This window comes from Dermacentor andersoni, chromosome 1 (assembly GCF_023375885.2).
Source record: "Dermacentor andersoni chromosome 1, qqDerAnde1_hic_scaffold, whole genome shotgun sequence".
Taxonomy (NCBI): domain Eukaryota; kingdom Metazoa; phylum Arthropoda; class Arachnida; order Ixodida; family Ixodidae; genus Dermacentor; species Dermacentor andersoni.
The window spans coordinates 50,324,002-50,468,180 of record NC_092814.1 but is presented as its reverse complement, the minus strand read 5'-3'; the positions used below and the strand labels follow the sequence as shown (position 1 = coordinate 50,468,180).

The window sequence follows — 144,179 nt, the reverse complement described above, 5'->3', positions numbered from 1 at the left end:
GAGGACTGCTCGTCTAGTCCTTGCTCGAGTGCGCTGTAAAAATGTGCTGCTTAGAGGGGGCTTTTTTTTTTTTATGAGAAGTGCAGACCTGTCCGAGTGTACCTGTCTCGTGTGCCAAGCAACTTGGGGGACATTTGGAGTGCTTTACAAGTGAACACTGGGGGTTGGCTGAATGCCATGCAGAGTTTTGTACATACTCATATTTTTGGGTGCCCTATTTACACCTTGCCTAGATATTTAGTAAAGCTTAGTGAGTTAGGTTCTTCGTGTACATTGCAAATGTTGTGCACTGGTTGGCACTTCAGAGGCGTGGCTGCATTCCTAGTGCGGGCCACACGATGCTCAGGGCTATTTAAGCCATGATATAAGCAAACGTTGCTTGAGGCAATCCACTGTGAGCAGTGTCTTAAATTCCTTGTGTAGTGTATAGGGTGCCTGTATGCGTGATTAGGGTAGATGTGTGTCTCAGGACAATTTGTTCTGTCTTTCAGAAGTTGTTGCCAGCCTTTTTCTTTGTACATACGAACTTTGTTGGTTTTTCCTGCTCTCTGATAACCCGTGCCATGGTATTTTACTCCAGGACATTTTTAGCACAATCGCAACGAATTGTTGAACAATAAAAAACTTGCTTTTGGTGGCGATCGCATCACGTAGTGACTGTGTTCCTGAGTCGCGTTCACGAATCGTTGGAGACACCGAGTGTCGCGGCATACGTGGATTTCGGAGCGAGTTGTAGTCTTATTGTGTCTCATGTAAGCCGGTATTTCAGGCCAAACGTATCAGAGGAAGGCTGCTATCCGGTGTGCTAAGGTTTTTCTGTTGCACTGTATCATGGCGGTAGCGCCTGTATCCGGAACATAAGATTAACCGATATGTCACCCAGCTTGGTAGGGCTACTTTCTGTTTCCCCACCTCGCCGGGAGACCAATTTGCCTTGCTCGCTCCGTATCTGTCACGTATGCCAGCGTCTGGTTCGATGTCCCGGGTGTTCGTTCAACCGCGGGAGCGTCAAAGGGCGGAATTAAGTTATGATGGGTCCCGGAGCCGATATCGATGTTTACCTCAGTATTATCCAGGCGTTGTTGAAACTGGGGCGAATGTAGCCCTGATATATTCTTCAGGTCGGTGCTTGCCGGTCAATATTGGCAGTCAACGCCCACGCCCGTGCCGCTTATGCTACGGCGGCACGCAGGCAACGCTGTAATAGTTGCCACTGCACACCGCATTTTCCGGACGAATTTTTCGAGCCATAGCGGTCACACCTGTACATGCGTCGTACTACACTCGCGGTCAACTTTCTGTGGCAATGAAGGGAAAGCTACGGAGGCAAAGCGCGCACAAGTGAGAGCGCTTCTGAAAAAAGTCCCGTGTTTTCATCCACGTTAGTTTAAGCTGGGGAAGAGAAAACATAAGCACCTTATTAGCAACAGTTGAATAAGATAAAACCGACCACTGAATGTAAACGTTTACTTATTTTGCGGCTTTTCCCTTCCGCGCATGGGCAAGCGCGAAACAGTCGCACATGAAGCTGCGTCGATTCAGCGTCTGTTCCGAGCAGCCAAAAGCACTGTCAAACGCTGGCGGACTACTTGGCGCGGTAACACGTGTGCAGCAGCCACGCGCCCGTAGCTTTCCCTTCATTGCCACGCAACATTGTCCGCGAGTATTTGTGCTACGCTTAGTGGAGTGAGATGGTGACCGTTATATAGGCCGCTACCATTACATCATTGTTTGGATTTTACGTCCCAGAGTTGCGTACTGGCCCCAAGAGGGGCGTTATAGTAGAGGGTTCGGGAATAATTTCGAGCACCCGAGTGTCTTCATAGCGTTCACCTAAATCGAAGGACACGGTCGTATTCCGCCCCCGTCGGAATGCAGCTGAGAAGCGAGCCCCCGACCTCGCGCCGTACAGCAGAGCATCACATGTTTAGCCACCACGGCGGGTTAGCAGCTAATTAATACATATTTCCCAATTGACGTTGTGAAAGATCTGGCTACTTGCGTTCATTCAAGTTCCTGTTGTGGAATAAGTTTCCTGATCTCAACCTTTGATTCGCCTTTGTTTGTTTCCTCTCGCGCCCAGCCGTTTGTCGCAACTTTATACGTGGCCAACTGTAACACCAAACGTTGTGAGAACGGCTACTAGGAGCGACGAAACTTTGAAAATTCGTCACGTGCCACTCAAGCTTTCCGAAAGTCTTGTGCTGCAAGTAGCATGTTTTCGAAATGGCAGTGTGCTTGCATGACTTTGCCCGTGCACTCGTGAGACGCGTTTCTGTACAAGAACGCTGGCGGCTTTTCGGAGCCTCTCTCGCTGTACTGTGACGCTGCACGCGATCGAGTGCTTATCTGCTGGCTGTCGTACGCTGCGCTGTATTCCAGCGCAGATCGCGCCGTGCTCCCGACCCGGTGCGACTAGACACACGCATTAGCATACAGTAATTATAATTTATTATTTGCCTGTATTGTATATACATATATGCGCAATGCATCGCAAAGATATTAATACAAGAGCGGCGTAAGGCCGATGTCTATAATTCCGCAGCTACGTTTGCGGAGTACACAACGGCATATTTTTGCGCGTGAAAGATTAGGGTACGGTTGGCGGTCTCGACAAACTGCCGTCGACGGTTGTTATCTCGCCGTCTCGCCTATGTATGCTAGCCTCTGATGGGAAGGAATTAGGAAGATGAAAACTGCTTGAAGGCCACGGAAACGAGATGGAGACGTAGATTTGCTCTAGATTCTCACGCGGGGAAGTGTGACGATGTTGCTTTTGACGTGGGTCTGTTGCGCCGGGTGCCGAGCTTTGTCATCACATCAGACGGCGCAGCAGGCGAATCTAATGCGGCGCTTCGACTGCGGGTGGTCACAGCATGCGCGCAGCATGATTGTCACCAAGAGAAAAACGGCAATCTGATGGGGAAATATTTACGAACTCATTCGGGCGAGGCGGCCCGGCTGTGAGTTGAGCGCGCTTGTAATCCCAGCCGCAATGTGCCCTGTGTGGTTATTACCTAACAGGGATAATCCGCTGTACGCATTCCGGGTTTTTACAACTTCGTAGTTGTCGTGTGCGTCGCGACCCTGATGTGACAAAAAAAAGAAAGGCCTGTGCAGAAGCCATCGAATGTTCTTTTGAAAGTATAGGCCAAGCTTGTATACTGTATTGTACCATGCTGTGGTCTCGTATAATTGAAGTGTTGTCGCTTTGCAAAGAAAGGCAATTAAAAGTTCGTTAAAATGCGTCGGGGAAAAAAAAAAATCGAACTCATCTACGATGACCATCCGTGTATGCGGGTAGCCCAAGCGCGTCGCGTGTGAGGCAGCCAGCCGGGCCCCTCTCTCGCGCTTCCCTGTGAACGCGCGCAGCGCAGCCCGCGCATTCCCAGTGGCACACACGCAGCTTCCCAAGTTGGCGTCAAAGAGGTTCACTGAAGAGCGGCACACCCCCGCGGGAACGGCACACATTTTTCTAAAGATTTCACTACCTTCGGGATCGGCCCGCATTGTTAGAATGCATTATTTTCGGAATCAGCTCCATATTTCTTGGTGGTTATATAATCGACTATGTAGTAGTCGGAAAGAAAACTGCTCTGGCAATGCCAAGAATGCTGTTCGCATTAATACTTTGCATGCTATCGGTGTGGCTCATCTCGGGAGAGGCGAGCGCCGTCGGGTCTTTCTAGTGTTTTCCAGAAGCGTCTCGACGAGAGGCGCGTGACGCGGGCTATCGAGAGGCGCACGCTGTAACCTTACGCGCTAACAGAAACGATAACATCCCGTTGGTCGCGTGGAACTGTGGCAACTGCGCGTCGTTCGGAAATTGTTTCCGTCCAAACTTAGGCTAACGGTGAGGCATAACTGAATAGCGTCGCAGCGCGTGGCACCAGGTATTGTAGCTGCGGCTGTTTCATCACTGGCAGGGGGAAAAAAAAAAGAAACGCGTATATAGCTAGCGTTGCTCCATCGCACCCTCGTCTTTTCCTGATCAGAAAAACGGGAAAGAAAGGTTACCCGGTATTATAACTTACGTTCGTAGTGATCGCGATTATGTGATGCGTCACGTGCGTCGTGCTTGCTCTCTATTGCGGTGTCACGCAGCGACGTTTAATAGCTCTGTTTACTCCAAAGAAGCAGCCACGAAAAATAATTATTGCGAGTGCGTGACAGCACCACGGTGTATAATTTTCCACCCACCTAATTAAGTAAATAAATAAATATTCTGCTTCGCTGGCCAAAGGAATATTGCAACAAAAGAAAAGGTACCAGGCTGGTATACGCAATCTTCACCGCCATCATGAGAGACGTACCACTCTGTTCTAATTATCTTACTTTTCGCGCTTCGTTCGTGGTGCTAGCACCGCTCAGCCTGCGTTATCGCCATGATTAGCCGGTTTGGGGTGGGTGGGTGGGGCGGATGATCTTGGGAACAATACAATCGAGCGAAAAAAAAAATTGGTCGCGTTATACAAGCCCAGGTTCTATTAGGGGCTGGTTCACGCGACGGAGCGATTCCCCGATTCATTCCGCGGACCGAGCGTGACGTGGCTCATTCCGCGAAGCGCGCTGCCAGCAGCTCCGTGTAGTCTGCAGCGCCCGTGATCCAACTCCGCGATTTGGTGCCGCTGCGTCATGGTCGGTCCGCGAAATGAGCCGGCGATGCAGACCGTATGTCGTTGAGTGTCCAGGGGATGTGTTCTCGGACGATCGCTTTCGGCGATATCACTTTCAGTGCGCGCTGATTGGCTGGTTGAGCAAAACCGGATCAGCCCTTTGGCTGGTTACGCGATCACTGCGTCGCGCGAAGGCGATAGTATCGCCGAAAGTGATGGTCCGAGAATACGTCACCAGATTCACCTTGTAAAAGGCCATCGTCTGGGAAGCCATGGGCCTCGCGCTTCCGAGTCGCCATTCGCCACATTGGGTGCCGGGACATTTGAAAAAGGAAAGTAAAAATCTGAGGAGAGGCGAAGAAAGGGGGGGAGGGGGGGCGAGGAATTGTTGATTCTCAAAAGAACGAGGCCAGTCTATTTAGCTTCAACGCGCATTGTTTCGATTTTGCTATTTCTTTCCGAGTTTTTCTAAATCTATCTCGGCTCGCAGGCTGGTTTGGCGTGTGTAGGTCGGGCGAGCCGACCAGCGGGAACCAAGCCAAGCCTTTAATTCTCGCAAGGCGGATACGGGGCCCGAGACGCGTGTCTGGATATACACATACTTGCGTATTGATCGCGCGTGGTCAGACGGACTCGGACCCTTTCCCGCACCCGGCGAGGGAGGCAGGGACGCCGCGGCGCCGCTCGCGCGCAGCCTTGAGACGTCTTCGTCCCCGGCGGTCGCCGCCGCGACAAGTGGGCGCACGCGCGAGCTCGTGATGTGTCGCCGCGGCGCTGTCCTGACGTAAGCAGCGAGGGGGGAGTCGCCTGCTGGCGCCGCGTGCGTCCCGTCCCGTATGCAAATTGTCCGCGCGGCGTAACTCAAATAGTGTACGCGGCTACCATGTGTCCGTGGCTCGAGCTAGCTCGTGACTGGGATAACTCTTTCTTTTTTTTTTTTTTAGTGCCGTTTTTTTTTTTCCTTTCCCAGATTCGGTGTAATACTGTACGATTTGGGGACCAGAGCTACGGCGCTGACGCCGGCAGGAACATCGCGCGTACATGTGCGAGACTCGATGCGTACGGCTTAGATAGTGAGAAATTAAATGATAAATACATTTAAAAAAGGAAAATACAAAGCAAAAAAGGACGACAGACGCAACGTTTAGAATCTTCCTTTATTGTTTCATTCATATCGATGCTCTAAGGAGCGTGAACCGATTTAGTACGGTCAAACGGACTTGCATGTATGTATACTAATGATGCACGAAATTATCTTTGATATATCCATCATTATATTGACACATTCGAAAACACACCTAAGGCATTTTCGTTTTTTTCCAGAACTCACTGCGCGAAAGCTCTTGTAAAACGAAAGCAAGGGAAGAATGTCTGGGGGCTGTTGAAAACAAGCGCCATATTTACTGCAGCAATACGCAACTGATATAGTCTGACTAGATTGGCGTGGCTGCTATAATAATGGCCTGACTCCCGTCTCCTTAATGCAAAGACAGATGTGACACAAACTCCGAATTTAATTAAACATATTTGGTTAAATATTCTAGACATTCGCGCAAATGTAATGAACGCAAAGTGCTTTCGCAAATAGACCCTGTGAATGCAGTTTCATAAACTGTGAACGGCATTCTTTTATTAACGGGCAGCGGTGAAAGCCTGTTTGTTACATGGCGCCTGCATATATACACGCGATGCAATAGTGGCGTCAACTGCGCTTTATCAATCGAGATCAACAATTATCTTCTGTTCAAACTTCCGCACGCTGTTCCAATGCTGCCGGGAGGAACGAGAGCATGTACCATAATTTTAGTTTCGTTCAAGTAACAGTTTATTCTTCCTTTGTACGTAGAGAAAATAAATGATTGATTGGTTAGTTGATTGACTGATTGATTGGTGTGCTTCAAAATAGAAGTCAGAATTACGAAGAAAGTTAGTTGGAGAAAACGCCTCTCTCTCAAACGTATTGCTGGCGGCGGTTGACATCAGTAAATGTGTAATAATCGCTGATTAAGTAATTCGCTCGCTACGTTTTGCTAATTGGTCACTTCATGGCAAATATTGCAATTGCAGAAGTGAACCCGGTCAGTGCTCTCTATACTGGAGGCATGTACACTTAGCAGAAATTCTGAGACTTTATTTGCACTGTAAGATAAGTTACACCCTTGAATTGAATTTTGGGATTTTACGCGCCAAAACCACGATTTGATTGCGAGGCACGCCGTAGTAGGGGACTCAGGATTAATTTTGACCACCAGGGGATCTTTAACGCGCCCACAATGCACGGGACACGGGCGTTCTTGCATTTGGCCCCCGTCGAAATGTGGCCGCTGCGGCCGGGATTTGAACCCGCGGCCTCGTGCTTCGCAGTGCAACACTGTAGCCGCTAAGTCACCGCGGCGGGTAATCTACGCCCTTAAAAGTGAATAAGGGTGTAAATTATTTTTCAGTCTAGAACCAGTTTCTAAATATCGTTTGTTAAACTTTCCGAGTAGCGCATTGGCGTTCCAGTTAATATCCCCCCCCCCCCCCACCAAAAAAAAAAAAAAAAAAAAAACATGCTCGCGCAAGGTGGGACGAAGCTAAGTGGAACAGCAATTGATTTTGTGACAGCGTTTCAGGACGAAAATCTCGAAACTGATGTTGTATGCTGCATAGCCTAGTAGTAGTAGTAGTAGTAGTAGTAGAAAACTTTATTTGTTATTTTGTAATGAAGTCCCAGAGGGTGGAGCCCTCAATCTAGGGCCCCATTTGCTGCTGCTATCCGGCTGGCCCGGTCAATCAGGTATCGCTGGTCGTCCAAGGCTGTGCTGTGCTGGAAAGAGCGACTTCCCACTGGGATGGGGAGGCGTTGGGTAGTCTAGGACGGCAGGGTGGTTTGTAGCATCCCCACGTAGAATGGTAGAGGTTAGGGTGTCCTCCACAAAAAGGACATTTGTCGGCATATTGGGTAGGGTAAAAAGTGTGGCGGAGAGCAAGGCTGGGGAACGTATATTAGTTTGGAGCTCGCTCCAAGCGGCTGCGTCTGCACGGTTTAGTTTCACGTGTGGTGGAGGGAACGTTCTACGGGATATTCTGTAGTGTTGTAGTATATACGTGTATGTAAATGGTAACTTTTCCACCTTGTCTGGGTTGGACTGACCTTCCGCCGGAGCCCGGAGGGCGAGGCCTCGGACTGTCGCATGAACGCGCTCATTGCCAGGGAGAGACCCATGCCTGCAGGTACACAAACTAGGTGAACTAGTGGGATATTTTGGTTCTTGTGTAGCAATTTATGAGCCATAGGGGGAATCCGGCATTGTGCGTAGTTTGGACATGCTTGCTGCGAGTCTGTAAGAACATATATAATCCGGGGGTTGAGCGCTGATGGCGAGAGCTATGGCACATTCTTCCGCTTCCGTGCAGTTGTCGGTCCGTATTGTGGCTGATAATACCGTTTTGCCCCTCCAGTCGGCCACCGCTACCACTTTAGCTGCAATGTTGGGGTAGGACGCGGCGTCTGTGTAGAAGGGGTCGCGGTCGTTGCCGTATGCTCGGTGCAGTGCCATTGCACGTGCAGCGCGCCTGCCGTTATGGTGTTCGGGCTTCATATTCCGAGGTATGGGGGCCACTGTAATGTTTTCTATGATGTTTGGTGCGATTGACAGGGGCTCGCGTGGGACAAACTTTGACGTTGGGTATTGTAATTGTCTTAGTACGTGTCTTCCGGTCGATGCACGTTTCAGTCGTTCGATCTGATTGGCGTTCTGAGATTCGATTAATTCGGCCGTGATGTTGTGCAAATCAAGCTGTAATAGTCTGACTGTTGAGGTCAGACTATTACAGCTTTTGTAGGAAGGCCTGTCGCCGTTTTCATCTCTGTGCGTATGAGGATGTCTAGCTGGTTTGTTTGTTTTTGGGTAAGTCGGTGATAAGGTACGTGATAGGTAATGCGGCTTACGATTAAGGCATGTATGATGCACATGACGTCGGATTCCTTTAGGCCGTGGCGGCGGTTGGTGACCCTACGGATCATGTGGACTACCTGATTAATTTGTTTCTTCAGCAGCGTCACGGCATATATCGCCTTCGCGTTGGCTTGGACCTGCAGTCCTAGTAACCGTAATTTGTGCACCTTATTTACAGGTTCAACGTGAGTCACTATGTATGAGCCTATTCTTGGCCTATCCCCCAGAATGGATGTACCACTGTGACCCCTTAAATGTGTATAGATATGTGCCGTACTTCTCTGTGCACACACATCTCACCAGCATTCATCACTCGAAACCTTCGTCCTTGTGGCGCAGACAGCGAACACTTACGTACAGGCGAAGAGGACGTGCGCGTGTCATCCGTTATATAATGTTGCTATCTCGCTAACTCAAACAAGCATCACGCTATTTAGATTTCAGCATTGCGTTAGATCTGCGTTTTTTTCCCTTCCTTTCTTTCTTTCCTTAAGTATCTTTTTTTTTTTTAAATTTAGTCAGACCTATTGCATCTTTGTCTTTTTTTCCGGTCAGCCTAATAAGACGGTCGCGACGCGTAGACGTATCGTCATTATCATTGTCTTTGCTGTCTCTTCACTGCTGCCTCGCTGCTAACAATACAAAAGCCTACAGCCTACGCATGAAGCATTTAATTGCATCGTTCCTCAGCTCTCCCTACGACATTGTCATCGACGCTTCCTAATTAACTCAATGGTCAAAAATTTCGAGTTAGGTTTGGTTGATTGGTTAAGGACAGTTTGAGGTAACGACTGTACACATAAACTGCCAGCAAGTTTCCCCCCCTCCCCTTTTTTCTTTCTTTTTTTTTTTCGCTCGCAAAAGGCCGTCCACATTTTCCTCTATTCTCTTTATTGGTCACGTTTGGTACCGACGGGCAGCCCGATGCGCGAAAAGCACGCGTAGATCGGTGCAGTGCGTGCGTACTTAAGATCGCGTGCTCAAGCGCGTTCACACAAACGAGCCCTTTGCGTGCACTGGTTCGCTGCAAAGTCGACATCGCGAGTGGCAGGACTCCGGCGGCAGTCAGTTTCGGAGCTACGCTCGATGTCTTCATCAATATACGTATACTGCCGCTGCTCTACAGAACATTTTCGCCGTGGTGTGGCTGCAGTGTGTTTGTGACCCCAGAAAACTTCCGATCGCGCGTTATTGGAGGCAAAGTTCTAGGTACTACATGGCACACAAACAAAATGTTATCCGTCTCTGTCCCTTTGGCTGCGCCGCCGAGATCAATAAGACTTTGTTTCTTGGCGGTGCCATAAAGTTCCGCTTTCCACTTTGTTCATTTCATGGTGCTGCACTGCTGCCGCTTTCGGAGTTTGCGCGCGATTGGATGCCGTGTGTTTGTATGCGTGTGTTTGTGTGTGTTTTCTTTTATCTCGTCCTTTGGCCTCTTGGTATACCTGGTGTTTCAGCGGAGTCGTTCAACATTTTTTAAAGGTTGCGTGTAGCAGATAGCACAATTCTAGTTCACGAGGTGGTCTACTCGAAACGGCGGACAATCCTTAGAATACGTGCATTCTTCGAATATGCAAATTACGTGTACGATGGGTAGGCCTATGCATGCGGTATGAATAAAGCAAGGTGGCAATGCATGTTCTAGAGACTGCTGCCCTATGGCGTTCTGGCATAAGACAGGACCAACACACTAAGCAGATTATAGCTCATAGGACCCAAATGCCAAATATCATATATCTTTTTGTTCACTACTGCATGTACGTAATTATTACAAAACGCTTTCTGTTTGTCACCTGCTAAATTTAGCGGAATTTTCCAGGGAACGAAACCGGAACCTTTTTGGGATCTGTATGTGTAATGTTGCGGCTATGGTGGCGTTCAGGGCATGGAATCCACCAAACCCATCGACTGCTACGTCAGGTTGTAGAAAATGAAGGAAAATGGTTTATTGGCTTAGTTACACGGCTCCAGTACGGAAGCCCACTCCATGCAGGAGCATGTTAAACGTCCGAGTTCACATCAAGACCCTCTGTCCTCACTCTCGAAGTATCCGATTTTAATCCCGTCGTCTTCTCTAGGCGAGTCGACTAGGGAATCTGAAGACTGTCCTGCAGCAATTCACCATCGTCGACTCCGTTGCGATACCACGCAATAACCCGCAGTAACTCCACCCCCGAAGAGGCTGGTTTGGAATACGTGGCAAGAAAGCAACCCGCGCCTCTCAGGTCGTCGACGTTGTTCCCCACCTTTTCATCCTTCGCTCAGGCTGCCAGGTAAAGGGCGGGGTGAGAGCCTTTTGTGGGACCCGTTAAGAATCGTTGTCCACGCTGCGTTGACCTCTGGATAGGCACTGATGGATGGGTGGTGGTTTGATTCGTGTTAAACGTCTAATTAATTAACTGTGACTCTCATATTGTCCTCGTTGTTCCCCACCTTTTCATCCTTCACTCAGGCTGCCAGGTAAAGGGCGGGGTGAGGGCCTTTTGTGGGTCCCGTTAATAATCGTTGTCCACGCTGCGTAAGAAGGAGACAGGCGCTTCAGTTAATGAGCACTTCAGCAGAAGACTAAATAGACATGTCCACTACGTGGACACTCGCAAAATACCCCCCTCCACCCAGTATACTTCTATACTCGTACTGTATAGATCGCGTAAGCATTTTTATCTTTCAGTCGTGTAATTGCTGCCAATCGCATCTCGTTACCATCGAGCTACATACCTGTAGTAAGACCATCCGCACCTTTATGGTGGCATACATGGCATGTATGGCAATGTTCAAGCGGATGAAGCTGGCCGAGCTGCCCATTACGGCGTCAACTGCGTTGGCATTTCATCTTACGTGAGCCGACGCATCGAAATAACTATGCACGCTTGCGTGTAACCTACCATTTCTTCAGTGGAATTCATACGACCTAACAAATGCACGCCTTCATATCCTGGACCTTAACTTACGGCTCCGTATAACGTCCGACCTTCCACGAAGTCACCCTTCTAGTCAGCCTATGGCTTGGACTAACATACTCAAAGGTGTACTGCTTTCGGATCGGAATGGCCAATAGCCCACTTTGTGACTTCTGAGGGTGCAGCGAAACGATCGTGCGCCTTCTTTGCGATCGCCCTCGTTTCAACCCTCAAAGAGCAGCCCTCTCAGCCACGCTAGACCAACTGGACAAGAGCCCACTCACGGAAAACAACGTTCTTGGAAACTGGCCTACACGAACATCAGCGCGGGCTGCTGTCGAGGCACTGCTGCGTTTTTTATAAGCCACCAGACTGTGTGACAAGTTGTGACGGCACATTGTGTGACGTAGAATGTATTAGTGGGACTATGACACTATGTAACGCCTTGGCAGACTGTGTGACAGCGCCCACAGGAACATTCCTGTATTGTGTGTGTGTATGTTTTTTTTTTCTTTTCGTATGTTTTTTCTCTGATTTATCGCATCCCTTTCCCCGGTACAGGGTAGGTTAACCTCCCTGTCTTTCCTTTGTCGTTCTCTCTCTTATCCCCCCACATTTGCTATTCTACTCTTCTTCTTTTTTTCTTTTTCTTTTTTTTCTTGATGCCGTAAGTAGTTTGTGATGCGCCGTCGTCCTAAAATGTTATGAAGCTCCTGGATATTGATATGGATGCTACTCATTCGCAGCCATACGTGTGGGTCGCGTTTGGTTGATCGTTAAAAAAAAGAACAGAAAAAAAAAGAAATACAAATCTGGCGAATGGTGTTACATTCTTATTCTTGAAAAGTGATGATGCTGGTTAGTGGGGTTTATTGGCGCAAGGGCAAGATGTGGCCAAAGAGCGCCAAGGTTTGTCAATGGTACATGAACTGTGAATTACGAGGGGCGGATGAAACACGGCTGTATAGAGGCCTATAAACATTCGCTGAAGAGTGCGCCCATAATACAGCGTAGGCCTCTGCTGAGAAGATATTTGTTTGCGGGTGCAGGACGTCGGCTACCGAATAAGATGGTCCGACTGCTGCATAAGAAACACTGGCGTGATACTTTGATGCATCTGTAGAATTCAGGACATGAGTACTTGGACTGAAGCTCTAAAAAGTGCATTCGGACGTGTGCTCCTGGTGCGTGCTTTGTCACTTCAACAAACGACATGTCACACCCGACAAGCTGCCGCCTTCACAGCACTAACAGCTTCGCTGGAACCATTAGAGGATTTTCGAAAAGTGAAACACCCTTTTCTTTTCTAAGTTCCTTCAAACGCACTGAGAAGGGTTCAGTCACATGCAGGTTAGTTTTGGAAAAGTGTGGCACATGTCAGTTCATTCACAGTTCGATAACAAGGATATTCTGGATTGGCATGCACTTTTATAAAATATATGAGACTGACATAATACGTTTGCAGATAAAGTTCGTTTGTAGATTCGATTCTACATAATGACTTTGTACAGGACTTTGAGCAAAACGACAACAAGATACGTTGTTCTCGTTTTGCTCATCGTCTTCAACTTCCATCTCCCGCCTTCCCCGTGCTTTCCTTGGATTTGTACAGGACTTGTTTCCTGAGAAGTGGGAAACAAACAGCAACTACGACGACGACGACAACAAGCATTCACAGAGTGTCGTTGAGCCGTCAAAGCCACAAATGTCACAAATGTGTGTTAAGTGTCAAACGAAAACACATGTATTAGGGAACGCCAATTCTATTAAAGAAATAAGAAGTAAACGTATGCAGGTGTTCCTGCGAGCTGGAAGTGCGAGTGGGTTGCTCCGGACAGGCGGCTCTAACATTGTACTACAGCAGCTGGCATTTATTTGCTCCATAGAAATGGCGCCGTGGTATGGCGAGTCTTGGAGTGCGCGCCTGGTTGCGTCTCTCTCTCTCTCACGCACAATGTACACCCCTGCGCCCGCCATTCGTTCCGGCCAATTCGTGCAGCTTGGCACTGCAGCATGCTTGTCCCAAGTCTTCCATACGACGGGTTCGTCAAACTGCCCTGACCCTCCGCATGCAATTAATTAATTTCAAACATAACGGGAAGTCGACTGCGGTTGACTATAGAGGGTGTTCCTACGAAGACTTGAAGTAATATTTAAAAATAGCCTTTGTGAAATAAAACAACGGTTCCTTTGCAGACTTGCAGCGAGCTCAAAGCCGCGTTCCTCGAGGTGACGTTCCGCCAAGGGACATATTTTGCGACGACCACTTTCGGCCGACACTGTCGCCTCGGAGATAGTCTTACCGTCAGGCGCGCGCTGATTGCCTGGGTGAGCAAAATCGGATGACGTAGTGCTCAACCAGCCAGTCAGCGCCCTCCTAATGGCCAAGGCGATAGTATCGCCCTAGTGGATCGTCGCAGGATGCGTCCCAGGCTGCTTATGCCAGCCAGCAGCGGGCAGCCAGCGCGCTGTGGCTCCGTGCTCCTCCATGTAGGTGTTCTGTGACTCCTCGCTGTCGCAGCGCGCTGGCTGCCCGCCGCTGGGAGACGTAAAGAGAACGTAGCTTCGAGGGGCGTGGCTTTGCGTTCGCTGCATGTCTCCCAGTTTCGTTTTCGCGCGCTCTCACAGCCGAAATTCGTCGTGCCACAGTTCCGATAACATAGTTCATCGATAACAGCTCGGTCAGATGGGAGGCCGTTCTCCGCAGCCCTCTTCTGGCTGACCAACTCTGGGCTGTCCAGCAGGCCCACGATGCGGCCGAGGGGCTCGACCTTCCGGTTCCCACGTGGGAGTGGCCCGCTTCGTGAAGACTCACGATCTGCAGGACTTCAATAATGTTTTACCATACCATACCATAGTTCCGCGGTTACTCGATTTTTTTTAGTCCAAAAGTTGATATGTCTTGTACGGAGAGTTCGCTTCAATTTCCCCATTACGATATAAGCCTGGTGAAATTAAAGCTTTAAATTTTAATTAATACATTTTTGTGAATTAGTGACTAATTATCAGGTATCATCCGTCAGTGGCGGCGATTTATTGCCGTCAGTGGTGGCGTTTTATTTCAAGACAGCTATTCTTAAATATTACGTAAAGTCTTCGTTGGAACACCCGGTATATATAGCGACAAGGAGAACTTAAGCCGCGGCCTTCGAGGAGGTGGCACGAGCGTACTGAGGGAGATTTTCACACTGAGATGTTGCGTGATTGATAAGGCGAAGAAGTCGAAGGAATTCTCTAAAAATGGCGACTCTATAAAAGTGGGACAGAGTTCGATCGACGAAAAATAAGAATCTCATAGTTCGAGTATCGCGACCCGGAAGGAGACGTAAATAAATATTTTTGTTCTCTGTCATCTGCACGGGGGGGGGGGGGGGTCAATTTGCTAGAGAGCGCTGTATTTCATTAGCGCGCATGACACTGCGTCGCTACCTGCTCGCACAGATTATGCATGTAGTTGTTGATTTCGCTACGCAATTTAAGCTGCGGAATTAACGGCTTCTCCGCGAAAACAAATGGAAAAGATAAAAAAGAAAGTACGCTAGAGCACATATGCGAGAAATGATGGTGCTTGATGTTTTGCTCTCGTATGTCTTGATTCTATATTCGGGGCAGCCAGCTCGGAGGCACGTGAGTAGTGAACGGCGTGTTGCATCCGAGCATTTTTCTTCTGGACTGTCATAGACGGTAAAGTCGCTCCTAGTATTCAGTGGTGCTTCTGGTTCCATTCAGCCAATTTGGCCGTGCATCTGTATGCACCATGTGCCGGCTTTGTGGGGCCCCAGCAGATTCAGAAGTTGGCTAATTTCTCTGAGTTACTGATGACTACATTCCCGGCGTCTGTAGATGCGCGCGGCCCGGTGGCGTAGCCAGAAATACACCCAGTGGAGGGAGCTCATGCCCCTAGGACAATGAGCTTTGCGGGAAAGGTTAGAGGCCGGGCTGAGAGTGCGAGGTTCAGCAGACGAAAAAAACGTTGCTTCGTTCCTGCCAACGGACATGACTCGCAGCATCGGCCGTGATGGACTGGCTGCGTCATTGCGGTGCAGAACACACGGCAAAGTGGGGAATCTTCGTACAAGGCAGGTCGTGTGCGACACAGTGCTGGCGCGTGGAGGTCGCATAGCTCGGGGTGAACGCACTTTCTCGCTCCAAGGCCGACACCTGAACCGACACCGTGGCAGCAGAGCCGTCCGCACAGCTCGGCAGGCTTGTGCGCCTCTGCTGGCCAACGATTTCCAGGTGCTCGCCTTGTGCTGGACAGTTGCGCCGAGTTACGCGGCGCGGACTTGGCGCCGCGCCGAGGTTATCGCCGGGATCGGTCGGCAGCTCAGTACGATGGACGATGAGAACGGAAAACTAAATGGAACGTTACAGAACACTCCATGTTCTTCTTCCCTTTTGTACATTGATAACCACGAAAAAGGTACTGAGGTCCCGGGTAGTCTTTCTGAAACCAGGTACACGGAAGCAATCGCAATGCGTACGACAACGCGCTGGTTCGCGCACAAGGGCGAGTACGTATTTCGAACAGCTGGAGGAGGATTCAGCACTAGAGACGTCGTGGTTAATTTGCTTTTCTCTAACTAGATGTTCGAAATTGTGCGCGAACGCGCGATAAGTCGCTTCACGAGACGTGATGACGCGGAGCATTTGATGGCGGCCAATCGTCTGGCGCCACGTCAAAGGCTTGACGGTTATATCTCCTACAATATAATATGAAGCTAGTATTGGATATTAGGCTACTGCGTTTGATTCAAATTGAAAACTGAGAAGTGTTGTACAATTTCGGCAATTAGTGTGTCACACACGTGTAGCCAATAGAGGCATAATGTATGGAGCTTCTGTCGGCTTTTCTGTTTTCTTTCTTTTTTCTTTCTCTATTTTGTTTCGTGCACTAGCGAAGTAAAGAAAAAAAAAAGATAATACTGTGAGAACTGTAACGAGAGATACAGCTTCTTGGTAAGAACAACAGCGGGTCAGTTGCGATACATATATTTATGCACGACCACACACACAAGGGACTGTTGCGACGTGAGTTAGGCAAGTTCTCTCAAAGTTTCACCTGGCCAAAGGAGGAGCATGCGTCATTTCTGAAAGGGATACACAATCGCGCCGATTTTAAACCGCAATATGGGAATGCGTGCGCGGTTAAGCGGTGCAGCGCGCTGTAGTCGCCCTTTCACTTCAGGGGCGGCTGCCCCCTGAGCGGAGGAAATATCGCTGCCTGGTCGGCGCGCGTTCTCGAATGCGAGGGGGCGAAAGAAGAAACAATGCGCATACATCGGGGAGGGGGGGGGGGGGCGCGAAGTCGGCGGGCTGTGCCGAGGGTTTACGGCAGACGGGCCATTCATTTCTGGTTTTATAACGCCGCTCGAAACACGACTGCTGCACAGAAGGCACCATTTGTTCGCCGCGCGGCCGGAACGCAGCGTGACCAATTTTTAGCGCTGCCATAAATCAGTTGGGCGCTGCGATTTCGTTTTTTTTTTTCTTTCTCGCTTCATGCAGCCACCGTGTTGTGTTGTTGCCTGCGAGGCAGATTTGATCGAAGAGGAAGAAAAGGGAGCGCGAGCAGCGCCCGCCCCGGCGTAACAACGCGATGATCCAACGGCGGTTAATTCATCATCGGCCTGCCGGGCTTGTGCCAAGCACGCGAGGCGCTGCGATGGCTTTCTGATTGGGATACCGAGGTCGTGGGGTTGATTCCCAACTGCAGGTATTTGAGGAGGCAGCGGATTATTGACGCGGATATATATATATATATATATATATATATATATATATATATATATATATATATATATATATATATATATATATATATATATATATATATATATATATATATATATATATATATATGGCATATTCCGCAGTTGACTGACGGATTGGAATCAGCACGTAGGAGGTGATGCGCGATATAGCTGTGGCAGTCCGCGGCGAGAAGCCGCGCACATACACGTACACACTGTGAAGCACAAACTGACAAATATATGTATTTGTGGAGGGACAATGCAATAGAAGGATACTTGATTGCTTGTGAGCACTGTCGCCTACTCAAGGGTTAGGAAACCCAGCAAGAGGACCCTTCAAAAACCGTTCAAGACTGAAAAAAAAAAAAAAAAAAAACCCTGCTAGGCTCAAGTTACGATAAGAGATATATTCATTACGTAAATTTTATTTTTTCGTCATAGAATGTAATTATCAAATGAAAACAGCAGGAAGATAAACTCAAATCCTCTTTAAACATAATGTAATAAGCGACATGCGTAATGAATGTTAGCAAGCGTTCTTTCTGTACGACCATAAGTTCTGCTTTGCAAAGCAGAAACGCCGCTCGTCGAGCGTCTCTCGGGAAGTGTGAGAAACAAGTCACGAGGCTCGTGGTGCCGTAGCCGTTTTTTCCTCAATTCAGCGCGTGCTTCGGTGGGATCGTTCCACGTGATGAAATGACCGCCTGCGCAAAGATGACGACGAGTGAAGTTGCTCGCAAATCTTGACCTTCCGAGGCTCGAGCTCCAGTTGAAGGACACGAACAGACGTCTGAACCTCGATGTCGTTTAACGATGATGGTGATGTTCTCACTTGTCAATTTCAAGGGAACGTGGATAAATAGTTTTCTTGCGATATCTTTATCGCCAAGTGTGTAAAAAAAAAAAAATGATAGATCGCTTTGTCGCCAGAAAAGAAGCTAACGTGACCTGAAAACTACCGAAAAACCCGCCGCCCCCTCCAGAAGAAAGTCTCCCGTTAAAGGGCCCCTCACCAGGTCTGGCCATTTCGAACCGTCAAGCGCAGTGCATACAATGCGCGCTAACGATCGTGCCTGCAAAGTGTTACACCACTACGCGCCAATTTCAAATCAAACGCCTTGCGACCTTCTCCTCGCGGGCGCCCCACACCCAGCCGGAGAGTCGACATTAAGAGAGAGAGAAATTACGCATAGAGAGGAAGGGACGTACGCTAATCAGAGGTAGTTCCGGTTGGCTACCCTACACGGGAGGAACGGCTAAAGGCCAACTCCGGCGATTTTGTGATGTCCACTGATCTTCATAAAATTTTGAATATACGTTCTTTTTCACTCTGATTATTTGAGCCAAACAATATGGCTGCAAGTCATTTAGTTTTCCTGAAAACGTTAAAGATTGGTTGCGTTCCCGACTCGTTACTTCTTACTGGCCACCCTGTATTTATGACGTCAGAGACTACACCGCCACTGTCGCTGAAATCGTCGCTGAAATCACCGCTGTCTAGTTGGGAAGATCTGCAAAAGCTCCCTGTGTCGTCAGGAGACATCATCAGCTTCGCTTATTTGGCGTTAGCGCCACGTGTACTGCGTGTTTAGCGCGCGTTCTGCTTGTTTACATTATGGTAGCGTAGGAGCTGACGTCATCGACTCATCGTGACGTCATGCGAAGCAGCTACCCGTTGCGGTTTCAGTATCTCGTTTATTGGTTATTTAAAATTATTGATGAATTTCTAAGCAAATTGAACCACCGCACCGCTGACAGGACTATCAATGCCATTTGAAAATGAAACTATCTTAATATGGCTAAAAAAACGCCGGAGTTGCCCTTTAAGGGGGATAAAAAGAGAGTGGAAGGGGGAGATTATCGCGCAAGTGTGCCTACGTAGTTCGGCGCGCTGTGACGTCACTAATATTTGCATTTGACTGCGAATTATTCAAGGCAACAGCAGTTATTTGTCTGATCTGTTGATTCAATAGACGAATATAGAAATAATAAAAACCTACAAACCGAGTGTCTGCGTGTCAAATTGTTTTACTTCGTGACGTAACAAGAAAGATGTACTTCCGTTTCGTCTGATTGTTCCCACGTCGTGCAGTCGCGCGCGCAGAGAGCGAAACTATGTTATTTTTCTACCGTGTGCCAGCGCGCGATCATGCTCTGTGATCTGCTTGCGTCCGCCTCAGTGTTCGCGTAGCACTGGCTTATACCGCTAGTCAGCTTTTCTCGTGCACAGCGCGCAAAATCATGCGCTGCGCGAAACGAGACAAACGCAACAGCTCGCGCGCGAGACCGCCAGTGGAAGTGCGCCGCGCAACGAAAGAAAGCGAGAGGAAAGAAAGGAAGGAAAAAAAAAAAGTGACGTATGTAACGTGAGGTATGCGTCACGCGATCCTCGAGCTCTGGTATGGGAGAACGCAGGGAAGGAATTTCGTTGGCGGAAGTTAGACGGGGGCAAGTGGAGAGAGTGTCTGTTGGCGGTGAGGCTCGCCTCCTGAACTGGTGGGTTCACGGCACTGAAACATTTCTATCTCGGCCATTAAAGAATAAATTTGAAAGGTACACGTACGTTTTTGCATTCTGCCCCCGATAGGAATGCGGCCGCGATCGAACCCACGACTTTTGAGCTCGACAGCGCGACACCATAGCCACTGGACTACTGTGGCGGTTTGCATTAAAAGGTAACGTAAATAGTTAAATAGTTATTTGTTGCGGTCTCTGGTAACTGGGGCTCCATAGAGTAATCTTGGTCGATGTCTCTCCATATATATATATATATATATATATATATATATATTAATTGTAGTGCTATTAAAGTCAGTGCGGCATCGCAGCGTTCAGCGTATACTTGGGCCGTTTTCGCACCAGAAGAAAAAAAAAAAAAACCCCGTAATCTTCGTACGTTGAGTACTCTGTTCACTTCGAAGTTAATGTATCCATACCGCCTCGATAAGCAATTAACTCGAACTGGAGGAGACGTTGTCAGAATCCAGAACGTCACGGGCAGCTGGTATGAGGGCAGTTCAGAGGGGCGTCGCCGGCGGTCTTTCGTGTTTTGCGCGTCTTCTATAGCTTGCCACGCAGGCTTCCGCTCACGGCACTTTTTACGCATTCTAGGAACGCGATTTATCGTTACGCTTTAACTTACTGTTCTTGTTTAGTTCCTGTCGCTGAATTTGCCGCGAGAACCGGGAGGTTTGCATTATGCTGCGCATAAGCAATTGCTTGGTACGCTGGTGAAGTAATTTACACCCTTATTCAGTTTTAAGGGTGTAAATTATTTTACAGCGTATACTAGCTGATTGCCCGTCTTTTGCTTTGTCGTTTCTTTTCCGTTTCTATACTATCACGCGAGCGTGCTTCCTAATTCGTATTCAAGTCCCGACAAAAAAAAAAAAAACAAATAAAGTTGTTTACGTTTCATCGGGTGTGCATATGTCGTATAATCGTATTCCTGTGAAATTTTTTTTTCCATTTTTTTCCTTCAACATTGCACGTTAGGTCAAGAAACGACAAGCCTCTGCATGCATCCTTACACTGCCGTTGTGGCCAGCCACATACTGTACTGAGGAAACGGAATAGTGCTAGCTGAAATGTCAAAGATACACATAGGTGGTATACCGCACTTAAATGTGTGAACATGTTTTGTGAAAAAAAAGGAAAATCGCTCATCAAAATTTTACGCGTTTACCGGGGAGATTATCCGAAGAAGCGGACATTACTCACAACAAAATCGAAATGTCCAGGTAACTAATTAAATAGTCACTAATTACACTGCTAATTATTCACTTTTGGGTACATGTTAGAAGTGCGAAATTGAAACCGAGTAGTACTCAAGTCATGTAAGCTTAGCAGAAATCCGAGGACTATACAGCTACTTTTGAGACATTCCTCCTTAAAATGTGCTACAATATACATTGGCATTCCATGCACTCAACAGTTTTCCAAAGCGTCCCTCTAGCAGTTGCGGGCGATATTAACTGTAACGCAAATGCCAATGCAGAAAGCAAAATTTTCCAGCTTATTTTGAGGCCGCAGATATCTAAAAATGTAGTGCTACTCTTAGGGTTTCCGCTGACTACGCATCATTTAGGAAGTAGGTATAGGTTTAAGTGGGATCCAACTGCAGATGTTGTGAACAGTACGCCTCCGGCTATTCCATAAATGTCACTGAGATGGAAAATATAAATTTACCTAAATATATGTAGAAATTAAACTGAAAAGAACTAATAATAAAAATGACACTTAGACACTTCAATTTCAACGTGTGTCCTAAAGGCGAATAACTATAAACAGTTAATTCGGCAATCATTTTAATTATTTACATTGACAACGCACTTTATCATGCAGATAACTTACGCCTCTCACAGAAATCCACCTGTAATGGCGGAACAGCGTTTCCTGTAGCAGGCGACATAAAAAAAAAAAAGATATATTGCCGGAAAGAAAGAAAATGGTAGAGTGCGACAGCACATGTGGCTACGCGTTAGCGTCGTATGTACGTTGCCGTGCATGTGACCCTGTCTCTTTAGTGCTGCTTAGCCTGCCCTGACAAACGAACTAGTACACAAAATTACGCCCTGCATAAAGGCGTGCCGAAACGTAAAAGATAATGAGATCTTTTTCCGGGCCGCAGGCGCAATAAACTCTGATGATTGTTTTTCGGCCGAGCCCCCTAGTTTTAACGGAGCCCATTGACATCGGAAAAGTAAGCCAACGGTGCTTCTTTTTTTTTCCTTATTTCTTTTTTCGTTAGAAGGGGAGTAACGAAATAAAGGGAGGGATATTGTGAAATTATAAAGGGATAGGCAGGTAAAAACGAGTCGTCGGAGTGCGTGGCACATTCAGAGAAAAAAAAAAAAAAAAAAAAAAAAAAAAAAAACAGGTCGACGCAAAATATGTCGTGATTGCGTACGGGTATGCAGATAGGGGCTTTTGTGCACGCATGGCAAATGTTTATATATAAATGATCGTATACAGAGCCACCTTGTTTTTGTCCTACGGCCGCGGCTGCTATGTCTCCGGGAAAAGTTTGGCGTTTTATGAAAACGCGGGCGAAATGGCGATATCCCGTAACCACCCTGTTCCAAGTTCCTCCGTTCATTTTTGGCAGAGTGGCAGGAAATAAGCGCGCCAGGCTGAATACTCTATTACGGCAAGAACGCGCGCAATAAATATACCAGCGTGTCGTCGGGATACTGGCATAGCGAGTTGACAGGTTCGCGTAGCTATAAGCTTTGCCAGCTTTGTTTGTTTCACTGCGGCCGCGTGGCATTCTTTAACGACTCCAACGTGTACCGCGCAGTCACATGCCGCACACCCGCTCCTGCACCTCGAGCAAGCGTTATCATTCCTCGGTGGAAATCGAACCGGAAACCTCGCGGCGATTGAACGCCCCTGCTTTCACGCGCCGTTCACACGTGTCTCGCTTCCAACCGAACCTTGGATCGCGCGGCAGCGGCTGTGCGGATGGAGCGAAACTGGAGGCGGGTCTGTGCGCGATGAGATGGGCGACGCGAAGACGGGCCGAGTAAGCGGGAAAAATGAGGGAAAGGTGGGGGGATGGCAAGCACCGGAGATGGAGCTCATCGAGTCGTTTTCCTCAGCCTCCTTCTCGCCCGCGCTGTCTCGCTGTTGTCGAGAGAGAGAGAGAGAACTTTCGGGGCAGAGATGACAGTGCCGCTGCTTCGGTGGCCTAAATTAATCCGGCCTGGCGCACCTGTCGTGGCTGCGGCGAATGGTGCAAATGTTCGCATATCCCCTCGATCCTCCCCGCCCCATTTCCCATCCCAATCCAATCCGAGCCGCGTATGCTCTCGCTGTGGTGCGCCCGCCGCCGCCTGCCGCGTTCGGCGGAGGAAGTTGAACGACCGCTCTCCCCGAAGGAGGCGGACGTCTCTTTCTCGGGGCGCGCTGCAGCCGCAGATGTGATTTACGCGCGCCGACTGCGCTGCCATTTTGCCAGGGCCGATTGCCAGCAGCTACCGGGCGTCGCGCGCTCGAAGGGGCCCGAAATCGGCGGGTCGTTAGTGTGGGCGTCGACGCGGGTTCGGCCGGCCCGTCCCGGGGAAGTTGTGGCGGAAGCTTGTTTGTTGGGGGGGTCAGGACCCTTTGCCCAAGTATGCGCTCTTTCCGGAAGCCCCACTTATCAGCGTCAAGGCCGCGGAAACGTGCACGCACGCGCCCCGCCGCTCGTCGGGTCGGCCGACCGGCAGCGCGCGATCGACGTCAAGCTAGACGCCGACGAAAGCGAAAAGAAGTCGTCTGACGGATGATACGCAGGCGCCACCTCATTACGCAGCCATTGCGTGCCTTCAACCTTGAACTTAAGGTGCACGCTCCAGCGCACGGAGTAATCTCAGAACAAATTGAATCGAGTGGGACTCGCACTTTTTCTTTGCCTTTATATACATTTTTAACGTCTCACCAGATAAGTGTTCAGCAACAAGAAAAATAACCCTGTTTGACTTCAGCAACTCGACTGATAGTACACCTTCGTTTTACCATTCACATATGTGTAAGGTGCGTTATTTGCCTCTCAAAGGATTGCTTTCTTCAGTTACGCACTGCTGTAACCGTGATGCTGCATCTCCACTAAATTAAAGCCGACTTTCTCTCGTCCCTGGCATTAAATTTCCTCCGGAGTTATAATTAGCCGCATTCCACTTCATACGAAGCGAGTTTTCACTCATAAACGGGTATGCCGAATCACCGAATTACCGAATTCGTAGGGGCCTCGAAGTTTGCGATCATCCATCGGTTTGGATTTTCATAGGCCGCAATTCGCAACGTGCGCAGGGACACAAATTATCTACAATGCCCGGAGGGCATGTAATGATCGCATTATACCTTACAAGTCACGCAAAATTCAAAACCTAGTGCTCCCCTCGCGAATATTCAACAAATAAAAAGAGGAGGGATTCAGGAGGGAGAAGACATCTTTTTGTTTTATTTCCGAAACGGCAGGATGCTACGCACAACCAGTTTCGTTGCTCTTCTTATTATACTGCATGAAAACAGGCCCTCGGTTGATTTGATTGATGAGCTTATTGCAGCCAGCAGAGTGACCGATTTCACCGCGCTCAAAGCAAAGCCCATGAGTCCAGCGGCTCAGTCGGCACCACGATGACAGTGTAGCCCTCGCCGCTTTCCTTCTGTCCTTGAGTTGAAGGTAACATTGAAGAGAATGCCCAGGAGAAGGCCACTGGGGTATTTTTCCAGAGGCATCGAGTCTGGTATTTCATCCTTAGGTTGTACGTTTTTCACAAATTGGCTTCCACCCTAAGCTATATCAAGGTCCATTACACTTTCTGGCTACTGCGAAATCATTGACTCTTCAACATCCGTCGAACACAGCAGCTGTCATTTATTCCTGCACAGACCACCCTTATCTGGGATTTCTACAACGTGCAGTGACCACAGTAAAGCGTTCATTTATGTCTGCGCGCAGATCGCATATGTTCTTGCCCATGCGGTGCAGTCCCCATGCTAAGAACCAATACCTCAAGCTCAGAAACCGACCTCTACACAGACTTCAGTGGCCAACTGTGGTGTCGATGTGCACCACAGAATGAAACCGCACCTTCAGTGTTCTAGCTCTCCCATTCCTTGCCCACTTTTCATCCCTTAAACCCCTGCCCGCTGTGTAGGGTAGTAAACCGGATGCGAGTCTGGTTGACCTCCATGCCCTTCATTTTTCTCGCCCCCCCCCTCTCTCCTCTTTCCAGATAATATTAAGGGAAAGTTGGAGGTTCGCCTCCTCAACCCCACTGCTATCTTAGGATCTTCTCATTCTCACCCCCTATCTTTTGATATGGAGTGCCACGCGGATTTGTCCTCGTACAACGCAACATGAAAACTACTACCAGCGGCACGTCTAGCGGCATTGGTGGCGTACATAGTGAAACTCATCGTGAAATCGGTCTTCCGATTGCGACTCGAAATATGGCGTCGAAACGCAAGCACCACTTTCAGACTTTTGCACCTTCTGACTATCTGAAGTAGCCAGCAGTTAGGCCCTTTCAAGGAGGCTTGCCGACAGTGCCCTGCCCTGAAGACGCCCATAAAATGTATTTTACTCCCGTTTCTGTTTCCACTCCCTAAATTGTGGAGCGTAACGTCTCGAAAGAAAGCCAAGGAAGGACAGCGAGGTTTGTCACCCTGCACTGGGCGAGCGTATAAAGAGACGAGAAATCGGGAAAGAAAGGCAAAGAGCGAGCACACATTACGGCGTACATCTGTATGTGCGTACCAAATCTATAAACGGTCACCGATACCTGACGACTTGCACTGGGTTGACTCGGTCAAGAATGCTTCGCACGCAAACACATTAACAACTATAAGTAGACGGAGCATGCAGTGAACGTGAAGTGACACATAATTTTAGTTTCACAGTATACGTACGGCGGTGGGCACTTGTATTCATGTTTAAGGAAGTCGCAAAAAGACAGTACCCTTTACAAATTACACAGCTAACGAAGCGGTTTCCAGAAACACAATGCAGTGCCACATTAGGAGGCTTGCAGGAGCGATTTCTATGTAAGTAAACAATATGTCTCCGAGGAGGAGGAGGAGGAGGAGGAGGAGGAGGAGGAAATAGAGGGAGCAGGCAGGGATGTTAACCAGAAATGCGTCTGGTTGGCTACCTATACTCTTGGGGGGCAGGGAAATATTGTGCAGGAACCATCAACGATAATTCTCAAAGCACGAGAATAGCCGAACGCCTCTAAAATCTATTCACTTATTGATATAATGATGCGCTTGAAGGCGTACATTTGTTGCAGTGGAGGATATTTAGTCGGCATTTGTTGTTTCATTGCGGAATTTCGTAGGGAACAGAGCCGTTAATTAGCACATCTGCAGTTCGTGTCAGTGGGTTCACATGCAGGGTGTTTCGCGTAATTCGAGCCAAACATTGCGGGCTACGTGACAGTGCCCACAGAAACAGTTTGTGTGTACGTGCGTGTGTGTGTAGTTTTTTTTTTATCCTTCTCTCTCTCACCTATCGCATCCCCTTGCCCCTCCCCCAGTACAGGGTAGCCAACCGGAGATAATCTCTGGTTAACCTCCCTGTCTTTCCTTTGCCTTTCTCTCTCTCTCTCTCTCTCGAGCCAAACCTTAAAAATTAAATTAAATTATGGGGTTTTACGTGCCAAAACCACTTTCTGATTGTGAGGCACGCCGTAGTGGAGGACTCCGGAAATTTCGACCACCTGGGTTTCTTTAACGTGCACGTAAATCTAAGTACACGGGTGTTTTCGCATTTCGCCCCCATCGAAATGCGGCCGCCGTGGCTGGCATTTGCACTTTAAAAATGTGCAAATGCCACGTAGCAGGGCCGAACCAAGGTACCGTCGTTTGCCTTCGCTTGCAGATACTTGGATGATTATTATTTTTGCATTACCGTCTAATTTCATAATTTCTATTAATTTATTGATCAACTTCTCTATTACTATAATTACATTAAAAGTGTCGATGAGAAAATTGTAAAGCAACATGAAAACACTCCCGATACAGCTTTGTGTTGCTCAGTATACGGGCTAGATAAAGGTTTCTTTTTTTTTTTAAAGTGTAGAAGAAGCCCCCCCCCTCCTAATACACACAAAATTGTCGCGCGACTAGCCGCTCGAGGTTCCCGCTTTTTACCTTGTTCTCGTTTTGCGCATCGTCTTGAATTTCCACCTCGCGTTTTCCCCGTATTTTCCCTGAAGATTTAATGAAATTTGGCGAAATATGTGGTTTACCGTAGCAAATGTCATATCTATAGAGCTCATAATTTTACGGGAACTACATGTTCGCATCGAAGCTTCTTCTTTTATTCTTTTTTTTTAAAATAATAGTATATTTACTGTTGGCGTTTCGGCGACGAAGGCAACTCGCAGATCGGTCGCAGTGCGCGAGAGCGGCTGCCCTTTGTGCCGGCGTCTCGAAAGTTTGAGCACCGCCAAAACTGGCGAAAGGGGCGGACCTTGTTGCTCAACTGCGTTCGCTCGACGACAACGATCGCAGCACAAACACAGCAGCGAAATGAATGAGAGAGAAAATGGCCTGACGTCCTGATATCGGTTTTCGGCTTATCCATACTGAAAATAGAACGAAAGAAAGATACTGAGGCGTCGTTTAGTAAAAAAAAAAAAAGGGGGGGGGGGTTTCAGGGTACTTGAATAGCGTACGCATTGCATCGGGTCCCGCTTTGTGGTGCCAATGGGCTACGAGAATTCTTTCTGTCTCGTGTTTGCGCCTGACCTTATCGATGGCTTGGAATGCGTTGGTTTTTTTCCCCCCGCTATCTATTCAACTGCAATGTGCTCAAGATAAACTCCGACCATTTATGGCACTATATTACTGCGCCTTAAACGACCGCCGCCGTGCCACAATGTAGGTTGCCTAATCTGGATCACAATCTCATGCGCGCGCTCTTTAATCTGCAGACGCTTTGAAATCTAAGTCAGTTGCGTCCAAAAATCTGCATGTTCTTTTCCCAGACCGATCGATACGTTCGAGGCTGTGACCCTGCCACGAGCAGAGTGGACGCTTTTGAAGCGCGGTGGCTAACGGGACGTGGCATTCAAGAGCCAGAAATCTGTGATGCCTCGTCTAATTCGTTTAACACCGTATCTCACGGTCGCCGGGTTCCTTTTTCTTTTTTTTTTCTCTTTTATTAGCAGCGTAGAAGTGAGAAATAGCTCCTGACCCCTCAAGTGGAGTACTACGAATGCCGACAAAGGACACGATTTATATGTAAAAAAGGAAACAAAAATATTTACGTGCCAGAACTGCGATACGATTATGAGGCGCGCCGTAGTGGGGCACTCCGGATTAATTTTGACCGCTTGCGGTTCTTTAACGTGCACCCAATGCGTGGTACGCGGGCGCTCTTCTATTTCGGCGCCATCGAAAAGCGGCATGCCGCGCCATCGGGCTTAGCAGCGCCCAAGCCACCAAGGCGGGCGATTTTACATGCGTGTAAAATGCCTCGCGCACGAGTCAAACCCAAAGAGCGCGACAGCCTGAATGGACACTACTACTACTACTGTAGTAATAAACGAAAAGACGAGCTGACAACTTTCTCGCGTTGCTCATAAGATATGCCCTTTGTCATTACACTCTTTCCTGCAGCTACTCGCGGCAGCTCTTCAATCTTGGATTCTTGGAGAATCGAGCCACTGTCGTCGAAGATGCCGTCGTCTCCAGGCTGCGCGAACGAGCAAGGGCGGCGGCGCTTCCCGACGAGTCGGCGATTGAGGTCGCGCGGCTGTTCATTATTGCTCAATCGTGGACGGCCGAACCAATTTCACGAATGCGCTCTCGTTTCCGGTTTCTTGGGGGCCTTCGCCGATCCCCGGCTGGCTGCAGTGTTGGCGGAGAGCGTGTGGGCGTGCGGCCGCAGTTCACCGAACTCCCAAGTGCGCGAAGGAGAGATAACGGAGTGGTTGGTGGGGGACTCGCGGGGACGCCTCATTTTTTGTTTTTCTCTTTCGGCGCCCCAGTAAAAAAAGACTGTTGTTCTCTGTGTGTCCCCCCAACACACCGCCTCCTATGTATAGCCTTTGTTGCGCATTATCTCCGGGCGGACTAATCTGGACATTGCGCTGCCATGTGCGTCTTTTCGGCCGCGCAGATCAATAGCGTGCGGCGAGTGTGGCTCGTCGTCACTCGCTACGGCGCAGCCGCGGTGGCGACGTCGTCGCTGCAGTGTTTCGGCAACTGGGTCACCGCGATCTCTTCCCGCACGCGTACCGGATAGAGGCGTCCGTCGCTCAGCGGGACGTTCCTCGTTTGTGCCGCTCCGAATGCAAGTGGTGCACATGTTTGCCGACAATGTCTCTACATTAAGGAGACCCGTATACCCCGTAACACAACCATACGCGCGCAGATGGGTTTATACGGAAACATGCGGGTTTTCATACGGGATCTCGTACCACCAGATAGGATTATCGATACAGGGTGTGTCGGGCATACGGGTTTTCTTTAATAGGGCAGGTCCAAAAGCAAACTGTGGTCGATAGAAATTGTAATTTCTAAAGCGCGATGTTTCTGCGCTCGACGCGAAGGATGAATTATACATTGAAGTCGGTGATTACGCTGGAAATGTTTCGCCGACGTCTTTAGTTAAACGATGTTAGTTTCGCTCTTCTGTTACTTGGAATCGGTGGGCCGTTCGCGCACACGTTATGTGACTGCCTCCAACTTAACGCACTATAGTACAGGATACCGAAAGTGTCTTCGTGACTGAAGTGCTCGTTTCACAAATTCGAGCTATGAGCACTGTGCGCTAGCGGCTCCCTCGCGTGACTTCCACGGCAAAATTAAATGGCCTTCAATTTTCATTGAAGCGGTAAGTATGCGAGTGTATCGTCTGGTTCGGCCAGCATAACGTTTCACGGGGACGACAGAAAGGAGTCGACATCGGTTTTTTCTGTCGTCCCTGTGTATAACGTTATGGTGGCCGAACCTATCACCACCAACTAGCCCCGTAAAATACAGTGCAAGCGTATCACGTTTCGTTGAAAGTGTAAGTGCGGGCATAATGCCCTGCAGTGCTTGCGTCATAGACGACGTGGTCGCCAGGTAGACATTATTGCGCCGCGGTTCTCGCGTGTTTCATTTCACCCGCACTGAAGGTTCAGAAGCGTCGTGTCGTCATTGGTAGACGGCAACGGCTCCTAAATGCCGCTGATTGAAGCAACGGAGAAATCTTGAGCTACTATATTGTGCAAGGTGCTCCGAATGCATCACCATTGCTGCTCAAAGGCCTGGTGAAGGTGCAGAAGACGACGCAGTGAATTCACAAGCGCTGATAAGTCACCCTTTGCGGGACGAAAATTTCTGACCCGCAAGCGTTCGCTTAGCTGTGCCACGCATGCAGAGCATCGTAATTGGAAGAAAAAGAACAAAAAATCGACAAAGAAACTGTGCTCGAGGTCTCGCTGAGAATAACAAGGGCCAACTTCTGCCCAGTTTGGATGCTTGACTTGTTTGCCACCGCTATTGCACCGCGGCTGGCCCAATGCCACGCCGCTCGGCAAGCTTGGAAAGATGGCCGTGGAGAAAACTGGCAGAAGGGAAGCGGCGATCGAAGGGGGGGGGGGCGTCGAGGATGGGACTGTGATCAAGGTCGTTTATATTTTGAGTGACCCTCAGATATCACGCCTCGAGTGAGGTCGACACGATGACCGAGGTGGCTACAGGGCCGCTATGAGGCCCCCACTGCGACACACAACACCGCTCGATCGAGCCACTTGCGTAATCTGCGTTTTGAGCCGTGCATCATCTCGGCTTTCCTTTTCGATAACGCTCGCGCGCCGAGTGGCGTCCGTGGCCAGTGTTCTCGCTCGTTTATCGCCCCCCCCCCCCCCCACCCCCCCGGCCGCGCGCTTTCTTGTTTCGCGATAACGTCTATACGCACGCGCGGCTAGCGCGCGTCCTGCGGGAGCCCCATCGTGGCCATAGCTTTCGTCGCGCTTATTTGCGCGCCTTTGCGCCCCTTATCGCCACGCATAGGCACCGGTGATAGCGCTCTATTTATTTGGTGCCCCCGGGGCGTACAAGCATTGCCGTGGAGAGGCCGAATGCTGTAATCAGACGGTGTCCGATGCGCGCTTGCACGCTTGCTTGGAACACGCATCGAGGTGAGGCCACCTGATATCGCCGGCGCCACACTGGTGGACCTCGGCGGCGTCGCATGTACGCTCCGGAGTCGTTTTTTTAGAGTGATAGCTCTACTACTCCAGGTACAAACCCAGAAAACGCCTCGTGCCGTCGGGCTCACCTTCAAGCTCATCCAAGGTCAAACTGGGACTTGGCCTGCCACTACCGCGGCTGCTGCGTACGCCACGTGGGCGCCCATATCTTGTAAGCGTTCTGCGATGTGTACAAAGTGCGTCGAGTGCTGGTAGCTACCATCCTTACTTCGTATAGCCGTGCACTAATTTGCTATCGCAATCGATGCCTCGCCTTTCGGGCGAAACTGCTACCTTTTATAACTCGAGTGCTTGGCGGGCGTGGATTCGGCGGGGAGCGCCGGAAAACACTTCAAGAGCCGAGTCCCATATTTGCATGAGGCCGTTGTTTGGGACGGCGCGCTTTCCTGCCTATATTATCTGTCATTTCTCGGCCTTCGTGAGATAGGGGTGACCAGATGCGCATATTGTGAATGAAGTCGGGCTCTTATCCTCTCGAGCGACATGGAAAATTCTTCAGTCGCTTGGCGCATTCTATCGTTTTTTTCTTTTTTTTGAAGGGGGAGGGGCTTGCTACTGATCAGGGTGTTTCTTTATTCCGAAATATGGCAATTTGAAGCATACGGTCGCCTTCGTCAGTCTTTTGAAACGGTCAAATTTTCGGTTGGCCTCGACTGGTACGTTCACTCTTGTCGGAAACGGGAATATTACCTACTACCAAACCAAGCTTACTGAACAGGCGGACTTTCCAAAATCCTTCTCCTCCTTAATTTAAACTTAGATTCTGAGGTTTCACATGCCAAAACCACGACCTAATTTTGGGGCACGCCGTAGTGGAGGTCTCCAGAATAATTTTGACCACCTGCGGTATGCCGTGACGTGCACCTAGATCAAAGTATACATGAACGTCTTTGCATTTCGCCTTCATCAGTAGAACGCGGCCGGCACCGAGCACGCGACCTCGAGCTCAGCGGCGCAATGCCATAGCGACTGGGCCACCGGGGTGGTTCTTCTTTCAAAGAACACAACAAGCTAAGACGAATTCGCAAAACATACGCGTGCATTACGCAAAAGTTCAGTCTCAGCATGGGCAGACGCTCGACAAGCAGAAAGAACTAAAAAACGAAATATACCGTTGGCGATGCCACCTTGAAGTACCCGCACAAGTTAGGTCGCGGATTTTTACAGCGTGTGCTTAGCGCTAACTTTATTGATAAAGAAGCATTAAACTGTATTTTAAAGGGACAAAGGACTCATTCGAGTAAACTTTAATGACTTTCACTGCCCAGAAACGGGCAATAGAGAGAGCGAGAGATAGAGAGAAAAAAACAAAGAGCGGAAAGCCAGGGAGGTCTACCAGCCGAACGTCCGGTTTGCTACCCTGCACTGCGGCCAAGGAAAATGGGGAATAGAAATAGGGAGAGAAAGAGGAGTGTGCGCGCAACAGCAGGACACACGGCAGTACTACAGTCGGTCGCTCAGGCCGGTGTTCCTCAGAAAACTGCAGTAAACTGCAGAAAACTGCAGAAAACCTGCGGATAAGCGCCAATTTTTTTTTTTTTTCGTTGGCTGACAACTCACACGAGTATACCAAATGCTCCAAGCTTGCTTCAGGCGTTCTCCGGCGGGCGAAACAAAAGCGATTGTTTCACTTTACGTTTTAGGTACAACAGCTAACGCGTGCAGTTGGCGAACGCTCACGCGACGTCTTCGTTGACCCTCTCGCCCACTGCTGTGCCTCGCCTTGATGGCGCGTAGCCGTCTGGCTCGACAGCGCACGTGCATTAAATATACGCGTACAGAGTGATCTCACTGTGCAAAGCAAACCACGCGGGTCAACGACTGCTGTGAGTCCTTTCTTGTGTGGCCGCAAGTGCAGAGGTGCGCTGAGATAGAGGACAGAGAGGAGCCAGCACGACCGCAGTTAGCGCCCGCGCGTTTCTTTTTTTTCTCGACAAATAAAGAAGCGCAGAATGCGGCACCTTGTCCGCGCTGCTCCACAAGCCGGCGTCCAGCTGCCTCCCGCGTCTTTCTCGGGTTTTGATTCGTTTGTGCAATGTGCGAGCATGAGATGCGACGTGTCCGATGGTTAGCCCCGCCCGCGCGGGTTAGCGTGCGGAGACGGGCGTCCAGGCGGCGAAAACGTTCCCACAATGGAACTTAACGTGTGCGCTGTGGAGACAGGGCGCGCTCTTCTTTCGGGCGTCGGTCTTCGTGCGAACAAGCTGGCGCCTTGTTGACACGCGCGGCGGTGAAAAAGTCTCTCTTGCATCGGATGGCTCGCGAAACGCAATGCTACGCAACACTGTTCCAACTCGTGAAGTGCCCTCACACAGAGCTCTGTGCCGGTCGGATACTAGAGAAGTATACGGCGTCGCCAGTAAAAAGGGATGTTATTTAGTGATGACTGGAGAGGTTAACTTATAGCTATATAGGGTTCGTTGGGGGTTACAGATGTGCATGATAAAGAGTTAACACACGCACACACACACACATAAGCACGCACAGACCAACGTACACGCGGACTCAATGTGAGATAGAGGGCCTGCTTGTGGCTTGTGTCCTGCAAACGCATCATCGATCGCCTCTGCAGTGCGCACCGTTGTTCAAGAGCGTCTGGCAGCTGACGGCGCATGTCGGGGTGTAGGAGGAGGAGGAAATAAAGAGAGAAGACAAGGATGTTAACCAGAAGTGCGTCTGGTTGGCTACCCTATTCTGGGGAGGGGAAAGAGGGAATAGAAAGATGAGATAGAGGAAAGGGAGGGGGAGGAAAGCCGCGGTGAGCTCGCGCACGCGCGCGGGGGGCCGGAGCGAGTCAAAGGCGTTCACATAAGTCAGTCGTCCTCAAGAAAGGCAAAAGTGTCTTCACAGCTTTGTGGGCCGACGATGTCGGGGTGTAGGTTTGAATATAGTCCTTGGAGTAGCGAATTCATTGGGCAGCTGGTAGAAAAAAGGGTACACTCCTTGGTACCGTAGCAAGCGTCATTAGGAGTGCATAATTCCTCGCGGTAAACACGGTATCTATCTTATCACTTCTCATCGAACATATGGAGTATATAGGGTACTAGGCCATCTGCAAGGCTAATATCTGCAGCTTCTCGTTAACGTCCGCCCGTTCTCTCACCCGGTTAGGTCATATAGCGCACGTCAGGTTAGGGTGTTAGGCGAACAAATTTATAGCAGCATAGACCGGAATTGGGCATTTCTGGGATAATGTAACAAATATATTCCAATGCTATTATTTTGCTTAGTACAGTCCACCACACCCTGACCTATCCAGGCTCTTATGACTGGCGCCGAATACAGACGCACACATTTCCAAACCTTTATTTGAAAAATGCCATTCACCCAACGCTGTACAGCGTTCGCTGTCCTTGGTGCGGAGGCCGGCCAACTCTCGCCCACATTACGTGGGACTGCCAGAACAGGCCACCCAAAATTAATACACCAAAAATAGCCGGCAAACTTTCCGGAAGGGAGCAGTGGGAGACTTGGCTCGCCAGCGAGGATCGGGAGATGCAACTAGCGCTCCTCGACCAAGCACGGCGGACCGCTCAAGCCAGTGGGGCCCTGGACTAGGGGCTCCACCCACTCGCTTTCTGCATTTTTGTTTTCTTTTAAATAACCGTTTTGATATATATATATATATATATATATATATATATATATATATATTATTTTGCTATCCACAATCATAAGAGAGAAAGAAAGAAAGAGAGATAAATGAGATGCGACAGGCGAGGAGGTTAACCGGAAGACAAATATCCAATTTGCTATCCTGTGCTGGGGAAGGGTGTATGGGGAGAGAGGGAGATAAAGAAGAAAAGCACACAGATAGAAAGAGAGACGTAAGAGATGGTGCGTGAATATGGCCTTGATAAATGGACATCTGAACTCAGCCATGGTTCGAGCGGATGCCTCGTCTCACAAGCAGGTTTATATGCGGCGTACTTTTGCATTAAATTTTTTTTTTTATGTATCACAACAGCAGCAATCTTTTTGGGAACTTGATCGTTTTGAGACTCGCTGCGTGTTCCAAACTGAAGGTTGAGTTTTTAAACAGGATAAAACAAACGCAGTTGGCCCATTAGCAGCAGTTTCTTTCTCATTTTAAATTGTGACAATTTCCATATGATTTGTTGTCTCACAAGTTGGAACAGGTTTCCGACCATAAGAAAGTCCAGCGTGCGTGATGTGTGGCTAAACGTTAGACGAACGCAAGACGAAGGTCCTAATCTCTCTCGAGACGCTTAGGACCTTCTCTGTTCGTCGCCTGTGCAAGTAGTTGCTTGCAATAAATGTCGCTCTTCTATTGAAATCATGCTTGTTCGCAGCTCACTGCCTATGGGTGCGCTAGTATGTTCCGAAATTTGAAACAATAAAGATTTCAAGTGTATTGTTTAATTAATAACATTTCAAGTGTGCCGGGGAGTAACTAATTAAACCTCATGTCTTTCATTTAGAAAATCAATCGCAGACTACTAGCTATATCATTAAGTATACTAGTGCTCTACGAAGTTGTTGACGTTATGTAGATAGCTGCTGTTCAATTATACCGGTACAGTCTCCGAGCACTGAGACAGAAGAATATGAGCACTTAGCCATATATGCCGTGTTTGCTGTTGCAAATGTTGAATACCCACATGCAGAAGGCCACCATGTTTCACAGTGACCACAAAATAGAGAGGAAATAAAGCTGGGAGAGGGCAGGGAGTTTAACCGGACGAGCATCCTGTTTGCTACCCTGCACTGGGGGTAAGATGAAAGGGGGAATAGAAAGAGGGAGAGAGTGAGCACTGCGTGCACGCGGGAGAATGCACTGGAGTACTATACAGGGTGTCTCAGCTAAAAGCCTGTTTTAAAAACGACGGAGCGTGCTAGGGAGCTGAAGCCAACTCAGTGGTGTTGCGGATCGAGCAGCCTAGCCTGCGGTATTGTTTTGGTTTCGCAGAGTCAATTATTTAGTATAAACTAATTGCCTAACTTTTTAAATATTGGCTTCAGCAGGAAGCTGACACTATGAAAGTTGTATTTAAAAATAGCCGACAGAAGTTTTTCAACTAAGTATCGCCACTGATGGAGCTTCTTGTACTTGCCTTTAAAGAAAGGCCGCGAAGTACAATAACGAGCGCGTGATAGCGCACTATTTCAGCGCTCCCAGACGAAAAAAGTGTACGGCAAGAAACGAAGCAAGTTAAACTTGTATTGAATGTGCACGTGTTGCGCCCGGGTAGAAAATGTTTACGTACAGAGTGCCGCGCTCTTCTGTCAATCGCTCCAAAGAAGCCAAGGGACGAATGACCTAAGTTGGGAGGACTGATAAGGAAGCTCTCGAGGCAGTGTCGAGTATGCGATTAATGGCGTGCTCGCGTTCACCTGATAATGAGCGTTACGTATAGGCAATCGATGGAAAACTTGCAGCTTTGACTTTGTTTACGGCCCAAGTAAGAGCCGCGGAAAGGCGAGCGAACGGAGGTAATAAATCCACGCACTGGCTCTTTCTGCCGTCCTGGTTTCCAGGAAGTCGAGTAACTCCGCGTTGCTCTTTTGCGCGAGGAAGACGGGAGCCGCTGAATCGGCCCTTGACACGGCTGCACGTCAAGCGGTCGTTGTTTCTGCGACGCGTAGCTCCGTGCGTAGCGGGGCGAGCGCCTTCCTTTGTCTCGCGCAGCCGCACTCGTCTTGCTGCCGCTGCCGCCAACCATTCTTTTTGGTCGCACGCGTCAGGCGCGTGTCAGCGATAGTGAAGAGAGCAAGGGGGGGGGGGGGGGGGGGCTGTTAGAAAGAATGGCCTGTTGTGCGGGTTTATCCGCGACTATTTCTGCGCATACTTTGTTTCCGAATGTGGTCGGCTGGCATATGTGCAGCAATTAAAGGGGCACTGTAGATATGAATTTCAACTTCAGCTGTAATACGCCTCGCAAGTAGAAGTGAGGTCGCTCTCGCCTCGAGAGGAAGCTTGGTGAAGCCAGCAAGGACGCGAGAAAGGACGGGCAGCGACGCCACCTCGAAGTTGCTGCAAGAAGCTCGCCGTGACGTCACGGATTGTGATTCGGATATTTCTCTTCTGCAACCTAAATATTGTCATTCACAGATACGTGCCGATGGTTTACGAACTATATACGCATGTATGCTTGGCGGTTATTCATCGCGTCCGCTAGCTACGCGTGATGCTGTCCTACCCGATCCAGCGTAGCGTTACTTCAACGTCGTCTATCTGGTTTCCTATTCATTAAACGTTCGCGCAGCTGCTATCATACCGTGCGCACATAAGATGTAGCTCGTCGTATCCCCCAACTTCCCACACCCTGAGGCGAACTAGACCGAAAGTCACACTGACCTACTGGCGCTGGGATTACAGCGCCAAATTAAAGATTGAAGTTTGACCTTTATTTTATCTTCTAATAATCAATCTATTGCAACGAATTAACGAAACTATAGCTTTCGAAAGCTACATTATTAGTATAGGCTGATTTAGCTGTTCTCTTTAGTGTCACTTTAGGACACTCGAAGTAAAGTGGCCAACGTGAAGGGAAGCGCCTGAAATTCTCCGCAGGCCGTATGCGATTTGAAACGCAGTTCTGGGTAACGGCAGGCGTGCAACCGTGTACTTCAGGAGAGGGAGCCGCTCTTTGCGCTGCATGCTCGAGTGAAAGGACGGCGAAGGTTCGCATTGTTTCACAAGTAATTTCCGCGTGTCTGAGCGCGTGAGTGCATGTGTCTGTGCACGAGTTCTGTGCAGTTCGTTGCACTGCGTACAGTTTTCGCCTGCGTTCGTGACGTAGCCACACTAATACGGCTTCTTGTCGGCACATGGGGAGGAAATTTCCGTGAAGCTAGGGGACTTCCGATAACGTAAGACATTGTACACGCGTACAGAAAAAAAAAAAAAAAAGAAAACGAAAAGCTACAACTGGCGGAAGTCGACGTTCATACTCGCAGCCTTGGAATATATTCACGAAGTCTTTCGTTCGGGTCCTTTTTTATACCTGGATGCAACAGCAAGATGACGAGGAGTGAAATTCTTTGCGAGTCTCTTAAAGCGCAAGAGACTAGAACTAAAGCGACAGCCACAAGACGGGGTCTTATTGAAGTCCCTGTCCTGTTAGTATAGGGCCTGTCCTGTTGCTCAAGCGTTCCTTTCTATTGCAGTGCTTTAACGCACGCACGCCAAAGAAAAAAAAATGAAAATAAAACGAAAGTGTGCCGACTTCACGTTGAAGCGTTCGGAAGTGCAGGACGGGTCTCTCAATGGGCAACGCGCTGTGAAAGAGTTCTTTTTCGTGTATTCTCAATGTATATACCCGGCGAAATGTTACACTGTAACTCGGGCGGCAGAAAGCTTTCGCTAAAATGAACCGATAGATTCTCTCTCGTTTCGTCATAAATATCGGGAATTGTGCGTGTCCTGCCATCGGGGGCCTTGTCTCGTCTATTTATAGGGCCGCGTGTTGTGTTTGTTGCCGTTTTGATACTCGAAGCGCGTGGTGTCAGAACCGACCGAAATCACGACATCGCCCGAGCTGCAGTGCGGTCCCTGGATGGCGGGCGAGCGAGACCTCGTCGATAAGGAACAATGGCGCATGTGCTGTCTGGCTTTGTTTCTTTGGTCGAGCTGTTATTGGCGGAGCAGCACAACTTTCGCAACGCCGCTTCTCCGCATATAGAGTCGGATGCCAATCTGAGCAGGTATCAGTAAATTGATGTGCGACCGGTGCTCGCGATCCCAGAACGACGCGACGTGCGCGCGTGTCGGGGTGAGTGCGTTGCTACAGGGTTCAGACCTGTAACGTCCTTTCTGCTCACGCGGCGCGCGCCGACTTGAGAAAATGCTGGATTCCCATCTCGGGAAACAAGTCCTTCGTAAGTTGGCTGGAAAGTCCTTGTACCGACTAAAAGGAATATTGCACGCGTTTCTTTTAACGGGAATACCACCAGAAGCCGACAAACAAAGACACCTAAGCTAGGACGGCATAGGGCAAATTACATGCACTTATGAATTGAAATAAAGAAATTGTGAATTAATGGAAATGAAAGTGGATGAAAAAAAGAACTGGCCGCAGGTGGGGCACGAACCCAAGTCTTCGCATTACGCGTGCGAGGCTGTTACCAAATTAGCTACCGCAGCGCCGTTTTCGTATCCTCTTTCTGGAGTATTTATGTTTATCTACTAGAACTAAGCCTGGGAGCGTTAGCCAGCGCCACACCTCACGGCCTTGACGTTGGATGTGGAACATCCTTTTTTGTCGAAGGCGTCACGCGCACGTGATGTTTTTGGGCGTAGGCAACTGGTTAATAAACCCACACATGCTACCTGAAGACATCATTGCTGCCGCATTCGAGGCCTCTCTAACGAGGAGAAAGGGAACCGAGGGCCTTGGACCATGGGACTTACCTCTTAAAGGTAGTCACGGGAGCCCATTTATCTCAAAGCCTTCTGCACAAATGGGCCGACGAGGCGAACACAGACGTGCGTGTTTACAAGCGTTTAAAACGGGTCTCTGTTGTTGTTGTTAAAAACTTTATTTAAACAGAGGTGTTCGGGCCACGTAGGCCCCTGGGCCCCCGCACGACCGTACTCCACTCAAGTGTTTATGTTCCGTAGGTCCATAACACTGGCAGCCCGGCTGGTCGCGATGGTCTGCGTTGCCGGGTCCTCAGAACGGAGCACGGTCTCCCAGTCCTCCCACGATGTCAGGCGCTCCAGGCCCTCCTAAATCGGACAGCGTGTAAAGGGTTACGAGGGGGGAGAGACCTAGGGGGCGATGAGCCTCGGTTCTGACTCTTCCGATTCTTAAGCCGGCCCTGTCTACGCATGTATCTTAATTATTTTTTTTAAATGTGTTAAGCATGCATATGTGTGCATGGAAGTCGGGAAGAAGCCAGGCTGACGATTATGTGGTGGCGTTATAGTGGGGTGATTCCACGAGAGATCAACACAGGTAAAAAAAAAATTCATTTTTACATTCCATTGAATATTTTATATTTTATGCGCATATCACGCGGTAGCACAAAAATGAACGTGGCTTCTTTGCCAAATGAGTATTTTAGGAGGAAAAATATAGCCAAATTCTTCAGTGTGGAGGCGCCTATTTCATGGACATGGCATTCTCGCAAATTCACAACAATGTGAAATACAATATATTACAGTTACAAAGAATATATTTTTGTCTGCAAACGTAGACGTAGAGAAGGCTCAGCTAGCTCAGCTAGCGCAAAACGGAAGTGTTTTAGAATAACTGCTTAATATGCTTCAATTTTCAAAAGTTGCTATATTTACGATTTTTTATCAACTAAACCAGTTCATGTAGCATTTTGAAATTTGGTGAACTGTGAGATCTCAACCTATTCAACAATTGAGCTGAATATTGTTGCTGTATCACAAATTACCATTTTTACAATTCTCCTGAAATGTGAAGTTTTGACGAAAATGAAGGCCATTTAAAAATCAAGATAAAAAAATAAAACTTAAATTTTTCTCGATATCTCGTAAACAGCTGTTCACAGGCACTTGAAAAGGAATATTAAAAAAAAAAGAACATGTTGCATTATTTTGTTTGTAATGACAATATAGGTGGTAGAAATGAGAGCTTCGTGAGAATGCAGCAAGGTGCTAAGAAAAAGAGACATCGTGGTAAAAAGAACGTGAATGAGGCTCTGACTTGCCTAAACTTGACCATGATTACGACAGAAAGGCAGCTATTTGGCCTTATGGTTAATACTTGTGCGTAAAAGTGCATTTAGTACAATACTCATTCGCTTTAATGGGAATAAAGAAGCATCAACATAACCTTTACATGGCTCATTTTATTGAACATCATGTGTGCGCAGCTTGCAGCGTAGATAATTTGTTCCTTCGGTTAATGAAGGGTTGTATTTCTTTGTGTGCTACAGAATTAACGGTTAACTCTATGTGAGTGCACACAGGTAACAGAATGTACGGCTGGTAAATGCCTCTAAAAATGTCGTGCTGGTCATTATATAAACGTCATTATACGTATAACCTAAGATGCGGTGGTGGGAGCGGCGATGGTGTTGGTTAGGGCAGGGTTAGCTGGCAGATAGTTCCAGGTGGCAGCTGCCTAAAACTACCAAAACTGCCTTTCTGTCGCAATCATGGTCAAGTTTAAGCAAGTCAGAGCCTTACGCACGTTCTTTTTATCCCCGATGTCCCTTTTCCTTAGCATCTGGCTACATTCTCGAGAAGCTCTAATTTCTACCACCTATATTGTCATTACAAACAAAATAATGTAACAGTTTCTTAATATTCATTTTCAAGTGCCTGTGAACAGCTGTTTACGAGATATCGAGAAAAATTTAAGATGTTCTTTCTTTATGTGGATTTTTAAATGGCGTTCATTTTCGTCAAAACTTCACATTTGAGGCGAATTGTAAAAATGGTAATTTGCGATACAGCAACAATATTCAGCCGAATTGTTGAATAGGTTAAGGTCTCACAGTCCACCAAATTTCAGAATGGTACATGAACTGGTTTAGTTGATAAAAAATCGTAAATATAGAAACTTATGAAAATTGTAGCAAATTAAGCAGTTCTTCTATAGCACTTCCGTTATGCGCTGAAGCGTCAAACAGTGCTAGCTGAGCCTTCTCTACGTCTACGTTTTACAGACATAAATATATTATTTGTAGCTGCAATATATTGTATTTCACATTGTTGTGAATTTGCGAGAATGCCCTGTGCATGAAATAGGCGCCTCCACACTGAAGAATTTCGCAGTTTTTTTTCCTCCTAAAATATTAATTTGGCAAAGAAGCCACGTTCATTTTCGTGCTACCGAGGGATATGCGCATAAAATATAAAACATTCAATGGAATCTAAAATATGAATTTTTTGACCCGTGTCGATCTCTCGTGGAATCAACCAGCGGACAAAGCTAAGACGGGGAACGGACGGTGCGATCGTAACGGTTCCAGCTACCGACCGGGACGCCGGCATGACACCGCGGCCAGATCAGTGTGGCAGGCAGCCCGCGTACCCCATCGCACACATACATGCACGTTGTACGGCCATTGCCGCGGTATACATACCGGAAAAGTGCAGTTTTACGGCTCAATACTCGTGTGTACCCGTGCCCGCACTAAGATAAGGTGCGCACACATAACGGAGCGACAGAATGAGCACGCGTGACCACAAGTCGTTGTGACGCCGCTTTCCTGGCGCGTCGAGGGAAACGTTTTACTCGCACGTTATTAGCCGACGGTTTCGCGTGCCCCCGCCGAGTGCTTGGAGCGCAGTCGTCCAGAGCTGGCCTCGGTCAGCTGCCGCGATCCCTGTTGGCGCAACTCCGCTGAGCGGTCCCGACGTGGTACCGACACGTCTCGTGACTCGCACGGCAGCAGCGGTTGCAGAGCGGGCGCGTTATCGGAGAGAGCGGCGGCGCTGTCGTGCGCGTGCGAAGCGGAGGTGCGACGCGCGAAGGCGCGGCAAGCTGTTGCTGCGAGGAGGAGGACAGCGCCGCGTCGAAGATTCCGGGCCGAGCGAACGTCCGAGTGGAATACAAAGAAGCGGCTGCTGACTGTCGCGCAGCGTGCGGTCACTTAACCGTGTGGCAGGGGTTAGAGAACGAGGATGCGAAACGTGTAGGAAGGACGCGACGCCGGTGGGAGGTCGGATGGCCAGGCCAGCCGAGGCTAGCTGGGGGCCCGCGAGGCGGAAAATTGAGATGCGGCCAGACGGAGGCACTCTTCCGTCGCCGGTGCGATTGCCGAGTCACTTTAAGGAAGGCGGGTATCCTACAGAGAGAGAGAGAAAAAAAAAAAAGCGGTCGGGCGAACGCACCTTTAGCGCGCTGTAGAAGCTTCGCCATTCTGAGAGAACGTTTCTTCCTTTTTGTCTTACCGCTACCGCAAGGTGCCAACTACGCACGCGCTATAGCTATACGTGCCACGCAAGCGATGCCTAAATGGGACGCTAAAGACAAATACTAAATCAGCCTGTACTGACAGGCATTCTTTCAAAACTCTATTTTCGTTATTTTCGCGGTAATAGATTGACTAATAGAAGAGAAAATGAAGGCCACAGTTGCATTTCTTGAATTTCGCACGAAAACCTCCGCGCCGGCACGTCAGTGTGACGTGCCGACCATGATGTCCCATCGCGGTGACAGTAACCGAGTGGCTTTTTTTTTCTGTTTGTATTCAAGAAGAGCAGCTTGCTTACTTCATTTCTCCTTGTCTCTCGCGCTGTTCTCATTATAAACATGATCTGCCAACCATGCCCAAATCTCACCCCTTCATTACTAATACGGTTCAACTTATTTTTGTCGTTATAGTGTCCCTTGACAGTCACGTGCTTCCTGCTCTGCGCCATTTCCACTCTTTTGGCAGTATAGGCTGCTCACTATCCCCGATAGGAAAGTAGACGCGAGCGCGCTGTCTTTCTACTACGGGTCCTCAACGCGTGTGACTCCGTTGTAAGCATTGAAATGTAACATGAATGACTCATTCCGGATTCTTGCCGAGAAAGACAGCCATCTACTGAGTGTGATGAACTTACCCGAGTTCGCCTTTGGGAACCCGTCTTGCAGCTGTTTCTTCTATACAGGTAGCGTCGAAAAGAGAAAGTCTGGGCACGGTGGCGACAAGACGGGGAGTAAATATTGCATGGTGCTGTGCACATGGCAATCACGAAGCGAAGCGTACGCTCCAAGCGTTTATTTATTCCAGGCGCCACTCGCCACCGCCGCGGATCGCTCTCTCGACCGAACAAAAGATAACAGCAAAAGAGCCACTTGGGCTCCAGTATCTACGTTACAGAGTAAATAACATGAACTGTTCGCAAAACACGAGGAACCATGTTTTTTGTTCTCCCGTGCTTTTGCTCCTCCGCGAACTGGGGAAAATATAGGTGCGAGGTGGATAAGCAGCGACGGCACGTGCCGACAGCTCATTGAGCTCATCCTTCCCGCAGATGTGGCCGCATGTAGCCTTTATGCTTCTTGCCATCATCCTACCGTCGCGCCGGTATAGTATGAAATGCATGAACCATGCGTGTAAGGGCCGGATGTTCATTCGTTTCTGTGGTCGCTTTTTGTTATTTTTTCTTTGGCGTGAATTGCTCGAGTTTTTTAGGAAAAACAAGGAGCATGGTGTGCAGGCGTCGCACCGCCACCGTATTTTCGCACACAGTACTGTTATATTAGCGAGCTTAAAACCCCAATGCAAATCACGGACTCTGAGAGACGCTCTAATGGAGGGGAGTGGGGGGCGGGGCAGTCGTCAGTCACCGTTGTTGGAATCGCACCGCTGGCACGAGTTGTTGGGGTCTCGGTGCTGACGCCCGTTATTGCCAATGGGTCGCAAGCCCCAAGGGTAGCGTTGGCCTGGCGGCCTGGGGCACTGGAAGCATTCGAAGGTCCCGGCAAAGCATGAGAAGACTTGTAACAGAACAACTTGTTTATTCTAACATAGCAAAAGAGCGGCCGGTCAGGTCGACCGGAGTGGAGAGACGGGAGAGCACGTAACTCAACAGTACAAATCGGAGCCTCTCTCTGGCGTACGGGGGCAGCTGCTCTTATACTCTCGGCGTCGCGGTCCAAAAGGGAAGGTCACGGGATGAAGGTCACGGGATGAAGGTCACGGGACGGCGCAGCAGGAGCCCACGACGGCGCGAGCGGTTGAGCCGAGAGACCTGCTGAACCGAGTGTAGTGACGCATCGCCAACCGCCCACACGACGGCGCGAACGGTTGAGCCGAGAGACCTCCAGGCTCCTCATTCGGGGAACTCCGCTCCCCGGCTGCCGCGCTTTGACAAGCGAGGGCACACACACACACACGCACATACGAAGACACGTGGCACTGAAACACGCCTGGACACGCTTGGCGGGTAGGCGTTGCGGCGGCGTCGAACAGGCCAAAATGTCCGCCGTTTTGAACAAAGCCCCGGCGTCCGTTGCATCCGCGCCGGCATTACCGCGCGTTGTAGGCGAAACGTAACAGACCGCCCCGCCGGGGGAAGGAGATCCCGATGGTCAGGGGACTGCATCCGCTGTCCGGAGGGATGTCGCTCGATGATGCTCATAACCGAAGTTGGGCGTCCTTGGGCGTTTCTTGAGCGCAGCGCACAGAGAAGGCCTCGTTCTCACGTTCAGGTGCACACAGGACACTGCAAAGTGACTTCGGGAGAGTTGACATTTTTGTTCTCGTTTCCGGCAAGCGTTAGAACCACGCCAAAAGTCAACCGCTCAGTCAGCAAGCACGGCACAACCTTCACTAAGCCCTGCCAGGCTCTTTCCCCTTTTATACTGCTGCCTAGTTCCTTACAGTAGTTTAGCAGCACTCAGAACGCGTCCACAAATCGGAAAAATTGCACTAAAAAGCACATCATCACTTTGAAACACTTACACAAAAGCAATAGGTTAAAAATCCTGCCTCAGGAAGAAAAACATCAGTAACAAGCAATTTTGAGGCTGATTCCCACGTTAGGGGCTTCGACTTAAGCCATCGGCGTTACCGTTGAGACTCCCCTTTTTGTAACGCACCTCAAAGGAATATTGTTGCAAAGCGAGGCTCCAGCGCAGGAGGCGGCCATTTTTGGGAGAGATGGTCTGCAGCCATTGGAGAGGGCAGTGATCCGTTTCAATGATAAACCTCGAGCCAGCTAGGTAACATGACAATTTCTGAACGGCCCACACGATACACGCACACTCTTTCTCGGTGGCGCTATACGCCTGCTCACGACTGGTCAGCTTACGACTAGCATACAGGACGGGGTGTTCTACTTCTCCATTTTCCCGTTGGCACAGTACAACGCCCATGCCTCGCTCACTAGCATCACACTGAACAACGAACCCTTTTGTGTAGTCGGGCGATCGTAGCACAGGCTGGCTTGTTAGGGCGCTCTTTAGGGCGCTAAAAGCTCTTTCCTTCGTCTCATCCCAGACGACTGTTTGCGGCTCTGTCTTTCTTAGAGCATCCGTTAGGGGAGACGCGATATCAGAGTACCTGGGGATGTACCTCTGATAGTAGCCGGCGACACCTAAGAACGACCGAATATCGGTCTTCGTGCGCGGTTGCGGGAAGTCTCGCACAGCGGCCACTTTTATTTCAGAGGGGCGGCGACGACCCCGACCAATCACGTGTCCGAGGTAGACAACCTCGGCCTGTGCTAACTGGCACTTGGGAGCCTTGACTGTCAAGCCCGCATCGCGCAGGCGGGTTAGCACTGCCCGCAAGTGCGCCATATGTTCCGGCCAGGATGCGGAGAATATCGCTACGTCGTCTAGATACGGTAAAGCGAATTCTTGCTGTCCCCGCAACACTTTATCCATGAGGCTTGAAAAGCAGTATGGCGCGTTCTTCAAACCAAAACTCAAAACTTTAGGACGGAATGTCCCCATTGGTGAAATGAACGCCGCATACCTACTAGCCTCTTCTGTAAGTGGAACCTGCCAATAACCCCTGACAAGATCTAGGGTGGAAATAAACTGAGCGCTACTCACTCTCTCAAGGCGCTCCTCGATGTTAGGGATCGGATAAATTTGATCCTTAGTGATGGAATTAAGCCTGCGGTAGTCGACGCAAGGACGAGGTTCCTTGCCCGGTACCTCAACTAAAATCAAAGGGGAGGTATAATCACTCTCACCCGCTTCAATAACACCGAGCTGTAGCATTTTCTTTACCTCAGCCTCCATAATATCGCTCTGGCGGGGTGACACCCGGTACGCCTTGGATCGTACTGGCTCTGGGGAGGTAAGTTCTATGTCATGAGTAAGGACAGAAGTCCTACCAGGCCTCTCAGAGAACAGACCTTGAAACTCTTGTAAGAGCTGGTGTAGTTCGGTTTTCTGCTCAGGCGACAGCGATGCTTTACTTATTAAGTCACTAATGACTTGATCGGTGTCTTTCCTGTTCGTCACTGAGCCTAGTCCCGGAAGCTCGACCGGAAGCTCTTCTAACTTTCCCGCATCGGGAATTTCCTCTCCAGTATCTGGTGCCTTTAACGCTACAGGCTCAATTTTATCCCGTTCGGGCGTGCCCTGAATACCAGCTTGCTGCGCCTCTGACCCTTTCTCATCGTTCAACAACGTCGGTCCCGCAACTACCGCCTTTGCAGCGAGCTCCCGAACCTTCGATCTGGTTAAGGCCTGAACGCTAGCCTCACCAAACAAAAGCCCCTTCTCGCGCAGGAGGTGATCGGACCTGTTCGAAAATAGGTACGGGTACTGGGGGGGCAGCATAGATGACACTGCGGCCTCCGTCTCAAGTGCTCCGAAAGGTCCTTCAATAAGCACTTTTGCTACCGGCAGACACACGCTATGAGCTTCCACTGCTTGCTTGATCCATGCGCACTCGCCCGTGAACATAACGGGTTCTACGTAAGAGGGATGAACTACATCCATCGTAGCTGCGGTATCGCGAAGCACTCGGCACTCTTTCCCGTTCACGAGGAGGTCTCGCATGTAAGGCTCGAGAAGCTTGATGTTCTCGTCAGTGCTGCCTAATGAAAAAAACACGACTTTTGGTTTTGTTTCTGGGCACTGCGCCGAAAAGTGACCCGGCTTCTGGCACGTATAACACAGGCGCGCTTGCCTCGCCTCGAACCGCTTTCTGCGTTCGGCTTCGGCTGCCGCCGTCTCCTTACGTTCGGTCGGACACTGCGCCGAAAAGTGACCCGGCTTCTGGCACGTATAACAAACGCGCGCTTGCCTCATCTCGAACCGCTTTCTGCGTTCGGCTTCGGTTGCCGCCGTCTCCGTACGTTCGGTCGGACTGCTTTCACTCGCATCCGAACTACGTGTGTCCCCCTTTGCTCTCATGGGCGTGAACTTTGGCCTCTCAAACTTGGAGCCAAATTCACCCTTTTGACCGTCCTTAGCTCCACGAGCCCGACGCGTCACAAACTCCTCGGCTAACTCAGCGGCTCTAGCCACCGTACTAACGTCTGGCCTATCCAAGACCCAGTACCGCACGTTCTCAGGTAACCGACTATAAAACTGTTCTAGCCCGAAACACTGCAGAACTTTCTCGTGGTCACCAAACGCTTTCTCTTCTTTGAGCCACTCCTGCATGTTTGACATAAGCCTGTACGCAAACTCTGTATATGACTCACTTCTGCCTTTCTCATTTTCCCGAAACTTCCGACGGAACGCCTCCGCTGACAGCCGGTACTTTTTTAGCAGACTCGATTTCACTTTGTCGAAATCCTCTGCCTCCTCTCTCTCCAAGCGAGCGACTACGTCGGCCGCCTCGCCGGGTAGCAAAGTGAGCAAGCGCTGTGGCCACGTTTCCCGAGAGAACCCCTGCTTCTCGCACGTTCGCTCAAAGTTAACCAGGAACAAACCAATGTCCTCTCCAAGCTTAAACGGCCGCATCAGGTCAGTCATTTTGAACAATACTCGTTCTCCTGCACCGTGTGCCTGACTTCCATTACGAGCGCGTTCCATCTCTAACTCGAGACGCTTCATTTCCAAAGCGTGTTGACGGTCGCGCTCTTCTTTTTCTTTCTCTTTTTGTTCTTTAAGTTCGCGCTCATCTTTCTCTTTCTGTTCTTTAAGTTCACGCTCCTGTCTTTTTGCCGTCTCCCTCTCCTCAATGGTCTCAAGGCATTCCGACAGCTCGTCATCCTCAGCTTCTAACTCAAGAATAGCCCTTAGCAGTTCTGGTTTTCTGAGTTTGTCTGAGACATCCAGACCCAACTCTCTCGCAAGCTCCAGCAATTTCGGTTTGCGCAACGACTTCAAATCCATGGCTGCTCTGAATGCTGCTTTCTCTACTGCCTACTATTGTCTTGCCGCAAACTAACCCGGTAGCAACGACAACCACAATTACCAGCTCTGTTTCTAACACTAACAAAAGCCTGGCAAAACTCAGAAGAAGAAAGTCCCGCACTCACCAAACCTCGCAGCCAAGACTTCAGCGCAGTCGTTCCGCTGCAGGCAACCAGTCATCACACAGGGCTCGTTGCACTGCTCCCGGATGGTCGTTGTGCTGCTCAGCATACAGTCAACCGCATCTCTTCGCTGCTGGCCTCCGTTGTCGCGATCTCACCGCTGGCAACCAGATGTTGTAATCGCACCGCTGGCACGAGTTGTTGGGGTCTCGGTGCTGACGCCCGTTATTGCCAATGGGTCGCAAGCCCCAAGGGTAGCGTTGGCCTGGCGGCCTGGGGCACTGGAAGCATTCGAAGGTCCCGGCAAAGCATGAGAAGACTTGTAACAGAACAACTTGTTTATTCTAACATAGCAAAAGAGCGGCCGGTCAGGTCGACCGGAGTGGAGAGACGGGAGAGCACGTAACTCAACAGTACAAATCGGAGCCTCTCTCTGGCGTACGGGGGCAGCTGCTCTTATACTCTCGGCGTCGCGGTCCAAAAGGGAAGGTCACGGGATGAAGGTCACGGGATGAAGGTCACGGGACGGCGCAGCAGGAGCCCACGACGGCGCGAGCGGTTGAGCCGAGAGACCTGCTGAACCGAGTGTAGTGACGCATCGCCAACCGCCCACACGACGGCGCGAACGGTTGAGCCGAGAGACCTCCAGGCTCCTCATTCGGGGAACTCCGCTCCCCGGCTGCCGCGCTTTGACAAGCGAGGGCACACACACACACACGCACATACGAAGACACGTGGCACTGAAACACGCCTGGACACGCTTGGCGGGTAGGCGTTGCGGCGGCGTCGAACAGGCCAAAATGTCCGCCGTTTTGAACAAAGCCCCGGCGTCCGTTGCATCCGCGCCGGCATTACCGCGCGTTGTAGGCGAAACGTAACACCGTTCAGAAGCGCAGCGCGAGCCGGGTGAACAAGACGACGCGTACAGCGAGGCAGAGCAGAACACAAACCCGCAGCTTGTGAGATATATGCCACGCATGGTGCCACGCCGGCCCCGCGACACAGCGCCCTGAAATGGGTCTGCCACAAACATTTGCGCTCAGTAACAAATCCAGTGCACTCAAATAAGTAGAGTCTTACTAGTCGCGCATAACGGCAACGCGGCGAGTCCGATCTTGTACAGCCATGCCGTGTAGTACACGATGACCCCGTGCGGAGGGGATACAGCGGGGAGGCCTCTGGCCTTGCTCAGCCACTTTGTTACGCAGGGCTGATGAGATGGCGACCATAAAGAATGAAAATCACTGGCCACGGCTTGTTTTAGAAGACCTTTAGGGTCTCTAGGATCCTTCTTTGTTGACCTAAATTCTAAGCCATTCCGCACAAGTCTATCAGCCGTCACATTTCCCGCTACGCCCATGTGCGACTGAAGTCATTGAAATTTTATCGTGAATCCGAGTCTTCGCAGTTCTTTGAGACGGTGCAGTGAACTTTGCGTGCACTACTCCGAAACAAGCCCTTGCTCGGCCAGTACTGCAAAGCGGGCTTGAAAGAAAATTAAATAAAAGTGGGGTGACCCGTTCCTACTCATGCGCAATAACGGTTTTATAGCCAGCCAGACAGACTGACAGAGAACTTTATTAAGGTCCTGAGGTACGCTACCGCTCAAGGCGGTAGAGCAGCGGGTCGCTCCCACGTCGGGACGGGTAGGCCGAGCTTCACCGCCGCGTCGTGGTCCCTCTGGGCGGCCCTGAGTTGATGTAGAAGGCCTGAGCTCCTGAGCATGGAGCTCGATTCGTCTTCGGTCGTGCGTTGAAGACCCTGTAATGAGGGGTACTGCCAGAGCATGCGACCTAACGTACAAGCGGCGCCACAATCTAGGCATGTTGATTCAAGGCCTTCGATGAAATGGATGTGGGAATAAAGACTACGGTATGACCTGGTATGAAGCATGCGGAGGGTAGATGCCTGTGCTCTAGCGAGCTTCTCATGAGGAAGGGGGAAGACCCTCCTGCCCAACTAATAATGTTTGATGATCTCATTAAAAGTGAGGAGAACGTCCCTGAAGACCGCCAGATTGGAGTCCGAAGATCCCCCCGGCTGCCCAGCGCGGTGAGTTAGTTCGCGTGCTCGGACGTGGGCGATCTCGTTCAGGTTGGCCATGGAGGCCAGATGTGGTCCGAGGTGAGCCAGAAACCAGGTGATTGTGTGAGGAGAAATATCCCTATGACCTAAAATGCGAGTCACTTCAGCTGATTAAAAACAAATGAAGCCCAGGACACCTTGAGGGTCGGAATCACAAACGCTGCTGCGCTAGCTCCGCGCTCCGTATCAACCAAAACGTCGGTAAACTCTTTCAGATATTGGTCATAAGTTCTTTCCAACTGTTCAAGTGCCAACGAATGTACTTCGGCTACAGGTGTATCGCGTTTGTTGCGTATCCGACGGACTGTCAGCTGGCAGTCCAGGTTTCCGTGTGACCATGGTGGCTCCGGTCGCTGCCTTCACTTGGAAAATTTCAGGCCAAGAGGAGTATTGCGCGCCATGAAAGCAAACCGCTCCGTACGTCGCCGAAGGCGAATGCAGGAGTGCTCGACCCGCGCTCGGAATTCCAATGGCAGAGTCGGAGTGGGCGACCGACTCCGCGAGCGAGCATGCACGTCACTATACGGCGTAGAGCGGCGCCTCCAAATCCGCAACAGGAACGCAACCGCTGCCGCCAGAGCGAGGAGGCGCTCGTGTGCACCAGGCCACCGGATGTACAGCTATAGGCAGCGTCTCTTGCGTGTCGGTAGAAATCCTTTAGAAGTATCGCCTGCCATCCCCTCCTGCCAGCTGCGGCTCCTGCGTGATGCATCGTGTAGCGCGCACGGCACTACAGGGAAGTAGAGACAGGCGACAACGCAAGCGCCGACCAGCAGTGGAAGATTTATTTTCTAAAAGGCAGGGTACACGTAAACTTCGAAGCAAGATGTATTCAGAAAAAAAAAAAGAAGCTTTTACAAATTGGCGACTTCCGCGTGGCGGCTTTGCACATACGGCTGTCGGCGTCTGTGAAGGAACGAACACACTCTCGAAGATAGCATGTCGAGGGACAAGAGAAAATACGGAGTAAGAAAAGCCTAATGAAATATATAAGGGGACGTCGCAAGCGGATATGCCCAGATGTGAACAAGAGACGAAGCTATATGGGACGCATGTGATGACGGCACCGGTGCGCGCAGTGTCGAGTGCCGGGATTCCAGGGAGCTACAGGGAACTGCGGAATTCGAACATCGGTACGAAGCGAAACCGCCCAGCAGACAGCACGTGGTGGACACGGCTTTGCGGTAGAGGTGTGCCGAGAGAGACGGCAGACTCCATAGTCGGAGCTATTCTTGCCGGTCGCTTGTCGCCATGTTTACGCTTCAGTCACTGTAGTTACGCTATGGTTGTAGTAATTTGTAGCCTAGTAGACTGTATCGCAACAACCTTCGTTTCCACGATCTTCCTGGAGATGGATATAACACAACCGACACCAGCAGCTAGCCTTCTGATATCGTCAATGGTGAGCGGGGCCAGTCACGCCAATCGCGGCGACTAATGTTTGGTTCTCAATTAAAGAGAAGAAAAACTCCAACCAAAATTTATTTTAGAAACCCGATGTTTCGGAACCCGACCGTGGCTCCTTCAGGGGTGAGATGGCGTGAGGCGTATCAGCGCTTATATGTGCTTTTTGGCACTTCGACTGGCGCGCACACAAGCGCGCAGACACTTTTCGTACAGCTATTCCTTCGAATATCCCGGTAAAGCTACCAGTAAGCTGCATGGTCTCTTGGCCAAAACCTCGACGCATAGAATCAAAAGTAAGCATTCGGCAGATATCTGCCGAATGTTTACACCTATGTTTGGTTCTCGTATGTAGTATACTGTCCCAACATCACATCGAGTAACTTGTATCATAGCTTCCTAGGATGCTGTGCTGGTATACTTACAGTCGGCTATCCTCAAACCACTATATCCCTACCACACAGCTGCTTAGTGAGTAGCAGCGGACGACGTCTCCGAGGTAGGCGACTACGTTTGGTCTCCTGGCAAGAAGGCAAGTCGTGATTTCGAAGGCCTGCTCTGAAACGGTGGCTTTAGCGTCGCAGTCACATGAATCCCTAAGCTATTCGAACTTGAACTGTCGTATTCAAAGCTGTCGTTCTTAAGCAGCGCGAGCAAACGCGCACGACGCGATATAACGACGTCCATTGCGTGCGTTGATATTGGCGTGCCTAGAGGTATGCCAGGACGAAGCAGGAAATGCATCAGCGGCGAGTTCCGGTCCGCTCCGCAGATTTTGGCAGAGCAACATTTGTGGCTCCGACCGCGGAGTGACCCCACCTCCGCTACCTCCGCTAGTTCTCTCAATCTGCCATTGGAATACTCGTCTGGTACTCCCGATCTGCCATTGGAGCAGTCGTGCTCCAAAAAGAGCAGAAAATATCATTCTGGAAGTGCTCCGAATCTACCATTGGAATTGGACATTAAGTGCGCAAGCAGTCGTTGAAAGGCGAGAAAACGAAGCGGTGGCAGCCGGCACTCATGGAGCACATTGACACGCGCCACCGCTTGTGGCACTCCCGGGGCAACTCTGAGGCTTTGACGATGTGTCCAGCCGATCGTATTGAGACTCCAATGGCGAGATCAGAGAAATCGTTTTTATTGGCAACCACTTCACCGATCTTGATGATGTTTGTTGCATTTTAAAGAGAAAGTTAAAATCTAGTGCCTGTGAGAAGTATATTTTTTTAAATTTAGGCTGTCATTTTATTACAAAAGTTGTTTAAAATTGCGAGATAAAAAAAACCCTCAAGTACCAGGTTTTCAATTATGTAACCCAGTAATAAATAAAGATGGAATTCTTCTGTAAATTGCACCTATTATTAGGACATCTAAAGCGAACAAAATTGATGTGTTATACGCCACACGGAAATTTTGTCTCTAATCTGTGAGCGGAACTTTTGCAAAACCCTCGTAAATATTGTAACGGTTTCACGCAAGCTATAAATTCATTAATGAAATTTGTTCGCTTTATATGCTCTAACAAATGCTGTTTAAAGAACTGCGATGCCTGTTTTCGGTGCAGAGTTACGAGTGTGCACTTTTGGTGCTTCAATTTTTTTAAGCTTATCGATTTTTTTAGAATTATCGTAAAAAAATTATAGGCCCTAAATCAAAAGCTTGCTTCCTGCAGTCACTATAGAATTTATCTTTCTCTCTTTAAACACAACAAACTTCATTCAAGTCAGTCCCGCGGTTGCCTTATAAAAGCACTTCTGCCTTTTACGTATATTTGACTAGAAAAATCGGAGTTGGCCCAGTGCAGTGCTTCCTCTTAACCTCCCTCTTGGACTTTCTAGAGTTGAGAGACTTTATCACCTATTTATGTCTGCAAAGCCATCACCCTACTGCTATTTCTCCTACCTCTTACACCGAGGACTGTAGTGGAACAACAACAACAACAGCAGCAGCAGCAACACTGCGTGCTGGAGATGGAAAAGTCACGTGTTATAGCCGATCACCGGTAATCAAAGAATTAAAAATTCACCGACGATTACGATGCCCCTAATTCGAAATTTGAGCGCAGCTCTATACGTGTTTTCATTTCGCGATATATTCGCTGGTGCGGATAATCTGTCTCGCGCGGCTCGTTGCAAGCGAAGTCAAGCATGGCGCGACTGCCTCGCCAATCGGGAGGTCGCGAGAAGGAGCGCGTGGCTGACACGTGGGCGCAATCCACAGGGGAGACGTTGTTTTCACAACTCGCCCGTCTACGGCGGGGCTTCTGCGCCGCCACCATCAGCGACGTCACACGTTACGTGCGCGCTAGTTTTTTTTTCTTCTCCTCCCCAGTTTGCTTGGCTTGCGACGAGTGTTTTACCCGGGCGCGTCTTCGCGCGAAGGCTCGTTTGCGTTGCTCGATCCACGTGCGATCTGTTTGTTTATTAACTTAGTGCAAATGGCATTGGCGTGTCTACAGCGAGCGATACTGTTTATGTTCAGGCACCCGTTCTTACAAGACACTTGCAGCACTTAAAACAAGACGATGACATTTGGTCTGGCTGCTTAAAATCGGACTACGAGCTGAAACAGCTAGAACGATCACTGGCTGCTGCCAACGTGCAATTCGCGGTTCGTTCGTCACGAAGAAAGTCGGGCCATTGCACTAATTGGTAAAGGTGATTCATACCGCTGTCAAGGGGCCACTTTCGATCGCGGACTCATCATCATCATCAGCCTGGTTACACACACTGCAGGGCAAAGGCCTCTCCCATACTTCTCCAACAACCCCGGTCATGTACTAATTGTGGCCATGTCGTCCCTGCAAACTTCTTAATTTCATCCGCCCACCTAACTTACTGCCGCCCCCTGCTACGCTTCCTTTCCCTCGGAATCCAGTCCGTAACCCTTAATGACCATTGGTGATCTTCCCTCCTCATTACATGTCCTGCCCATGCCCCCATTTCTTTTTCTTGATTTCAACTAAGATGTTATTAACTCGCGTTTGTTCCCTCACCTAATCTTCTCTTTTCTTATCCCTTAACGTTACACCCATCATTCTTCTTTCCATAGATCGTTGCGTCGTCCTCAATTTAAGCAGAACCCTTTTCGTAAGCATCCAGGTTTCTGCCCCGTAGGTGAGTACTGGTAAGACACAGCTATTATACACTTTTCTCTTGAGGGATAATGGCAACCTGCTGTTCATGATCTGAGAATGCCTGCCAAACGCACCCCAGCCCATTCTTATTCTTCTGATTATTTCCGTCTCATGATCCGGATCCGCCGTCACTACCTGCCTAAGTAGATGTATTCCCTTACCACTTCCAGTGCCTCGCTACCTATTGTAAATTGCTGTTCTCTTCCGAGACTGTTAAACATTACTTTACCCACTCTTCTGACCCACTCTTCTGCTTTGCCTCTCCAGGTCAGTGAGCATGCATTGCAATTGGTCGCCTGAGTTACTAAGCAAGGCAATATCATCAGCGAATCGCAAGTAACTAAGGTATTCTCCATTAATTTTGATCCCCAATTCTTCCCAATCCAGGTCTCTGAATACCTCCTGTAAACACGCTGTGAATAGCATTGGAGAGATCGTATCTCCCTGCCTGACGCCTTTCTTTATTGGGATTTTGTTGCTTTCTTTATGGAGGACTACGGTGGCTGTGGAGCCGCTATAGATATCTTTCAGTATATTTACATACGGCTCGTCTACATCGCGATTCCGTAATGCATCCATGACTGCTGAGGTTTCGACAGAATCAAACGCTTTCTCGTAATCAATGAAAGCTATTTATAAGGGTTGGTTATATTCCGCACATTTCTCTATCACCCGATTGATAGTGTGAATATGGTCTATTGTTGAGTAGCCTTTACGGAATCCTGCCTGGTCCTTTGCTTGACAGAAGTCTAAGGGGTTCCTGATTCTATTTGCGATTACCTTAATATATAGTTTGTAGGCAATTGACAGTAAGCTGATCGGTATATAATTTTTCAAGTCTTTGGCGTCCCCTTACTTATGAATTAGGATTATGTTAGCGTTCTTCCAAGATTCCGGTACGCTCGAGGTCATGAGGCATTGCGTATACAGGGTGGCCACTTTCTCTAGAACAATCTGCCCACCACGCTTCAACAAATCTGCTGTTACCTGATCCTCCCTAGCTGCCTTCCCCCTTTGCATAGCTCCCAGGGCTTTATTTACTTCTTCCGGCGTTACCTGTGGGATTTCGAATTCCTCTAGACTATTCTCTCTTCCATTATCGTCGTGGGTGCCACTGGTACTGTATAAATCTCTATAGAACTCCTCAACCACTTGAACTATCTCATCCATATTAGTAATGATATTGCCGGCTTTGTCTCTTAAGACATACATCTGATTCTTGCCAATTCCTATTTTCTTCTTCACTGCTTAGGCTCCCTCCGTTCCTGAGAGCATGTTCAATTCTATCCATATTATACTTCCTTATGTCAGCTGTCTTACGCTTGTTGATTAACTTGGAAAGTTCTGCCAGTTCTATTCTAGCTGTAGCGTTAGAGGCTTTCATACATTGGCGTTTTTTGATCAGATCTTTCGTCTCCTACGATAGCTTACTGGTATCCTGTCTAACGGAGTTACCACCGACTTCTATTGCACACTCCTTAATGATGCCCACAAGATTGTCGTTCATTGCTTCAACACTAAAGTCCTCTTCCTGAGTTAAAGCCGAATACCTGTTCTGTAGCTTGATCTGGAATTCCTCTATTTTCCCTCTTACCGCAAACTCATTGATCGGCTTCTTATGTACCAGTTTCTTCCGTTCCCTCCTCAGGTCTAGGCTAATTCGAGTTCTTACCATCCTATGGTCACTGCAGTGCACCTTGCTGAGCACGTCCACATCTTGTATGATGCCAGGGTTAGCGCAGAGTATGAAGTCTATTTCATTTCTAGTCTCGCCGTTCGGGCTCCTCCATGTCCACTTTCGGCTATCCCGCTTGCGGACTACGCCGATCCAGATTCAACTAAATTCGGACCGAGCGCTGCTACACAGTAATTTTCAATCGCACATTTGACTTTGACCATCCTTATCCGAAATATAATCTAAACGTTTGATTCGGATTGGCCTCAATCGCTAATGAAAGTAGACAAGCCTGAAGGCCGTGAACGTTGGTGTTTTAGAGGTTCAACGTTCGCACTAGTTGCGCGTGACACGCTGTGCCATGCTTGTGCGGACGGCGCGAATAATTTGGTCACAGGTAGTGTTAATGATGCCGTGTAGAGTGGTGTACATTTGTTTGCTTATCGCTTATAATCTTCTTGCTATAGAAACGAAGGAACTTCACATTCTTATTTAAGCGAATGCATGGTTCTGTCTTGACGGGTAAATCGACGACATATGATTGTTTTATCAACTTTTGTTTTTTAGCGCTTTGGCTGGGTTAACTTTCGAAAATCAATTACTGGACCAGAGATCTGCCGAGTCTGGACGGACGATGAACCAATCGATCGTTGCATGGCACATTGAGTACACGTTGCAATGGATAGAATAACTAAATTTGGGCACTACAGAGGATGCACTTAACCATGCCACAACAATATGAATACCGACCGAAGCTGTTTAGCGGCCGCGCACAAGAATAACAATAATAAAATAAAGCAGTGCGATCGTTCTACACCAAATGACTTCATGCAAGTGCCTTCTAGGAATGGGCGCCTGTTTCGGCTATCGTGGCGGGGTAATTAAAAGTTGGTGCCTCGCCTCATCCGAGGGTAAGCACAAAAAGAAAAAAAAAAACGCGCTTGTCTGTTTCCGAAGCGTCTGATCCAGGGACGAAGAGTCGCGTGCATGGCGAGGAAAGTCGAGGGGCTTTCAACAATGTTACCTAGGAAAACTTACACAAACAAACAGCAAAAATAGAACAAAAATTTAAACTGCCGCGCACGTAACATGTGACGTCGCTGAAGGTGGTGGCGCAGAAACCCCGCCCTAGACGGGCGCGCTACTCTGGCGCCATCTCGTCGCCGCAGTGCACATTTTGCACGGTTCTGCGCTTTTCTTATCACGCTTTCGCCATGCCTTCCTCCTCCGCTTTCCACCTCATGCTTTCGCTGCGCCCTCATCCTCCGGTTTCCTCATCGTGTTCTCTTCGCTCTCGCCGCTTTCTTCATCCCGGCTGCGCTCTGCGTTCGCTCTTTCATCCGCTGCGCCCGTTCGCTCGGCTACGCCGATGCCGGCGTTTGCCGCAGGAACGAGCGATGTTGGGAGTAGCGTATCCCACCGCTGTCAGCCAGTTGTTGCGTCTCACTGTCCGAGCGGCCGTTACGGTTTTGTGGCTGATGATGTGCCAGGTGCCCGGCGATCCAGAGGTCCGAGGCGACGTCCAAGAGATGGGAAAATAGGGTTTTATTACACATTTACATTGTGATGGTTTACATGTACGAGCACGAGCACGAGGACGTCGTCACCAACAATAGCAGAACTGGTGGAAATTCTCCAAGCCACTTATTTTATCAAAGCAGATGAGACACCAAAAAAGTGGGCAATTTGTATGCACTCCTTATCGGCTTTAGCATGTCTTGAACGTATTGATGACAATCAACTACAGGCACGAATAACATACGCAATATACTGAATAGTTTAACTCGGGCTACTGAAAGAAAACATGAAGTGATATTACAGTCGGTGCCGGGAAGTGCTAGTATTGTAGGCAAATAATTAGTGCGCTCGCTGGCAAAATCGGCCCATAAAGGCGCAGAAATTCAACTCATCTCTGTATGACCCATGTACACGCAACTCATATTAAAAGTACTAAAGAAGGACTTGTGTATGTCAACATCGTTCAATGAAAATACTAAGGAATCAATTCTTTGCGAAGTGGACCTTCAGCTCAAATACCGGCTGGATGTAGAACTTGCGAAAAGTACCAATTGATCGTCTGCGCCTTGGGACAGCGTACACCAAGCATTTTCCATATCGAATAAAACGGGCTTCTTCCCCGGCTTGCTCCTGCGCAACGACGATGAGGATGTTCGCCATCTGCTCCTCGAATGCCCCAGACAAGCGACGCAAGGACGGCAGCTAGAACAAGCGCTGCACTCCATTGATGCTCATAGACTTTGCTCTCGCGACATTGCTGGGCCCATGACCATCGAAAATAACACAGCCAAAAGCATTGAATGCACTCGAACATTTTGACGAAGATACGGGCATCCATAACAAGTACTACATGTCACGCTGAATGGACACACAATGTAACTACAACTTTCTTTCATTATTTGTAATTGTTAGCACTTGTATGTTACGTGTTATACACTTTTGTATTCTGTGCTGAAACTCACTCTTGAGTGTCATATTATGTGCGCGTATTATTTTAACTCTTGTTAGAAAATGAAGCAGGTCACTTACCAAGGTCAAAATAAAAGTAAAATGACGTTTCGGGATCCGTACGAATCCTTTGTTCACAATGCAATGTCGGCTAAGCACAAGGTTCCGAAGTAACGTTCAGCACATAACGCAAAGTTCGGGAGTACACGTGGTTTGGAGTGCCAGATGATCTATTGATTGTGTTATTTATCGTTTGAATTATTAGCGATTCGAGATTGAGCCTCGTTGTCAAGTTTTTCTCTGTGGCCACGATACGCGCGTTGTCCCAGTTTATCTCGTGACCCGTCTTCCCGGCATGCTCTGCGAGCGCATTTGTCACTGTGTGGCTTTTGCCGACATCATTCTTTGTGCTCTTTGAGACGCGTGCAGAAATTTCCGCTTTCGCCAATATACACCGATTCGCAATCGGCGCATGGAACCTTGTATACCACGCCAGGAAAACGTGCCCGAGCGAGATGATCCTTCACGTTCATCAAGTCACCTTTAAGCTTGCTTGCTGGCACATGCGCGATTCGTGCACCAAGTTTCTTAAAAACTCGAGCTAGGGCTTCGCTAACACCTCGAATATACGGGACAGCAGCGCGCTTATGCCTCGATGCTGAAGCGTCCATGGCTTGTCTGTCAGTCTGCTGATTATTAATCAGGAACTTCGTTGTCCTCCGAATAAAATGCTTGGGGTACCCGTTCTTCGATAGGTCTTCTTCAATGATCCGAAGTTCCTCTTGCGGGCTGCTTGCATCAGAACAAGTGCGGATGGCCCGTTCAACTAACGAACGAACCACTGAGCGTTTGTGGGTTGCCGGATGAACCGAGTCGAAACCAAGGTATCTACCCGAGCGCGTTGGCTTTCGGTACACGCTGAATGCGAGGCCGTTGGGAGCATGCTTGACCAGTGCGTCCAAGAAAGGGAGGCAACCGTCTTTTTCTTCTTCCACAGTAAACTTGACGGAAGGCTCGACGCCATTAAGGCAGTCGAGGGAACGTTGCACGCTCTTCTTGTATATGACACAGATGCAATCGTGCACGTACCTCAAGAAAACCTTGGGTCTAGGCTGAAATGACTCCAAGGCCTCGCCAGGTTTGCAGTCGTGACTGAAACAGATGCTCCCATTGCGGTATCGAAAACGACGCTTTCCGAAAATCCACAAGAGTGGGACGCCTCTCAGGCCCATAGTCGATTTCACAACGTCGCCCCTGTTCCGCCTCTCAAGGTATCTTCACGGCATCTTGGCTCCCCTCGCAGACAAGACGGAAACTCACCTTCGGAACACAAGTGACTTCATCAACAAGGTGAAAGGTATCACTGTGCATGAAGATGAAGTACTCGTGTCATTCGACGTGTGCTCCCTCTTCACCAGCGTTCCGGTTGAACTTGCCGTCGAAACCTCCAGACGCTTGCTTCTCAACGACCCGATACTGCAGGATCGCACGCGGTTGGACATCACTGAGCTGTGCGCCTTGTTACGGTTTTGCTTGACCGACACGTACTTCTCGTACAATGGCGCATTCTACAGGCAAGTACCGCCTGCTGTGACCTCCGAAATCCGTGCACAACCGCCACCGCTCACAGAGTCTGTGTGCGGCACAGCAGCACCTTGCGCATGATCACCGAGCGCGCATGTTGCGCGACAGCACCGCGGAAAGCACGCCCCGCTCCCGGAAGTGCGCATCGCCGTAGAGACGCGAGTTCCAAGCCGAGTGGCTGCGGCGAGCGAAGCTTGGTTTTAAGCGTCAAGTGCTTATTTGTAAACGCACTGCGCGTTTTCCTAACTTTCCGTCTTTAACGCATAATAGGTATAAATAATGAAACCGTCATGCGGTATTCCATATTGATTAAAACGGGTTTTAACACGTGATTAACACGTAACATATGATTAACACGTGTAAGATACCTTGGATTATTTTTTATACCTATATCGGCCATTATATAACGTACAGACATTTTTTTCTTAAATTGATTGCGCAGAACAGATATATGTCATCACTGGCACTGCTTTGTGGCTCAACATGCCGGGCTGTATTATACAAGTCGGTTCTCTTGTACTTGGATTATCTGCAGCGCGAGGAATACTGTGGCGGGCGACGCTTTTTTTTTTCTTTCTGCACCCAATGGCGAGGTTGAAGCGACTTGATGACAACACAATACTGACGACGGCCGCCGTTCTCGGCGGCAGTGTAAGAGAAAGGACGAAAAGATGCAGGAAACCGAGTTTAAATTAAGTCTTTTAGCGGCTGCCGTAGTGAAGCGGGGAATAATCGCGCCTGCTGCTTGTGTCGGAAGAAAAATCCATGGTAAATTTGTTAGGATCGCTATCAACAGCTCATTTCTCTCGGAAGTGCATGACGTCCATAACTGTTCCGTCAAGTGTTTCTTTCCAGCAGCTTTCGCAATCTGTCTCTTTATTGTCGAAACGAAAACACACCAGCATTGCCACACTCATTCATGGTTGTCGTCTTTTCAACGGCTCCCTCTCAAGAGTACCTCGATTGCCTACTTGTATACGCTCTTGGAAGGAATTGGTTTTGATTGACTAGCGTATTTAATAGCCGTTAAATAATTTTTAAAGCTGAAATAAAAAAAAGAAATCAAGATCGACGATAAAACAGAAACAACCGAGTGATACGTTGCGGGAACTATTCTCGTCGCATTCACTGATTGGTTATTTGCTAAGTCGAGTCGCGGTACCATGCGACTTCGCAGACCAAAGCAAGTCAGACACGCCTGTCCGGCACGTACTCTCGACGAATATTTTTACGTGTCCCAAGGATCAGTGCCCTTGAAAGAAAGTTGGCGAAGCTGTCCGTGTCGTTCTCTGCGCTGGCGACCGATCCGATTGACGGTCCAGGCACCTCGGTTGAGCGGTGGCGCAAACAAGTGAGACGACGTCGCAATCGCGAGCATTGCGGCAATAGGCAAAATTACTCGCGGCCAGCAGTTCGTAAACAACGGAAATTCTATGGACCTTTCCTAGACGAGCGTATAAGCTTGTGGTCGAGCAATCGAGCGGTCTCTTTAATTCTGGAGATGGGTGAGGTCCTAACAATGAACGAGCAGCCTGGTTTTCTGCGGAGACGCTTTGACGCGCGGTGACAGAGAGAACGAAAGCGAGAGAAAGTGAAACAACAACAACAAAAACAAAAAGCAATGCCTCGCATCAGCGTAAGGCGCAGTAGTGTCGCTGCGCGCGTTTCCGCATACATGTCAGGGGCGGTTTTTTCCTCGACCTCCATCAAGGAGCCGTCGCGTCCTTGAGGACAGGAACGGGCGCCGCCTCGGCCGCACATCGACGGAGGTGCCCGCGTATCGACGGGAAAGAAATAAAAACAGCTGCGGCGGGCTCTGTTTGGCGACAGCGGGTCGCGCTTGTTTTCCTTCTATTTTGACTCGTCCTTTCACTGACGCTTTCTCTGCCCCGGCCGCCTCCGCCGCCCGGGGTTATTTGTCCACCAACGCGCTCGAGAATTCGCCGCGCGATCACGCGACACGCGTGCGTCCGTACGCGCAGGCACGCGCGTTAACGTGTCGGCTCGCGGCCAGCTGACCCCGTGCGCGCGCCAAGCCACTGGGGCCAACACGATAAGCGTGTCCCGGGCGCGACTGCGGGCCAATGGAGACGCCGCGGGACAGAGCCGGACGCAGTACAAGCGAGCTCCCGAACGATTGCGCGGAGAACAACAACGCGACCGTGCGGCTGGAGCAGCGAGAGCCTCGAAGAGAGAGATATCGTTCCGTGCCGCCTTTCTTTTTCTATTCATTTTCGTGGCTGCCGGCGCGCCTAGACGGCGTTGGGCACGCATAGGCAAGACGAGGGAGACAAGAGTGGTTAGGAGGGAAAAGACAGAAAGAAAGAAAGAAAGCGCTGACGGGCTGGTACAGCGACCGAGTGAGGCGGGTGAAGAAGCCCCTTAACCCACATTGTAGTCGTTGGCGCTCTTTTGATGGTATTTCCTGCGGGCTCCTGCGTCACCGGGGCCGTCTTGGGCCGAATGCGGATCCGTGACGTCGGAACCTGGGCCGGAGAGGTCCTCACCCTCGCCGCTCTAAATTGGGCGACTGGCGCACCCGAGAGTCGTGCAGCGCTGGCGACAGCCCGAGGACCGACGGGGCCCGGGATCCCGCGATGGCTGCAGTACGGCGCGTGGGTAGAGCGGTCTTCTTGTTCGGCGCCGTGCGGGGGCCTCTTGCCCTCTCTCGCCCACTGTGGGGGCGAGAGAAAAACGTGCAGCAATGCGCGACGTGAAAGTGAGAGTCGCACCATCCGCTGCAGTTGGCACTTTGCAGCAGAGAAGCCGCGGCGCGAAAAGACGAGGGGCGCCAGAGCCAGAGACCGATATGTGTACAAAACTTCGCCAGTACGAAAGAAAAAAAAAAGAATATATATATATATATATATATATATATATATATATATATATATATATATATATATATATATATATAGAGAGAGAGAGAGAGAGAGAGAGAGAGAGAGAGAGAGAGAGAGACAAGAGGAAAAATGAACAAAAAGAAAACGGTCATTCGCAGATGAGAAACGCGAATAGCGGTAGATTCGCTGAAGCGTTGGTAACATCACGGGGCTTCTGCGCGCAGACTTGTGACCGAAACAGCCTTGCGGGCACAGGCTGCGCACGCTTCACAAACACCAGGTTGACGAATGAGTCAGACGGCTTACTTTCGCTGCGCTCGTTTTCCGGCAATGCAAGAAGCTTCACTATACTTTCGATGTTAGGATTCTCTCTTTACGATCGAATTTTGGAGATTACCCTTCTTTAGTTTCGTATACTTTTGCAGAGTGCTTCGCTTGTGGCATTTGCTATGCCCCGGCAGCACAAAGTGTCCTGCGCACCCAAGAATGTCCTTTGGCTGCTTCCCGCGCATCAGCCACGCACCTGAATGCTCGATCAAATTACTATGTTCTTCGCTTTGCATTTACGGCTGCGTCGCTGAAACGAAATAGGCGTCACGTTTTTTGTTAACTCACGACGACAACGGCAATGGTGCCCGCGTGCAGGTACACGTTTTAACGCTTGTTGCGATGGCGTTCTCACGCTAATCACCTGATAGTGGTGGGTGTATTACTGCGGGAGGGGCTTAGTCTAACAAAATTTAGCGGCAACTGCTTCGCCCTAGTGATTCTGATACGGACACAATTGGCGATCCATCAAGAGTAATTCAGCGTCGCGGAGGCTTGCCAGCTCGGAAGCGTAAAACTCCTCTTCCGTTCGCTTTAGGCACTCCCAATAACGCATGCTGTTGAGTTTGCGTGGTGAATGACATGCCTTTTTCGAGTTTTTATGTAACGCCTCATAGCGTGCACGGTGCCAAACAAATTCCTTCACGTCGCGCATCTCATTACATGAGGTATATATATACAGAATGTCGGCATAGTATATAGTTTCGTTTCAATCGACTACGCTGGAGAGCATACGGCGGATTCAGTTCTAATTTACGCACAAGGTTGACTTCTGCTCTAGTAAGCCACTTGGCCAGACAGGTCATGTCTGGAGGCATCAGGAGTGCCCAAAAATAGGTGCGAGCTGTCTCGGTATCTTAGCCGTAGAAGACTGGACAGTGTTGGCCCAGTGTATATGTTCAAGATGGCCCCACGTTGAACTCGCATTGGCCCTGGTTGGCTCCTTTTGACTCCATTCTTATATCGATCTTTGACACTCGAGTACAGGCTAGCCACATTTTGAACACGCGTGGAGTCTTTATAAACAAGGCAAAAGCAGGGTACATTATGACGGACAACATAATCGCCCAATGGTAGTGGCGGCGGCAGCGCTATGACCCCGACCGCCCGCAATTTCACCTCCGCAAGTGCAATGTTTTGCATGCTCAAGGGAGGTAACTCTTAATGTCCATCACCTCGTGTGGGAATGTGAAGTACTCGATAGATTCCAGGATATGTACCTGCCTAAGGAGGTAACATCGTTTGCTGACTGGGTCCGACCACGGGCTGACGTCAGAGAGACACTCAACTCAATATACGGAGCCTCGCCTGCGAAGTTTCCATGGAAAGCCATACTTGGCTCACTCCTCCTTACCCGCTTCCCCAAATAGGTCTATAGCCATCGTTTAAATAAATTGTTCTCTCTCGCTCTCTTTGTAGCGTGAGCGCAAACCCTGACTGAAGCCGAAGCGTCGCAGGGTAAGACAGGAGGCAGTAAGGAGCTTCGGTGTTACTGCCGTCGCCCGAAGGTGCTTCTTTCTTTTCCTTGTTACGAAGCGTAGGTCTTGATCGGGGTCGCGGGTATCGGTCTGGAAGTTGGGCGATGGAGATATGGGACGTGTAGGCGTCTGTGAGGCGGAAGTGCTAACTAGAACTGACGCCGCCCAAGTTTTCGCTTTTTCGTCGGGGCAGCGCTTGAAGCAATACTTTGCTGAAACCAGGTGATTGAGCGATCGAACCGGCCTTACCGCTACACTTCAAAATAATAATAATAATAATAATAATAATAATAATAATAATAATAATAATAATAATAATAATAATAATAATAAACCCACTAAACGCTGTCCACAAGTTTGCTGGCAGAGCCGCGCCTGTGTAGGCTGGCTGACTGCTTTCGGCGCATACATTCAGTTTGAAAGTGAAAGCTTGAAGGGCGGAGATTGCGCAGAGGCAGTGCGCGAGAAGAAAGTACACTCGGAGGTGTTTCGGGGGGGGGGGGGGCGACGTAGTGTGCAGGTGTTATACCGGACCAAGTCTTTGAAATCGTCACATTATCTCAGACCACCGGATACATTACAAATTATAAATGAAGTTGTGACTCGCATACGTGTGTGCAGAGCTCTGAATGATTCGACACTTTCTCGATGAAGACAGAAAAACGCTGTCAGCAACGCAGAGCTGGAGGAAGAAAATGGGGGCGTCTGCGTCGCTTTTTGTGCAAGATACCGTACGCCCCACACAGCCGTAAGACAGGCCACATTTTTTTTTTTTTTTTTTTGTCGCAGCACATCACATTCTGGGTGAAAGCGATCATATAGACAGCCGTGGGAACACGTCCCGCGTCGGACGGTTAGCGTTGCGCTAGCTATATGTTGCGTGTGCTGCGAACTATTTATTAGGCTGTTGCGTATTTTGATCTCCTTCTTTACCTACGGTTTCCCTTTACCGCCTTCCGCTGTGCAGGGTAGCAAACTGGATGTTTATGTTTCGGTTAACCTCCCTGCCTTTCGCATCTTTTATCTCTCTCGTTCTCTCTTCAGACTTCAGCCTACCTGCTGTCCGTGGACGGTTGCGCGACTCAAACATTTGTGAATGGCTGTAAATTCGCACGTGTACTACGCCTATACAAAGTACCGTGGAAGCTATGCGGGGTGCTTGTGCAGTCTTCCTTAAAAGTTTACGGGACACAGGTTCCAAGACAAACGTGACTTCCTGCCTTTTTTTTGTTAAGGCACGATGTTTCTAACGACGCTTCACTGTTTATACCGCAAATGCAACGCACCGAAGCTTTGTACCAGAGGCTATACGTGCCCGGGTTTAGCGGAAATTTAGCTTTTTTTGGCAAGCTTCGTGTCCCGTGTTTTTTTTTTTTTTTGCCTACTGTGCGTGCCCCGAGCGCGGCCTGCAGCGCGGGGCGAGAGCCCGACGCCAGTATCGGCCACGCGAAGGCCGCATCACTGCGGTAGGTTGCGCGCATCCACGCGGGCGGCACGACGAGTTTGGTTTTCCTCCTGCTTATCTGTGACGACCGCGAAGCGCGGCTTACCGAAGGGGCCATACACCTGCGTCGCTACCTTATACGTCGCGAGCCTCGAATAATGAAATCGGCTCTGACCTCACGCGCCGGCTGCGAGCGAGAGCGCGGGGTGTCTACCGCGGCGGCGAAACGAGGGACGAGCCGGTTCACTCGCACGCCGCGATGTGGAAACTCAGCTGATAGCTCGGCGGTTCGCGTGCCAACTATCGTCCCATTTCACTAACCAGTACTGTCTGTAAACTTCTAGGACGCATTATATATGCTCAGGTCATTAACTCTCTCGAAGAACACAACGCTATATTAAAAAAAAAAATGCCGGCAGATCCCACGCCCTGTGGGAATCGATGTTATGCGAAGCAGTGTGCGGGGAGCCTACCAAGTTAACGAAACGACCACGAGAGCACCAAGACGTAGGCGGCTGTTTCATGACCTACATGACACACGTGTCATGGTATTCATGTCATGACTTATGTCATGTCATGTTCGCCATACACGCTTGTCGTACTATGCCAGTTTTGGTACATACCAAGTTAACGAAGCGACCATGAGAGCACTAAGACATAGGCGGCTAGATAGATAGATAGATAGATAGATAGATAGATAGATAGATAGATAGATAGATAGATAGATAGATAGATAGATAGATAGATAGATAGATAGATAGATAGATAGATATGGCCAAAGCGGCAAGTGTTTGCCAAGAAATGCTTCGCATTTAGTACCAGCACGGTTTTCGAAGAGGATATTATTGTGACACGCAACTTGCCGGCTTCACCCATGATATTCATTCTACCATAGAGGCGGGTTTGCAAGTAGATGCAATTTTCCTAGACTACTCAAAGGCTTCTGACCACGTCCCACACCACCGGCTACTGACCAAATTGGAATGGCTTAACATTCACCCTAACGTTCTAGCATGTATAAAAGATTTCTTACCATTTCGCGTGCAATTCACCTCTGTGAATGACAGTACCTCATCTTTCGGACATGCCACTTCTGGTGTCCCCCAGGAGAGTGTGATTCGACCGTTAATATTTCTAATCTATATTAAAGGCCTTCCAGCTTCATTGTCGCCCAGAATTAGACTGTTCGTCGGTGATCGATGATCGCGTCATATGTCGTAACGTATCCATCATCACCGACCAGCTGACATTACAGTCCGACCTTAACACGATAAGTTCACTGTGGTCACCCTGGCTAATGCCGCTTAACCACAGTAAAACAATGGCTGTGTCATTTGCTAACCGTGTTTGCCGTGTACCATCGTCTTACAAATTAAATGATAGCTCTGTTGAACAGACATCAACGTACACGTACCTTGGCCTTCATTTACAATCTGACTTATCATAAAATTACCATGTTAACACAAACCTTGCTCCCGCTAGCTGTTCTCTCGGCTGTCTTAAACGTAACATCAGACAAGCGCCTATTCACCTTCACAGACTTAAACCACATTAATCTGGCCTAAAATTGAATATGCCTCTGCCATCTGGGATCTTTATAAGCACTGCATCATTAACGACATCGAAGCCCTTCAAAACTGTGCAGTTCGCTTCATCTACTCTGAATACCCACCTTTCGCTGGTGTCACTGCTTTGAAAAATCGCACTCAGTTGTAAGAGCTTTCGCATCGCCGTAAAATTGCTCACTTATCACTTTTCCGTGAACTTTATCATCACACATCCCTCCATGACGACTTTTTCCTGCAACCAGCAGCTTCCTCACCGGGACCTTCCTAACAAAGTAAAACAGAATAATGTGCCGCTCAAAACAGTACGCTGAATCTTTCATATATACCGCGCACAACAAAGAATTGGAAGCAGCTGCCATCACACATCGCTACAGAAACTAACACCAGCAAATTTCAAGACCTCATTCATGTTAACGCAGATGCAACCACCCCTGATTAATATTCTACTGGTTTGTTCTTCTCACAGTGTGTTTGATGAATGGCTAGTTTCCTTTTCCATATGTTTAATTGTATATTGCATTTTTATTCAATTTACTGTGCTTCATTCTTTTTCTATGTACTTTATTCGTTGCCGAACTTTGTACCTTTGTTTGACTATGTTCTTTTTATTGTGTCTTGTCCTTTAACAACCAATAATTCGAGTTATTACGTTTCGGTGTTGTTCATGTAACGTGTACATATATATGCAATAGTTATATCCATTTGTGTACCTATTCTACCGTATTTTTTAAAATAAATTTTGTATGTGCCTGCACTGTTAATTTTTTAATTATCGTTTGTTTGGAATCATATTCACAGTACTGTAACTTTACTTGTACCAGACCCCCCCCCTATGTAATACCCTCAACCAGAAGGCCTTTAGGGGTAACTTAAGTAAGTAAGTAAGCAAGTAAGTAAGTAAGTAAGTAAGTAAGTAAGTAAGTAAGTAAGTAAGTAAGTAAGTAAGTAAGTAAGTAAGTAAGTAAGTAAGTAAGTAAATAAATAAATAAATAAATAAATAAATAAATAAATAAATAAATAAATCTGCCCGAGTCGACGAAAACCAAAACGCGCGCGCTGTGCACTGAGCCTCCCCCGGAACTGATCAATAAACTCCTATCTGACCAAAATAAACGAGGAGCTTTGGACTTTCTCATATGATCATACGCCAGTTACTACTACTACTACTACTACTACTACGACTTACTTACCCTCCTTCTTCTTGTTCTTGTTGTTCTTCTTCTTATTGTTGTTGCTGTTGTTGTTCTTTTGGAATTAGATTTGTATATATAAAGATAATCACAGAGAGCATGCTGAAAACTGCCACCAGGAGGGGTACAACGCTTGCAAGCTCGTGAAGGATAAGAGAGAGAAAGCAAGGAGAAGAATGGCAGGGAAGTCAACCAGACGAGCGTCCGGTTCGCTAGCCTACACTGGGGGAAGGGAAATGGGGAATAGAAAGAGGAAAGCGGGAAAGAGTGAACATTGTGTGTGCATGCAGCAATGCGCCTTGATATCAGTCAAGTGCAAGCAAGTGCCCCGCCGATACACTGGGATGCCGTCATCCTGCTGCCTGAAGCTAATCTCTCATAGCTGGTGATGTGCGTTGTAGTCACCTGGGAAGACCAAGGGGCCAGTGGTTGTTTGCATTACGTTGCAGTACGTGGCAGTATGTCGCTGAAGTAAACGGCGGCCTTTTTTAACTTCAGTGTGAATAGAATGCTGCGGATGAGCTATGATGCTTACTCAAGACTTGTAAGCACTGAACTGAGAGAACCCAGAACTTGCACTGCACTTCGCGCTGATGGAGTATGCAGGTTATTCATGAGCATTCGAAAAGTATTCGTCAGAGACCGGAGCCTCATAGCCACTTGCCGGTCTACTTCGGGCAATTAGTCAGGAACCCGTGCTGTGCATTCTACAGCGGTGCGCTGTATCACTTGACGTGGCCCCGCCTCCGGTTGTGGCATCGGCTTCGGCTTCTGTTGTGACTTCCGCTGTAGCTCTGGCTTCGGCTGTGGCTTTAGTAGTGCGCACCAAGTTGTTCTCTGCCATAACCTTGTTGTCAGATTTACATTGGATTCTACCAAGCCTAGGGGGCAGAGGAGGAGGTATTGTTGGATGTGGCGTACTCTTCACAGAGGCATCGGCGTTCTTTGAAGTCAGGCGGCGTCGGGAGCGCCGCCTTCTAACGGCCGCAACAGCTTCCGGACGAGACGAACGGTCTCTCGCCACCCGCTTCAAGACCTCCCCTTCCTTCTTCATTTTGGGCCAGTCCGTCGAGGAAATATCATGGGACCCAAGGCAATTGGTGCATTTGAGAGCCATGGCTGCACAGGAGTCTGCAGCGTGGGGATCGCTGCAGCGTGCGCAAACTCTCGTGTTCTCGCACACGGCGCTCACGTGTTCCAGCCTCATACAATTGCGGAATTGGAGTGGCCCGGGATAAATAGTCGCACAGGGTGCCTAAAGTGGCCCACCTTGACGTGCGAAGGCAGAGACTCGCCCTTGAAAATTATTTTCACACAGCGGGATGTGCCGAGGCGAGACACATATCTGTTATGGCGACGCCATCAACAGCTGACTTCACTATTCACTAGAATCGGCAAGTCAGTGCTGGAGGTGGAGTCGCCCACGTCGTAGATGACACCAGTAGTGGAATTACTATCCAGGGGGATATACGAGCAGAGCTTTATGCCAACAAGTTCGGTAAGTTTACTCAAAGTACTCAGCGTAGTGTCACGTCCGACGTCAGTAGCCAACACATGTTTTTCGTGGATTGAGTATAACGTCAGTAACTTGCTTTCGCGCCACCGCTTCAAGTTGCACCGAGACAGACTGTCTGTTGAGTCGCCTCAGGTTGTCGGTGGCAAGTTCTGGTACAAATAGAAACGTACTGACTGTAGTATTCCGGGTTAGTCCTGCCAGTGGCATGCTCGAAGACATGGACCCCCTGGTGGTGTGTCTTCGTTTCGCCTTGCTGCTCCGCACAAGCTCGAAGGCGTCATCGGAGAAATCCTCACTGCTGAGTGAGTAGACACTGGTGTCGTCGCCGTCGGTGTCGCTCTGCAGGCCGGCCTGCCTCCTGGACGCAGCCGCAGCTGAAGTCGCCATCCCCGGTATAGAGGCACGGGGACGTCAACTTTTGCGTCCGCGCCAGGAACCATGGCGGCTCTCCAAAGATGTACGCAGAAATCAGGAGAAAACAGCTAAATTAGAGAAATAGCGTCCTGGCTAGCATGACACTTCGTCTTTCTGACGGATAAAGGTACATGGAAAAGGATAGTGGGTGAAGAGTAAGAAATACATAGAGAGAAGGGGATATAGTGGTTCAAGAGGAGGAGAGATAATAAATTGGAAAGGGCGGATAAAGGAAGGAAGGAAAAAGTGGAGAAGGAAAGGCAAGGAGGTTAACCAGTTTAGCTTAACCGGTTTGCTACCCTACACATGGGAGCGGGATGGGGGGGATGAAAGATGAGGAGGGGAGAGAGAGAGCACATAACACAGCACACACATCGTCAGTTACAGTCCAACACTCTTGCGCGGTACGTGACATCACTGTCACAGCCTCTTGTCCAAGCCCGTCTCTTTCAAAAACCGAAGTAGTCCCTTCGTCGCCTTCAGCTGCGATGTCTTCTGTCGGCGATATGTGAAAATAGTTGCAACTGACAATGGTCTGTTGTCAAGGTGCGCTAGAATGGACGCCAGAAACTGTCTCTGAACTTTATATTCAGGACAGTCGCACAGAATGTGTTCTAGCGTCTCCTCGCAAAGACAGGCATTGCAGAGAGCGTTGTCGGCCATTCCAATGCGAAATGAGTAAGATTTCGTGAAGGCCACCCCTAGCCATAAGCGATAAAGCAGTGGCCTCTCTTCGGCGGAGTCCATTTGGCATACAGAGATGCATCAAAGAGAGCAGGTCGTATTGACGATTGCTCTGGTTGATCTGGCTGCTTGGTGTGCACCATAGAGGGAGCGTGACCTCCTGTGCAAGCACTCGAAGTCTGCTGGCTGCGTCGGACCGTGAAAGTGGTATGGCCTCTTCCTGTGTGTCTTCAAGAGCTGCCCGAGCGACATTATCGGCGTCTTCGTTTCCTATGACGCCGCAGTGACTTGGCAACCACTGAAACGTCACGTGGTTTCCTTTCTCATGTGATGTATGGAGTAGGCATCTAATATCGAATACGAGCTGTTCGAATGGCCTGCGACGCAGAGCTGATAGTACAGATTGTAGGGCTGCCTTTGAGTGACTGAAGATTGACCATTGTCGAGGTGGTTCCCGAATGACGAAACAAAGTGCAGCGCGAAGAGCAGCTACTTCCGCAGATGTCGATGTCGTTGGGTGGTCAGCCCTAAAGCTGATAGTAATAGCTCTTGCTGGGGACAACCACAGCACCGGATGAACACTGGATGTTTGTGGAACCATCAGTATAAGTATGTACACTGTCCGCATACCTCTCGTGGAGAAGCAGAGACAGTTGTTTCAGCACAGGCGACGACAGCTCAGACTTTTTCCCGATTACTGGTACACTGAGATGAACTGTGGGGCTGATAAGACACCAAGGGGGTATCGATGGTTTAGATGCAGCGGTGAAGCCCGAAGGAAGTTTGTCGTTGTACTTGACGATAGTTTTAGAGAATGATGCTTGGTGCCTGTCTGAAGGTAGAGTTGCAAGGTGTTGATAGGGGGCACGTGCAAAATGTCTTATGTGCATTCTCAGGGCTCCCACCGTAATGTGAGTTTGCATTGGATGGTCCCGAGCAATCGCAATAGTTGCCTCAGTTGACGTGCATCTGGGTAAACCAAGGCAAACTCTGAGTGCTTGAGCTTGTGCTGCCTGCAGAACACGAATATTTGTCTTGTAGGTGTTGTTCAGTACAGGTAGACTATATCTTAAAAAACCGAGAAAGAGAGCTCTGTACAGTTTCAGCATTGCGTCTACTGACATCCCCCACGTCTTTCCTGTCAAGTATTGCGGATAAAGAAATGTAATGAGCACACAGGACTACGGAAACAACACAAGAACGAGACAAATGTGTGCTTCACGCACTCAACGCGCGGCCCTAATTGCCCGGAAGATGGCCCGCAAACCAGCACTGAGTTCGACCACATCAGTGAGCAGTATGTTAAGCAGCTCAACTTTGAAGAGCGCGTCGAAGGACACAGAACAGAGGCACAGAACACTGCCATGTGCCTCTTTTACGTGTCCTGTGTCGCGCTATTCAAACTTCTGCTGTTTAACAAGGTGCACCAACTAGCCCAAATGAACACGCTGATCAGAATGTTTAGACTACAGTCGGTAGTGAAAATGTGGCGCCTTTTCAGAAATGATAAGGGCTTTGTGAGGTTGATCAATAACCAGAGAGAGTATAAGTATTACAGACAGAAGCCGAGTGCCGTATCTGAAAATAATTTTAGCCCAACTTTGTCAACCTCGTATTGGCGTGGAGCTCGACCCTATTGAATATAAGAAGTCAGTGAGCGAAAGATCGTGAAAGACCGAGCTCGTCAAACTTGCTCAGCAGTGCAGAGTGACAACTGCTGAAATATTGGCATTGCAAATGCAAGTGCTGAAACGTTTGGCTGCCCTAAAAGTTATTTAAAGCATGTCATCCCTTTGAAATTAATCAATGAATTAATCAAGCAAAATACAAATAAATAAATAAATAAATAAATAGTTCAATGAGTCATTCAATTAATCAATTATAACGAAGGTAAATTACAAATACACAACCAATTTCAATTAATTAAAACTGCCCCACAACGATTGTGGCGCCATCTTGCCTCATCGCGTGAGAATATGAACTACGTTGACGTTGATAGGCGTATCGTTAGCGACGACTCTGGAAATGCTGACAAATGTAATCAATATTTACAGTCTGTGTTTGCTCCCTTTGGATCACTTATTCTCCAATTGCCCTTTTGTACACTTAGAACGACGATCAACCATGCGGAATGCTGTTTTATCTGAGTGAGTGAGATAACTTTATTTGGAATTCGGCGATTGGGAGGCCCGGGCCTGGGGCCGCATAGATGACCACTGGGAGCTTTTGCTTCCGTACGTCCTCCATGGCTCGCTGGACTGCCCAAAGTTGGTCTTGGAGTTCCGAGCTGAGCAGCGCGGCCGACCACCACGCCCGTAGGTTTCCCGGGGTGACTATTTTATCTGAGCATGAAATAATTTCTTTACTTTTCGACATGGTTGCAAAGAGATCGGCTGACCCATATTGCATCGCCAACGGATTTTTGCGGTGCTGTGCAGGATCTATTGCGAAGTACTTATTGGTCATATTTAAAGCATCGCTTCAGCACCGGACATTGCCATACGACTGGTTGACGGCTAGAGTAGTACTACCTGTGCATAAGTCCGCAAACTAACATAAAATTGAAAACTAGAGACCATATTCATCACTTGCACTTGTAAGATTCTTGAGCACGTTGTACAGAGAAGTTTCTTTAATTACCCTGAAGAGCCTAACTTTCTGTTTCAGACGGAAGTACTCGACAGTCACCCAACTCTACGACATTCCTTGACATTTATACATTCCATGACATTACAAAAGCAAGTAAAGAGGACAGATCGATGCAATTTGTCTTGGTGTGTCCAAGGAATTTCGTGAAGGACTAGTGGAAAAACCATTAGATTTGGGTGTTAACCGGGAAACTGTGGGAGGGATAAAATTTTATCTGCCTAACCGAACACAATTTGTGGAAGTGAACAACATGAAATCAGATGTTTTTGGTGCAACTTAGGCCTCCCGCAGGGTTCAGTATATGGTCCTGTCATGTCTTTATGCTACATAAATTATATATCGTAGATGTGGTCTCATATAGTGCCACAGCGCGCGCTTGTTTGCAGACGAATTGTCTAATTTACTCATATGTGAAGTGTCGCCAGGATCAAGTTGTACTGAATTCCGCGCTGTAGGATCTTGCGGCATGGTGCACGAAAAGCAAAATAGAAATCAACTGTGAGTACACCTCATACATACGAGTGAGTAAGAAACTAAACATTTTTCGCATTTCGAATATAAAATGAATTCACGCCATCTAAGACAAGTTACTGCACTAAATACTTTGGCGTCAATATACCTTCTGATCTCAGCCAGAATACGCACCTTCGTAAGTAATGTGTGTGTATATATATATATATATATATATATATATATATATATATATATATATATATATATGTGTGTGTGTGTGTGTGTGTGTGTGTGTGTGTTTGCGTCTGTGTGTTTATATGTCCTCATATTCATTAATCAGCGCGAGAACAACGGAAAACACAGTTAGAACAAGGACCGGCGCTCGTCCTGCGCCCTTCTACCTCTGGGTCTTCTGTTGTTTTCGCGCTGATTAACAAGTATGCATCCTTTACAACTCGCCCATCTTTCTATCTTACTGCAATCTCTTCTCAGTACAGTATTGAGCTGCGCAGGGGATAGCGCGAAGCTTAAAGACGAACGCTATATGTTTTTTTTTTATGTTTGCAACCACATCTCTTTTGAAACGCAGTCGTTGTTGCAAACCCTGGAGACATACCGCAGTCGGACTAGTTGAGTGCACTTCGTAACAAGGGGATAACGTATCCTGCAAGTGACCGACGAGGAACATCTAGTCATTTGCGAGGAACCCATAGGGCGGCGCGAGGCCACGGAAAGCGAAGCACTGCGTCGAAAACCAAGCCAAGGTCTGTGGTCTCTGCCGCCCGAGGCGAAAGGTACACTTTTAACATCGCACGGAAGAAAGAAAAAAACGAACACGGTGAGTTATTGGCATGCCTGACAGCCCTTTCCGTTCGCTGTCGCGACAGATTCGGCTGGAGAGTCAAGAAGCGGGTCGTGAGCTTGCTTCGAAAAAAGGGGGCGGAAAAATAATTGTGGCTTCGTTGGAAGCAAAGTGTAAGGTCGCAGTCGTTAGTATGTGCGAGCACCGTGAAAGAGCTGTCGCTACAGTCTTGCACTGCGCGAAAGATAGCGGGACTTTAAGAGCCAGCGTCGGGGGGTGCGTGATTAATAATTAATCAAAAGTTGGTTGTGCTTCCCGCCCTGTAGTGAGCAGACTCGTTTCAATCGTTAGTGATGTTCGTTTCTGCCGCGATGATTTTTGTCTGCTTCGTGTGATGGTGTCTCAATTCACTTTGGCGCTGTAGAAATGGTCACATCCGAAGTCCGCGCAAGGTATACTGCGCTTCCTGCGACCTACAGGTCTATGCCGAATGCCTGTCTATCGGAAACGCATTTCTTGTTGTTTTCTTTCGTTTCTTTCTTCTTCCTTTTTTAATGCATCTTTCTTGATGTTCTCCGTTCTAGACCCATTTCCTCCACCCCAGTGCAAGATAGCAAACCAGAAACTTTCGCCTGCTAAACTTCCCAGTAGTTCCTCTTTATCTCCGTATTCACTTTGACAAGACACGTATCAAATATTTCAGCGCCAGCGTTTTGTATCCCTGGCCGTTTATGCAGCAGTGCGAAAGCTTGTGGCGTGGCGAGAAGGCGCAGACACGTTTTGGGGGGCGGAATTATACGACACGTTATTTTCGGTTGGACCGTGAAGTAAGCACCGCTTGGCAAGCACAGCTTAACCTCTTAACAGTTTCCATATGCTTGCAAGTGCGCACTGCGGGCTGCGCTCAAAATTCTCGCTCCAGGCGCATCGATCGTTTAGTAGAAATGATTAGTGCATAATGTGTCACTTGCATAATGACGGACCAGATTTTAGGGAGGGAATGCGTTTTTCGACGGCGAAATCAATCCGCGTTTTTTTTTAGATTGCCTCGCACAAGCGAGGTAATCTGCTGTATTTCTGCTGCTGCTGCTGGAGGTAATCTGCTGCTCCATGCTGTATTTCTTTTTGAGGCAGAGTGCGAATGAGGTCAATCGTAGCGAACTTTCTGACACCACAAGACGAAATTATTGACTTAATTGTCGCAGAAAGGCAACTAAATCTCGTGTTCCTGCAAATTTCGAAAGATGCTATTGTCGCGCGTATACTTGCGAATGAGTTTGCGGCGTCAGCACCTCCTATACTAAGAGAAGGAACCTTGAGTCGTGATATCATATCACTAAGACCAACCACTCAATTTCATTTCATTTACTTTCTGAAAGTGCCCAAGAACAGCTTTACGCCTTAATATTGGTGCACTTGTGTTACACAAAGAACATAAAACCGATAATAATAAAAATAGGCACTCGCGCTAAGCGTTGCTAATGTCCCTAAGCGTATTTGCCAACGCGAATGCTCGTATTATGCCTTCGCTTATAACTCCGTGCAGTATACAGCGAATACTAGGGCTCGTTTCAACCAATCGGTGGTAATGAGAGGAGCTTGTGTGTTTCAGAAAAGGACCATTGTGCACTTCTAATCCTTCCGTGAAGCTTCCACTCAGTCGGCGTCTGCACGGAGGGCGATCAAAGGCAGGTACTGCTTATCTTCACGACGCCACTTTTCCAATAACAAATAATTATAATCGCTTACCTCGTTCGGATATCTCACTCAACTGTATATGCACTGGATACATTCGAAACTCAATATTTTTAAATAGAATACGAATATCCAAAAGAGAGAGGGGGCTTCGAGTGTCGAATCCAATACGGAATATTTTGCAATTTCAAAGCAAGTGGAGAGGGTATAGGCGAGCCGACAGTGTTGATTGTACTTCGCCATAACAGGCTCTTTGCGCTAATGTTAGTCTAGTCAATTGGGAAGCCTGTAAACGAGATAAAGTTGAAAGGTCATCGCAGTCTGGGTTAGGATAATAATAATTAACTGATTATAATCGCGCGCGCGTAGAAAGTCCGGCTGGTTATATCCACGAATGCCAGATGGAATATTATTGCAAACGTCGTTCAGAGAAAGTGTTATGTCATGTTAGTGGTTGAGACATGGCAAGTAACCGACAGAGGCTATGCCGTTCCGCTATTGAGCAGAAGGTGGCCGGTTCGATTTCCGAATGCCGGCGCCCGCATGCCGATATGGCCGTAATGCCAAATGCTCGTGCACGTTGATTTAGGTGCATGCTAAATAATCCCAGGTTGTGAAAAATTGCAATCTTTCAACTACGCAGCATCTCTCATAGCTCCAGTGTTGAGAGTTTCTTTGTGACGACGATCAATCAATCAATCGTGGCGAGTGAGATCAAGGAAATGTAAATGATCTGAAATTAAAATAATAAATCTGCAGGCAGCCTAAGGTTATTATTATTATTATTAAAAGAAAAGGAAATGTTCATAAAATACTAATATATAACGGCAGCTACCTTTTGGGAGAGCACGACACCCGCTTGGCCTGCAACAGAGGCTGCAGGAATATGAGAATTTCCGGAAACAAGCAGGCTATAGCCGTCGCTAGTACAAATCTTTCCGTGTGCGTGCATCGTACCAATACCGTGTGTGCAACCGCGCGCGGATATTTGAAACTCCGAATATCGATTTCTCAAATCGTGTACGATTCGATTTGTAAAATCTCGAATATTTGCCCATTCGTGACAACTCCTCCATGACTGAGCATTTCTGCTTGTATCCCGATAGTCACTATCGATTAGCCATCCAGTTACTGCTCACTTTATTTCATCACGGCATCTTTGTCTGTTTGTGACACATACACATGAAGATGCCACCGTGGACGATTTACTGCCGAGGTGCTGCGTTGAGAAAATGGTATTACAAGATGTTAAAATTTTGCAGTTGGCCTTTAACTGAAAGCAAAGAAAAAAAAAGCGAGGCATATATCGAAATCTAACTGTTCATAAAAGCCGCCTTTATATCGTCCTTTTTTTTTTTTTTTCAGCAATAGTCGACGTAGTCATCCTTTCCTAAATAGTTTATTCACGCATTCGTGTCAATACTGCTCACTTCACCCGAGCTCCATTTTATCTGCGCTGGAATCATTACGCATGAATTAATGAGTCCCTGCCGTGTGATACTTATTGTAACGTCAGTTTAAGGTAATTTCATCTCTCAGTTTTGCTTGCCTTAGCAAGTATAGCGTGTAGCCCGCGACATCTAAGTTCGAAACGCGAAACGTTTCCGAGATCATAAATGCCTCGGCAGCTTGGCTGTCGTCAACCGACAGCGTAGTCGCCGTCACGGTGACGAAAGTGTTTCCGTGGGGCGGCTTTTCTTTTTGTTTTATACTTGCCCAACTAACACCCTCCAGTGTCGTTGCTCCAGTGGCGTAGTGGATTCAAGGCATTCCAGCTTGTCTTCTGTGCAAAACTGTGGCGCCATTGCATCAGCTTCTTCGATACACGAAGAAAGGCAGGGAGGAGGGGGGGGGGGGGGGGGTCTTTACGCGCCCCATATCTCGCCGACCGGTTTCCTCATTCGTGCTGGGCGGTCAGGGTAAAGCTGTTATCTTCTCGTTGCGACCCCCCAGCCTCCCCGCACGGCCGTAGGTATCCGAGTGCTTCATTAACGCGAAACGTGAGCCGAACGAACGCTCCGCCGGCGAATGGCGGCGCACGCAGCCATGGGAGTATCTGCGGGGGCACAAAATTTCGCCGCGGCGTCTTTCCGCGAGAGCAAACAGGCGTGAGGAGGGAATTACCGAGCGAGGCGGTGATTTATTGCGGCTCTCACGCCCTCGAGCAGCGTCGGTGCAGTCGACACTTGCGCGCGTCTGCATGTTTTACTTTTCAACGCGCTTCTTTGAAAACGAAGCGTAACGAATCCTGTAGAATAGTTTACGAACAAAGGGACCGAGCGGCGATCGATCCTAATCACCAGCTAAAGGCCCGCGGTGCCTGCATGCTTTTCGGCGAGGTCGTTTGTCTTGCGTGCGTGCCGCTGAAGCCCTACGAATCTGGAGCGGATCATCTTCGCTCTAGCGGCGACTGCAATTCTGTTTGCGATGACTGAACGCTCTACAATTAATTGTTCGTGGTAACGGTTCGTAAACTCGAAAATGTACCATTCGAACCGCTGGCTCAGCGGTGATCAGCGGGACGGAGATTGACGTTCTGTAGTTTCGAGTAGCCTTGAAATGCTACTTGAAATGCAACTTTCAACGTTAGAACGTCAATAGAACACGGCAAGAAGGAGTGACAGGACGGGCAGGCGTCGTCGGGGGCTCCGAAAGAGTTCAAAGAGCGTAATGCGTTAAGTCAGTCAGTGGGAAACTGAAATCATGGCGCCGTGCCCCAGCTTGCAAAGTGTATACTTGGCAGCGTGACACGGAGACGGAATAACAGCGCACAAGTAATTTGACCAAGCGCCGCAACCCCATAGCAGTCCGAAAACGCAGTTATGCAGGATCACGCCAGTGCATCTTATTCGCAGGTCAAGAAACACGATAAGTGCTATACACCATTTCTCCGTCATGGTTCACTTTATACAGGGAGTGACAGCGTTAATTTTGGTGACATTGTCTCGCTGCGAATAGCGAAGAGCCTTTTCCTAGAATAGATCTTTTTTACTCGCACCACTGGCGGCTACAATACCTACACCCCGCTTTGTGCGTTTTGGCATCGAGAGTGACTTTAGGGACGCGAAGAACGAATAACCCCTGCGGCACACACATGTTCGTTCGGAATTTCGTACGCGACGAGAGTCAGCCGTCAAAGCCGGCATCGCACTCCGAACCACGTCACCCTCTTCCGCTTGACAAACAATTGGCGAGCGGAAAGGATTGAAATTGATTGAAAATTCATTCGAAGACACCAACACACGAATATATTCTAATTCAGAAGCATCATTAGAGGCATTGACTCAATATTGCTTTTAGGCTGATTCCTGCTCGCTATCATATACTGTTGCAAATACATTCGCCATCACTTCAAGGCTTTGATATCAATTTCAATGGATCCCAAGTCACGCTGGTATAACTGGAAACGATGAAGCCACTCGAACTGACGGCTACTGCTCAGTCGTCGAACGTGATGGCCTATCTTATCACAGTCATTCACCCAACACCTAGAGTAGCACGTCAGGGAAACAGCCAGGCTAACATCTGCAGCGTATCATTAAAGCTTTTGTGTGTATGCTCGTGTGCGTGTGTGCGTGTGCGTGTGTGTGTGTGTGTGCGTGTGTGTTTTTGAATATGTCGCATTTGAAGCCAGAAACATTCTCATTTAACGGACTCTACAGAGAAACACTAAGTCAGTTTAGACTGCTAAATTAATTTTCAGAACCTTTCTTTCATTAATTTCCTGTTAATAGGTTGATTATCAGAAGACAAAGTAAGGGTAAAAGCTAACTTTTTTTTTTTACATTTCGCAGCAAAACCCTGGGCCTGGTATGCGCCAGTGTGATGTGACAGATTTCAAAGTATTTTTTTATGAAGCCACAATGGCTCCGTGACAGTTCTCAAAACTAAAGTTCCGTCTATTGTGGCTTCTTTACATTGGAATTCAGTTCATGTTTACCAATAAATACTTGACTATGCCCTAGTTTGACGACGTCAAAATTCATGGCGTCATGGAGAGCTGGTGCGCGAATTTCAGGGCGACGCCGCTCAACCGTTTTTCCTTATCGCGTCTTTTCTGGCTCATGAAGCCCCCTCTAACGGAAAGACGGGCTTTCTCTGTATTGTGGGAGGGTAATTTACTGATACAGCCAGAACGATTTTTCTCTTTACTGTAGTACATCTTACGGTACGCATGGCAGTTGTCTAAAGACACGTGGTTCAACGTGCAAAACAAGACGACACTGCTGTGCTGGACTCTGCGGTTCCTAGTTAAAATGCCATTTCATCGAACATTGGATAGCTTTCCGCACTGTTTTGCGATTCTATGCGGTCTACACTTCTCGCTTTTTGCGCCGCCTGAGAACGAGGACAAACTCTAACTGCCCGCATATATACTGTGACGTACCATGTGCTTTCGTGGAGCACTGCATATCATGGACTGTCCGCGTGCGTGTGCCCGTGTGTTCTGTTTTTGTAACCAGAAATGTTTTTCACAGAAATGTTTTGAATGCCGTATGGGACTTCTTTCTCTGCAGAACCTAAATAATTTGCTGTGATTTTTGTTTGCAGCCTCTGTTGCGAGCTCTGCTTACACTGAGAATTTGCTCCCAGGTTTACTACAATATAACGTACAGTCGAACGCCTTTAAAAGGAAGTGCTCGGGGCCTCCGAAATCGTTCGCAATACAGGTCACTTCGTTGTAAAGGTCGCGCAACGCATCGCTCACACTAGAACCGGGACAGAATATTCCCTTCATTATACAGGTCATTTTGTTGTAGAGGCGTTAGTTGTAGAGGCGATCGACTGTACATGCAGGCGTGCGTACTGCTGTTTCTGTAGCACAGTGCTATGGACTCCTGTAACTTCACGCGTGTGCATAAAAGGCACTTCTCTGGTTCGATTTGTTTCTCGGTATTTCCCTGTTTATTTATGTACGCTTGGCATATTTGTGTCTCAGTGGTATGGGGGGGGGGGGGGGGGGAGTGTTTGCGTCTATTTCTTAACTGTGTCTTCGGGTAGCCGGCTCTAATGAATAGCATATCGCTCCATTTATGTACAGTTATTAACAACTATATACACACAAGGCTTATGAGGAGCATTCGTACGAGAAATGTTGCTTTTAAGTCAGAACGAGGAATGTCGCTGTTCCACTACTGCTCATCATTCCAAGTTTCCACCTTCCTTTCAACTTCTGTCTAGTTTGGATTTGACATACAAAACTGGCATGTACCAGGTAGCCGCACTATTGAGTGTTGCACAGTGTGCCAGACAGTTCGGAAAAGAGCTCGGCGAGACTGCGCGCTGGGGTAGCGATGTCTGTAGTGCGGCCTGTGCTCATGATTTTGTGTCTCCAAGGGAGATCTCGTCTGTGTGTCATGGTTACCTTTGAAATTATAAATCCCAAACTACGTCGAGGCTTTCTAATTTATTCTTTTTCAGTCTTCTTGCTCGACTAGATAAGCTAGGTGCATTTCTTTCTATATTATATTGCTGTCTTCTTTTTCCCCCAGTCACATGAAAGGAGTATAGACGTAACCATTGTTAGGTGGCGAACTCTCTGTCGTGTACTGTCATTTAAAATAATGTCGCTGCCTTCGGCATCGGACAAGCGCACTGCCTGCGGAAGTGGTTCGTCAAGAAATGCTATGATTTGTTAGATGAGCGCGCACAATGGCACACATTTCACAAGGTAATAAGTGTAGTCACATTAGTTCTGTAGACTCGTAATTTCAGCGATTATTTTGTACAAATGTGCCCCATGGAAACAGGATATTACATAGTGGAAGAACAAAATAAAAACAAAATATCACAGCAGATTAGTCCGACTGTCTCCGCCAGTACGTTGATTAAGCGAATTTCATATCGAATTCCATTCATAAGGAGGGCGTACTCGGGCCAGTTGCAAACGTGCGCGTCGAAGTGGACGAAGGGCCAAATTCGCGAAGCTTTGTTCGTAAGGACTCTTTCTTACTGGCCGCTAATAATATGTTAGCTCTCACTATATTGACTGGTTTTTGTTGCTACGAACTTAATTAGCGTAAGAACGTTTTGTGAATACGGAGTAAAGATTTCCAAAACTTGTACCCAAGTTTTTTCGTGTGTTTGCGTGGCCCTTTTGCCACCCGCGTTACCAGCTCCGCTCGTTCTCAGAGAACTTGGATTCGTCACTTTGGCCGAGCCGAGCTTCTAAAATCTTAAATGTTATGGCTGCTTATTGGGGTAATATTGGGATTTTTGGCGTTCCAGTTCTTTTTAATCAACCCCCCCCTTCCCTCCCCACACGCACACACTTCTTCTCCTGCTCACATTGTTTCTTCAAGTAGATGAAAATTTGCTGTAGCTTCTGACATTCATCAGTTCATTCCCTTGGTGAAATTTTGAGATGGTCCGGACTGGAGCAATAATTCAAATTCGTAACTCTAGTCGGAAACGGTAAGGAGAAGGAAAACGCTACTGCATTCATGCTTAGCTCGAAGTAGTGTTATAATAAATTACGACAAGTTTTAACCGCTTTCTCTCCACGTCTGCTTGAAAAAAATATGTCCACCTTTATGCCAAAGCGCGTGCAGGGGTGTATAACGCAGAAAGTGTGTTTGTAACACAAAGTAGCCGGATATTTAAATATATTTGATGAATGAAATATTTCACTTGTATTGAGCTATTTATGTGCAATCTGTGCCGCTTATTTGGGTTTGCTTTGGGAGCACTTGTTGGCCCGTATTGTCGTGGACCATATGCTAGATGTTGAGTGCCGCACTGTTGTGTGTGACGCAGATGCGTGTACCGATCTTGTGCTGTTCTTCAGTGTTTGCGCAAGTTCATTTCTTTTCTTTTTTTTTGCTTTGAATCTATTTTCCCCCTTTCATTGTCTCATCTATTCTTCATTCGCTATCCATAATTTATGAAGATTCTGTTCTTCTAGATCAAGCAGGCATTCTGCCCCTCCTTGTGGCAGTTCCAACTTGCCAGCCAGCTTTTATTTCTTTTCTCTGTGATCGTTTTATATGCCCGCAAACGTAATTTTATATTAATATTGTTGTGTTCACCGTACCTGCCTCATTCCGTCCGGATTCGCGACAAATTTCACGTTACCAATGCCACGCATTTGAGCTGTCTTGATCCCAGAGCTTGGTGAGCACTTGGGAATTACATTTGCATCGAGGCACGCAGCTTGCTCTCGCTGATCTACCAGATCCATTCCAGGCCGATAAGGCCACCATGGAAAGACTCTTCCTGGTCGATGTCCACGTCAGTGACTGGATTCAAGTGCAAAAGTATTCCTGAGCCAGCACTGACATATAGTACTCTTGAACGTATTCCTAGCTGCTACAGTATTCAGTCTCACATGTACTCCGACAGCTCTTCCACACATATATCTGCCATTGGTGTGGATTCCGTCAGCGTGTGTGTTGCCATATATGCCACACTCAGCTGCCGGACTTCAGCTGCTGCCACTGAACTAGCTGCGCTGCCGGGTAGCTTTTGTTTATATTCTGGATCAAAGAGCTCCGGTCATCTTCGACGACTCACGAGCAGCCCCGCAGTCGCCGAAGTCGCAACCTTGCAAGCCAAAATCTTTCTTTCTTAAGGCGCCAAGTGCAAACACATTTTTCCGGGCCCCCACTGGTTTCGTCTACATGTGGACACAAGTTTGAGTACTCCGCGTGCGTTTCCGCGTTGTGTGCTCTTGAAGCGCCGAGGCAACGTGCGAGTGTGTGCACGAGACGGGAGGCTGTCCGGCGGTTTAGACGAAGTAGGGGGTTGTCGAGAAGGGAGTCAACGTTCCTCTTGTCGCGCCTCTTGTAATTAGGCGCGACTCCACGTAGCTCTCGCCGCACGCCCTTAAGTATCGGCCCACGTGCTGTTCCGTTCCGCGTTCGACTGGACACGTTTCGGTGGCCGGCTCGACAATCGAACCCGCCGCCTCGCCGGCGGGATCAGTGGCCCCCCCAAAGCGCTTTCACGTGCACAGCGCGTGCGCTGTTCGGGCGCATTCCAGCGCGCGTCTCCCGCAGGTTCGTGCCGGGCAGTGGGGTGGCGAGACGGGTGGGGGGGGGGGGGGGGGGGGTGCCGGCTGGCCCATGTGACTGCGCGGCTGCCCGACCAGCCTGGCTCCGCCCGGCCAGGCGGCTTTTCTCAGCCCGTTTGAGCCGTGCTTGTTTGCGAAGGGCCGCCGCTTTTGACGCCTCTTTGCGAACACGAAACCGTGCCTCGGATACGAAAACGCAATGCAGTATGGAGGCCGCGTAACTTTATCTCCAGTTGACACGCGTCTTTCAGGAGCTGCGGCGTGGGAGGAAAGGGATGGGAGAAAAGAGAAAAAAAGGAAATAAAGCAAAAGCACTTTGCGCGTTTCTACCGATTTCACTGGACCGAGCAATTTCACTGGCGTTCCACAGGGGAAAGTGGTGTGTGCATTCCTCGTCCCGGCAAATCGCATGCGCTTATGTGAATGTCGGTCGGCTTATCAGACGCTGCTCAATGCTTTTCGCTAACTTCTTTCCCAGCGTGATCAGCAACAAGCTCAACGACAATTCAGTGTAACTACTCTTTACCCATGTGCCTCTCATGTGCCGGAAACTTTGCAAGTACTGCGCGTTGAATTTCTTAGCGACCGGACTAGTATTGGGAGCAAACGACCTATGAAAAGTCCTCAGCGAACTTGAGCAGAACACGCGAAATAAATTTGAGGGCTCAACGCAGCCCTTTAACAAGCTGTTTTTGAAACTGTTTTGTTATAACGCTATAAAATGGAGCAAATTGGCATTTTCGGGCGTGAGTTGAACCTAGCTCTAGTGCGTACGCAGAAGTGTCGCTGGCACAAATGAAAATATCATTTAAAACCAAAACAAAATAAGGTACAGAGTATGTGCAGAATGCTGTACTTGGACGCGGGGGCAAAATATGCAGCAACTTATCTTGAGACAAATGGTTCGGGGTTGAAAGAACACTTGAGCGTGACGGAACTGTAGACAAAAAGACACCAACATAGCGCCGGTCGAGCGTACCCTATGCTCCAGTCATAAAGGCAAAACCTAAGCGGAGATAAATCAAGTGTAACTACCACAGTTCCTAACTGCCGTGTGTCAGGCAGACATGTACGCATATAAATACAGCCTGCAAGCCATAACACGAACCTTTTTTTTTTTTCGGTAGTATTTAAATAGGCTTAAATGGTTATGCCTCCACGCGCAGAGAGAGACACGGACGAGCACTGACTTCCAACTAAACTTTATTATCGAAAACATTAAAATATATACAACGAGAAAGCCAGGCTCTGGTTATCATGAACAAAGCAGATAAAACTAAGAGAGAAAGAAAGATTAGAAAAGATGAAACACCAAAGAAAGTGAAACATGCTGAAATAATCATCACTATCGCAATGCACACGCACGGCTTTTCATTGGTGGTAGTCTTTTCTAATCTTTCCTCTTTCTCCCTTAGTTTTATCTGGTTTGTTCATGATAACCAGAGCCTGGCTTTCCATTTGCATATACGTATTTCAATGTTTTCCACAATAAAGTTCACTTAGAAGTCAGTGCTCGACGGTGTCGCCTTTTTTGTCCCTGTTGTTACCGCTGAGCTGTGCATCTTCGAAGATGCGCCGCCAATTAGCCCAATGCTCAGGTAGATGGGAATGCTGAGAGACAAATGATATGCGCATTGCATATCATAGACACACAACGTACGCAAAACACACCACAACAGGCGCAACATACCGAATTAACATTAACAGCGGACATTAAGGCTGCTATTTCTCATCTGAATAGTCTGTAGGACCAGTGGGCTATATATGTCTTCCCGTACATTGCGTGCAGGGTCCAGTGGTGATCTTATCCGTTTACTTTTAAATAGACAATATTTTACATTGCACGCGTGGACCTGGCTATACGCGATATATAGTATACAGTATGACGCAACGATGAAGACCAGGAAACCGAGATTTATAGTCCTGTGTCTTCTTAGGATGGAGGCCCACCGCATCCAGCTGGCGACGCCAAACACGTCAGAAGCGACGGTACTGCCACGGCAGGCGTGGTTGGGCTATGACCAGGTCATTGTATATGTTAAGTTCACCACGCAAACAATAACTTTGCGACATCCACAAAATGGAACATTTCATCGGTCGGTGATGGAACCACTGACAACGACGCCACTAAATATACCTGAAAAATTTAGTGTCAATTTCACTGTGGCGTGTCTTGCTTGCCTTTTTCGATTACCGCTCACTCTACCCCGGGCCACAATGTAACAGCGCCGGAGTGACAGTGCGCCAAACAAAGGTCCCACGTGCGGCCATTCTGGGACGTATGTTGGATTGAGGCCAGGAACGGAGACATTTGCGGAAAGCCGCTTACGAAACATGCTATGCTGGAGACCAGAGTGGCGAAATCGGTGGAGCGCTGCACCTGGCCTCACCTGTGGGTTGTTTATCTCACGGCAACGGGCTGGCACGCTCGGTTTGCTGACTGCCTTGATTGCCTCAGTGAGTGACTTGAGTGACCGAGTGACTGACTGCCCCAGCATTCTCGCTGTCACTGACTCAATGAACTTGGCCTATTGCGTCATACCTGATTACACACGGCGTCTTCTGTAGGGGGGGGGGGGGGGGGGGGTGTTGTGGATAACGTTAGGGAACGTACGACTTGCGGATTCACGGAACGTTATTTCTTTACTCGCAAGAGACAAAAAATGAAGCATAAAGCATAAAGTGAGCGTGTTCTTGTGTGCAAGAGCCGTGTACGAAACTTCAGCACTGCTAACTAGAACTGGAATGCTGCTGCTGCTGCTGCTGCTGCTGCTGCTGCTGCTGCTGCTGCTACTACTACTGCTACTACTACTACTACTACTACTACTGCTACTACTACTACTAAAACAACTACTATTATTACTATAATGATGATAATAATGACGACGATGATAACATAAGAGAGAGGAGGATTAGTTATTATAGGAGAAGCAGGCAGGTTGGGCTCGAACCATCGAATGTGGATACAGCCTGCTACTCTGCGCATGGAAACAAGGAAGGTGTTAAAAAACAGCCATGACGGATGATGACAGCCAAAAGGAATGCGTATGTGCAAATACGTACCACCGCGGTTCCTTTCTTTCTTTAAAGTGAATATGTTGAAAATAATATCGTTGGAGCTGGCCTATATTTTGTTATGTATTGTTTAGCGAAAAAGTAGTAGCCGGCATCATCCATGATGCCAACTTCTTCCACGCACACATTTAATATTATCATTATTATTTTTAGAACGCACGCACGCGCATGCACGCACACGTGCACACAACACTAATATGCATAAAACGCCCGCATATAGTGGAAAATTGCTTGCGTATGGAATGGAAAGGTGCACTTATATGTAATTTAATTATACGAGACCCACAAGCACAGCCCTTGTTTTGCTCTTACACAAATTTACCATTTGGAGCTTTACTATATCGTATTATGGCTCCTGACTAATTTTAACCACCCAGAGTAATTTTTTTTTGACGCGCCCTTAAGTATAAGTTCTTCACAACATCATCCTCACAAGGGCGTGAACACTAAGCTGCATGTTTTGAAATTGGATGCAAGTTGTTGTCGAATCTTCCAAAAGTTTCGTTTTATCCTCGTAGCTGCGGACTTCAATAACTTTGTCTTGGTAGATTTGTTCCTTCTCTACCAGTCCTGAATTAATAAGGCTAACCGATGCAATCGTGTCAACTAAAATGCTGACATATCTCGCATTGACCTACATCTTTCTGGAAATTCTGGGGGGTTGTGACCCCAAGCACTTGTTTTTCTGACATGTTCTTCATAGGTGATAAATGTGTTCGGGATGAAAACATAGTGTGATATGCTTTTAATAACTATTTCAAAGGTGTATTTGCAAGAGATAAAGGCTGTATACCACGTTTTTTACTTGATCTACTTTTCCTACCTGACATTATTTCTGAAAAGGGTATCGTAAATTTATTCATAAAGCTTGACACTAAGAAGTCGCCCGGGCCAGATGATATTCCAAACACTTCCTTAAAACGTTACGTTGAGCTATTTGCGAAGTACATGTGCGTTCTATGTTTACAACGTCTGTCAGCGGATGAACATTACCAGATGACTGGCGGACAGCTAAAATAAAATGTGTACATAAAACAGGAGAAAAAGCTTGCAATAAATACTATACCACCCAATTTCGTTAACATCTATATCATCCAAGCTTTTAAAGCACATAATTCATAAACGTATTATTGGTTTTCTTGAGAAACACAACGTTCTAACAAATCTGCGACATGAGTTACGAGGGGGCTTTTCGACTACTCAGTTAGTCTAAACTTTACATGATTTCGCTAGCACAATAAACAAAGAAAAACAAACAGATATGCTATATTCGCGGACTTTAGCAAATTGTTTGATATGGTCTACCATAATAAATTGCTTCATAAGTTTAGTTTTGTACATAAAAGGATGATAAAATATTAGCATGAATTAAAACCTATCTCTTTAACCACCGCCAATATGTTATTGTGAATAGAACGTCCTCAGACTTAGTTTCCGTTGACTCTGGCGTTCCACAGGAATTGGTCCTTGCTCCACTATTATTTTTACTATATATCAATGATAACTTTAACACTCTTTCTGTTAAAATGAAGCTCTACGCTGACGACTGCGTGCTGTTCCAGAAAATAACATAATGTGACGACCAACTCAGGTCAAATAGGGATTGCAATAAGGCGGGGCAGTTGAATGGTGTAGCCAATAGCAGAGGGGCATTAATTTTGAAGAGACAGTATACATGACAATAATACTAAAAAAGAAGCCTGTTGGCTGAATACATTGTCAGAGGTAACACATTACAAATATCAGAGTTTGCATAACTAAGAATCTGTCCTGGAGAGAACATCTCAGTACAGTAATAGCAAACTGTCTCCTCAAGTTGTTCTCTTTAAGAGGCTCGCTAAAGACATCTACACCCTCTGTACGCCTCTTGGCATATAAAACATTGATTCGACCAGTGTTGAAATATGCTGTTATTATACGGAACCCGTTCACTAAAACCGATGCGAGAAAACTATAAAAAATCTGCAAGAAAAGACGGTTAGGTTTATTTACTATGTCTATGGGCGTACCTCTATCATTAACCTTTTTTCTCAGAGATGGCTTCCCTTCTGTAGCTAATAGAAACCGCATATGTGGTTTAAAACTCTTTTATAAACTAATAAACGGCCACTACAATATCGATACGGCTCGACCTCTCACCTATTCAACATACTATACTACCAGACACCGACATTAATTGGCTGTAACTCCATTTGCTACACGTGTTGACTGTTCTAAATATTCATATTTCCCCAGAACTGTAGTCCAGTGGAACAAGCTGACTTAAATAATAGTAACTCAGGATTCGTTGTTGACTTTCGAAACACAACTTGAGTGAAGAAAGAAAAGGGAAACAAGATTGTCTTTCCTGATTAAAAAAAAATTTATTTTACAGCGAAGCTGTTTTCTGCTAGCCCCCAACGGCGCAATCAGGTCCGCGGACAGAAAAGTCCGAGCAAAAACTATCATCATCCGCAATGGCTCATACCCCCTAAGCAAGCAAAAAATGCATCATAGAGAGAGCGAGAAAGAGAGGGAGAAAACTTTATTCAAAGTCCTTGCTGGGGCCAAGGGAGGCGGGGGGCCGGGAGGCTAGCCCCACCAGAGCGTCCGTTCCTCAGGCGGCGGCCAGAGCTTGAGTCTTGGCGGCGTCATCGGCCAGCCGGACAACCCAGATTTGATCCTCCGCACATTAACTGAGCAGCATAGCCTCCCACTTTTCGGGCGTGGTGATTCTGAATGTAGGGTTGGTGCTGTGTTTGATGGTGTGTGGTGCTGCGGGGCATGTCCAGATAATGTGGCCGAGCTCTGCGCGTGGCATGTGTTGCAACTCGGCGTGAAGGCGTCGGGGCAGATGTGATGGTACAGGGACGGTGTAGGAAAGGTGCGCGTCAGTAATAGCCGCCACGTGGTCGATTGATGCTTGTTGAGAGACTAGTCGGGAGTGGGGTACTTGAGGCGGGCTTTACGGTAGTGCGGGAGGATCTCGCCATAGGTGATCATACGCTCGCGCGTGTGGCTGTGCCAGGAGGCTACGCGTCCTCGTGACCAGGGGCTTGTGCATGGGGAGGCCGTCCGGGAAGCTGCTGGCCCGAAAGGGAGTGACGTGCCCGGTGGACGCTTGCTCGGGCGGCGTCGTGCGCGGTTTCATAGAGAACAACATGTAGAAAACTGTGACCATCAATGGCTCATACCGGAGGAAGCAATGGCTCATACTCCTGTAAGCAGGCAAGGTGGTGGTAACAACTTTATTGAGACTCTGCTCAGTTACGATCTGGCAGGCCCGAGTCCTAGGATGGCCCCTCACGAGGAGCGACCCTTTCGGCCCAGGCAATGAGGGCTTTTTGTAGTTTTTCATCCGGCGTTCTGAGCAGCTCCTCCCACGTCTGTTGTGAGGGAGCTGGCAGGAGCGACCTGGGTGGTGGTAAGCCCTTGCACCCCCAAAGAATGTGATTTTGGGTAGCCAATGTTTGATTTGGTCAGTTTTGACATATTGGGTTCCATTGCCCGTTGGTAATTATGGCTAGCCAATGTGGGCTGGGGAACGATTTAGTTTAGATTCGACGCAGGATCGAGGCTTGCGCTTGCGTGAGGCTTGCGTTTGGGGGCGGGTAGATTCGCCTTTTTTGCTTGTAGTAGTTTGTTATCTCGTGGTATGTCGTCGGTGGCTCATCCATGGGATCCGAGTCTGAGGGGCACACCTCCCGGTTGATTAGACATCGGGCTACCCAGTGCACCTCCTCATTCCCTTGATTCCCCGAATGGGCAGGGACCCATACGAGTTCAACAGTATTTTCATTTGTAAAGTCCCGTAGGACTCGCGCTGCACAGACGCCTATGCTGCCTGTCGAAAAGTTGACTATTGCCCTTTTGGAGTCGCTTATGATAGTTTGCACGGAGGTATTCATGATGGCCAAAGCAATGGCAGTCTCTTCCGCTTCCACGGTGGACGCTGTTTTTATGGTCGCGGCGTTGAGAATACTTCCCTCTCCGATCAGGACGCTCACTACGTAAGTTTGGTGATTTTGCTTTGCTGCATCGACATAAGCGGTGTGCTGGTTGCTTTGGTACCTTTCTTGAAGGGCCTTGGCTCTGGCAGACCGCCTCTTGTCGTGTCTCCCAGGGAGCATGTTCTTGGGTAACGGTTTTATAACCAAACGGCGTTTGACCGCACCGAGTAATGTTGTTCTTCCTGCTGAATTCATAACGGGATTCAGCCCGAGTTTACTTAGAATGACCCTGCCAGTTGCGGTGCTGGAGAGTCGTTCACGGTTGGGCTGTTTTATGGGCCTCCACGAGTTCGTCTAGGGTATTGCATATACCTAGCTCAAGTAATCGTTCAGTGTTCACATACCTCGGGAGACCAAGAGCAGCTTTATGAGCTGTGCGAATGACGCTGTTAACCTTTTCCTTGTCAGAAAGGCGTAGGTGGTAGTAAGGGAAGGAATACACGACGCGACTGATCAGGAAAGTCTGCGTCAGATGGCAGATATCAGCCTCCTTCATACCGCGGTGTCGTGTGGCTACTCGTCTGATTAGGCCACATATTTGGCGGGCTGTCGTCCGTAATCGGACAATCGCCTCAGAATTATGGGTGTTATGTTGAATTAGCATGCCCAGAACTCTTATAGTCAGTACGGGCGGAACTGGGCCGTCTTCCATACTGACTCGTATAGGTGAGGTGCGTCCCTTTCGGTGGCGTGTTTGGTTGATTTATCTCGGATGACGAGAAGCTCCGATTTTGTCGGCGAGCACACTAGACCATTCTGTCGCACAAAATTTTGTACGGTATCCGCGGCCGCTTGTAATGCTTCCGTGATTTCTCCATCGGAACCGCTATTGGTCCAGATGATGATATCATCGGCATAGATGGAGTGTTTGATATGCGGGATCCTTTCCAGTAGTGGAGGCAGGTTTCGCTTGGTCACATTGAAAAGGAAGGGGGAGAGGACCGCACCCTGAGGGGTGCCCCTTGTACCTAATTGAAGTTGTCCGCTTTTAATGTCCCCAAAATGTATTTCTGCAGTGCGATCCTTGAGAAAGCTTGTAATATAGCTATAAGTGCGCTTCCCGACATTCATTTGGGCTAGATTTGCGAGTATTGAAGCATGTCACATTGTCAAACGCTTTACTCACGTCCAGCCCTAGAATTGTACGGGTGGCTCTTATAGGGCCCGGATGTAGGATATCTTGCTGAATTTGCCACATAATGTCTTGAGCGGACAGATTTGATCTGAAGCCTATCAACGTATGGGGCAGCAGCCCATTGCTTTCAGTGTACTCGTTTAGCCTGTTAAGAATGACGTGTTCCATAACCTTCCCTAGGCAAGAGGTTAAGGAGATAGGGCGGAGATTCTCTAGCTCCAGCTTCTGGCCTGGCTTGGGTATGAAAATTACGTTTGCATGTTTCCAGCTGGTGGGTATAGTTCCCTCTTTCCAGTGGATGTTGAAAAGATTGGTGATTTCAGTAACCGACTGATCGCGTCCAGGTTCCGTAGCATTTTATTGGCAAAAAAATGCAATGGCTCATATCTGCATAAGGACACAAGAGGACACAGTGTATGTACATACATCTCCCATAACACACCCACATCGGACATCGAGTGTTTCATGCGAACGCACTTCTCGGCACTGGCAAGTGACCACACCACACCGCTCATAGTTGTCGGTTATCTTAACTTGGACATTGCCGAGCCTTAAAACAGGTGGTTTGTCCAGTTCGTCGCCGACGAGTTTACCATGATTTGCTCCACCGATGCCACTCAGCCAACAACCACACATGGAACGTGTATTGACCTTACGTTGGCAAAGAACGTTTCTGCGGTTAAAACTGAAAATTTAGCTGTATATCATAGTGACCATAAAACAGTGGTGACGATTATTACAAAATAAAATGTTTGCCAAAGTTTACATTTTGTCTCGTCGCCATATCGTAGGCGGTGGTCACCCCAAAGCTTCGCTGTCCAAGCACCTTCACAGGGTGGAATGGGCCATGAATTTTTCACGGCGAAGGCTCTATAAGGCTAGCTGATTCGTCGGTCCGCCTGTCGGTCGCCTGTACGCCAAAAACTCCTCCGGCGGAACCTCATGCGCATGCGCGAAAAAGAGAAAGAGAGAGTCGCAGCTCTGTTTATTCCGATCCATAACGCCACACTACCTGGCCAGAAATTTGCATTGGCAAGGCTGGCGTGATGAAACCTGTGACGTCAAAATCACTGTTGCTTACTCGGGAGCATCCCCATTAAATTCTATGCAGTCGGGCCAGGTAACATGACGTCATGGATCGGAGTGAAAAGGCCGTGTGCTATCTAGGTGGTGTTGGATTAGCTGCGCCAGTAGTGACGTCTCGCTCTCTGTCGCACCCGAGCGCGCGCAGCAGTTTCTCTCCGGCTCGGAAATGGGTAGGCCACGCGTCATACGTACTCCTTAGGAGCAGGCAGCTTTAGATTCGCAATGCCGCGAGCAGAACTTGGAACGAGCTCGTCTACGCAGTGACGATGCTGCAGCCCAGGCTCAAGAACAGGCTCGTGCAGCCGAGCGCAAGCAGCAACTGCGTACCGACAATCCGGCAGCTTAACAAGCCGTCGTTTAATGAACCGTCGGGATTAACCCAGTGATAAACGCCGGGGCCGCACGTTTGAGCGTCACTGGTTAACCATCTGTACGGAGTGCTTGGACCGTGATTTTTCTTTTTTATCCATTCTTTGATCTACCTTCACTGCTTTTTCTTCTTAATTATTCTCATACATTGTTCGTACTTTGGTTAAAGGAAAAGCGGTGCCTGTTATGTCCTTCATAATGACGTGTACTATATTGTATGTAGCTCCCACGTTTTTGTTCCCTTTCTGTGTAGTTACATGTGTACCACGTTTCTAAGATCTTGTATAAGATCGCAGTATTTACTTTAAACAATATTTGTATCTAATACATTAGTATTTAACAGGTAAACAGTGGCGCTCTTCATTGGCAAATTTGAACGCTCACTTGATTGTTGCACATCGGCCTGGCGACAAGCTACCTGATGCAGATAGATGGCTTCTCTAGCCTGGACATACTGAAGAAGGTGACGAGTGAGAACGTGCACCTAGCAACTATCTGAGAAGGTGCAGAAGTTATGGGAAGGCAAGTTTTACGCTCCAGAGACGTGCCGCCGAAAGATTTCGCAACTTTATTATGACAGTCCAAAGTCAGGAGGCCACGACGGAAAACATGTGAAATTCGAGCAGCGTTTTTAATAGGAAAATATGCGGAATGATGTTCGCGAATGATACATGACATAAATGTCAGTTAGCAAAGGCCAAATAAAAACCACGTGGAATCGAAGTGACAATTCCAGTTTACTCGAAGGTGCCTTTTGAGGTGGCGGTTGGTGGCGGTTGGTGGCGGTTGGTGGCGGTTGGTGGCGGTTGGTGGTGGGTGGTGGTGGGTGGTGGTAGTGGTGGTAGTGGTGGTGCAGCAGGCGAGGTTAGCCTGGCACACATAGCCGGCAGTTGTTCCACCCGAGCCTCCTGTGAGTGTCACTGTGTGTTTGTGCACCTGGACTTCGCTTAAGTTGGAAAGAAGAGCCAGGGTGTCGAACACAAGCCTTCGTCGTTCCCATAGATCAGTGCACCAGGATTTTGGCAGCGAAAGCAGGGAGGGAGGAAGCTACAGCTGTCATTTCGCTCATGAACCGCGACATTTTCGAGGGCACCAGGTGATATTGTCAGACAACGGACCAGTGTTCCGCAGTGAAATGCAAAAAATATGGGCTGTAGAGAAAGGAATAAGCCTAAGGTCCACCACTTCATATCATAAAGAAGGTATGTCCCCGCCGAGTGGGTAATCTGGGATATTAGGAAATTCTTATCTCTGTTTCCAAATTTTCGTGGAGGATGGAAGAGTGCACTAAAAGCTGCTGTCAGGCACCACAGCAATTATTATTTATACTGCTGGTTTGGGGTTGCGGCGCACAATTTGCTGCATATGGTAGCAGTCCTTGGCTACCAGCCGATCGCCTTCTAGGAGTCGCATGCACAGCAGATCACTCTCAACTGGGTTAAACCCGATTTCGCCGCGCGGTTTGACCTTTCATACGGGATAAGAATTAATGCAGATGTTACAAAACTACCAACACTGCCCACCTTTCGTGCACAAGTCGTCGAGGTAATAATAATAATAATAATAATAATAATAATAATAATAATAATAATAATAATAATAATAATATTTAATTAATATTATATACGAATATGGCTTATGCCTCGTCTTCGCTTAATACACAAGCGAAAACAGGCCTGTATAAAAATATAAGACAGGGTTTTTAAGCTGCACCGAATTTTTTTAAATTGCCTATGGCAGATAGCACAATTCTAACCCTTGATCTAAATTGTACGATGAGGCGGTCATTACTTCCGCGAGAAATCAAAATGTTCAATTGACTAATTAACGTAATTAGGCTAATTAACTTTCTTAATTAAGCACCTTACGCCATATATTTCAGTCTACGAATTATAGCCCCTGAGTTGGCACGGCGTATCCACTTTGAACGAGTTCTCTGAACAGTACCAGTTCTGAGGTATTAATTTTCAAAGTGTCCGTCGACATTCATTGGTGTTCCAGTCACTTTTGTGCTTGAATGCATAAAACAGTGGTTTCTTTAAGAGAATGTCACTGGAACGCCAATGAATTTCGTTGGACACTTTGAAAATGAATATCTCGGAACTGGTGCTGTCCAGAGAATACGCCGTGCGAACTCAGCGGCTATAATTCGTATACATTGAAATATGTGGCGTAAATTAATTAATAAGCGCGTTAATTAGCGGCATTATGCTAATTATTCAGTTGAACATTATTTATTTCTTGTAGAAGTAATGGCCGCTTCGTAGAGTAATTTAGATCGAGGGTTAGAATTGTGCTATCTGCCATAGGCAATATTTAAAACAATTTGGTGCAGCTAAAAAAAAAAAAAAGAACCCTCTGTATTCGCTGCCTGCCAACCTTAACTGAACGAAAGCTTGTTGCTTTTTTATTAGCCACGTTTACACGAATACGCCAATGGCGCATTGCCTCGCATTTCCTGCACGTCGCATACATGTGAATGACGTTAATGCGCTATAGTAGGAAGCGAATTAACGCAGCGTTCACATTTCTTTGCATTGCGAGCGGTATATACCTGCATGCGACGATCAGGGGTCGTTTACCCAACTGCGTCACGTTCGAAGACGAATGGATGATTCGTGTAGTTGGTAGTCAGTTGACTTTGTTGCAGAAGCGTGTATTGTGAACCAGTTAAACAGGGCGACAACGGACAAGGACGAAAGTCACGACAGTTCTAGGGTGGACCCAGAAATGCTCTCAACGCATGTGATAACGTACATAACCGAGGGGCCCGATCTTTATTAATCATATCATAAGAAGCCAACAAACAAAGACACCAAGGAGAACACAGGGGAAATTACTTGTACTTACTAATTGAAATAAAGAAATTATAAATTAATGGAATTGAAAGTGGATGAAAACACAACTTTCTGCAGGTGGGGGACGATCCCACGTCTTCGCATTACGTGTGCGATGCTCTACCAATTGAGCTACCGCGGCGCCGTCTTCCCATCTACTTTCTGGGGTATTTATGTGTTACTACTAGAACTAACCCTAGGAGTGTTAGCCAACGCTATGTGATGAGGAAAAAACGTGACACCTCTTGCACATTTCTTCTACATTTTTTTTGCTACTGTTAAAGTGCTGAGGACAGGGAGGATCGCAAACCCGTCTCTATTTGTTCTTTTTGTTAGTGTGGTTTCCTTTAATTGCATTAATAATTCCTCACAACGCACATTTGTAGAGACGTATGCGTCACATGATTTGCGAGCAGCTCTCTTCTTATTTGCATGTTCCTGTGAGTCATTTTGCTTGTTGAATAGAGCGTTCGTGTTCAAATGGACACCATTGCTTGCGATATTTGTTTGTAAACGTTACGAAAAAAAAAAAAAAAACTTTCGGCTGCCAGACAACAAAGTCCCCTGTTTCTCTCCGGCTTTCCTCTTTAAAAACTACCACCCTATTATTATCACTTGAATTTTAAAATATATCAAACCCGAACACGAAGCACTCTGATAGTTTACCTTTACTTCGAACACTAAAAAAAAAAAAAAAAAAAAGCCCACAAGAGCCACTCGAATCACGTCGCTACAGATGATTTATGCGCCCAGGCGGGTATCATTTGCAAGAAAAGCTAAAGTGATCACTTCACTAATTAAACAGATTACATTAACTTCTTTGTTACAAACTTTACGTCACATGTTTATATCGTAAAGTTGAAAGAAATCATAATGTCTCGTTCTGTGCTTCGACATTTCAAAACGGCCATGTAAGCTGAACTAACCTTGCATCAAATTATTTACTGAATTTCCCTGTTCACGCACGCAAAACTGAGAAGCACAGCTCGCGGAGCAACTTCCTGTGACGTAGCAGGGCGGCGTAAAATGAAGCTGCCCTTGCATTTCCCTTTCCCCATGATCTTATTCCTATTGGCGCTGTGCGAAACTCCCGATTAGACTGACAGGGGGCGAGACGCAGCGCTTTATCGCACCGTATAGCCCATCTTCATTTTACGCCGCCCTGCTACGTCACAGGAGTGTTGTACCTTGAGCCGCGCTTCGCAGTGTTGCGTGCGTACAATAAGGTAAGATCAAGAAATTTTTTGAGGCCAGTTATTTCGGCTTACATGGCCGTTTTGAAACGTTGAAACTCGGAACTAAATTTTTATGACGATCTCCTTGAACTTTCCAATGTAAACATGTTCCGTAACGAACTTAATTATTGTAATGAGCCTAATTATTGAATTTATTGCATTATTTTTTTCAGATGATGTTCACCTGGCCACATATTTATTCTTTAGCGGCGTCATTCATGTAACTTTTGTGGGCTCGAAGTTGTCATTTCGCGAGATATTGGCTGGCGCGGACAATCTGTCTTGTGCGGCACGTTGCAAAAGAGGCGAAGTGCGGCGCGACTGCGCCGCTAATCGGGAGATCGCGAGAGGCAGCGCGTGAGAGACGCGTGGGCACAATTCTGAGCAGCCTCCGCAGACCTCCGCTCATGCAGCGCTTTGTTTCGGTATATGGTATCGGTGGACGCGCCCGCCGCATGCCCTATCGATGGCGTCATCGGTGAACAGACAACGGCGCGCTACTCTGGCGCCATCTGGTAGAGGTCATCGCCGCAATGCCTGTCTTGCGCGGCACTACTTTTTTTCTCACGCTTTTGCATGCCCTCCTCCTCCGCTTTCCTCCTCGCGCTCTCTTCGCTATCGCCGTCTTTCCTGACGCACTGCGCTCGGCGTTCGCTCTTTCATCCTTCGCTGTGCTCGTTCTCTCGGTTACGCCAAGGGAGGTCGGCGCTCAACGCAGGAGAGGCGCGCCTAAGTGCTGTGCCCTAAAGAAAGGCTGTATGCGGCGTTCATGTTCGTGGCAACCCTGCGTAGACGTCTCACACTTTCCATCCCCCTGACTTGGTGTTTGCATTTCGGTATAGTCTGTGAAAGGTGTAGCGCTTAAACGTAAAGAACACGTGAATAATGTTGTGACACTTGTGGTGGATAAATAGAATGGTTGCAAGAGATGCAATTGTAAGCGTTGCCGTTGTACAGCATTATTTAACCGTTTCACTAAATCTTAGCTTCATAGTTTACAGCACCTGCATTGCACCTGTTTTTTTTTTCTGGTTACAGTTGTAGCATATTATGCTTTTAGGACCTCCTGCGCAACTTCAAATTAGTAATGCTGCTTTATTTTTTTTTTCAGGGAAACCTAGCGCCATGAGGAAGATTCGAAATGTGCCGACTTCTCGTTCTTCCTAGAGGATGATGTATTTGTCAGTAATGGGAAGGAAAGAGCTAATGGTATAACTAACACTGCAGTGCTTGTGTTAGTCTCAGGGATAGCCAAAAAATTATTCAGTCAGTCATTCATTTTTTTTTTTTTTTGACAGGCGATGGCGCAGTTCGCTCCACGTCCCTTCTTCTCTCGTTGAAACAGATAATCAGCTGGCTGAAAGCATGTGGCCTCTTTGTGAAAGCATTACTTTGCAATCAGGGAGGCAGCAGTTGGGTCATTGCAAGGACACTGGGCGTGAGTCCTCAGAGGCCTCTTTTTTTATCAAGGAGGGAGTGAATATCTACTTTATTTTTGATATTTCACTCTTGGTGAAATGTAGTACAGGAACAATTTGTGGAAGCATGACCGCTACATTGGTGATAAAGTTGGTTCCTGGAGCCACGCTCCAACTTTATATGGCTCAACGCCTCACTTCAAACTAAATTCCAACCTAAAGTGACTCATAACCACATCTATGAAAGTGCGTTCGGTAATATGAGAGTAACAGGCTTCACAGTTTCTCAGCAACAGTGTCTATCATGTAATGTGCTTTCACCAGAAGCCACGAGTACTGCCGAGGTTGTCGTTAAATGAATCAGTTGTTTGGTTCATTAAGTAGTTGTTGTGTACGCATCAAAGAGATAAAAATGAGTCATGCAATTAGTGATTCCATAAAGCACATAGAATTCTTAAATCCTTGTACCTCATGGATTAAGTCCTGGAGGTTCAAAGCACCTAGGCACCCACGAATCACACAGGGTTGGCAGGTAACCATAAAAGCAATTATTTTGTTGTGAACGGACGCGCAGAAATTCTTGAGCTTCAAATTTTTGCTCGCTCTTCGGCTAAATTAGGACGTCTTAGAGAACATGTTTGGAATTATTCGGCAGCAGCATGGCTTTAATGAGACTTCCAACGCTTTTCACTTCGCTGCTGGTCTGACACATATCGTGGGAAAGCTTTTTAAGTTTTCAGACTGCAGCAATTGTGAAGCAGATAAAGAACTACCTTTAATTGAGCTAGAGAAACTAAGATTTGTTCAAGAGAGCCCTGCTGCGACCAAGACCTCTAGCTCACACTTCTCGAATTTTTTTTTAACGAGCACCGAATAACCAACAGATGTGCTAGCATTGAACATAGTTTGTTAGTGTCGGGATTCCCAGTGCAAGCATTTCTGAAAACAGCGTCATGTTCAGAGTGTAATTGAACATAGTTTGTTAGTCTCGGGATACCCAGTGCAAGCATTTCTTAAAAGAGCGTCATGTTCAGAGTGTAAAGACCTCTTAAAAGATTACCGCCGGGAACTATCTTCACCAAGCCAAATATGCATGATGTTCGGAGCAGTGAAGGTACAGGACAAGACCCTCGGTAATTTAATAGTGCCAACAGAAACAGATTTCAAGTTTGTTACAAAATTAGGAATATTATTTTCTGCACAAATAGGTACAATTGCACAGTTCGAAAGGGCAGTGGAGACATTAGTTTACTTTGTTGTGGAGGTGACCGATGGCCCATTTTGCAGTGCGGAGTGTCGCAAATTGTTCCTGCAAATGTACGTTTACATCAGGATTCTCTGGTATTTGAAATTTAAAAACAGACAACTAAGCCAGGCAGTGACTTGGAAGTCTGCTTCAAAATGAAAGCTGCAAAAATTATTTAAGAGTTCATGTTTATGCTTTATGTATTCGTATACCCTAATTGTTTTGCGCGAGAAGAATAAGAGATCAAAGGGGCTTAAGTGCTTGTTCACTTGGTTAGCTTCTTTGTCTGTTTTCTTCGAGATTGTAACTAATCTGTTTTGGTATTTCGCACAGCAGTACTATTACCGATAAATGTTTCTTCTTGCATTTGCGCTGTGAATTCAGGATGTGGTTGTTTTAAGTAGCTCAAGCGCATAGGTAATGATTAGACCATCCCTATTGGTTTCTAGGCACTTGCCGTGCTGTCGAGTGGGCTCTTTACCAAGCAAGGTGGGAATTTTCCCAGCCCACTTGTCTGCGGTAAGTTACAGGCTGCAACGAATCGCTGATATTCTGGGCTGTTAAGTGCACCTCTTGAGTCCGCCTATAGCCCACTGCCTCTTCAGGAAGGATATGACTTGTGTGTTAATCGATATCGTTTCATTCAGGACATCCGTTGTTAGGTTTGCTCTAGCTGCCTTGTTTTCACCAATTTTGTGTTCATTAAAATTTGTCAGAAGTGTCAGTGACGAAAGCTGGAAAGTCTGGATTCAGCTAGTTCCACAGAGTAATATGACCATCAAAAAGTTAAGAGGAGGTAGGCGACGGCTGCTGCGCCATCAGCTGTTGCATTCTTTCCGCCAAGTGGCTCGGTGAGGTGTTGCAGCAAAGATGCTGCATATAATTGACACCCACGGTGACAGGTAAATTACTGCACACCTTAGTCGGGCGTGCGGGTTTGTAGCTCAGGTCTTCTTTCTGGTGCGTTTGCGCTACTGTTAGTTATAAGCCACTTATTTGCTATGTAACCAGGTTGCTTAGCCTGCGTGTGCTTTTTTTTGTAATAAAATGATTTTAAAGCTTACTCACTCTTCGGAGTGTGCGTTTGTGCCAGTTGATCCCTTGATGTCTCCTGGCAACTTCGAATTCTGTCAGTATTCCTGCTGGAAATGCGATAACAGCTGAACGAACAGCTTAAGCGTGGTGATGTACCCCGTTGTAACGGCGGCGTAATAAGCAAAACAACGGCGAGGTATGGCAATAAAAGCCAGTTCAAACCGTCCGTTAGGAAATGAGCACAATGCGTAGCGGTAGGGAACTCGGTGCAGCGGCCATAATACACACCTATTTCCGTTTCCTGTTATACATCGCGCCATCTCTTGGTCATCTATTTACGTTCGTGCCGCCGCCGCCGCTACGCTTATTTTCGTTACTCTGTGAAGCGTGCAGTTTTCCTTCGCTACGCTGGTTGCAGGTGCATGCTACACCGCAGTATCTAAACCTTAGACACCCCGAAGCTATCGCGCTACAGCACGTACCCGGCGTACACGCACAACTCTGGGCATTGTTACCGAGGGATGTCTTCAACGGAGCCGAGTTCTGCCTTCGCATTGTCACTTATAGAGCAGGCAGGGCGACTCCACGAAGATTGCAATGCCTGGCGATGACAACCAACAGTCAACAAGCACACCTCAAGTCCTCGCATAAGCCAATAATGGTGGCCCCTGTTCCGCGCAACATACACCCGGAATATTCATTAGGCAGGAGAAAAGCACGAGTCAAAGCAATAGAGAGAGGTTACGACACTGTCCACTGCTCGCGGGACAGATGCACTGCCAAGTATCCGAATGGGGAGGGCATGGCAATCAGCGTGACAGGGCACAGACACGAAGAACTGGCACCCGCCTCCGTTCGTACGACGAGGACCATTGCCTTCGCGGTCTCGGCATCGAGACAGGATGAGGAAATATATATTCTCAGATTGTCAATCAGCATTTCGAGCATACGCGCATGGCCATCTGCATAAAGTAGCATGCGATATCCTCAACCGCCTCAACGAAATACCCCGCGCCACGACAATCTGGACACCTGCACACGAAGCTGTCAGCGGAAACCATCGTGCACATACGATAGCTCGAGGCCACTGCAACCGGGCACGGCAAGAGACGGCACAGTACCCCGGTCCTCAAGCACTGCTCACCTGCCACGAAATACTTCAACACTATCGAATTTCGAGAAGAACAATGCCGCCACATCACCCATCCCTCACCAAAGGCCTGGAGGCAACTCCAGACCAACACTCATATCCTCACCTCACGCTCCTCCACGCGATGTACCCCACCCTTTACAACTCCTTTGTCCTTTCTGTACAGAGCGAGCTACCATATACTTTACCATATGGGCCTGCCAAAAGATCCCTAATCACCCCTCCCCTCCACACACACGCACACACATAGGCAACCGAAACGCAACGCACGAGCTGTGTGAGATGATGCCCACCGGCTCGATTGGAAGATCAGCGAAAGCTGATCGTCAGAGCTGAAAGTGATGCCACCGCCGCTGGGGAGTAAGGACAATGCCAGTAATCCAACAGTGCTAGAACAAGGTCAAGTGTGCGTGTTAGCAAAGTGGTGATATGACATAGGCTTGGAAAAAATTTTCTGCACCCGATCTATAAATGTCACTGTTGGATCTAGAGATGCCATTCCAGACGACCGACGCGTGTTCGAGTTGACAAAGACGGATTGTTGCGCACAACTTGCGGAACGGTGCAGGAGAATTGAATTCCCTTGATAACCTGCAAACAGAACTGAGAGAGCGCATGCCCCGTATTGCAACGCGTTTAGTGTGGGCAGAAATATGTAAGGTTGTATCAAAAAGTACACAGAGATCAATGATCTCACAAACTTTACACAATGGTACAGAACCTACAGAACAAGAAATAAAAGTCGCCGTCCAAACACTCCGTACAGATGGTTAATCAGCGAAGCTGAAACATGGGGCCCCGGTGTTTATCATTGGGTTAATCCCGATGGTTCATTAAACGACTGCTTGGTGGGCTGCCGGATCCTCAGTACGCAGTTGTTGCTTGCGCTCGGCTGCACGAGCCTGTTCTTGTGCCCGGGCTGCTGCATCGGCACTGCGTAGACGAGCTCGTTCCCGGTTCTGCTTGCGGCGTTGCTTATCGAAAGCAGCCTGCTCCTCAGGAGTACGTATGATGCGTCACCTATCCTTGTCGGAGCCGGAGAGAAACTTCTGCGTGAGCGCTCGGCTGCGACGGAGAGCAACGACGTCACAACTGGCGCAGCTAATCCAACACCACCTACATAGCACAAGGCCTTTTTACTCCGATCTATGACGTTATGTTACCTGGCCCGACTGCCATAGAATCTAATGGGGATGCTCCCGAGTAAGCAACAGTGATTTTGACGTCACCGGTTTCATCACGCCAGCCTTGCCAATGCAAATTTAGGGCCAGGTGGCGTGGCGTCATGGATCAGAGTAAACAGACCTTGTGCTATCCAGGTGGTGTTGGCTAATCACGCGCCTCACTTTCTCTTCTTCTTTTTTTTTTTTTTTTCGTGCATGCGCATGGGGTTGTGCCGGAGGAGTTTTCGGCGCACGGACGGACGGAAGGACGGACTGACGAATCGGCAAGCCATATACTGCTTCGCTGTAATAAATGCTTGTTGTTTTGCGTGTGAATGTCGTCACTTTCGTCTTAGAAGCACGTTCAAGGTGAGGTTATGACCTTTGCACCATCCAGAAAAAGAAAGCAGGTCAGAGTGCAGGATGCGACAGTCCCACCAACAGCATAAATTTCCTTAAAAATCTTGATGTTATCAATAATAATAATAATAATAATAATAATAATAATAATAATAATAATAATAATAATAATAATAATAAATTCACGGCTAAGGCTTTATCTTGCGGTCAGTCGCAGTGCGCCACAGCGTCTGGTAAGCATATGCATGGACGACGAAGCGCTGGTGCAGTGCGTTCCATATGAACGTTGCTTTCTGATGTGCGACGTGAAGCAGATGAAAAAGAGGAATAGGCGCACGAGCGTTTCTCCGCAGTTGCACCAACTGTCGCTGTCAATGCCTCACGCTTCGATCAGAACTGCTTACATTTTCTTTCCCTCTCTCTTGCCCCGTTATTCGCTTCAACAAGTAAACCACTTTCAGCAGACGTCGCGCACAGACATTAGCGTGTCGTTGCCCCCACGTCACATTAGCGCTTGGGACACGCAGTGTGCCAGTCGGTTGCATAATAACCGCGCTAGGGACAGGTTTGACGGCGGCGGCGGCAGGTGGAACGCGCGCGTTGTCATTTACGAAACCTTAACGCAACCTAAACGTGAACGTCCTGTATCAGTGTGCAGTTCCCACGTTTACCTGTTTTATTTTCTGTCGGTGCCAGAAAAAGAAAGAAGGAAGCAAATTCGAGCTCTTCAAGCATACGTATGAAGAAAGACAGATAGAAAGAGAGAGAGAGAGAAAAAGAAAAGAAGCTCGCCAGAAAATCAAACTCTGCATTTGCTTCGAACTGAGGGAACGAGATATACCAACGACAGGACCCACAGCAACAGTTTATAGCGCGATCAGCGTGGGCCGGTTCAGGTCCGGTCGCGAAAGCAGACAGTAGCTCTGCATCTTTCTCGGTAAAGATCGCCAGATATCACGCGCGATCGCACGGAAATCTCTACGCTAAATAGGTGCCTCCGACTGAAACGCTGCAGTGTCGAAAGAAGGCTCGATCGTATGCACATGGACGCGTGTGGTGCTGGGCGCAACCAACGCGTGTGGCTGCTCCGGCCTCCGGGCTATGCAAGCAGCCAGAGGCAGAAAAACTTCAAAGGCAGCCCTGCTAAACCTGTTCAAAACGGCCAAAGCCCGCAAAGCGGCAGGCGGAGGAAACGCTACAGAGTAGGAAATCGTCGCGATTTATAGCTACGCCTGTCGTTTTTTAAGACGTTTTCAGAGGCAAGCTAACGACCTCTCCGCCCTGTCTTCAAAGTATATATCGGGAAGAGGGATCAACTGGAGCGCTGTGCAGAGTCCAAATAGCAGCAACACTTCCTATCCAGCTTTGAGTTTTCACTCCGAAACAATAAAGGCACACATCGTCCGAGATTGCGAGACCTCTGTGCGCCATTGGTGAGTAAATGCCCTGTAGGGTCTTAGCTGTGATGTGTACGAATTTAACATTTTGTCTATGTGACAAGAAGTAGTTAGCACTATTATCTGATCGCGACATCTCTCTATATATTGCTGTCGATGAAGAGAAAAAGAAAAGTGCACTAGTTAGGTCTTCAACATATGCATTGCACGAGCAGTCGCTGGAACGCACCGCGGCTTACTTACGACGCTGCCATCAGAAGCAGACATCTGGGCTATGGTGGTGAGCTCAGACCGCGCCGGCCCTTCAGGAGACCGCCGCTATGTATAACCCGGCCCTGGTTGACGGACATAGCGATCCTGTGTGCTGTCTCGTTGACGTGCACCATTATTCTCACGTGCCATGAGGAGGGCTTCCCTTGCATGTCACCGCAATGTATATCGACTGCCTCACTATGCTGTTCCCGCTAGCGGTTACGGGGCGATGCAATTGAAGTCTGTGACAACATGGTTTGCTGTTGTTTAATTTAAACTGCCCACCGATATGGAGGAAGGCTACATGAGAGCCGGCTACGCCGTTACACAGTTGAGAAATACGCACACACATGTCACAGACACTGTGGTTGAGCCACTTGGACAGACACGAATCCTCCATTACGAAAGTATACTTGATCCATGGTTATGCCCGGCTAAACAGAGATGTACATTGACAGCCCTACGGGATTTTCTGGTAGACAGCAATCTGAGTGATATAATTTGAATTGTGAATTTTCATTAATTCCATGGACAATATGGTGCTTACTTCTTTATCTTTAACCCCACTGTGCACTATTGCTCAAGCGAGAGCGGGCTGTCAGCTATTCTGGAGAGTTAACACATAGCATCGACAGCGCTAACGTCTGCGGCGGTACACACTCCGTCTTAGAGAACGACGGCATAAAATCGACGAGGTTAAATATCGCGATATATTGGGACAGGGGGCCTTACTCTGTGCAATGCGATGTAGTTAAACCGGAGGTCGTAACTTTTAAGGGGGCACAGTGGACTGGAATTCTAAAAGTGCTTCATGGTGGAATCGCGACTCTTTCACCTTTTCCAGCCGCTAACGCTGACGAGTCTTTTAGCTATAGCCGGAGATTGCGATCGCTAGCACCGCATAGTTCGTACGACGCACCGTTGATGCGACCGCTTGCGACGCCCTCGCGTACTGAATGGGACCCAAGATTAACGAGAGCAACGCGTGAGCCACAAGCCGAACGCTCGCCGCTCAGGCGATCGCCATGTTTTATGGAATCTTCAACCAGTTTCGCGGACCGCCCGCGGTAGTAGAACAGCGTGACGCTTGTATAGTATAAAGTGCGTGGGCTCACGCATTCGGCTCTCCCAACCTAGCACGTGACTCCTTACGGGCGCACCTGCGTTGAGTGTTCCGCGACTCTCATTGGTGGCGAAAGCCAGTCCGCTCTTCCTCTTCCAAACAGCTGCTACAAAGTGCGCTTATAGGCGGAAACAAGAAATAGGAAAAGCAGTTTCCTCGACTCGGCGCAGCGCGTTGAACGGCACCAATTTTCTCCTGAATTATGCTCGTGGGGAATGCATTAAGGATACGGGGAAAAAGAAAAAAAAAAAAAACTGTAGGTACAGTACGCTTAGAGGAAAGTCAACCCATAGCTCCTGGCGACGTTTCAGGCCAAGGTACGTCCCACCGCAGTGGTTCACCACTTGTCGCCAGCGTTGCTCATGGAGAAAAGTGCAAACGCTCGCCGATAGTCCAGCAGCATCGACAGGGTGCGTTAAAGACCGCACGCCCATTCTCTGCGTCGGGCCACTACTGGCCCCTTCGCATGGAGCGAGCGTGATGAGGCTCCAAGCGGCATCGATATTATTCTACGCTTTGTTCTGGAATGAGCATCTTGATTGCCTCATTAGCCGCTCTCAATTAGAAAACAGACCGCCGGCGTGTATCTTCTTCTTTCGTTCTTATTATTTTTTGTTGTTCTCACTCGTAACAAAGTGCAGTTGAGGTAGCGCTCCTTAGTTATTAAGCCGTTCTTCAGGGGCCATTATAAACTTTTATGACGCTGTGTTGCAGGTCCAGGTTTCGCTTGCCGGCCCCAGCAGGAAAAGAAGGGTCAGAGAATGTGCACGGATGAACGGACTTCTCTCAAGACTAAGACGTGCGTCACAGCTAGCGGCGTTGGTGAAAGTGTCCCAGGTGGTTGTGCTTACAGGCGTGTGCAAATTCAACCCCGAACTTCCCGCAGGCAGCATCTCCTCACAGCCGGTGCAGCGTACTATAGGGGCGCGCAGGCCTAACGCTTACCTTATTTCGCGCGCGTGCCCGCGCACGCTTCTTTCTGACTTTCTCGCATTCTTGCCTCGCGTTCCCATGGCGGGGAGCCTCGGAAGATGAATCGCCCCTTTGTTGACGGCTCGGGGTTGTCTCTTTTTTTCTTCTTGGGGGCAAAACTGGAAAGCAACAAAGAGCGCAGCGAGCGGGAAGTCGGCGGCAGAACATGTTCTCTCGCCGCGGCGTGCATCTTGTTTGTCTCCCCGCGCCAGGATAGCGCGCTCTGGCCGCGGTGCCGCATCGGCGGCCGGAACCACAGCTGCGCATATATTTCCCGCTTTAATCCACGCCGTGCCGCGCACGTTTGTTGACATAACGCGCTCTTGTTCGCATTACAGCGAGCGCGGGCGCAGCCAAGGCCGGACGCGCGCGCACGGCCTGTGGGAACGGGTTGCGCCTCCTCACGCGCTGACCGCCGCCGTAGTTCTTCGATTTCGCCTATTGACCGCGGGAAAGCGGCGGCGGGGCCGATGCCTCGTCTCGCCTTTCTCTCAATCAGGGCGTCAGTCAGCTGTTGCGGCGGCGCGCAATATGGGTCGACGTCGCGTCCGCGGTCCGATTGAGGTGCGCCGGTGCGAGGACGTCCTGAAAACAGCCGGAACGGAACGCCCAAGGCAACGCTAGTGGTCTCGTCCGTCTCTCGGCGACCGCCGCTTCTACAACATCTGAGCGGGCATACAGGTGGTGAAAAGCGCCGTAAGAGATGGTTTGTTTGCCTGGCTGAGCAGAGGCGATTTGCGTGAATGCACCGTTGCCTGTCAGCGCAAAGTGAAGCGAAGGCTGCTATAGGTGCTCTCTTGGCATGCATGTTGGTACGCCGCTCTGCTTTCTCCGATATTTCCACGCTCTTTGTGCGCATGCGTTCGTTCTTCCGTCCCGTCGTCGCACTGTTCGCTCGCCTCTCCGAGTGGCGAGCGAACATTCTTCCTTCATTCTTCGTCACGTTCAAGAGGTCTTATTCTGAGGACCGGGGGTCAGGTTACATCTTTAACCGAAACAGCCGTTTTCCTTGTACGTGCGCATTTTCTTCACCCTTCATTGCTGCAGCCGCGTTAGATCAACACCTCTGACATTGCAGACAGCATGCGCGCTCTGACTGTGACTTAGGAAAGGCAGCTCTTCCACTGAAAACTGGTGTTTGAGAAAATGGGGAAGGGCAGTCTCACCAAGCGTTGGCCGCGTCCCACACTGAAATGTAGACTGTCGACAGTCCTGGATGACTTCACGGCTTTAAAGTGCACTATCCGTTTGTTATTCACGGAAAGGAAGGAAGGAAGGAAAAAGTGGAGAAGGAAAGGCAGGGAGGTTAACCAGTTTAGCTTAACCGGTTTGCTACCCTACACATGGGAGAGGGATGGGGGAGATGAAAGATGGGGAAAGGGGAGAGGTGAAGGGGAAGGAGGTGAAGGCGACGAAGGGACTACTTCGGTTTTTAAAGGAGACGGGATTGGACAAGCGGCTGTGACAGTGATATCACGTACCATGCCAGATTGATGGACTACAACGGACGATGTGTGTGCGCTGTGCTATGTTATTCACGGGGTATACGTTGATGGTTCGGACCTGGTGCCGCTAGATCGCGAAACGACTCCATTGCCTATTTCATGTAGGGATTTCACGTTGGGCCGAGAAAAGGTAAGAAGAGCACGTGACTGATGACAGAGCACAGCGAATTATGTGCACATGCGGTGTGCGTACACGCATCCTGCGCACTAGCTGGGCACAACTCGCCCAGCACGGTCCAGGTGACTCCATACGATAGCACGCACACTGTAATTGTAAGCGCTAAAAACGTAGCTAGCGAAGAAACACATCGTGACATGCTGAAGTGCTTGACTTGTTTGCTCCATTTCTTCATTACTAACTTCTCCAGAAATGTGCACTGCTTATAGCATACGTGGTAGGCGCAGCACAGGGAGTATAAATTTATTTGAACACCAAGATTTTTCAGCTAAACACATGACTTTTAAGATGAACGTCCATAATGTTTCAGATATAATAAATACTTCTTAGTTTCTTGTTCAAAGTATATGCAGATATTGGGGTAGGAGTGGGGGAGAGACCGTGAGGTCACGCCATTCCAGAGCAGGAGATGCTGTCAGCGGTTAAGTATTCGGAAGCGTAACTGTAATTACGATGCGCCTTGATATTCCTGCCTGTGCCAGCAATCACAGGACGTGCTAATGGGAATTCTAAAACAAATTAGAGCGCTAAAAACACACCCGCATACACGCACGCACGCACGCACACACGCAATGTCTCCAAATCACCCCCGTCTCCGCCCCCCAGTTGTGTTTGGAGTGATTGCGGGTGCGTGTGTGGGTGTGTTTTTTTATGCGAACGCGTCAAATGGGCCATTGAGCGAAAAAGGCGGCGTCTGTCATCTGCAGCAGCGAAACCGCCGGTAAATTCCCACTGGCTGCGATGCCACGTCACTAGCGCGCCTTGACGGAGCAGAGCGGCCGAAAGGCGAAACCTGCTGCTGCATATGCGCGCCAGGTGTTGCGTCAGGGGAGAGGGCATCGCCGTGGCGCCATGTCAGCCTTTCTCTCTCGCTCTCGGAAGCCTGTGTTATCCGCGCATTCCTTGTGCGCGCAAGCCGTCGCCCGCGTTCTAACTGGGCCTGCACTGCCTATGGCGAGCCCGCATGGCGGGGTTCCATTCATTTCATTATGGGGTTTTACGTGCCAAAACCACTTTCTGATTATGAGGCACGCCGTAGTGGAGGACTTCGGAAATTTCGACCACCTGGGGTTCTTTAACGTGCACCTAAATCTAAGTACACGGGTGTTTTCGCATTTCGCCCCCATCGAAATGCGGCCGCCGTGGCCGGGATTCGATCCCGCGACCTCGTGCTCAGCAGCCCAACACCATAGCCACTGCGCAACCACGGCGGGTTGGCGGGGTTTCACTGTGACCCGTGTGCGACCTGCCCGGATGTTGTTCCGCGAGTGCATGACACTTTTTGAAGAGATGCAAACGCTGCGAGAGTGTGTTCCTGACTGGCTGTCGAGCGTAGAGCCCTTGACAGTGCTTAGATAATTTTAAGCGACAATGCCAGCCCAGCTGGACTGATGGTTCAACTTGTAAAATGATTCCATATTGTTCGACCCGCCGCGGTTGCTTAGTGGCTGTGGTGTCGGGCTGCTAAGCACGAAGTCGCGGGATCGAGTCCCAGCCACGGCGGCCGCATTTCGATGGGGGCGAAATGCGAAAACGGACGCGTACTTAGATTAAGGTGCACGTTAAAGAACCCCAGGTGGTGCAAATTTCCGGAGTCCCTCCCTACTGCGTGCCTCATAACAAAGAAAAAGAAAACTGGGCCTCGGTAAAGCCAAATCAAAACGCACCAATCGTCTCAACGCGTCCGCTGGCCGCGAGTTAAAAGCTCGAACGACTGCTCAGCGGTGTTCAATGGGACATTAATGCTTTCGCACTCAGAACTCACAAGAAGTGCTGAGGCGTCCTCTGATTTCTTGCGATCATATAAGTCTTATCATGATGAGTTGCCAACTAGCCCAAAAGCAAATTCTTCTAACAATAAGAATCCGTTTCAATGACATTATTATAATAAACACAGTGAGAAAAAAACCCGCAAAGAATAAGACCAGACAGGTATGTAATTTGGAAAAAGAACGCGAACATTTTTGAACCATCGGCAAGGAAGCCAGAACATTGCAGACGCAGAAATAAGTGGAACTGGTTGTGAGGAATAATTCTACCTACGTGAAAGGCGCCACCAGGTAAATAAACTCCTTTATTAAGTTCTGGTGTATTACACGCGAAAACCACGATATGATCATGATGCAGGCCGCAGTAGGGGAGACTCCGCAGTAATTTCAACCATCTGGGCTTCGTTAACGCGCACGCAATGCACAGTACACGGGCGCTCTTGCATTTTACCTCCATCGAAATGGGGCATCCTCGGACGGGATTTGATGCCACGCCCTCGGGCTTAGCAGCGCAACGCCAGAACCACTACGCTATCACGGCAGGTGTAAACAAACTTCTCTGTCTCAGATTCCAATACAAAGAATAATTTATTCTATAGGTACCGGAATAGTGGGCTAGTAAATATACACTAACTACAAACTACAGGTGCTGGAGTGTCAAAACAAGAAAAAAAAAAAAAAAAAGAGAAAGACTATGGCAACCACATCATCCCAACATCGCAGCACACCGTGTTTCTCTGGTGTAAGGAACCCGTAACATTCACCATTGCAAAAAGACAACTATAAACGAAGAATGACGGCGGCAAGGCCGAGGCCGCACGTTCGTGCCCGTTGCAGATTAAATAAATTTCAGTTACACAAGGTTACTCATGCACGCGGCAAAGGCACATTATTTCACTTAACAAAACCTCACAGATGACCCTACCTTGCACACTCATCAAGTTAAGAAAAAAAAATCGAGAAACATTCACCGACTGTTACGATACTCCCTAATGCGAAATTTGGGTGCAGCTCTATACGTGTTTTCGTTTCGCGTTATATTGAGGCAAAGAATTTGAGAGAGACATGTAGCAGAGTCGGCGATCGGTCGAAAATCTGATCTGCGGGTCAAGCGCGTCGGCTTTTATACATGACTCGTCGAAGGTTCAGTGTGAATGCTGGTGCCGCACGGCTTCCAGAAAGTACTACGCAATTCGCGCGTCGAGCATACAATCAGATTACAAAACAATCGCAAACCATGAAAATCGAAACAAGCGCGAATGAGACCAAACCAAGTAAACCAAACTAGCGAGAGCGAGTGCTGACGCGAGCAGATAATAGTACGAAACGAGCGGTCCGGCTGAGACCAGATACGAATGCGCATCGAGCGGTCGGGCGGGTGCGCATGATACCAGTTTCCCGCGCGCACGTCACTGAAAGGGCCGCTCTCATTGGTCTCCGCCGTTCGCCCGCTCGCGTCCTTTCATCTCTCGTCAATGCTTGTGATCTCATTAATGTAAAGCTTAAACACCATTCAATTCCCTTTTCCTCCTGTGCAGCGCGGTTGAGGTGTCCTCTATACGGAGAGACAGTTACTGCGCTGCACCTCAACTCATATGTTCATCCCCCTCCTATAAGAATCTCTTCTCCCGCTCCGCGCTCACTCTTTTCATCTTTCGCTGTGCTCGTTCGCTCGGTTACGCCGCCGCCGACGCTCGCTGCAGGAACGGGCACCTAAGAGCTGCGCCCTAAAAATAATACAGGAAGGAAGGAAGGAAGGAAGGAAGGAAGGAAGGAAGGAAATCAACTTTATTCAAGGTCCTGCAGGCCACGAGAGCTTTGGGCTCTCATGGAGGGGGCGTCTCCCACGACGGAACCGGGAGGTTGAGTTTCTTGGCGGCGTCGTGGACCTGCTGGACGGCCCAGAGTTGGGGAGCGAGTTCTTCGCTCCGGATTGCTTCTTCAAACATGCGCTTGTCCGGTTCGGAGTTTATGTGAGCTTGCGAGCACGGCCAGAGTAAATGATATACGTTAAGGGATGTATTGCAATTGGTGCAATGAGACTTGTCGTAGAGCTCAGGCATGTAATGGTGTAGTCTGTTTTGCGTGGGGTATGTGTCTATTTGTAGCATTCTGAGTGTAACCGCTTGAGCTCGAGTGAGCGTGCGGTGTGGCGTGCTATACTCTCTACGTGGTAGGTAGTAGTGTTTAGTGATTTCATTGTGTGTAGTGGGGGCGTCCTTGTTCTCCGAGTGGTCGGGTGAAGCCGCGCGGTCTGTAAGCGCGCGCGCAGCCTCGTGTGCCGCCTCGTTAAGGTTGGGGACGTCGTCGATCTTTGGTCCTAAGTGTGCCGGGAACCAGTATATGACGTGGTTCTTAATCTCTTTCTTTGTAACAATTCTGAGAACCTGTGCGCAGACCGTGCCCTTTTGGAAAGCTCTGATAGCAGCTATGCAGTCGCTGTAGATATGGGAAAGATTGTCGTCGGTGAGCGCAACAGCGATCGCAACCTGTTCGGCCTGTTCAGGCTTCCTTGCAATTACCGTGGCTGCATATCTTGTGGGTCCGCGGCCGTCCACAACCGCCACTGCGAAAGCTTTGTTTCCTGCGTATGCCGCCGCGTCCACAAAAGCTAAGCGTTCGCGGTTCGCCAAGGCTTGGTTAAGGAGGAATTGTCCTCTCGCTTGTCGTCTGCCCCTGTTGTTTTCGGGGTGTACGTTTCTGGGTATAGGTCGGACCGTGATCTTGGCGCGGATGTCCCGTGGAAGGTCCGCAAAGTCTTATTCTATGTCTCTTTGAGCAAAGCCTATCTTCCCTAGGATCGTGCGCCCCGGAGGCGCAGTCGAAAGCCTAGCAAGCTGGGCGCGCTGCTGGGCTTCGGCAATTTCTTCCAGGGTGTTGTGCATGCCCAGGTGCCCCAGCTTCTCGTTGCTGGTGCTGGTTGGAATGCCGAGGGCTTGCTTGGTGACCTTTCTGATTTGGGCATTAAGTCTGTCTCTTTCGGATCGTGACCAATTGAGCATTGCCGCAACGTATGCGAAGTGACAGGTGACGAACGCGTGTATGAGTTTGATGAGATTATGTTCCTTGAGGCCCCTGTGTCTATTGGCAATTCTTCTGACGAGCCCGATAGCGTTGTTGGTTTTGGTGATGAGCTTCTGAACCGTAGAGGCATTGACGTCTTTAGTCTCTACGATCATACCCAGGACTCTTGATTTTGTCAACGCATGGTATGGCATGACCCGAATTGGTTCGTACGGTAATTTCCTGATTATAATCGGTCTGACGAGTATGGCCTGCGGCCCTTCTGCGTGGGTCTGCGTACGAGCAGCTCTGACTTGGTAGGCGAGCATCTGAGTCCTGTGGGAATTAGAAATTCTTCTACGGTGTTCACTGCTTCTTGCAAGATGTCCTGCACCATGCCTGTGGTTCCTTTGGAGACCCACATGGTGATGTCATCTGCGTATATGGTGCGCTCGAGCCCGTGGATCTGTCCGAGTTTCTCAGCAAGTCCCGCCATGGCAAGGTGGAAAAGCATAAGGGAGATGACCGAGCCTTGGGGGGTGCCCCTGCTCCCCAGTGAGAGTGTCTCCGTGGAGACGTCGGCAGATCGGAGCGTAGCCGTCCTGTTATCCAAGAAGGACTTGACGCGTAGAATCTAGCTCCGAGGTTGAGTTCGGAAATGGTGTCCACAATGTATTGGTGAGAGAGGTTATCGAACGCTTTCTCGAGTTCCAACCCGAGAATGGCCTTGGCGTTTCTAATGCGAAATACCGGAAAAGGAATCCATGACGTCACATCATAATAATTATTACGCAGTTATTATTCAGCTCTTTTCGCGAAACAGACACAGGGGTCTCTCGTGGCTTCTGTATAGGAACACGGATTATAACTTTAAGGGCAACTGTCGAAATTTTTTAATAGAAAATGGTCGGTAACGCTGATGACAAGAGCGATACGAGTGTTGGACATCCGTCACACTTCCCAATGCGTGGTTCTAGATTCTTGCGAGTTGGGATAAAATTCACCCGATGCGCACCAATGCGTTTCTGAAGAAAAAAAAAGAAAGAAAAGAAACTTAGGACATGCCACTAAAACATGTTAAGCTGCTGTAAGTTCTGTAATCACCAGAAACTGCAGACGCCGATGGAAAAATGGTGTTGCGGATGAGTTGCATTGAGGCCGGTGAAGCAGCCTACAAAGGCATTAGGACAGACAACGTGCGTGCAGACAAATAGGGCCGCCGCTGTGAGCTTCCTCGTCTGTATATCTCCTGACTCTCGTCTGCGATAACTCTGCCAGAGGCTGCAATTTGCATTCTCGGTATGGACTAACGGCACAAAGTGGTACGCGTGCGGTATTGCAGGCGTACGTATGTATAGTCTGTATCGAAGATACCGCATCCTATGTCATTTTGACGTCGCGCGACACGTCACAAGCACTCCTTATGGGAAGTGCCAAGTTCCAGACTCTCAGAAATTCCTATCGGCCATTGTATGCAGAAGCAAGTAACGAGTGACCGACCGCTTTTTCTCTATTTCCTGGCGTTATCGCAGAGTGGGCCACTCTTCCTCTGCGGCGGGCACTATCGTGGAACTTGGCTCCACGTACACAGGTTCGAATGAAAAAAAGTACAGTACACAAAAGTCTGAATGTAGCTATACTGAAAAAAAAAAAAGTTTGTGTTAACTGAGTATTACATGCGCAAATTCGCCTAGGCCAAATGCACTGTAGAGCATCACCACCGCGATAGACAACCTCAGGAGGTAACTATGAGAGAGCGGCAAGGGGAATAATCATGCAAGTGCATGCAGGCGCATACAGACAGAGATACAGACGGGCACGCATATGCTTACATGAAAGTGGAGGGCTTTTACGCTCTATATTACAGACAGTGTGGTTTCCGCTGAGCGTTGGTATTCTTTCTTTTTTTATTTTTTCGTTTTAAAGCGAAGCTTTCATTGCCTCTTCAGCACGGTTTGCCGTGGGTCGCTTTTCTCAGATATACTCGTGGATAATGGATGGTTATATGTGCACCGAACGCAAGTATCAATAAACGGGCTTATATAACTTTGTATATTGACCGACAAAGTGCGAGAAGGTCACCTCTGTTCTGCATAACAACAACAAAAAAAGTTCATCCCTAAAACGTGAGCTATATAATGTCGGCTCGTAGGTACATATAAGGCGCGGCGATTTCTTCGTGAAATAGCGCATTATATATTACGAATTGCTTGATTTACTTGATTTTCTACGATTTAGTCATTCGGCACGTGCCACTGGGTATGTGCCCATTCTTGGATAATTCTTCAGGACGGCTATGTTCCACAGCCAAATAGCAAGCAGTACCTAAATATCCTCAGTGCAACAAATATACGCCTTTAAAGCGCCTAATTTCTTTATTAAAGCGAAACACTGCACGCCTTCTTTCCTGGGATTTGGCGCGTCTGCTAAGCCGGTTTTTTAATGAGCAAGGTGGTCCTGTCCTGGAGAGAGGGCAATAGTAAACTGGGCTTATCTCGGAGGTGGCGTCATGAAAAGGGGGCCGATCCCGGAGACAGCGTGATCCGCGGTCGCGTGTGTCACGTGGATAGAGGGGGAGGGGGGTTATTCCGCGTCTCGCGTGATTTGCCGGACAGGCACGGAACAGCTATTCCGCAAGACGCCTTACAGTTGACGAACAGTTTTATAGCATTTCATTAACCGCTTGACGAGAGCCTCGCTTAATAGAGATTATAACATGTGCGTTGGAACTGCACGTTTTTGTGTGTGTGTGTGTGTCATGAGTCAGTGGTCACAGTCACTCTTCAACTGGGACAGTGTACAGCCCCTCTGGAAACGAATTCAGCGTCTATGGCGCGCTCGCATTAATCGCACTCGATAGGAGCGCGGCATGACGTGGCCACAAAGGTTCGTGCGTGGGACGACGACGACCTCGGATTTTTTTCAGTAACCGTCGATGTGCGTTCGCAGTCAGACAGCAGCCCCATGTCGACCCTATTACCATCAACCGATCGTGACAGGCGGAATGAAATGTAAAATGTACGCACGTATATAGTGCAGTCGAAATGTAATCCACCGAGACGGGAGGAATACGCTGGGCATATATGCGCTGCAGAATTCACAGACCACCGCTATGTAGGTTACTAGCGGTGCTGCATATCGCTCGAACAAAAGTGGTTGGACAGGTGACTGAACATAGGAAAAAAAATAAGAAGTAGAAGAAGGAAGGCCTGCGGTCATGACAGCTCCTGCTGAGGAACCGAACTGCAATAGCAGTTCTTGGGTGAGGAACAAGACGCAGAACTGTCTGACCAGGAAGACGGGAGTCAATTATGAGGCAGTCGAGCATCCGTATAGTTGCCCCTCAAAGCGAAATACTACAGGGCGACCAATCGGCCCCTGGAAGTCGGAAGACGAACGCTCATTGCGTTTTCACGGCAATGCGAATTCGTTTATTCCCTCCTCCACCCCTGAAAGCGCCGTCACCGGCTTTGCATCGAGGGGCAGGAATAAAACGAAATGTCAGAAAAAAAAAAGAAACGAAAAAAAAAAGCAGAGAGAGAGTGAAAGTGCATGTACGGGTGAACGCGCCGTAGCGGAACGCGTTGACTTAATGAATCTGGTTTTTCACTGCACTCCTGCATTATTCAGCACACGTTGCTGCTGCCATTAAACTCAAGTAACCAGCTACACCGACGGTCATCAGCGGTTGGTATATTAAAGAAAAAAAAAACGAGCCTTTACGGACAACCAAGGGCAAGATGGTGAAAGCGGGCTCCACGCAAGCAGAAAACCTATTTGTGAATGGAGCGTTGATAAGTGGGTGTATGGCCGTGTAAACAACCATGAATTATGAATACTTAGGTTCCTCATTACCTTCTTACTCCTTACTTTGTGGATATTATTCTACTTTGTTTGCGTGCCAAATAATACTAATCAGTCTCAAACGGAAGCGTTACAGTCACGACGCTGAACCAGTGGCAGTCAGGCCACGAACGTGCTCCTTGTTGACTTACACCACTAGTCGCGCCGCGCAGGTGACTCTTCTCCTTCCTTGTCTGTCTTGCGTTTATTCCATCTGGCTTTGAAGTAAGTGAACTCCTGCTGCCGCAGATATCGCCAGCTGGAACCGTCGGTTTACCTTAACGGTTAGCATTCATCGATTCGCGCCCGGAAGCGAAAATAGCAGAAGCGAGGCTGCACTGGGTGTTCTACGAGAGAAGACAGGTTACCATTTGAGACCACCGAAGAAACGCGTGTCCCAGCGTATACCGTCACGTTTTCCTTGACTGCGTCTCGATTTGGCGACCCTGCATGTTTGTGCTGTTATTTGCTTCGCTTCCTCTTTGACCCCGGCGTTACTCGCGCGAGACCGCTGCGCTGTCTCTTCGATAAAGAAACCTGTTGATGGCGTTCCTGGCCTAATGAGAGAACCGAGCACCCTGTATAATAGCCGGACGTCTGCTGCGCTAAATGCTGCTAGTGCGCTACTTGGTTTCCTGCAGTCTATACGAGACTTCGAAGAAAGTAGGCTGGTCTCGCATGCCGCCTCTCATTTGTGCGCGAGATTTACGTTCTTCCTGCTTCTTTCTCCCATTTCTGTCTTTTTTTCTTCTCTATAATGTATGCTATAGGGCCTCTCGTGCACGGTATTCTTGCGGACTGTAAGCAGGCTCCTTGTTTAAAACAGACATTTACGGACACCACGCGTGGATTCTGAGCTACAGATTAACGCTATTGCAGTTGAAGAAATCCGAGATTCTTTATGCAGATGAAAATTTTTGTACACGGGAGTCATTTGCTACGCGAGCGCTGGGAACGAACTGCGACATTTGGCAGACGTGAACGCACATTTACGAAATCACCGGCGACATCGCTCAGCGTCCACTGTGACGTCCGTTTTTGACGAACGGCTTTCGAATACCCGCTGCGCGCGGGTCGTTGGCATAGGACGAACGGCGCAGTGTGCCTGCACAGTTTGTGCAGAAAACAGCGAAAACTTTTCTTCAAAGCCAAGCTGCCTTTGCATACTCCTCCGGGATTTCGCGTGGCAGCTACCACTGCTGCTGGGTCGATCGGTGTCTAGCCCGGGATGCATGTGTGGATATGTATACAAACGTTATATGCGCTCCAGATGCAAACTCCAGCAAACAGGTTTCTACAGCGTTGAACGTTGACCGACAAAGTATATGGTGCCGCTGAGCTCGTCTCTGTTCTGCGCAATCGAACAATATATCACGAGATGAAACCTGTACTAGTAAAACCTGTGATGTCAGATCATGGATGTCTCTAAACCACACAGTCCTCTTAATCAAATATCGCATTGTATCCAACGGCTTTTCTTTATTCATCCGATTTTTTTTTATTTATATATGTCACACTGCATGGCTATTTTCCAACCTAATTCTCCAAAATTTGCCACCGTAATGAGCAGTGGTCAAGCAAGGAATGTCGCTGAAGACCACTTTTCGGCTAAGGACACGATTGACTTCGTTGGGGCCGCAACTGCTTTCCTTAGCAGCGCTTCTATATACGCGTAGCTCACTCTTCCGCATCCTCAAAGGAGGAGGAGGAGTATAGGCCGGTGCGTAGGATAAGCCGTGCGGTACCAACGCCACCTACATAGCACAAAGCCGGTGCACTCCGATCCATGACGTTATGCTACCTGACCCGACTACCATAGAATCGAATGGGGATGCTCCCAAGTACGCAACGGTGATTTTGACGTCCCCGCTTTCGTCACACCAGGCTTGACAATGGATATTTCGGGCATAGTGACATGACGTCATAAAGCAGAGTACACAGGCCTTGTGCTATGAAGGTGACCTTGGCGCTACTCACCGGCTTAACCTTCTCCTCCTCTCCCATCGACAGTGGTGGAGAGTGAGTTACGCGTGTATAGAAACGCTGCTAAGGAAAGCAGTTGCTGTCCTAAGACAATAGTCTCCTTTGCCGGAACGTTGGTTCCGGCGACATTCGTTATAGACGACCAGTGCTCATTACTACGGGCTTCCATCTTCCCGTGAACTTCTTTCTTGTTTAATATATATGCCACTGTGATACAAGGGCTGTAGAATGTATTTAGAATATACGTCGTACTCCATTGTGCCATACACTTCTCCTTCCCATTCTTTCCTCGCCAAGTATTATACGTACGTCGCCTTCGTACTCGTGACGTCGCTGCATGACGTCTAACACTGTGCGTCCGACTGATTTGGTGTTCGCACTTCGGCATAGCTTGCGAGCGGTGTAGTTCATAAGCGTAAACATTGCATGAAAGTAAGGTTGCGAGCTGTGCGGTGCAAAAGATAAACATTGCATGAGCTTACACGTTGCATAGGATGAAAATAGCGACGATTGTATGCATCGCGTTTAGTTGTACAGCATTTAATTGACCGTGTCACTAAAGCTTTGCTTCACGTAGATTCCAACAAGTGCGCTGAATCTGAATACTCTTTTTAAAACTAGTGCAAGTCGCCTCGGCATTTCACTATAGCATTCACCAAGCGCAAATACGTGTAAATACAGTCTTTTGCAAAAGTACACGGACTACTCCACGCTGTAAGAATCGTACCGCTGGCACGAGTTGTTGTGGTCTCGGTGCTGACGCCCGTTATTGCCAATGGGTCGCAAGCCCCAAGGGTAGCGTTGGCCTGGCGGCCTGGGGCACTGGAAGCATCCGAAGGTCCCGGCAAAGCATGAGAAGACTGGTAACAGAACAACTTGTTTATTCTAACATAGCAAAAGAGCGGCCGGTCAGGTCGACCGAATTGGAGAGACGGGAGAGCACGTAACTCAACAGTACAAATCGGAGCCTCTCTCCTGGCGTCCGGGGGCAGCTGCTCTTATACCCTCGGCGTCGCGGTCCAAAAGAGAAGGTCACGGGATGAAGGTCACGGGATGAAGGTCACGGGACGGCGGAGCATGACCCCACGACGGCGCGAACTGTCGGGCCGAGAGACCTGCTGAACCGAGTGTAGTGACGCATCGCCAACCGCCCACACGACGGCGCGAACGGTTGAGCCGAGAGACCTCCAGGCTCCTCATTCGGGGAACTCCGCTCCCCGGCTGCCGCGCTTTGACAAGCGAGGGCACACACACACACACGCACACACGAAGACACGTGGCACTGAAACACGCCTGGACACGCTTGGCGGGTAGGCGTTGCGGCGGCGTCGAACAGGCCAAAATGTCCGCCGTTTTGAACAAAGCCCCGGCGTCCGTTGCATCCGCGCCGGCATTACCGCGCGTTGTAGGCGAAACGTAACAGACCGCCCCGCCGGGGGAAGGAGATCCCGATGGTCAGGGGACTGCATCCGCTGTCCGGAGGGATGTCGCTCGATGATGCTCATAACCGAAGTTGGGCGTCCTTGGGCGTTTCTTGAGCGCAGCGCACAGAGAAGGCCTCGTTCTCACGTTCAGGTGCACACAGGACACTGCAAAGTGACTTCGGGAGAGTTGACATTTTTGTTCTCGTTTCCGGCAAGCGTTAGAACCACGCCAAAAGTCAACCGCTCAGTCAGCAAGCACGGCACAACCCTCACTAAGCCCTGCCAGGCTCTTTCCCCTTTTTTACTGCTGCCTAGTTCCTTACAGTAGTTTAGCAGCACTCAGAACGCGTCCACAAATCGGAAAATTGCACTAGAAAGCACATCATCACTTTGAAACACTACACAAAAGCAATAAGTTAAAAAAAATCCTGCCTCAGGAAGAAAAACATCAGTAACAAGCAATTTTGAGGCTGATTCCCACGTTAGGGGCTTCGACTTAAGCCATCGGCGTTACCGTTGAGACTCCCCTTTTTGTAACGCACCTCAAAGGAATATTGTTGCAAAGCGAGGCTCCAGCGCAGGAGGCGACCATTTTTGGGAGAGATGGTCTGCAGCCATTGGAGAGGGCAGTGATCCGTCTCAATGATAAACCTCGAGCCAGCTAGGTAACATGACAATTTCTGAACGGCCCACACGATACACGCACACTCTTTCTCGGTGGCGCTATACGCCTGCTCACGACTCGTCAGCTTACGACTAGCATACAGGACGGGGTGTTCTACTTCTCCATTTTCCCGTTGGCACAGTACAACGCCCATGCCTCGCTCACTAGCATCACACTGAACAACGAACCCTTTTGTGTAGTCGGGCGATCGTAGCACAGGCTGGCTTGTTAGGGCGCTCTTTAGGGCGCTAAAAGCTCTTTCCTTCGTCTCATCCCAGACGACTGTTTGCGGCTCTGTCTTTCTTAGAGCATCCGTCAAGGGAGCCGCGATATCCGAGTACCTGGGGATGTACCTCTGATAGTAGCCGGCGACACCTAAGAACGACCGAATATCGGTCTTCGTGCGCGGTTGCGGGAAGTCTCGCACAGCGGCCACCTTTATTTCAGAGGGGCGGCGACGACCCCGACCAATCACGTGTCCGAGGTAGACAACCTCGGCCTGTGCTAACTGGCACTTGGGAGCCTTGACTGTCAAGCCCGCATCGCGCAGGCGGGTTAGCACTGCCCGCAAGTGCGCCATATGTTCCGGCCAGGATGCGGAGAATATCGCTACGTCGTCTAGATACGGTAAAGCGAATTCTTGCTGCCCCCGCAACACTTTATCCATGAGGCTTGAAAAGCAGTATGGCGCGTTCTTCAAACCAAAACTCAAAACTTTAGGACGGAAAGTCCCCATTGGTGAAATGAACGCCGCATACCTACTAGCCTCTTCTGTAAGTGGAACCTGCCAATAACCCCTGACAAGATCTAGGGTGGAAATAAACTGAGCGCTACTCACTCTCTCAAGGCGCTCCTCGATGTTAGGGATCGGATAAATTTGATCCTTAGTGATGGAATTAAGCCTGCGGTAGTCGACGCAAGGACGAGGTTCCTTGCCCGGTACCTCAACTAAAATCAAAGGGGAGGTATAATCACTCTCACCCGCTTCAATAACACCGAGCTGTAGCATTTTCGTTACCTCAGCCTCCATAATATCGCTCTGGCGGGGTGACACCCGGTACGCCTTGGATCGTACTGGCTCTGGGGAGGTAAGTTCTATGTCATGAGTAAGGACAGAAGTCCTACCAGGCCTCTCAGAGAACAGACCTTGAAACTCTTGTAAGAGCTGGTGTAGTTCGGTTTTCTGCTCAGGCGACAGCGATGCTTTACTTATTAAGTCACTAATGACTTGATCGGTGTCTTTCCTGTTCGTCACTGAGCCTAGTCCCGGAAGCTCGACCGGAAGCTCTTCGGGCACGTTTACCATCATGCACACCACTGCTTCCCGTTGCTTATAGGGTTTGAGCAGATTACAGTGGTAAACTTGCTGTGCTTTCCGCTTTCCTGGCAGACTCACCACGTAGTTAACGTCCGACAGTTTTTGAACAATCCGTGCTGGGCCCTCCCACTGCACGTCGAGTTTGTTCTTTAGCGATGTGCGCAATATCATGACCTCATCGCCCACCTCAAAACGACGGGCCCTGGCTGTCCGATCATAATAAACCTTGGCCCTCTGCTGGGCCTCTGCCATTGCTTCACCTGACAACTCCTGTGCCCTTCTTAAGCGTTCGAGGAGCTTAAGCACGTACTCTACCACGACTGGGTCGTCGCCCCTGCCTTCCCATGATTCTCGAAGCATGCGAAGCGGAGATCGCAGCGAGCGACCGTACACCAGCTCAGCTGGCGAGAACCCCGTAGCCGCATGCGGCGCGGTTCTTAAAGCAAACATCACTCCAGGCAGACACAGCTCCCAGTCAGTTTGATGTTCAAAACACAATGCTCTCAACACGCGCTTCATGACGGAGTGGAGCTTCTCAGCGGAATTCGACTGGGGGTGGTGCACTGAGCTGTGTAACAGCCTTACCCCGCACCTTTCGAGAAAGGCTGTCGTCAAAGCGCTAGTAAACACTGTACCCTGATCTGACTGGATTTCTGCAGGAAAACCAACTCGCGCAAATATGGACAGTAGTGCATTGACTATCTCAACTGAGCTGAGTTCTTTAAGCGGCACTGCTTCAGGGAACTTTGTCGCTGGGCAGATCACAGTCAAAATGTGTCGGTACCCCGTGGCTGTTACCGGCAGAGGTCCCACTGTATCAATAACGAGCCGTCTAAAAGGCTCCGTAATGATAGGTACCAACTTCAACGGCGCCCTCGATTTGTCCCCTGGCTTGCCCACCCGCTGACAGGTGTCGCATGTCTTCACAAAGTGGACTGCGTCCCGAAAACACCCTGGCCAATAGTACTCTTGCAAGAGACGGTCCTTAGTTTTCTTAACTCCTAGGTGTCCGGACCACGAACCCCCATGCGACAAGCGCAACAGATCCTGACGATAGCATTGAGGCACGATCAGCTGATCGAACTCCACTCCCCTGCGGTCTAGATACTTCCGGTACAGGACCCCACCTCTTTCCACAAAGCGAGCATTTTTCTTGGCGATACCTTCCTTGACAATGCAGCGTAGGTTTTCTAGGCTGCCATCCTTCTTTTGCTCGGCTATCAAAGCCGACCGGCTGACTTTTAGCAACCTGTTAAGTCCGTCTGACGTAGGCGCGATGAGCAAATCTGGAGACAGCTCTTCTAATTTTCCCGTGTCGGGATTTTCCTCTCCAGTATCTGGTGCCTTTAACGCTACAGGCTCAATTTTATTCAGTTCGGGCGTGCTCTGAATACCAGCTTGCTGCGCCTCTGACCCTTTCTTATCTTTCAACAACGTCGGCCCCGCAACTACCGCCTTTGCAGCGAGCTCCCGAACCTTCGATCTGGTTAAGGCCTGAACGCTAGCCTCACCAAACAAAAGCCCCTTCTCGCGCAGGAGGTGATCGGACCTGTTCGAAAATAAGTACGGGTACTGGGGGGGCAGCATAGATGACACTGCGGCCTCCGTCTCAAGTGCTCCGAAAGGTCCTTCAATAAGCACTTTTGCTACCGGCAGACACACGCTATGAGCTTCCACTGCTTGCTTGATCCATGCGCACTCGCCCGTGAACATATCGGGTTCTACGTAAGAGGGGTGAACTACATCCATTGTAGCTGCGGAATCGCGAAGCACTCGGCACTCTTTCCCGTTCACGAGGAGGTCTCGCATGTAAGGCTCGAGAAGCTTCATGTTCTCGTCAGTGCTGCATATAGACAAAAACACGACTTGTGTTTTTGTTTCTGGACACTGCGCCGAAAAGTGACCCGGCTTCTGGCACGTATAACAAACGCGCGCTTGCCTCGTCTCGAACCGCTTTCTGCGTTCGGCTTCGGTTGCCGCCGTCTCCTTACGTTCGGTCGGACTGCTTTCACTCGCATCCGCACTACGTGTATCCCCCTTTGCTCTCATGGGTGTGAACTTTGGCCTCTCAAACTTGGAGCCAAATTCACCCTTTTGACCGTCCTTAGCTCCGCGAGCCCGACGCGTCACAAACTCCTCGGCTAGCTCAGCGGCTCTAGCCACCGTACTAACGTCTGGCCTATCCAAGACCCAGTACCGCACGTTCTCAGGTAACCGACTATAAAACTGTTCTAGCCCGAAACACTGCAGAACTTTCTCATGGTCACCAAACGCTTTCTCTTCTTTGAGCCACTCCTGCATGTTTGACATAAGCCTGTACGCAAACTCTGTATATGACTCACTTTTGCCTTTCTCATTTTCCCGAAACTTCCGACGGAACGCCTCCGCTGACAGCCGGTACTTTTTTAGCAGACTCGATTTCACTTTGTCGAAATCCTCTGCCTCCTCTCTCTCCAAGCGAGCGACTACGTCGGCCGCCTCGCCGGGTAGCAAAGTGAGCAAGCGCTGTGGCCACGTTTCCCGAGAGAACCCCTGCTTCTCGCACGTTCGCTCAAAGTTAACCAGGAACAAACCAATGTCCTCTCCAAGCTTAAACGGCCGCATCAGGTCAGTCATTTTGAACAATACTCGTTCTCCTGCACCGTGTGCCTGACTTCCATTACGAGCGCGTTCCATCTCTAACTCGAGACGCTTCATTTCCAAAGCGTGTTGACGGTCGCGCTCTTCTTTTTCTTTTTCTTTTTGTTCTTTAAGTTCACGCTCCTGTTTCTCTTTTTGCTCTTTAAGTTCGCGCTCATCTTTCTCTTTCTGTTCTTTAAGTTCACGCTCCCTCTCCTCAATGGTCTCAAGGCATTCCGACAGCTCGTCATCCTCAGCTTCTAACTCAAGAATAGCCCTTAGCAGTTCTGGTTTTCTGAGTTTGTCTGAGACATCCAGACCCAACTCTCTTGCAAGCTCCAGCAATTTCGGTTTGCGCAACGACTTCAAATCCATGGCTGCTCTGAATGCTGCTTTCTCTACTGCCTACTATTGTCTTGCCGCAAACTAACCCGGTAGCAACGACAACCACAATTACCAGCTCTGTTTCTAACACTAACAAAAGCCTGGCAAAACTCAGAAGAAGAAAGTCCCGCACTCACCAAACCTCGCAGCCAAGACTTCAGCGCAGTCGTTCCGCTGCAGGCAACCAGTCATCACACAGGGCTCGTTGCGCTGCTCCCGGATGGTCGTTGTGCTGCTCAGCATACAGTCAACCGCATCTCTTCGCTGCTGGCCTCCGTTGTCGCGATCTCACCGCTGGCAACCAGATGTTGTAATCGCACCGCTGGCACGGGTTGTTGTGGTCTCGGTGCTGACGCCCGTTATTGCCAATGGGTCGCAAGCCCCAAGGGTAGCGTTGGCCTGGCGGCCTGGGGCACTGGAAGCATCCGAAGGTCCCGGCAAAGCATGAGAAGACTGGTAACAGAACAACTTGTTTATTCTAACATAGCAAAAGAGCGGCCGGTCAGGTCGACCGAATTGGAGAGACGGGAGAGCACGTAACTCAACAGTACAAATCGGAGCCTCTCTCCTGGCGTCCGGGGGCAGCTGCTCTTATACCCTCGGCGTCGCGGTCCAAAAGAGAAGGTCACGGGATGAAGGTCACGGGATGAAGGTCACGGGACGGCGGAGCATGACCCCACGACGGCGCGAACTGTCGGGCCGAGAGACCTGCTGAACCGAGTGTAGTGACGCATCGCCAACCGCCCACACGACGGCGCGAACGGTTGAGCCGAGAGACCTCCAGGCTCCTCATTCGGGGAACTCCGCTCCCCGGCTGCCGCGCTTTGACAAGCGAGGGCACACACACACACACGCACACACGAAGACACGTGGCACTGAAACACGCCTGGACACGCTTGGCGGGTAGGCGTTGCGGCGGCGTCGAACAGGCCAAAATGTCCGCCGTTTTGAACAAAGCCCCGGCGTCCGTTGCATCCGCGCCGGCATTACCGCGCGTTGTAGGCGAAACGTAACAACGCATTATACATATATGTTGTGCGGTTGTGTCCGGCGGCTCCTACGGCGCCCCGGCCAATCAAGGCGTGTTTTCATAGGGCGTTGAAATTTGCGGCAAACCAGAGAAACTCCCTCAAAGAGCCCCTAGTCAGCCTGGCGGTCGCAGGCAACGTAGTCCTTATGGATGCTGTACATATGCGGTGACTGACACTGGACCTAACTGCGTGCAAATTGTAGCACTATGCGTTGCCTATATACATGATTATTGTGTCCGCTGCGGAATAGAATTAATATGCCCTGTGTACATCACATCACTGGACATTTTGTTTTTCATCCTCAAGAAGCAAAACAATAAAGAAAAAAAAGGTGAGGGGCCCAGTGTTAAAGTGTTAAAAATGTTACTTCGTCCAAATTGAGTCTGGGTTTGGTTGTCTGTTCGCGAACTTATTACAGCTCTACAAGAACCGTACAAATGATAAAGGAATTTTATTTTATTGTAGATGATTCCATGACATATGGAATAATAAAAACATTGACCATCGCTCCTCTTGCTGGTCATGAGGTCTGTTTTCGATGGCTACCAAGCCACGTTAGACTCTTAGGAAACGAGGTGACAAACGCATTAGCTACTGCAGCACAGGTACCCTGACACCCGTGACATTTTCTGTATCAGGCGGCAAGAATGTTCTTTGCACGCTGCGGCACAAGCTTTGCAAACACTCGTGGTTCGACGAACATGCAAAGTCTTCACTCCCGCGCAGATTTGACCGCTTCCTGCGGTTTTCACCGAAGCGAAAAGACTGATCGCGCGTTCGACGCGCTCCTCTATCGTCTGCGCTTAGGGCGCAACCCACACGCCTCACTTCTTGTGTCGCATCAAAAGACGGACGTCCCCACGTTATTGTAATTACTGTAGCAACTCCGACGCTTCAGTGGAGCATATTATCTTCAGGCTTCCTCAACATGACAAACAGCGGGTTCACCTGCTTGACAGTTTCAACGTCCTTCATAGACGTCCTCTCACAGCGAGCAAAGTGCGAAGACCGTGGTCATGCCCTGATAAGCAGTGGCGTGCCGTGAGTGCCCTTCGAGATTTTTTAGTGGAGGCTAGTCTCATAGACTGCCTATCTTCTTTAACGAGCCGATCTCGCGGTCTTGTTGTCCTTACGTATGCGTGAAGAGACTTGTGGAGACACTTTCACTCCTGTGTGATGGGTGACCATCCTATAGTCACTGGACTGCGCTTTCAGTGCTGGTGCCCGTAGAAGCATTATTTGTGCGCTTGTGTTTGGGTTTGAATCGTGTTTTTGATAGCTTTTTCTTTCTTTTACTTTTTTATTGTTCCTTGAGTAACGAATACGCAATTTTGGGATAGCCAGCCCTGACGTAGCCTACCTTCCCATGATTTCTGCTTCTAAAAACAAAGTACAGCGATCGTATTGTTTTAATGAATACTCGGCAACGAAGCTCGCCAACTGATAAATAGTTTTACTTTCTGGAAAGAGGAACACTTAAACAACCACACTCTAACGCGCTGTCACATGGAACAACAACAACAACAACAACAACAACAACAACGACGACGACGACGACGACGACGACGACGACGACAACGACGACAACAACAACAACGACAACAACAAAGACGACGACAACCAAATAAACAAACAAATGAAAAAACAAATAAACAAAAAAAAACAGTTTCATATCTATCCATGTGAAATTCTCCTGTCGGATATTTCTGTGCGCCCAAGGCTATCAGAATTATTACATAGTTTTCAACTGCGTCTTTTATCGCACGTCTAGTTAGAGCTCCGCTGTCGTCCTCTATAAATGTTTGTAAAGCCCTAACGGTAGGCGTGCTACCCGTGCGATAAGAAAACACTCTTAAAGATGTAAAAATGTTTACAGTGTAGGTGAAGACGAATTTCATCATGTGCACGTATGGATGCGCAAGTTTGGGTGCAAATATGGAGGCTTCAAAAATACATGCATGAGAAGACTTGCGTGGACTATACCCCCTAGTGAGTGACGGGCGACTCTCCCAAGTACTGGGCCGTTCTTTCGGTGCTAGTGTCCGTAAAGTGACACTGTTTATGTGCTTGTGAATTGTTTTCATGTGCCAAGTGGCGTTCATATTTTCTTCTCGTTTGCTTTCTTTTCTTTTCTTTTTATTCTTGTCTAAGTGGCATACTTGAGATTTTGCGACAGGTGGCCGCTAACGAGACCTACCTCTACCTTTCTCTGCATTTAATATTCACTGTCTCTACACTGTCGCTTGTTTCGAAAACCAACAGTATGTACAATGCAAGGGCATTTGCATTGGTTCGTCGCTTGCTCCCATTCTTTCAGATAGCTTTCTTAGCGCCTTTGAAAAGTGTGTAAATAGCATCCTGGATCAGTCATGTTCTCCTTCCGTAATGAGGTACGTCGATGACTACCTGGTGGTTGTACACGTGGTACCAGGGTCGAGGCTAGATGACACTGTAGAACCGATAATTAACACATTTAGAAATGCATCGGAGGCTCTAAACTTCACGTGCGAAAGGCCATGTGATAATTGCATTCGCTTCCTGGTCCTCAGTCTCACTTTAATGAACACGCATGTTTGTTTGAACTGCCAACCAAGGTTGAACAAGCCGCTGATTTCATACGACAGTGCCCACTCCAAGTTAGTAAAAAGAGGAGTTGCAATGGCTTGTCTAAAGGAAGCTCTAAATAAATATTACATCCACAAAGTAGAAAGTAGCTTTAACAACCAGGTTACAAGGCAGCGCCTAGCCGGTTTCCCTTCGTATTTGGTTTCTAGTGTCTGTGATAAGCTTCTTGAAAAGATCAAACAGGTAAGGGAGGGCATAAACAAAGAAAATACAGTTGATCAGAAGAGATTACAAGTGATTCCATATTGGCACAGGGTGTCCCACAACCTCAAGAAGGTTGCGCAAAGGCAAAATGTTAATCTTTTCTTCAGCGCACCGTGTAAATTGGCCAAGATAGACCCTATGCTGACAAAGGCAAAGCCCGAACCACGCTCTAAGAAAAATGCAGCGCAGTACACGGAAAGCACTACAAGTGTATATGAGATCCCCCTAAGCTGCAACCCGGTTTATATCGGTCAAACCGGACGGTGTTACAATGAAAGGGCGCTTGAGCACAATTGAACCGTGAATAACAATGCGGGCGACCATCTGGCTGAACATTGTAAACGTCACAAATGCCGTCCGTATCTTCGTGACACCAGGTTTCTGGCACGTTCTAGAGATAGACTATAAAGAGAGATATTAGAAGTTTTCCACATTGTAAAGGCCGAAGTTATACATATATACGTGCATTAGCTGCCCTTCAGTGGCACTTACCGAAAGAAAGATTGCTTTTCTGATGCGATAGAGAGGTCGCGAAGTCACGGTTGTGCTTTTCTTGTTTCTATCTATATAAATCCTGTTTCTTCAGATAAACATTTAGTTGGAAGTTAGCGCCTGTCCGTCGTACATGTTCTTCTTTCAGTCCTCGTCTTTGTAGCGCTCTTTTCTTTTCTTCAAGTAAGTTCATATTGAAATTTGTAGGCTGACACGAGAACTTGGAAAAAAAAAGAAAACTCTTTGTCAAGGAGAGACAGTGGTGACGTACTAACACGTGTCGACCCATTTCGACTGGTCAGGAAAGCGACAGTCGCTCTTCTTCCAGTCCTGTCCTCGCTTTTCTGCGAAGAACATCGCGCGTTGGAGCATAGCACCCGCAGCCCTTGAAATGCGCAGCCTGAGAGCTGTGGACACACGTACGATTCCGATGTGCGATCTGGCGTACGACATGTATACCAACAGCCGCATACATCAAGTTTCCACCAGCTTCCAACGGTCGGAGTAACCATCATTCGGACGCTTCGTATTCTTTACGTTAAGTCGGTGTTCCCGTGCCCGCTCATTGGAACAGTTGGCTGATTGTATTATTTTCTTCAGCCGAGCGGAATGGCGTGAGCACATGGTGCCACCTGCGAGCCTTATCGCGTGTCTCGTTCTGCATTGCTGCAAGTTCTACATTTCATTGCTACTAGCGCATACCTGCCACTGTTTGCAGGGCGCGGACGAAATAATATTCACACACTGTATCATTTGGCTACATTGTTTAACATTGTGCCTCAAAACACGAATGTAAGGAATCGCCTGGACGGGGCAATTTTCTTTATTTCGCCCTCTCACCTTGTTGCATGTGCACTTTGACTTCTTCAGAATGCTCTCACGCATAGAAGTAATAATAATAATAATAATAATAATAATAATAATAATAATAATAATAATAATAATAATAATGCGTGAAGAATCAGCCTGTGCAATAAATGCGGCCAACATGAGCCTTATAACTGCGCAAGAGGACATGCCCACAAATTTTCAACATATTTTCACTCAGGCAGGTGAAAATTGCCCATTTTCTGGTCTCCGTTGAACGGTCAATGGGCACTTGCGCGGGGCAGCAGTGCATATGTTGAGCGGGGGCTGTACGCCCACCACACGTGCATGACCAACTTGCTTGAGCGAGAGTTCTGCTGCACCACATTCTTTCTGCTTCGAGCTCGGCACTATCCTTCGCACTAATCCTGCCATCACGTGCGGCAACTTTATTGCCATGGCAGCGTGAAGATCCCGAAATGTATCATAATGTAGTAAAGAAAAGAGAGAATCGCCTCTCTGGAAGTTCAAAACATGTATGACATCGTAGAGCCATCTATCAGTCATGAACGTAAGATCCCCAAAATTTTTAACTCTGATGTAGCGACAAATTCATATACAGGGTGTCTCAGCTAACTTTAGCCAGGGTGTAAAAATATGCCGATACACTTTAACACGACGCGACAAAATGCATGTTGATGACTACTGTACGGAGTATTTTTTTTGTATTCTAATTAATTACATAATTAGTCAAGATTAATTAACCAACTTCTGAAGCAACAAAGTTAGAGAAAAAAAATTCCGATTAGAAAGTTGTAGAGCGTTTTGCGAAACGTCGGATTAAACAGTTTCGAACTTTCTATCCATTAGGTATTAGTGTTTTCCCGCTTACTGCAGATGCTCGCGAAGTCAAAAAAGAAATACCGCGAGACATGCCCACGTACAACCGAACATAGCATCTAGCAGGGTGTACTGCCGCTGCATCTGCTTGTCGCTATCATGAATCGCCGCGAGGGAAGCACATCGCTGGCGTAAATCGCGCAGCCACCGCCTGCGTCACTGCCCTGTCGCCTTTTAAGCGGCAGCGCACCCTGCTAGATGCTATGTTCGTTTGTACGCGGAATGTTTGGAAGCGCTGCAATCACGGTGCGCAAGCGGGGCATGTCACGTGGCATTTGTTGGTATTTCGCGGGCATCTGCAGTAAGCAGAAAAATACTAATACCTAATAGATACAAAGTTAGAAACTGTTTTATCGGACGTTTTGCAAAGCACTCTACAACTTTCTAATCGCAATTTTTTACCTAACTTTGTTGCTTGAGCAGTTGGCTAATCTTGACTAATTATGCAATTAAGCAGAATACAAAAAAAAAGTGTGTGTGTGTGTGTGACTTGCCCCATACAATAGTCAGCAACATGTTTTTGGTCGCGTCGTGTTAGAGTGCATCGGCATGTTCTTTAAACTCTGGCAAAAGTTAGCTGGAACACCCTGATTATAAACCGTACAGATACGAGTTGTCAGTGTCAGCGCCTGCGTCCGTGACTATAAGAAGCTGGCGACAGATGTCGCGGAATTCCTTGAGCAGAACGTAGCTATGAGATGTCTATGAGAACTTGGAATGATGTGTTTTTTGGCGACCAAACGTCTTTCACTACTGCGTGGTTTTGTAAACGGGAAGCAAACTGTCGCTCAACCAAGTACCACGGCCGTTTTTCTCAGTGTGAAACCGGCGTTGTGTGACCGATTCCGCTATCGCGTCGCCGATCCACGTTGCTAAGGCCGAACGTTGCCTCTATGAAAGGCTGAAAGAACACAACTTTGACGTCAAGGAACTTGTCTTCGGCTGCGTGGTATTTCATTGCAAGCAGTGTGCTCGCGGGCCTGAGTTTTCCAACACCAGTGTGATAGCAAGAAAGCGTAATCAGTTGGCAGAAATAAAGGAAGCCGAATAAACAAGCTTGGTGACTGGTGTGTTAGCAATCCTCCCGCTACCCTCACTGATAAAACATTGCTTACTTCTTTTCCAGGCACAGTTACGCTGACTTGAAGAAAAAAGAATATAGTTGCAGTGCCAGTCGCTTTTGCCTCACGTATGCCAACAGAGTTCTGACCCGCGCGCTTCTTTTTTGTTTTTGATACGTCTGTTTCCCTCTACATTATTTCGATTCGCTTTCTGCTCAGCAAATACGCGTATATCCAGGAGCACAGAACTATAAAGTCGCACTTGCGAGAGCTGCCCCCTGTCTCGTCCCAGCTTTCGCCTGCTCGCGCCATGTATACATGTATGTGCAGTGTCCAACAAACTGTCCCACATATGTCTGTTGGCCCCGCTTATCTGTCGCCGAGCGCGCGCCTGGCAAACCGGTTTTAAAGACGGCTCCAGATGGCGGCGAGTGGCACTGCAGCGACACAGCAGCGGCCGGGGTTGAACACCTCGTGCGGCTCGGCTTCCAAGCGCCGCGCCCAGGACAGACGTCCATTAAAGGCAAGTGCGCCAGGCCGTATGCATGCTACGTGACGGCGTGACCACTTATGCAGCGTAGCTGCAGTCTGCCTTGGGACAAGTTCTCGAAAGCTTGAAACAGGTTCAAAGTGTTTGATCGGGAATGAAGCTTCTTTACGCAACCTCTCTCTTTCGCATTGCCCCTCCTTTTCTTTATTATTTTTTGCTTTTCATTTTGCGGCGTGTGCATGCGTGCGCGGGAGAGCACGCGTTTTGCTGTTATTTGCTAAACGGCAGCCTGCTTACCGCTTACACCTCAAAATTTTATCTTACTCGCTGTGATCGTCTGCTTAGAAAAGAATCTGAACTAGCAACGGTTTGCACATGGAAAAGCTGCAATGTCAAATTGTTGTGTATACTCATGGTCAGTGAGATGTTGACCTTGGCTAGTTGCCAGGGTTAGGCTTTATGCCGTGACGTGCAGTCGGCTATCTGTGTGTGTGTGTGTCGCTAGCGGTTGTATACTGTAGGGTTGTATACCTAATAGAGTACCAGCCGCAAAGGTAATCGCGCAATATCTTGTCCACAACAACTATAGCTCTTGTCGTGTCGCGTGCGCTATGTATAGATGCTGTCGAGTTTGTCAGAAGGATTATCAGAGAAAAATTCGGTGCCGTAGTTATGTGGCAAAAGACGCCACTATGGACCGTCTGCAGTGGTTAGCTCGCAGATCACAAGAGAGATGGCGCGACCAGCTCCGACGTCACTCTCCGAGTGCAGCCGAATGCTTGAATCGCCGCAAAAGAGGAGTGGGTTTGTTTAGCTATTCCCTATTGCCTACATTCGCATGTTGTGCAGGCAGGCATTTTAGCAAATAAATAATTGCCCATCAGATGAATGAGCATTTTTACACCTCAGACTACTGAATTCTAAATATATATATCTATATTTAGCTCTAATATGAATGCGACAAGATCAGTTACGAGCGTGGATGAGCTAGAAATGATTGAGTGTCGTCTCGTACACTTTTCATGTCGCCGCACTGTGGGGCTTCCTATAAAGATTTTGCGTCCGTTAATTCGCATTTTATTAACCGGAGGATACTTGTAGTTTAGGGCTCGTACGTGTGCGCGTAAACGCGGAGAACTGCGCATGCAGTAAACAGAGAACGTCTCTCGCGAAAACGTTTTTGACTATGTTGTGGAAAGTACAGGAATAAACAAAAAGGTATTGTTTCACTGCAAACATTGTTCTGAGTGCGTGGTTGCAGTTTCGTTGAAGCGCAACACATCGAGGCCCTTGGGGCGGAAAAATTTAGCTACATGTGTCATTTTTTTTTTATCCGCATGATTTACTCGTTGACCGAGTAGCTAATATAATATTAGCTTATAGCTTAAGTGGGCTGACTTTCACATGTGTATATAGATCTGACTGTTCTCCCTGCTTCTGCATCTCCAGGGGCTATATTACTCTCTTGCGCGTTCAGAAGAACCGATGGTTGCGTGAGACAGTGAAAACAACAGACGCACTTTTAATGGCACTGAACACAATATAACCAACGGACTGCTCGCACATAACTACCGCCACGACGGATTACACAGTACTGAAGTACTGAGCCATCTGCTGTTGCGAGGAAACAGAAGAAAGAAAAGTACGCGCACAGGGATATGGCTTCATCGCTTGGGCTGAAAACGTTTACCTTATTCGAGAATAATATTTCACCAAGAGAGCGAAAACTGCGCTTTTCTGCATGTTCTCGGCACGTCGTCTGCTATCGAGAAGAGGAAGCCGGTAGGCGCTCGATGGCGTCGCGGTCCCGTGTTCAAAGATGGCTGCGCCCATGTAGCGGCGCTTTAAATTGAAGAGAAACCTACGTGGGAGCGGTGAGTAGCGTTTCGTGTCTTGCGATCACACACCAAACCACGTCCGTGCGACTTCTTGGTTAACCTCCTAGACACGATATCCTCACCAGGGTTTCGCCATTGTTGCCTTTCGTTTATTTTCGCATCCCGAGTGCTGCCGTATTTGGATGTAATTCAGAGCCTTGCGCTGAATGTATTGCTTAGAATAATGGAACAAATTTAGCCTGGGTGATAAGAAATAATGCGACCACTGTGTGCTTCCCCTCAGACAGCGTACCATTTTAATACTTAAACTGGGTAGTAAAAAGAAAAAAAAATATATTAAAAAATGCCATATGCGAAACGCACCTGGATAGAATACGAAGTACAAACCAAAAAGTAATCCGCTACGTTGCACTTCCTTCCAAGGAACAAATTGCCGTAATATTGAAAGCAAAACGAATTCAGGTACTGTAAAATTGGGTCGCGGAGCTGCTGTTTCTCGAAGTAAGCGTTTGGCGGTGCGCATCGATTTGAAATAAATCAGGCAGTATCTTGTGAGCGTCTCGAAAATATTAATGCAAGATACTTGGAAATGCATCTAAAGGGACTCCAAAATAGGAATGTCAAATTAAGCTGTACTTGTGAATAACGCTTAGTGAACAACAACAACAAAAGTAAATCTTACCGGTGCTTGGTAAGCGAGAAATGACGCAAAAAAAAAGGAAAACGGAAAGCTTGTTGTGACGCCACCTTGAAGTTCCCGCACAAGCGCCCCGTGCCCGTGTCGTAACGGATTTTGATGCCGTATGGTCGGATCTAATGAAACGTTTGTCAATAAAGGAGGACTGCATTTCATTCTAAAGGAACCAAACGTGAGACATATTTTAGTTCAGAGATAGGGTGTCGCTTGATAAAACCGCATGTAACAAAACATTCAGAGCCATTCCACTCTGTGAAGGCGGATGACCAGCGGAGCTGTATGTAACTATAAATAAAATAAAACAACAAAGTAATGAAGCACAAGTATGCGCGTTGTTATGTTTATTCGTGTTTACGCTTATCTCCTGAAGACAGTAATTATGGCTTTATGGTCGCTATGATAGACGGCCATGGGTTCTGTGACGGTACTGGAGGTGTTCTTAGCGAAAGTTAGGTCTATGCACGACCGATGGCTCGTCGTGGTCACATTGGTGTTGGTGTAACATTGAAGTCCAAACCTTTCCAAGAGAAACGCCAAGAACCACTTACCGTCGGGACGAGACGCATCGACGCTAAAGTCACCCGCAATGACGATGGGATTGGGGTCCACCGCAAGGATACACCCAAATGTGCTGATCAAAAAGTCTTCAAGGTCCCTCTTTGACGTTCCGGGATGAACCTATACGGTGGCGACAACGATTCCGTCGCCAGTCTGTACAGCGTACGCGTCGGCACATTCCATGGCGAGGCTCTCGCCCGTCGTCGGTAAGGCATAGGGCGCAACGGCCGCGCTGTCGTCCTTTGCGTGGATCGCGAAGATCGTAAATCGTACGTGACAAAGGGGCGCTATAACGTAAAACTATTCCAAACGTTTCTATTCCGATTCTGTAATCAGCCCTCTGCGATTGGTCGAAAACGTTTTTGGACCTCCGCCACTTCACCTGTCTGTCAGGCGACGTCACGACAACCGTTAGCTCCCCATGTGATATGACGTGTGCACACTGATTATGCATGATTTGACCGAACAATAGACAAATAGTTATTTCAGATTCGACGCCTTTTTGCCATTAGCCCCCGGCTATTGGTCAAAAGTTTTCGGGCTGCGCCCAATTCACCTGCCTGTCACGCGAAGTCACAAAACCGCAAAAACTCACCGCGTCAAAGTGACGTGTACGCGTTAAAGATGCATTAATATGACCAACAAAACTGAATTTTCTTCTGAATAGCAGCAGGCTGCCCTGTTCCGAAAGGAATAAAAGATGGCTGCCGCCGATCGCTCAGGCACTGGGTACTCGCACCTGCCGGAGAGCATGGGCTAATTTGCGTATAATAAAACTTCTCGCGTGGCCGTGTAACGTTTTCGAGCACTTTCGGCACGTTTACGACCTCATTCTGCCAACTCTTCATTGCTGAGGATCCGTTTTAGCGGCATTCTTAACCTTCAGTTGCAAGCCGTCGCGATTTTCGACCAGCCACAGCAAGCTAAGTAAGGGAAAGCGGACCAATCGCAGACGCCGGCACAACCCCCTTCATCCAGTTATCCACTTTTAGAGGAGTGGCTCGACCCCATTTAATTCCTCTTCACTTGTGCGTAATCCTCGCCTCTTGTCAGCCAATTAGATAAGACAAGCCGCTCAGTATAGGCAATGTTATTCGTTTTTCAAGCAAACAAAATGACCTCCTATATGAACAAGGAGAGCGTTTAATTGTTCTGTTCAGACAACCCTGCGGGTGACCGCCCGGTGCTTGCGTCGACGGTTACGCAAATTTGACGCCAGGAGAATGGAATAAAAACATATTGGAATAGTGTTACGTTATAGGGCCCAAGGGTAGTTCAAGGGCGCGCTACAGGCCCCCGAACCCACAGGGTATGTGCCATTGGGCTGGGACCCTTTCTGCACTATCACCAGGAACGGCCCACATGATGATAGTTTTTGCATATGCACATCACGAAACGGTGGAAACTAGCCTAACCCAGCTCTATTATTAATGTGTCTTTAACGCGCACACGTCACTTCGATGCAGTGAGTTTTCGCGGTTTTGTGACGTCGCGTGACAGACAGGCTAAGAGGGCGCAGCCCGAAAATGTTTGATCAATGGCATGGTATTATGGCGAAAAAGGCGTCGAATTAGAAATAATTGTTTTCTTTCGTTCGGTCTAATCATGCATAATCAGTGTGCACACATAATATCAGATGGGGCGTTTTCGCGGTTTTCCTGACGTCGCATGACAGACAGGCGAAGTGGAGGTGGCCCGAAAATTTTTTGACCAATCATGGAGGACTGATTGCAGAATTGGAATAGAAAAGTTAGGAATAGCTTTACGTTATAGTGACCCTGCTCCGTTCCCAAAGGAATAGAAATTGGCTCCCCGCCAATCTCTCAGGCACTGCCTACTCGCACCTGCCGGAGAGCATGGATTCATTTGCATCTGATAAAACTTTTTGCGGGACAGTATAACAATCTTTCTCTATGTTATAACGTTATCGAGCCCTTTTGGCACATGTACACCATCGTTCTGCCAACTTTTCTTTGCTGAGGATCCCTTTTAGAGGCATTCTTAACGTCGCGTTGCACGCCGCCGCGATTTTTGACCAGACACCGCAAGCTAAGTAAGGGGTATCGGACCAATCGCAGACAGACAGACAGACGGACGGACGGACGGACGGACGGACGGACGGACGGACGGACGGACGGACGGACGGACGGACGGACGGACGGACTAAAATGAAGGGGACGATATGACTCTCTAAGCAGTCTGTTGAACGCAGTGGAGGTGTGCAGAGTAAAATAGCAGGGAGAGAGAATGAAGGATACGTAGAAAAGCCGCGGAGTTACACAGCTGGTTTGAGTCCCATACTGCAACCATTGTTCAAAATACAGGCTTCGGGCGTTTTCACAAGCGCTGCTGACTTTGCGAAACTGTTTCTAACGAACGTGGGCAGATTCATCACCACCACGGAACCCAGCACGGAAGACGCTTTGTATTGCCAGAAGGGCTTGGCTGCTTTCAAATTACCCGCGCCTTTCCACGCGGCACGCGAAGCTGCCCACAGCGCATGTGCTAAGCAATGCAGAGCCGCCGTTCCTGAATCGAGTGCTCATCGTGGTTCGTGTCGGGGACCGACGGCGCACGCCATGGCACCGTAATGGCGTCGTACGATCAGCGCGGGACACGAGCTACAGGCGGGGAGGCGCAGCGATCGTGGTGTGAGAGGAAAACGTGTGTGGTGTGCAACAGGACGGGGCTGGCTATTCCTTTTCGTTGCCGGCACAGATTCGCTCAAAACGTAATGTGTTCTTTTCATGGTTCGATTGCAATGTGGTGTGTGCAATCACTGTAATCATCTCGGCTCCCTATATAACTATGTAGAGGAGTATATCTGCACGCGTTTATGCAGGTGCGTATGAGTACGAAACTTCCTATTCTTGCGCAAATGATTAGCGTCGCTGCGTCGCGCGCCATTTCCTTCTTTTCTTATGAAAAAAAAAACAGAAAAAAAACAAGTATGTTTTTATAAAGAGAAACTTTTTTTAAAATATTTGTTATATGCATAGTGCGAAGTGATAAATAAAGACAGCAAATCTAATAGTCGTTACAGAACTTACACTTCTAGAGAAGACTTTAATGGTATGAAATTGCGAACCTCAACCATCTACCCAAGACTTCTGCTTTAAATAGGGGGACATTGAACAACGCTATCTTCAGAGCGTGCGGCCGTTCCCTATATATTTATTGTCGACCGGCTGCATAGTTAGAAGCAGCGCAGAAGGAGTTGTCCAATGTCTTTCATTTATTCGCCGCAAGAGCACGCTGCACCATTGGCTCTGTCTATCCTATTGCATTTTGGGAATGCTGGAAGAGGTCAGGCTGACCGACCTCCTTTGGGTTAACATGGGACGCAGAGACTGCTTCTCGAAAGTGAGTCGTGTAAAGCGACTCGGAAAGGCAGGATCGTTTTTGCCCTGCACATCCATCTTGTGTAGCACGGCTCACGCACAGGGTTGATCTGAGTGACGTGAGGTGATCACCAGTGGCCACCAGCGAACATGACCACTTGTGAAGCTGCTTACCGCTCTGAGAGGATGCTCCATGGAGGTATCGCTATAGCGGGATAAGCGCAGTTAGGAACAAAGGAGGTTCGGTATGAGGATGAGCCCCGAAATTTTAATAACCAGAGCCAAGCCAAAGTTCTCCAACATCCAAGGTAGTTATGGCTAAGTCTTTTTCTTGCGAACCGAAACACAATGGCTCGAAGCGTGCTTAAGGACGGTCGTAAAGAAATGGCTCTCTTAAAGTTGAAATAAACCAAGGATCCTTAGGTCACTACTGGCTATAGGAGATGTCTCCGTCAAAGTATATTTACCGCTCATCAGAATGTTGGGTAATGCTCCCTGTGGTAGGCGGCCGCAAAGAGAACATCGAGACACCACTGGTGCTACTATCCCCGATTTATTTTGCAAACACAACGATGCTTACGGCATGACAAGACTGCCAACCACCGTACGCTTGGAAAATACTCGAACACTGATATTCACTGCCCGTCGCATTATAGTTTGTTCAAGACGCTTCTTTGCTTCTGAGGACTGGCTGTGCGCATACGAACACCTTTGGCTGCGTGACGCTGTTCTTGCGCGTTGACGGAGTCTGACTTCCCTCCCTTTCTCTTATCACTTATTTTTTTTCGTCCCCCACTCCCCCCCCCCCCCCCAACTCTCGCAGTGGACGTTTCAAAGTGCATGCGTATCCACCTGATTTCTTTTTTGCATCTGTGAACAGTGTATGGCATTGCTTGTGAACGGCGTCTGTCATAAACATATAGTTACATAATATTAAAGTTGCGATCTTTGAGGTGCATAAACACAAACACTGCATGAAATTGCTCGTTGCATATAATGGATGTGAACACAATTATGCTCGTCGCCGGTAGTTGTATAGCATTTGCGTAACCACTGCACTAAACTTTCGTTTCACATAGAATCCAACATGTGTGTTGGATTCCATGTGAAACTGCTTTACGCCTTCGTAAAGCAGTATTTTCTTAAGGGAATGTGCGTGCTCAAGCTTTGCACACTGACAGCAGTGCCAGACCACAACACGTAGCACATATGGTAGGAGACGCTGCACGTTGTTGTGACTTCGGGGTGGAGGACGAAAGACTGACTCTTTCCGCAGACGAATAAGAAACGAAAAGCTTTATACAATATTTACAGATAGTGGATGATAGCGTACAAGTAGCTGCAAGAGCGCATCAGACCGACTGGGCGGCGGGATGCGACTCTTTCTTCTCACAATGGGCTGGTTCTCCCTAGAATCCCTTTGGCGACTCCTCGTCGGCAGG

The 144,179-nt window shown here is 48.5% G+C and overlaps 1 protein-coding gene and 2 long non-coding RNA genes across 4 annotated transcripts in view; 2 read left to right on the top strand and 1 right to left on the bottom strand.

Moving 5' to 3' along the window:
• Nucleotides 1–646, top strand: part of LOC126546147 (protein phosphatase 1 regulatory subunit 3B-B-like) — a 3,170-nt gene extending 2,524 nt beyond the window's left edge. For both annotated transcript variants that reach the window (XM_055061454.2, XM_050194263.3), the window contains exon 2: nucleotides 1–646. This exon is cut by the window's left edge and continues 1,228 nt beyond it. The gene's annotated coding sequence lies outside the window, so the exon portion shown is untranslated.
• Nucleotides 647–30,767: 30,121 nt separating this feature from the next.
• LOC129380461 (uncharacterized) lies at nucleotides 30,768–105,477 on the top strand. The gene is made up of 2 exons (XR_008608500.2): nucleotides 30,768–31,058; nucleotides 100,999–105,477. It is a non-coding gene; the product is annotated as an uncharacterized lncRNA (long non-coding RNA).
• LOC129380462 (uncharacterized) lies at nucleotides 39,391–43,556 on the bottom strand. Its single transcript, XR_008608501.2, has 2 exons — nucleotides 43,404–43,556; nucleotides 39,391–39,599 (listed from the first exon to the last, which is right to left on the bottom strand). It is a non-coding gene; the product is annotated as an uncharacterized lncRNA (long non-coding RNA).
• Nucleotides 105,478–144,179: the final 38,702 nt, after the last annotated feature.